The sequence below is a fragment of the Panonychus citri genome, unplaced genomic scaffold (genome assembly GCF_014898815.1).
Source record: "Panonychus citri isolate SS breed McGregor unplaced genomic scaffold, ASM1489881v1 Contig00011, whole genome shotgun sequence".
Lineage (NCBI taxonomy): Eukaryota > Metazoa > Arthropoda > Arachnida > Trombidiformes > Tetranychidae > Panonychus > Panonychus citri.
The window spans coordinates 101,253-214,252 of NW_026515416.1; the positions used below are offsets into that span (position 1 = coordinate 101,253).

Consider the following 113,000-nt stretch of genomic DNA (forward strand, 5'->3'; position numbering starts at 1 on the left):
TATCATCATTATCATCATTACCAATTCAAATAATTTGCTGATAAAAAAACTAACAGTTATCATGGTAACTGTTGTTAATCGTAATCCATTAGGAATCATTTATAATTTATGAAAGTGAGAGATAAATTTTGATTACAATTACTACTATTATCCAATTGAATTAAATTGTAAATCAGTTTTTTTTTTAAAAATCAAATCGTATTCAAGTTTAACCTTTTGTTGCTAAATTGTTTGAATCTGATGGTGATGATGATGTTAAATATTGATAATGATTGTATAGCGAAATGATTATCGCTCAATTTATGGTTAATTATTGAGATGCACAATTGATTGAATTGAAGGTTGCAAGATGAGGATAAATGATGAAGATGAAAGTGTCAACATGATGATTATAATTGAGTGATAATGATGATGAGCAGATTTTCATTTGTTGATGGTGAACAAAAATGAAACAGAACAAAACAAAAATCTTATTGGTAATTTCGTTGAATCAATATCTTGATAGATAATTAGATGGATATTGATTATCTTCCTCTTCCTTATCATCCACCACCTTATTTTACTCTCTCTCTCTCTCTCTCTCTTGATAAACTTTTCGAGGTCAAAAGTCATGTAAACAAATAGGAAACAGTTCAGTATTCAATGATTTTTCTAGTAAGAGGATGAAGATTGAAGTGACCTGAGAGTGGGAGGAAGAAAGTGAAAGGTCAAAATTTACAGAAAATCTTGTTCATCATCATCATCATCTCTATTCCTCTCTCCATCCTAATCAGGAGGTCGAAGGTTGAAGTGTTATGTAAATGTTATCGTAAACAATATGAACCAAGTTCATAAATGGATATGTCACAAAGTTACTTATAATCATTATGTAAAGATGATGATGATTAAATTAACGATAAATAATTGTTGTTGTTTATTTGTTTACAATCAACTTATTAGATTGGATAAATGAATCAAATAATAGATCATCTTAATCATTATCTTAATCATAATCATCGTTGTCTTGTTTTCATCACTTTATGAAAACTGTAACGTTTTCAATTCTTGGGAAAAAAAATGAACACAATTAATAATAATAATTGACTTAAACCAGAAACAAACTGTAACAATTAATCAACAATCAATATCTGATACACACAATTAAATGATTATGGTAAATCGTGAGAAAGATATCCAATCAATAACAATTAATAAACAATCTAGTTGAGACAATACATCATAGAGGGAAAAAGTTAATTGTTGTTAACCAGAGAAAAACAATTTTCACCTAATCAAGTGCTTGATTTTAATTAATATTAACTAAATTAAATTGCAAGGGTCTGTTACCTTTATGATTAAAAACAATTAGTACATTGGACATGAGGCAAGAAATTGTGATCAACAACAAACTAATCAACCCTTTACAATAATGATTAAGTTAATGATGAGAATTTGGTATTTTCTTATTCTTAATCATCTTAAATTTAATTGCTTCAAGCCACAATAATCAAGGTACACAATTTAATGAATCATCACTTTAAAAGGTGTGACAAACCACGTCTCAGGTTGATAATTATGATTACAATCAAAATGATTTTTATTATGATTAAATGGCGATCCAATGTATTAGATTGTTAATTGTTGATTTCTTGAACAATTAATGACCATCGGATATCATCAGAATCATAATTTATCCCTCATCTTGAGGCTAAGAAATCAATTTAATCAGGGATAACATGATTCACTAAATTGATTAACCTTTAAATTACAAATGTGATTAAAATTGTTTCTAATATAACTTGTATTACCTTAATTCAATTGTTATCATAATGATCATGTTAAAATTTAATTATTTCATCAATAATTAACAATATATTGAGTGAATATATTAATTATTGTCTGGATTATTAATTTTGCTTAATTGTTCATCATTAAATTTAACAACAGCAATCCAATTAACTTATTAATCAATTTGTTCAAATTCAACAATTAACCAGTTATTTTTTTTTACCCAGTTGATTGTAAATATTATTACGTTTGGACGTTTGTTTTTTTTACAATTAGTTGATTGTGATCAATAGAAACAGTTGAAATTTACAATTCGTGCTCAACAATCAACGTTAATCAGTAACAATCAAAAGTACATTTATTTTCAACCAAATGATTTACAAATGGTCAAACAATTGATTAAATAAATTGCTGCTTTTTTCTGTATAAGTGTTAATATTAACCAACAATTTATAAAATATCAAACCAACAATCAGCCAACAATTTAACCTGAGCATTGATAAATTGTTTGCAAAAACAATGAAAAAAAAACACCAAAAGTTTTAATATTTTTTTCGTGATACAAGGTTAATACATAAAGTTAACTAAACTAAATTAACTAAATGATCAAGTTAATCATTTGATTATTTTGTTTTATTACCTTCACAATTTAATGTTGTGTGAATGTTAATTGCTGATGATTTGTTTTGATGTGATTACTTTTGATATTACAATCAAATCAGATTTAAGATCAATATTTTAATTGTTGTTGGTGTTATTTTTTTTCTCATACATTTTACCGGTTAAGTTAATTGTTGTAAACCTTGATTGTTGTAATTGATTATCTTTAGCCTGTCATCACAAGGTTAATTCATGCTGTTGCTTATCATTATTATCATCAACAGTTAACTAATCATTGGAAACAGTAATTCAAAAAATCAAAGTTGATTAAGTTAAATAATCAAAATCATTTAATTGTTTACACGAATTTTTCAAAAGGTGTGACTGTTTAATCAACTTTTAATTGTTATTACTTGATTACTTTTCTATTGAATCAGTTTGCCAATGTAACAAAATGATTACAATTACAATTAAACAATCAATCAATCAAATCAATTGATTTAAAACTTTTTTCGTCCTAAAAATTTAATGGAAACAGTTGATTGAACAATTAAATTGTTGTCTAAATTAAATCATAACATGAACAATTAACAAGTGGTGGAGGTGGTTGATTTAAATACAACACTGATTCAATTGTAAGGTGGATTTAATAATGATTAGTTTAATTAGCATTTTATTGTAACAATTAGCTAATAAAAAATTAGCAATTCAGTAAATACAAAACTTGAAGTAAATTAAATTAAATTAAATTGTGCAAATTTTGAGTTAATAGTGAAAAAAAAGTTAACTAAACAATTAAATTTAATTTACAATTAATACTGAATATTATTATTAGTTGATTAACAGAATCAGTAAACTTAATCATCTTCGTTTAATTACAATTAGTATTTAATTATTTTAAACTTTTTCTAATTGTAAATTCTGATTCTCAACCAAACCCAAACAATTTAATTTGTTTGAATATTTAAATCTACCTTTGGGTGTGATCATTGATTTCAATTGATAATATTTAACACCTTTAATCATGATTAAGATTAACAATTAAATAATCTATATGATTGCCGTTAATCAATTAATTGTTAAAATACAACTAAATGTATAAACACATTAAGCCACATTTTGTGTAATATTAGTTAATTATTAAATTGCTTGAGGGTAAAATTTTAATCGATCATCATTTTAATCATCATCTTCCTATTTATTGATGATAATCATTAATATAACAATGAAACAATTTGTCTTCAATGAGAAATTATCATCATCATAATAATCATTTCTATTGTGATGATAATTTAGTTGCGTGATCATTATGGTTAATTATCATAATCAATTAACGTAATGAACGCGATGCAAACTAAATGTAATCATTGACACATCGAATTTGTATTTTACTTTTTCCTCTCAGAACTTTTTCCATTTGGTTCTCCTCATCTTCCTATATCATCTTCCTGAATTTTTATTCATCATCATCATCATCATCATCATCATCTTAATCACAATCAGCTAATCATTTTGATACATATGAGCAAAAAAAAAGTAATATTAATATTTTTCAATTGAGATGATAAAAGTTGATCTTGTTGTTTGTAACCTTGATTAATGGTTTTAAATTGTTGCGATGATAAAATTGAAACTTTTATCCTCATCTTCATCTTTACCTATTGTCCTCATCTTTTTTTACATCTTGTAAAGTACCTTGTCATGATGATGATGAAAAGAAAGTAAAGAGAGACTCAATGAAGGTGTAGCCCAGGTCAATGTTCATCATCATTATCATCATGATATATTTGTATTTTTAGGGTAAAATTTAATGTTTTTTTTACCCAAGAAATGTGATATTTATATACAAGGTATTCGTGTCTATTGTTGTTGTTGTTGTGGGAGGAGGAGGAGGAGATGATGATTGTTATGATGATAATGTTGAAAAGTATAACAAGATGATGATGATGATGATGAAAATAATAAGGGATTGATATGATCGGAAGGAAGAGAATAGTGTTTGTTATCAAGAGAAAGAGAAAAATTTTTTTTTTCTATTTTAAAGTTAAATGTGAACTTTTTTTTCGCTTCGAAAATGTTGAAATACTTTTATTTGCTTGCGGCTTTTTTATGCTTCTTGTCAGCTGATGATGATGATGATGATTCTGTAGATTAATCTGTGTTTATGATGGATCGTGATAGTAAAGTCAATCGGTAGAATCATTATCAAAATATTATGTTCTAAAAATCGAATTAAACTTGGATAATATTTTAGTTCTCACTTTAAAATGAAAATCATTTAAATGGCTCATAAATCTCGGGAGTGTTTTGTCATGAGCGTTTTATGATGATGATTATTATCATTTGTATGAATGAAGAGGAGTTGATAGTGGATGGAAGATGCAGTCCAAGTGATGAAAGAAAGAGAAAATAAATTCGAAAAAAGTGAATGTAACTTGAAAAAAGAACTTTTCTTTCTCTCTCTCTCTCTCTCTCTCTCTCTCTGTTTACTTTACAATTAGATCATTTTCTCATCTTTCTCATCATCACTTGTCTCTTTTCCTCTTTAATAATCATCATCTTCTCATTCTTATCTTCCTTAAGTCTCTCACGGTATCTCTATGTGATATTGATATAATAATTTTCACTGTTGATGATCAATCATCAAAGTAGCAAATGATAAGAAAAAAAAGAAAAAGTTTACAAAGAGAAATGTCTCATTTCAAATTTGGCGGTCAAAAAATTCGAAACTTTTTTTTTCTTCTTTTTGTTAGAATCTTTTTTATGCTTTTAATTAGAACGCATTTTAAATGAAGTAAATTCAATTAATTAAAATCTCTGATTGCTAGTCTTCTAACATTTTCCTTATCCCTGCATTTAACTCTCAGTTGAAGGTTGAAGTGAAAACGATCTGCTGTATGTCCATCAATGAGAAATTGATGTTACCTTTACTTTTTTTCATTATCTTCATCTTCCTTGTCTTCTGCTTCTTTTTGGGTCTAAAAACGTTTTTTTTACACAAAAAGAAACAAGGTAAATGAAATTAATAGGTAAGATAATGTTATGGCAGCTGATTTGTAAGTAACGATGTAAGATATTTCACCAATGCCCTGAGGGAAAATGTGAACACAAAAAAAGAGGCAAGCGAAAGGCCTTCAATTCATTTATCTCTCTCTCTCTCTCTTTTATCCTCCCTCTCTCTTCCTTATTTTTCTTCTCTTACCTTTCATCATCATTCTCTTACATATCATAGTTATCATCATTTTCTTCCTTTATCATTTACCTGTCTTTCTGATGATCGAGATGCTGAAGAAGAAAAAAAAACTTTTTTCTCTTCAATTTTCTTTGTCATTCTCATCTTCATTATTATTATCATTGTGTCACCATGTACACATACAGGAAGTACATTCATACATGTGTATCTTCACAAACATAACGGTCATATAAGCAATTAGCTAAACACTGAGAGTAAATTGTTGATACAATTGATTAGGTCAATCAATCAATAACTTAACCATATGAATACAGAATAAAATTGATTCAATTTTTCGACTCTGCTTCTTATTGAGAACAGAAGCAAAAACAAATAATAACAAAGAAAGAAAGAAAGAAAAAGAGAAAAGAAAGACCAATATTGAAAGGGTGGAGTAAAGAAGGGGCTTAATGGGGTGTAAGGTTGTTGACCCAGTGGGAAGTCAATAGATTGATAATATTACATGAATTAATAGTAGACCTTGAATCTGATGAATACTGATGATGATGAGGATGGAAAAGTGTTAAAGTGAAACGTTTAGCTTGTTTATTGATAGAAGAGGAAAACAAGGATGATAAGAGAGAGAGAGAGAGAGAGAGAGAGAGAGAGAGAGAGAGAGAGAGAGAGAGAGAGAGAAAGCCTCAGGTAGAGAGATGAAGATGATCAAGGAGGAGAGGGAGTTACAAGTGTGTTATTATTACCAATGATACGTTGTGGATGAGATACTTTGAAAAAAAGGTATAATTAAGGTTGGGTCTTTGTTACAACAATTAAATAACTTGTCAAAACTAAATGTATTACACTTTTCATGGTTACCTTTGTTTTCATATAAAAGACACACAGATATATGTATACCTGTAAAAGTAAGAGAAAAAGAAAGGGAGAAACTTTATAATAATAATAATAATCTTTTAATACCTTTGGCCAGGTAACAAGAAACAGGAAAATTGAGTAAAAAATACTAATATTATTAAATGATAATGATGAAGATAAAGTAAATAGTAAGAGGCCTTGGAAACTCGGGTTGGGCCTTTTTTTTGAGTTACTTTTTCAATCTCATCTTTTTTTGGAGTAAAAAAGTATATTATTATTATCATTATATATCATTTATTGTATCAGAAATTTTCATCTTCATCCAGAAATTAATCTTTCCTCTCTATCCCCAAATATGATTATAATTGTTGGTTTTCATAAGGTGATTATTATCAACAAATCATTTGATTGTTGATACATTTAGCGCCTTTCGATTCAATTTTGAATTTTCCGCTTCTTTAATTGATTTTATTCTCATTTGTTTACATTCTGTTGCTTAAATTATCCAAAGTTTGGTTTATCCGGCGTAGACTAGTGATTAGGATTAAGATTTCTGGTTTGTTAAGATTAAATTGATTACATCTTTGGGTTCAACTGATCTTTTGTTTTCTTTTCCTCTGTTCTAATGATGTTGTTGCTTGAACAGCAAAAAACAAATCAAAATCAAACCTTTTGATGATGATAAATCTAGTGCTAGATTAGCAATAAATTAATCATCATCAGCAATTTGATTTAATCAAAACGATCCTCTAAATTAATGGATATTCAAATTTAATCACCAAATCAATGAACAGAAATTGATTTTTTTTTGTAATGAGATCAATCTGAACTTGTTAACTAAGAAAAGTATCGAAATTTAGTATCCAATTGTTTGATAGTATCTAGTCATTATTAAGTAGGAATTGAAGTAATTAACTTTATAATCCAATAATTTTTAAGAAATTAGAACAATTTTTTAATCATTTAACTTGCAACCTTATGATTATCACCAAAGATGTTGATAATAATGATAATTATCTTGATGATGATTTTAAATGTTAATTGGTTAATCCGACTAGTTGATTGTTTTTAATTTTTCTGCCTCTTATATTTTTCTAGGTAAGAGAGAGAGAGAGAGAGAGAGAGAGAGAGAGAGAGAGAAATTGTCTTCATCAAATGTCACCCATTCAACAGCATCCTGAGCACGTACTTGACTCTCTCCTATGACTCCCTTGTTCATAATCATCATCTTCATCCATCCATTTATCCTCCCACCCTCATCCAAACCTAAACTCCTCCTTTACCCTCCTCGTAAACTCATTTGTATTTAAATGAGTGTAAATATAAATTTAATTGCCTTTGTAATTATTATTACAATTAAACTGCTGTAAAAAGCTGTTCTTTCATTATCTGTGTCTTTAATTATTATGATTATCATGAAACATTCACACATAGAAACCAGAGTATCCGAAACGGTTGATGAAAAGTTATTCTGATCATTTTGTTGCTAATTCGCCATCGTTTCTAATTAATCTTTCTAATTGTCTCAACTGAGAAGATGATGAAGATGAAGATGAAGATAGAAGCAAGATAGAGTGAGCAAGTGAGCTGTAGAAAGAAAGAAAAAGTGAGTGAGAGGATGGAGAAGGAGGTGGAAAAGATGATGATCGTTACACAAATTTGCGAAATAAGAAAACACGAAAATATCTTTTCCATCTTATTCCAAGGGAGGTCATAGGTCGTTTTTTTATCTTCATCACTCGGAGAGTAATTAAGAATATCTTTAAGAAGTCAAGGAGGAGGAAAATGATGATGAAGATAAAGATGAAGATGATTAAAGGTAAACTGAAACCGGAACAGTTGAAATGTTTACTATCTGTTGTATTGTTGTTAACAGGATATCCAATTACATTGCCCATTGGTCAGACACTTTTTGTTTTTTCTGCACAATGAATGATGTCCACTATGAAATTAAATAAGATGATGGGAGTTACCATGTAAGTTTTATCCCTTACATCATCCCTATCATAATCATCATCATCATCATCATCATGAACATCATCAATTCCTTAATCTTATTTTACCTGAAGAAGGAGGTTGCATTTGTTGCATCACCATTAACACCACCCACAGTAATAAACGTTTGTTATATTATAATAATTAAACAATTGAATCGAAACGTTTTTCTTTCTAAATCAAGTTAATTTAAAACTTTAAAAGCACAATCTTAATCATGTTGTTAATTAGAAAATTTTCATCATCATCATCAATATATTTTGTGTCTAATATGGTTTTTAATTTGATGTTGCTGTTAACTAATCATAATAATAACAACCTTTAATTTTTACTCAATAATAAAGTCTGTTAGCCTGAGGGTTAATGATGATGATGATAAGAAAGTAAGATTTGAGTGAAAAAAGAAAGAAAAAGTTGATTTGATTTGTTAAAAAAGTTAATCATTGATTTAAGTTTAATTATCATCATCAGTTGTTGTTGTTGTTTTTACCTGTGTATATGTCCAAAAGGTGGGACGGCTTAAAAGGTAATCTCAAATTACAATTAAAAATAATTGATGAAAGCAATTTGATCCAGTGAACAGGGAATCAGAAATTAACAAAGGGCGTTGGTTTTGTCTTCAGGTAAACTCATCATAATCAGAGATTCATCATGAAATTTATAATCAACATGATAATTGTATTAAGTTTAACAATGGAAAATCAATTGTAATGAGAAAACAAAAAATGTAAATGAAAACATGAGAAATCAATCAATGGAAATCATGATTTACCATTAGAACAATTGAAATTCCCTTCCCCCCATTGAGAACAATCAATTTTTATAGTAATACAATTAACTAATTGTAAGCATTTCAATTGTATGATTTTCTTACAGATTCAATTGTACAATAGGAAAATTAAATAAACAGTTAATTATATGTTACCTTGATACCTTGAGCCCACCTTGAAATGTTAAGGTCAACCAATCATATTTATTATTATCATTACATTTCAATGATCATAATAATAACCGATGATGATGATGATGATGATGATGATGATAAATGTATTACCTTTCTATATTTATGTAATAAAGATGATGATGATAATGATAATATCATTATGATGATGATTTCTGGTTATTCTTGTATTAATGATATCAAATGAATTGGAATGATGAGTTTTTCATCTTCATCTTTCTCATCATTTATATAAACTCCTCCTTTCTCCTTCCTTTCACATGAGTTTTTAATCATCATCATTTTTATCATCATTCCTCACGTGATAATGCCCTCTAGTCTCTTTCTCTTCTTCATTTCTACCTGGGTTTTTGAGCTCACTAATGGTTATTATTATGTCAAAAAGGTAATTTCATCCTATAGCTAAATTGAATTCATGTTATCAATTCATTTTCATATGATTACCTTTTTATTTATTAGTTATTATTATTATCATGACTCTGTGAGACCCTGCCCTTGATTAAGTTCAATCAATATGAACAATCAACTGTCTCCATTATTATTATTATAATCATCATCTTCATTGACTCTCTCTCTCTCTCTCTCTCTCTCTCTCTCTCTCGCTCACTAATTCACTCTAATATTATTATCCCTGGATGATTAGTATTAGGAAGAAATTAAAATATATAATTTATGAAATGTAATTAGAAATTCTTTGTAGAAAGAGAAAAGAGAGAGAGAAAAATGATGATAAAGATGATAAAATGTAATCAAATTGATCGACATTCATCTTAACATCAATTTCATCCTCATCTTTATCTTCTTTATCCATCTTATCATCTTCATCTTCATCTTAATTTAAGAATCTCAATCAAATCTTCAATTCGATTAAAAAAAATTTTTCTTCTTCATCAAGTTTAAGGTCAATTATCAAGATAAGAAGAAGACTTTTTCTGTATTACATCTTCATCTTTTCATCATCATGAAGATTCTCACTCTTACTATTGATCAGAATTTATATTCATTAATAAGTTTCTCTTTTAAAGAATTGATGAATCAAATATTAATCAATCGACTATGGAAATGTATCATTGTACTGATAAAACGGTTCTGAATGACCAAAAATCGTGTTCAGTTGATCATTTGAAATTAAATTGTTTCGTTAATTTTTCATTTTCTGTATCTTTCCATTCAAACTAGGTTATTATACTATCAATTTAACTCAATCATTATGATAGTTTATCATGATAATGATGATGAGGGATGATAAGTTACAGAAAAACATAATGCACATTGTTACCTTATTATCATCAATGATTACAAATCTAAATTGTTACAATTACAATGAAGTTAGAATAAAGGTAAAGATGATTATGATGATAAGTGAAGATGAGTTTTGATTAGAACGTGAATATTTTTGTCAGCTGATGATCCTTTTTTCATCATCATCAATGGTTGTGAATAAACTTCTGTCAATCTTGAAGATGATGATGAGGTATATATGGATATCCATATGATGATATTTGTATATTTGCAAAATGTTTTGACTCTTTATTGTTGTTGACGACTGTCAGTTGTTACTATTATTTAGCGTAGTAAATTATGAAGATGATGGAGGATAAAGATGAAAGAGATGATGATGATAAAGAAAGGAAAAAGAAAGAGGAAGATAACATTTATTCACGATTTTTGGTTGAAAAAAACGTGATTTCTGTTAAAAAAAATACGATAATGATAATAACTTTTAAAGATGATGCTTAAAGCTCACCATCCTCATCATTTTTTCAAGCATCTTGTTCATCATCATTTTGATTTCGTTGGCAAATTGCTTGATTAACTAATTTGATTGCTTGTTGTTGTTGCTGTTGTAATACAACCTATGATATACTAATTGCAATTGATTCCATTGATTGATTGAAATTAAAACGTTGCGATTGCAATTAAAATGCTAAGCAGGAGGTCATTTGGTCAGCGTTTATTTTAATCAACAATTAACTAACAATTATAATCATAATAATCTATAATCATTTCATTAACTAATCAATATTTTGTTACTTTCACTTTTTTTCCTCCAACCAAATTGTGATTTAGGAAGATTATCTTTTGTTAATTGTAAACAATTAACGTTTTAATCATGAGAACATTGAAATCACTTGTATCTGGTTTATTTCAGTCAACTTTTTTTGCCTCTTCTTGTTAACTTAATTGTGATTAATTAATGATTAAGTTGGTGTTGATTTTTGTTATTTTTGTTCATTGGAATCAATAATTTTTTTTACTTTCACCAAATTAGGATAATTAATTGCTTGGTATATATTTATTATAATACCAGTGAATATATCTAACCAAGATCAAGTTAATCACCGGTATTGTTTAATTAAATGTTATATTCACTTAAATAGGAAAATTGAATTGATTAATTGTAATAACAATCAACTAACAATGAAAAAATTTTCTTTAGTCACCTTATTTGACATAAATAAATACAATCAACTGATTTGTGATAACTGTTAATTTGATTAGCATGATTAAAGGTTAATCAAAAAACAGAGGAGATTGAGTTTAATCATTAATATCAATTACTATTAATATGAATTAAGTTCCTACACTATGATATTATTGTTTGCTTGGCCATTCTCAAGATCATTGGTCATTTATTGATAATATTGAATAATCAAGATTAATAAGAATCATTTTATCACATTTTAGATCAGGATAGTAGGTGAGGAATTGGAATGAAATCACAATGAGAAAGTTATTCATATTATATTTATTATGAAATACCAATTGACCAATGGTCAACATACTAGTCTATATACTCATAATTTAATTTACCCTTTTGTAACTTTTGTAAATTTTATTAAAACTTGATGGTTATAAGCAACTTGGTTATTAACCAGTTTATGAAATGGATCCAAAAATTTAATAATCTAGTCTTTACAATTGATCAGCAATTAACTTATTGTTGATAATTAATTGTTAAACATCTCAAATTGAGCTCGAGTCGCCATCTACAGGTGCGCTTTTAAACCAAAAAAAGTTTTATCCCCTGCAAGCAAAATATTAAGTCATTGGCGCTAAAGTGCAAATAAATTAAGAGAGGTAAAAATAATTATTAGATTATCTATTTGATTCATGTAATTGATTACCACGTTAATTAAAGATTGACATAATTTTCAACCGAATAGTACAATTGATTTAATCCTTTAATTAGGAGTATTCGAATAACCATTTTACATGAAATGATTAAGTATTTGTGTAATGACTGAATAATTTTGTAAATTATTAACATGAGTTAATGAGTTGATAGCATCAGAACATTTTTTTATATCGAAATTGTAAGCAATATAATGCAAGACATTACAAATTCTGTAAGATAGTGAAAACGGGCGGTAATCATTACGGAAAGACGCGATAGCTTTATCAGTACGATTAACGATAGCGAGCGCGAAATTTGTTGTACCAACTATAGTTTTATTTGCGATTGCATTGAGACAGTCGAGGAACGATTTAGCTTCCATAAGAAATACAAAAAGTGGATCTTGTGGTTTTGGTAGTATAAATTCTCGATAATATCTTGCAGTCTCCGAGTTATCATCAGGTGAAAAAGTAGGTAATTTTGAACCTGATTATAAATATACAGTCAAATTAGAATAAATTAGTCTAAACTTTAGACTCGAACGGAACAAAAAAGTTTCTTCTAAATCATTCATATCTTTGTATTGAAAATAAATATCTATTGTTTTCGGTTAAAAGGTTCGTCTAATTACAGGGTGATTTGACTGGACCCTTCAGCCTTTAAATTCTAATAACTTTTTTATAGCAATTTATCCAGTTTTTTCTTTCATAGATAAATATTAATCAACATTTAGAAAATAATTAAGGTCACTTAAATCAATGAAATTTATAAATGTGCTATTGTTACAGGGTCTTTTCTCATAACCTAAAACTGACTGATTAAACAGTAAAATCTTTGAAGATAATTTTAATCAATAGGTGAACCAACTAAGTGTTATCAGTGATGATAAAGATTATTAATTAATTTTGGTCAATAGCTGCGAGAATGATTAAAAAATCATTCTAAACTCATTTTTCACGATTGTATAACCACTTTCTATGAAATGATTCAGTATTGTCATTAATACAAGGTTTCAAGTATTTTATTCATCATCAATATCCCTACGAATTTCGTAAAATGAGTCGACTAATTCTGAACAGTCTTCTCTAAGTTTCTGAAGATAATTATAGTCCATATCTTCACCATCACTAGCCAATAATTGACAAACGCTATACGGCAATAGCGTGGTATTTTCAGAAAAAAGGGTCTCGAAGACTCTATCAGGATCATTTTGGATAACGTTAGTAAGACGGGTTGCTGCAGGTTTAGTTTTATTTACGATTACATTTACACCATCAAGGAACATTTTAGCTTTCCTAAGAAGAATATAACTCGGATCTTCTGGTTTTCTAGATCTAGGATTATATTTTTCACGATATTCTGCCTCATCAGCACTCGAGGGTCTATAGGGTGCCGGACCCAAGCCAGAACCTTGATTATAAATATACAGTTAAATTAGAATGAATTAGTCTCAAGGATCAAAAAGTTTTTCTAAATGTCAATTCATATCTTTGTATTGAAAATAAATATCTATTGTTTTCGGTTAAAAGTTTCCTCTAATTATTAATACTAGAGACAAGTGAAAATTTGTTTTTCATTTTACAATAATGTAATATTTAAATTATTTGGATAATGAATTCATTTTGAGAAGAAACTTTTTTTCGAGTAGGATCTTGAGTATTTCTTGATCCTGAACCATCTAAACACTTACCTTGCTGATATTGGTATGCGTCAGTTTTCCAATCCCCATGGAAATAGTTACAATCACCACGGTAAAGATGAAACTTGAAAATTGGAAGACTTCCATTATTGTCAGGTTTTCTTTCACTGAATTGCAATTAAACACAAAGATAACAATTTACTAGAGATGAAAACGAATTGAACTGATAGTTTAACGTTTGAAAGCTCACCTTTTATGCTCAAAAATTCTGGTGAATGATTAAATATTCATCATGAATTGAGGGAATTTTATCAAACTAATCAAGTTAATTGTTAAACAAATCCATCAGATGATTATTGATTATTTGTTCAAATGTTTCAATAACTGATTAAAAAGAGGCCATATAATCAACTTGGGTTAATTGTTTTCAGTTAATTTCTTGGTAAAATTCAACTAGATAGTTGATCCAGTTTGTTTGATTTTAGTGAGTCAGTAATGAATTTGAACACTGATAATGCTTTTACATATTCAAATATTTAATTAAAAGTTTGATTAAATATTATTCCGAATTTGAAATGATTTAATTCTGTTAATCATTTGAATAAATTTCAAGCTTAATTTGTTCACGATACCTTTTGCAAACAATTTCCCCTCCACGAGTGCCTTTATTTGATTTTTGTCACTAAACTTTATTTATACTTCAATTAACAAATTAGTTGATAGATGATTGTCCCTGTAGATATTCATTCAGCTCCTTTTACTATCAACTAAATTGTAATACTATTATTGTATGCAGAAAACGTTGATGCAAAGATTATAAGTTGATATACAGTAGTGATTTCACTTAGAGCAAATTTCAGCGCCCTCTACATAGCCAAAAAGGTTAATTTCTTATAAAAAAGGTGAACTAACCTTTTACCTTTTCCAAGCCTAATGAAACTAATCCGCTAGGGGGAGACTATGAATTTGTTGTTGCTCTAAGTGAGTTGCTGGCCAAGAGGTTAGTGTCGTAGGCTCTAGTCCACGATGACACGGGTTCAATCCTGGCTTGCCTACCCAACTGAAAAATTGTAAACCCCCCAATTCAAAATGTTGTAAACAAAATTTGTAATTTGGTCTAGAAGAGCGCCATTAAGCTCCTCTAATCGCCCAATAGGGCAAAAACAATAAAATCTAAGTGAAATCACTACTGTAAGTGAAACTCAACATATTGTGTACTAATTTGATCATTTAATTTTCTTTTTCCGTAAAAATAAAGCTTTGCCATTCAAAAATTACATATAACATTCTATTAGATCAATGGGAACTTAAAGTCATTCAAAATTAGAGTACAGAAAATTTTCGATTTAATTGTCTTAATTTATATCTGATAGGATACCTTTTAATTCACAATTGATTATCAATTGAATCTTGATCTAATTTCTCATACAATTTATAATTTCTTAGCTTATTCATCCAATCACAGTGATCGGCTGAATGCACAATATCGATGTCTACCTTATCATCAAAGTGACCATTTATTTTCCACCTCAAAGGTTTAACTTTACCAAACTTATTGGTTAAAATCGGAGGCCAAAAAAGTCGTCGATTCTTAACGAAATCTGAATATATTTCCATCAATCTTCGGCTCACCAATCTATCATGATGGTCGTAGTTATAAAGGTCACGAAAAGGATGACCAAAAAATAGCCTGGAATCATCTCCATGAGTAGCACCAAATGGACGCTCATTCGACGTTGAATAACTTCGCGGGACATAATTGAACAAGTAGAAATGGACAAGATTACCTTGGGTAGCTAAATGTTGACCATAACCAATCGATGGACATATGAAGGCCCAATCAGAGTAAAATTGGTTGATCGCTTTATTAATCATGTAATCGTCCTTCTCGTCAATTGAGTTAAAGTAGAAATCAATTGTTTGATTAAGTCGCTTGATCGTTTCAATCGAATCCGTTTTCAACATTGATCTCAACTTAGGTAACAGTAACCCGAAAGCTTCCGTTTTACTCGAAGGCCAAAAGTCACTTTTCCAATAGCCCTCATTTTCAACATTACCAATAACGAACGACTTATGATTAATATGATTTAATTTGAATCCTCGGTCGAAGGTAAATTCTGGTGATGATGGAACGAGTTTATCACCATAAACGGGAATCAGTCCATTCTTAATACTTTCACCGATTGAAATAATTTCCTCTGAATCTTGTAATTTGAAGACTGCTGTTAAATTATCTAAATCACGTAGACAATTAACCTCATCCTTAGTTAATGGAGCAACTTCCGATGAAGATTGATTATTATGAGCAACTTTTGAACAGTTAACTTTTTCAGCAATTAATCTTGTCTTTGCAATTGAAACATCAACTGAATCAATGGTCACCTCATTGGCTGGTATTCCGCTCATAATGAAGATATTATTTATCCATGAGTCGGGAATTTGGCCTGATTGAAGCAACAGAATTGATAACATTCCTCCAGCCGATGAACCTGAAAGTGTTATCGCTTCTGGATCACCACCGAAATGTTTGATGTTTTCTCGCGTCCATTTTAAGGCCAGTATAAGATCGTAAAGTCCAAGATTACCTGGCATATCATCATCATCTTGACCACAACAGGCGAATCCGAGAAATCCGATCCTGTAGTTTGGTGTGACAACAATTATGTCACCGACCGATGATAAATATTCACCTCGATTGTTTGGTCGAGCGGGTGAAGATTTATGAAAAGCTGAAGCAAAAGAGTAAAACAGAACGGGTTTTAATGGTCGATGACGATTAGAATGTCGATCAAATCGATGAGTGTGATCTGATTGAGGCACCCAAATATTCAAATGAAGACAATCCTCGCTGAAAGAAACGCCACCAAGATTTTCCGGTGCTTCGTCCCCCAATTTTTGACTACAAGCGGGACGAAAATAAGTCGCATTGTAAACACCATCGAACTTTGTTCTAAAAGGTTTAGGCTTACGAAATCTTCCATCGCCCACTGGTGGCTCAGCGTAAGGAATACCAAGGTAACTGGTCACTTTACGGTCAAGGATCGTTTCCAATTTTCCCTTGACCAAACCATTTTCAATAGCAACCAACTGGTCATCATTATCATCACCGTTTGGTTTATCATGTTGATCTCTATGGTAATCACTTTGAAAGCAAAAGGTCAAACTAAAGTTGATGATGAAAACCAGACACAACAACTGATGAGTAAATGACTGACCAATACTTGTTAGTATCATTTTTACCTGAAAGGTAAGATAGATTGTAATATTTTCTAGTTAATCTTTTGAACAACAGACTAGAAAAAAACAAGTAACCCAATCAACAGAAACTGGTTTCTTCTTCAAGGCCAAACCTCTAACTTTCACAAGTCCACAGGAACTTGATAGGGAACGGTCAAGATACACCTTGTACCTGAGAAAATTTATGACAAAGAAAACAAAAATCGTGTTAATTTTTATTTCTCTTTATTATGAACCAAAAAAAGTTCATTTTAAATTTCGAAAAATAAAAAGAAAAAGTTTAGAAATGATCACGATACAGTTTAGCCTTAAATCGGCAAATGTCCAGTTTAAGACCAACTTCATATCTCGAGTGTCCATTAGCTCATCAATGATCATTGAAATCACCCATTTAATTGTATCTATTGAGCTATATGTCATTTTCATGATTCAATTTAATTAATTCTAATCATTTATTATCTAATAGAAAACGAATCACCACCGAAATGTTTGATGTTTTCTCGCGTCCATTTTAAGGCCAGTATAAGATCGTAAAGTCCAAGATTACCTGGCATATCATCATTTCCTTGGCCACAACAGGCGAAACCAAGAAATCCGATCCGATAATTTGGTCGAGCGGGTGAAGATTTATGAAAAGCTGAAGCAAAAGAGTAAAACAGAACGGGTTTTAAAGGTCGATGAAAATACAGTTCGAACTTGTTAATTGTATTTGGCGCTTTTCTGATTTATTTTCATCCATCAGCTGATTTTGTTGTTGATTAAAATGCCATTTAAAATACACTCAACAATAATATTGTTACAATAATGTTTTCAACGATTTACCATTTTAATCAATTAAGTGAATGTCTTGGTTTCATGGATTTGATGAGCTTAATTACTGTTTTAACTCTGCCAGTAAATTAAGTTTGCAATTTTAGCTGATCATGGATTAGATTCAAAGTATTTTATCAATAGTTTAACTGTGATAATGTTTAATTGTTATTCTAAATTAATCTCTGTTAATTATTACCTGGCATCAAAAGTCGTTCCCTCAAGTATCATGGTGATAACTGGAGCTGGAATATCAACAGAAAGTGGTGTTCCTGATTATCGATCGGCAAAGGTTGGACTTTATGCTCGATCCAATCATAAACCGATTCAATATCGGGAATTTCTTACTGGTCAATCGGTTCGTCGTCGATATTGGGCCAGAAGTTATCGGGACTGGATTTGGTTTGATTAAAATCAATGTACATCAATAGGTTAGCATAGAAAAGTTGATCGGGAGAAGTTAGTTTATTGGTGTAATTTCTGGTTTTTCTTGCTTTTCAATTGCTTTAAGTATTAATAATTAGTATTTTATTCACAATCGATTATCAATATATTTTTTTATCTAATATCTCAAGGTGACATAGACTAAAATCGTAGGCTGAAAAATTTTTCTACTCTTAACAGAATCTTCTCTTGTTCTCTAAAAGTTTAGAAATGATCACGATACAGTTTAGCTTTAAATCGGCAAATGTCCATTTTAAGATCAGCTCAGAGCGAACAAATCGGCAAATGTCCGAAAAAGCTCTCAGGCTGACAGCTGCGGATCAACTTCCATGTAGTTCTTGTTGTTTTACTCTGTTTTTCGAGCTCACATTATTTGATGCTTTCATCTACAGAGTGTCTTCATTCAAGACTTAAAATTGTCGATGAAATTGAACCAAATTACTGCGTCAGTAAATCAATAAACTTTTTTTAACTGTAATGTTATAGCTTTTTAACTGTGTGGATAATATTGTTGAAAATTAGATACGGAAATTGATCTGCCAATAAAAACCACGAAATGTGTCTACTATGATTGTGAATGAATCTTAAAGTCAATACTATTTCTAACTCTTTTAGCTTTTTAGTTTTAAGCTATTGGAAGATTCTGGTGATGCTTGGATAAAAGTTTGCAGCAGCGACTCAGCGGCTTTTTTGTTACTCACAAGATTTCTTGTTCAATGTTTGGACCGCGATTTAAGGGAATAAAATATCATTACATGTAAATATTGTATCAATTTGCTTCTTTAATTTCAATCATTAATTTTACAATGTTTAGTAACGATCGATTCATTTACGCAGTGGATCTTCTGAACTAGACTGAACTGCGGATGCCATTGAGCAGCTAGTTTGTGTTTTTTGGCTGCGGATAACGAAGAGGCAGGCCTGTGCCACTGGTGGCGGTTGGAGAGTTCCCAAGATCGCCAGATTTTTCATTCGGAGGAGATTCTGAACCGGGTGTTGGAGCTTGAATTCGAGGACAAACACTGGCAGAAGTACCACTACCATCACCACATGATCGAACTGGAACTGGAGCTGGAACTGGAACTGGGCCTTGAGGACAAACACTGGCAGAAGCACCACTACCATCACCACATGATCGAACTGGAACTGGAGCGGGAACTGGAACTGGGCCTTGAGGACAAACACTGGCAGAAGCACCACTACCATCACCACATGAGCGACGGCTTCGACTGTTATCAATAGAAGAACCTTCACTTTTTCTAATCCCCATGGAAATAGTTACAATCATCACGATAAAGATGAATCTTGAAAATTGGAAGACTTTCATTATTATTAGATTTTCTTTCACTGAATAACAATTAAATAAGAAGAAAACAATTTACTAGAGATGACAGAGAATTGAACTGATAATTTGACGTTTGAAAGCTCACCTTTTATACTCAAAAGTTTCTGGTGAATGATCAAATATACATCATAAGTTGAGTGAATTTGATAAAACTAAACAAGCAAAATGTTAAACAAAAACATCAAATGATTATTCATGTTTGTTCAAATGTTAAAATTCTCTAAAAAGGCAATCATGTAATAAACTTGGGTAAATTGTTTCTCTGTTGATTGCTGTTAACTTGATGGATAATCACATCAAATGATTATTTATTTTTGTTCAAATAACAACAATTGACTAAAAAGGGAACCATAAAATTAACTTGGATTAACTGTTTACATACTAATTTCTCGGTAAATGTCAACTTAATAGATGATTTAAGTTTAGTTAATTTTAGTGCGTCAGGTAAATTTCGGTTACCAGAACAGCACTGGTACATTTGAACAAATATACAAAACTATCGATAAACTTAATCCACAATTGTTCTTGAGGGGTGGGCTTGTTCATTTTCATTATACAAAAGCATCTCACTGCAGTTATTGCAAAGAAGATTGTCATTTTAAGATGTGCACTTGTACCATTAAATTTTTCCAAAATAAATAAAGAACGCATCATAACAATTAGAGTCCCTGCAAAGCAGTAATTTGAATTTCGTTGGGATCGAATCGATTTCGAATACCCGTTGGGACGGCTTGTTGTTTCAGAAGTAATAAGACAATTCTATGAAGTGCAAATAAAGTTAATTTCCGTTAGTAAGAGGTTCCGTATCCTAAATTAATTAAATGTACCTCTATTCTAATGAGATAATATTTGCAATAGAAACAATATTTAATTATTTGCAGGTAACAAATTAATTGAACAGTAAACGCATCCTTGTAAGGTATTTCTTTTTTGATCTAATTTCTCAAGGTGACATAGCCTAAAATCGTAGGCTGAAAAATTTGTCTACTATTAACAGAATCTTCGCTCGTTCTCTAAAAGTTTATAAATGATCACGATACAGTTTAGCTTTAAATCGGCAAATGTCCAAAAAGCTCTCAGGCTGAGAGCCTGAGTATGGAGCTTTAATCAGTCCCACTTTCCTCTACCTAGAAACAACATTGAAATTGAAATTCATTTGGTTAATTTGATTGATTTAACTGACTTAATTTGTATTTAGATAACCAATTTCCCTGAATCTTGATTCGAAAAAGTTCATTACGACAAATGAAATGAGCTTTGTAGTCGAGCAAAAACAGTCAACTGAAGGTAACTTACATTACATGTACATTTACTCTTCATTATCAGTTGTCAATTGGTTAATCATAAATTTTAATTGAGACCATTTATATCTGATTGGGTACCTTTTAATTCACAGTTGATTATCAATTGATTCTTGATCTTGGTAAATTCTGGTGATGATGGAACGAGTTTATCACCATAAACTGGAATCAGTCCATTCTTAATACTTTCACCGATTGAAATAATTTCCTCTGAATCTTGTAATTTAAAGACTGCTGTTAAATTGTCTAAATTACGGAGACAATTAACCTCATCCTTAGTTAGTACATCAACTTCAGATGAAGATTGATTATTGTGATTAACTTTTGAACAGTTAACTTTTTCGGTAATTAATCTTGTCTTTGCAATTGAAACATCAACTGTTAAGGCCAGTATAAGATCGTAAAGTCCAAGATTACCTGGCATATCATCATCTCCTTGACCACAACAGGCGAATCCGAGAAATCCGATTCTGTAGTTTGGTGTGACAACAATTATGTCACCGACTGATGATAAATATTCACCTCGATTGGGTGAAGATTTATGAAAAGCTGAAGCAAAAGAGTAAAACAGAACGGGTTTTAATGGTCGATGACGATTAGAATGTCGATCAAATCGATGAGTGTGATCTGATTGAGGAACCCAAATATTCAAATGAAGACAATCCTCGCTGAAAGAAACGCCACCAAGATTTTCCGACGCTTCGTCCCCCAATTTTTGACTACAAGCGGGACGAAAATAAGTCGCATTGTAAACACCATCGAACTTTGTTCTAAAAGGTTTAGGCTTACGAAATCTTACATCGCCCATTGGTGGCTCAGCGTAAGGAATATTATCTAAAAGAAAATACAGTTCGAACTTGTTAATTGTATTTGGCGCTTTTCTGGTTTATTTTCATTCATCAGCTGATTTTGTGGTTGATTAAAATGCCATTTAAAATACACTCAACAATAATATTGTTACAATAATGTTTTTAACGATTTACCATTTTAATCAATTAAGTGAATTTCTTGGTTTCATGGATTCGATGAGCTTAATTACTGTTTTAACTCTGCCAGTAAATTAAGTTTGCAATTTTAGCTGATCATGGATTAGATTCAAAGTATTTTATCAATAGTTTAACTGTGATAATGTTTAATTGTTATTCTAAATTAATCTCTGTTAATTATTACCTGGCATCGAATGTCGTTCCCTTACAAAGGCTTTTGTTTAGCAGTTTAATTGGTTCATTTGATCCTGATTATCATCCCAATTTCGTACCTGAACATGAACCGGTTGAAAGTGATGATGTTAAAAGAGTAACTGAATTCATGAGGGAAAATTCAAGTATCATGGTGATAACTGGAGCTGGAATATCAACAGAAAGTGGTGTTCCTGATTATCGATCGGCAAAGGTTGGACTTTATGCTCGATCCAATCATAAACCGATTCAATATCAGGAATTTATTACTGATCAATCGGTTCGTCGTCGATATTGGGCCAGAAATTATATTGGTTTTGATAACTTTTCTCGTATCCGTCCAAATGCTGGTCATTTATTGTTATCCAAATGGGAGAGACAAAATCGTATCCATTGGATTGTCACTCAAAATGTTGATCAACTTCACCAAAAATCTGGTTCATTAAGAGTAACTGAACTTCATGGTTCGGGATTTACGGTCAAATGTTTAAACAGTCGAACGTCAAATTGTGACTTTCAAATTAGTCGACATATTTTTCAAGAGATTCTACACCAATATAATCCACAATTAGTTGACCTAAAGATCGACGATCTTCGAACCGTAAGACCTGATGGAGATGTTGATTTAGATGAACAATTCGAGAAGAATTTTAAAATTCCTTGTTGTCCAAATTGTTCTGGAATTCTTAAACCTGATATCATCTTTTTCGGTGACACTGTACCTAAGGATCGTGTTGAATATATTTATCGTAAATTGGACATTTCCGATTCTCTATTAGTTATTGGTTCATCTCTTCAAGTTTACTCTGCTTATCGTTACTTAATCGCTGCAAGTGAGCGATCACTTCCAATCATGTTGATCAATATTGGAACATCAAGAGCTGATAAATTACCGAATGTAACAATCATCAAAAGACGAGCAGGTCAATTATTACCTTTAGTTGATTTGAAAATAAATTGATATTATTCACGAACAAATTGAGATGAATAATTAAATTTTGTTGACAAAATTTTAATTTTTTGTTAATCAACGATTCTGATGTTCTTAGCAACAATTAACGAATCATCTATTAAATATTCGTATGCTTTATCCCATCAGTAACATTTTAACTTGAATATTCAGAGAAAACATTTACAACTGTAATTACGAAGATGGAACCTAAAAACTCAATCATATCCATTCCAACTATAGATATTTTTTAATATCTTGTCAGTGGATTCTCAGATTTTGATAAAAAAAAAGATTTTTAAGAATCCGCTTGAAAATTTGATATTAATTCAGTGTTGGCGCGTTTTTATCGATAGTCCGCAAAGAGATAATCGAAAACGAAAATTCAATTTTTTCCCCTTTACTAAAATTGAAAAATTCCTATCTAACCCATTGTTAAGACTCACATAGAGATAACATGTAATCATTTTTCAAATTTTTTTCCCTCAACTTTGATATTAATTCGTGGTCAAAAATCTCGGTCAAAATGAATAAAATTTCGCACGAGTCTTCATGAAGTAATGAAAAATCATAATCACGATTTTCACGAAATTAACACAAGAAGTTTTCTAAATATTGAAATTAAAACAAAAAGTCTCAAAATTTATCCCCACAGGTTATTGATAAATTATTGCTAACTAAATTTAGTCATTTTTCACAATAAAGTGTATTTTTGCTCAATCGAAACGCATATTCGTCCAAGTGTCAGTTCAAACTTAGAATTAAACCTTTCCAGTCCAAAATGTTCTCGAATAACGTTGATTGAAATTTATATTGATTTAATATAACAATATGGTCTGATATTCTTATCAGATCTCTGTGACATCTATTAACGATATTTCAGCTGTTCCGATAGTAATAATTTTGAAAAATTTTCGGTTTTAATCTGGACAATCAGTTCTGATTATCTTTAATACAAACCTGCAAACCTCGTTTTTCCGAAACGAGAAACATGTTAACGCGAACGTGAAAATAAAAGGTTAATCTCTTAATCTCCCAAGGGATGTCAATTCTTTTCCAAATCATTTTTTTATAAGCAAAAGAAGGTGAATTCAAATGGAAAACACTGTTCATAATAAATTGTCAGTACGATTGTTATTATTATAATAGACCTTATAAGCTACTAACTGATTTAATAGCAATTAAATACACTTAACTTAGGTAGACTTTTTACTATTTTTAGACAAATAAGCATTATACAAACTCCAATATCTCTGCATAAAATCTGGTGAAATAGGAGCACCAGTCTCAGAGTCCAATCGTGGTTGAGATCCTCCTTCTGGATATCCACCAGGAGGTAAAACAGAGATTTGACCTTGAACCAAATTTACGGGACCTTGCTTATTTTGACCATTACTAAATGTACGAGTACTAAAGGGTGTGTAGTTTAAAAACTGAAATTTAGAGATAAGAAAATCACAAAGACAGAAGTAAGAAAAAAAGATAAGCTAACCTTTTACCAGTTATATTCCAATATCTCTGCATAAAATCTGGTGAAATAGGAGCACCAGTCTCAGAGTTCAATCGTAGTTGAGATCTTTCTGTTGGATTTCCACCAGGAGATAAAACAGAGAGTTGATCTTGAACCAAATTTACGGGACCTTGCTGATTTTGATCATTAAGAGTACTAAAGGGTGTGAAGTTTAAAAACTGAAATTTAGGATCATTCTCTAAACATTCACTTACATTGATTAATGAGAAAACAGTTATCACTGATATGAAGTACATGTAGATGAAACTCACTTGTAAGAAATTCATTTTAGTAAATTCTGAATGAAAATTTGAAGAACAATTTATATAACTAGAGATGATAGATTTGAATGCTCGAAATGGCGATTTAAAATTTCCTTTTATACAAAACTGTTCTGGTAAATTATTCATAGAAAGTTAATTGATTAAAAGTAAATAATTCGTTATAAAGTTTAAACAAATGATAAATCATGTTTATTCAATCGATTGATCGACAAACTCAATTACATACAGTCGTGAAAATTGAGTTTGTGCTTTTTTCAAATCATTTGCGCACCTTTGGCAAAAATTAGCTTAATCAAAACGATTGATTAGATAAATTTAACACTACCAACTCTACATTTGTATCTATTAATTTGGTTTTATCAATCAAGATTCTCAAATGAATAAAATAAAAAGCACAAACTCAATTTTCACGGCTGTATAATATTAATAATATTTTCCGCTAATACTGTACCATGATTATCTTCAAATGATTAAATGCATGTATTATATAATATTAACTTTATTTTCAAATAATATCGCTTTATAATGGCGATACTTGTAAGTGAGGATCCGGAACTAGTTAAAGCGGAAATGGGCTTAAGTTGAAATGAATATTTAATCATTCACCAGAGATGTTTGGTACAAAAAGTAAGTTTTCTCACGTGTTATAACAAGTAAACGATCCTTTAATCATGAAAGTTTTCCGATTGACAATTTAGCATAGATATTTGATCAGTGTCATCACTATTGATCTTTAATTGTAAGTTGATTATTTATGGGAATGAACTCAAATGTTTGTTTTTTGTTGCTCGAAAAAGTTTTTTCTTTACCACTATTTTCTTAGTTAATCATCATAGAACAATTAAATTGGTAACCAATTTACTATAACGGTCAACATGGTCAATTTTTTTCTGTGAATTTCTTGACCGACAATTGATCTTGAAAAGTAATTTAATTTGATTCTGTTTGGTGAATCAAATTGTAACAGGAAAAATTCAATCAACTGTAAACTATTTCTTATTAGATAGACAAACAATCAACGTGATTAATTATTGATTGATGATGTTTAATCATTAACTTACCTGTCAGTTTGTAATTTACCAAAAGTTCAATATTAGATATTTGGGCAAACAATTAGTTGTAATGAAAGAATCAATTTTCCCATGAAAGTTTGATTATCAAACTGAATCAATTTTCAAGCTCATCGTCAATCAGTTGATTTGAAATGAAATCGCTAACAATTAGATAGCTACGAGTAACTTAAGCATTTGAATAATCTAAATCATATCAAACTTAAATTCTGATTGTTGGTTACCTTCAATTTTCACAATCAAGCTAAATTTTTAAGCTCAAATAGTAATTTAAAGTTTAACTAATCTACTGATCATTAATTAACTGTTAATTATATTCACTTTAAACTCTCCTACTCTCACTCATTCACCATATCTTTGGCTGTAACTATTAGTTAATCACTAATTTCTTGATTAGTATCCTTTCCTCGATTAATTGTCACCACATTTACCATCCAATTACAATTAATTACGCATTAATCAAAAAGTGTTACCAATCATAATCAACTAATGACCTGATAATTGATTGTCACCTTTGCTGTTGGGTAGTTGATAACAATCAACTGATTGTTGCAAATCCAATAATTTACTATAATACCAATTGCTAATTCGTTAACTAACCAGAATAGCTAACAGGTAATTACAATTTAAATGTTAATCATTTCCCAATCATTTTTTTCACAATTACCAAAATCATCACAAACACAATTAACTTTTTTTTTGAAAGTCAGAAAGCATTTAATTGTTGACGAAACAATTAACTTAACCACAAATTAGGGATGATAAATTGACCAAGATTTTAAAATCGGAAACATAATTAAATTGTCAGTCTTAATTGTCATCAACGAAACAGATCAACCATTGATAATCATAATGTAAAAGTCCCAATTAAACTAAAAATAATATCAAAAAGTAGTAAAAATAATAATTAGGTTGTTGATTTAATGGTTAAAAACAATCAAGAGCTGATCAAGCAATCAAATCAACAGGAAAGTAATTGATAAACATGATACTAATCAAATCAAATACAATCAATTGAGTCTCAAATGGCAATTGATTAATTGATAGCCAAAAATGATGGACTTATAATAATAACCAGCAATTAACAAAATGATAAAAAATTAAAAACAAAACAAAGTGCTAATTGTGAAGCTGATTAGCAAATTAAACAAATCAACAATTAGACTGATACAATTAATCGGATATGTGATTTTATGATAATAAATTATTTTTATCATCTTCTTTTACTTTCTAATCATAATCATTAAGATCACAGTCAACAATCAGTTAATTGAGTTAAAGTTTCAATTGTCAACCTTTATGATTAAGTTAATTGTGTTTCTGCAACAAACTGACCTCCAGACGAAACATTAACTTATCATTGATGATTTTTACACTTCTAATTATTAATTCATTTTGATGGTTTTAATTGTTACTCTAATTGTAATCAATTTGTTTTCCCTCTCCTCTTACCTTTTTTCCACTAATTAACACAATTAGTTTGATGTTAATGATGATAGTGATTCTTGCGACATTAACTTTGCTAATTGTTACAATTTGGTGATGTCGTTTACTTTCAATTTATGGATTTGAATAATTAATTGTTATGTTTTAGTTTGTTTTCATTTAATTGCTACTGTTAGATTGGGAAGATGTCTGATTGTTTTGGTAATCTTATTAATTAATTTTCAGGTCACATTGTTAAGTTAATTGTCAATGATGGTATTGAGTTAATTGTGATAAAACTTTTTTTTTTGTCCATTATTAATTGTTGTTAAAATGAATTTAAAAACGATGATTAAAATTAACTGTATTTATGGTTCTGTTGATTGTCAAGTTAACAATTTATTTACAATCATGAATTAGAAAATTGATCACAATTAATCTTAGGCCTGGTAAATATCATGATGACAATTTAAGCTTACAATTTACCAAACAATTTGAAGTGTAACAATTACTTTTAATTCAGTTTCTTGTAATAATAGTAAAAAAAAAATATCAAATTTGGTCAATTAGTTTATAGTTAGTTAACAATTAAGTATTGACGATAATAATATTAGATTGTAATTTGAACAAAAAACTTAATCATTACCGAGTTTAGTTGGTCAAATCAAGAGTAAATTGTTAATGATTAAATGATTTGATTCAAATGTCTGATTGTTGAATTAGCTGGAAAATTAGAAGCACAATTAAAAGTGATCTATTTGCTTGTTCTTGGTTATATTTTGAATTCTGTGTATTAATTTTAATTGTCTTCAATAAATTGACCTCTATTTTTGATCCAATTAAATAGTTGGTTAGTTAATTGTTAACTTTTTTACATATCAAGTTGTTCATTTGAGGATGATTAGTCTTAATCGTTTTGAATGTTAAACAATTAGTGATTTGATTTCCTCCAACCAACCTACAATTAAGTTATAATAATATGCCTTGATCATCAAACGGCGATGACAACAATTAACTTTAATTGTCAAAGGAAAGTAGATTGAAAATTAAATTGTTCACATCTAAATCTTGTATTTATACCTAATTAATTATCTTTATCGTTGTAGTAACAATTATCATCCAAAGACAAGTAGGAAAATATTACAATTAGTTGATTATCTGTTGATGATTCAATTGATTTACTAATAAAAAAAGTTTCAAATTAAATAACTAATTGTTCAAAATAATTTACATGATAACTTTTTGATTGTTGGAGTAACGATTAGTTAATTTTTGTAACTCTATTATTAATTAACTAGTCAGAATTATAATTAGAAGGAAAAAAAATCCTAACTAAATTAGATCAATGTAACAGTTAATTAAGTTAATTTACTAAGCTTGCATGTCCAATTTGCTTATTGTAATCATTTAACTAATCAACTAATTGTAATTGTTAACCTTGGTCAATATTGGATTTCATTAATCAACTGTAGCCTTGGTTAGTTAGTTTGATTGTTGATTAAATGTACCAATTACATTTTTTTGTCATTATTATTATCGTAAGGAAAAGTAAACAAAATTAAGAAAATTAATTTAATTGTTAAAACGAGAAAAAAGTTTAATCAACTATCAAAAAGCGCAATTTAATTTGTATCTGATTTCCAATGAAAACTTCTGAGAACTTAATCAACTTTCAATCGTTACAATTTAAATTATTTCGTTAATTTCTTATAATTCATTACAATCACAATTAAAGAAAAATATTTCTTTACAATTAGTTGATCAAACGGTAAATGATTAAATAATAATCAACTTTTTTTTCACAATAAAATTTAATTGTAAATGATTAAAATGGATAAGATTATTAATTGTGTTCTAATTGAAGATATTTTCAAATCATGTATAAGTGATTCAATGTAAATACGATTGTTAATTGTAACAATTTGATTATGAAGGTGATGACAATTAACTCTAACTGAAGGCCTTTAAATCAACAATTAAAATGCAATAATCTATTCATGATTGATTAATTGATTAGTATTCAAAATTGAGATTAATTGAAGTTGTATGATAATATTACAATTAAAGGATTAATTTTTGTTTAAGGAAATCAATCGATAACAATTTAACCTTAATCACTATAAAATCTTTGTTATTATATTTAAATTTTTATCACAATTAAGTTAATTGTAACTCCTTATTTGTAATCAAAGTCGATTTATTAACAATTGAGCAATAATAATTGTGTGAATTGTTAAATTTCCTTGTGAAAATGATTAACGGTTGTTAATTGTTGATTCTGTCATCCATCAATATCTCAACTAAGGTGAGAGGATGAGAAATCAACTTAATCAGTTATCTAAATCATGGCAACAATTTAAATTCACAAATGATTGAGCTTAATGATGTTCAAAGAATTGGTTAACTATAATTAACCAAAAGAAAAACCAAACAATTAAAATTAATTTTAGATTAAAATCAAAGAGATGAGAGGAAAAGGGAGAGAGAGAGTTTTGGAAGATGATGAGCATGATGAAGATGCGAAAAAGACACAGATGATGATTTTAGAACAAGAAAAGGAAATGGATAAAAAGACAGAGAATGGAAGATAATGTCGACAGTAAAGGGAGAAATTCGAAAGAGAAGATAAAAAATATATCGAAAGAAAGAGAATCAGAGCATTTCTCTTAGTTCGAGGAAAGAGAGAAAAAGAGTTATCATTCTCTCTCTTTCTTTTCCACCTTAACTCTCTCTCTCTCTCTCTCTCTCTCTTCTATCATCATTATCATTTGTTTATCATGACAATCAACTCCTTCCCCTGAGTGTGAATGAAGATTGATTCAAGATCTACTAACGATTCCCTATTGACACTCACTTTTACCTCAACCTTTCATTGAAACAGTTTAAGTTTAATAATTTGATCAACAATTTTAAACGTCATGACAATTTATAAATTGTTACCTTACATTCATCATATGATAATGGTCAGTTCTAGTTTGATCAGTTAAATGGCCACTAGCTTAGTCCAACCGAAAATCTTTGTGCTTAACCATCATAATTGTGTTAATTTTTTCAACTGAATATTGAAAACATAAAAAAATCAGTTAATTTTTCATCATTTCATCAAACTGTTTCTATCACTTTTAATCTGTTCCTAATATTTGCCAATATTTTTTGATTGTTTTATACTCTTTGAATAAAAAGATAATCTTTATCCTCAATTAATTAAATTGCCTGAAAATAATCAGAAAATGTTCAAGTTTAATTGTTACTGTGTCATCAACCCTTCCTTTTATACTAACTATTTATGGATATTATTAATTCAATTGACAATTTTAATTAATCCGTTGTCAGCCACAACAAATATAATCTCCATTGGTGACAATGGAAACAATTGTAATTACACTAATCCATTGACTAATCATACAAGTCGATTGCAATGTGCCACTCCCAAGGTAAACTCATCTGTAAGTATTGATCATAAATTAAGACAATGATTAAGATTAAGATCAGATTAATCTGCTTCTATTAATATTCCAAATAATTACTCTTAATTATCCTAATAATCAAAGTTTTCTGAAAATCCTTAAAGCCTTTCCAATTTGTTACACAAAGTTAACTTAAATCACATTACCATAAATTAACTTAATTAACTTTAATTTCGTAATACAAACAACATTTCAACAAGATTGATACAAACAGATAAACACGATAATCCTTAATCCAAGTAATGAGTTAATCTTAATTACATAAAACTACATAACACTTAACTTAATGCTGCGGTTCTTGGATTCAGATAATTATCCTGAATTCATCATAATGATTGACCAGTCAATGATTTCTTATTATGGTCAACAAGCCAACTAAGAAAAGAGTAACAATCATGAATGAATAATGAATGAAATTGTCACGTAAAAGAAGAAGCAAAAAAAAAAATGAGATTATGGTAATTTTTTTGTTTCTCTTTCACAATTAATCAAACCGATTGATTAATATTCACTACTCATTGATAGACACCAAGAGAGATAGAGACCCATTTAAAAATAGCGAGATAATAATGTTCGTTAATAGTAAATAATTAATCCGATTTGATGGAGATTAATGTTCAATCAACTTGACGTTGATTCGTTAGGATAACGATTGTTATTTAAGGAAAGCAAAACTTTCACTTCTCTTGGCCATTCAAGTGCATCAACTAATCAAGATCAACACTATCGATACTCACAATGTTAATCCATTTAATTGTTGCTCTTTTTTTAACTAAACCCTTAAATCGTAATCAGTTTGGTGATATCCGTTCATCTTAACACTCTCATCATGTTAATCACTCGAAATCGAAACAATTTACCTTCAATTGTCTACAATTTATTACGATTATGACCTAACCTTTTTTTTTCATGTTTACTTTTTTTCGTAACCCTTTTTTTTTGCTGTTCGTATTTTCATCTTCATCGTTTTATATATCTGATTCATGTCACAATTTACTAATTGTGGTTGATAATTTACTCTCTACTATTATCGGTTATTTGTTTAGTGACATTTATCTTGATATAATTTGAGGATATTAATAGAAGGTTTTGTTTGGAATTGATATCGGAGAGAGATTATGATTATGATTCTGATTATGATTCTAAATTGAAATTTGCAATTTTCTTTCTTTAAAAGGATATTTTGATTGCTAGTGGCTCGGAATTGTTTGGTGCTGAACTAAATGATGCTTATCTCGCCGAAATGGAGAAACAATATTTATCCTCCGAACCATTTAATCAATTGGTTAGGTCGTGCCATAGTGAATATAGTAACGGGTATCCAACAACACCCATTGGAAGTTATGAGAAAATTCAAGAAGCAATAACTGCGATCATACCTTCAATTTATCTCTATATTGGTTCGGACACTATGGTTTATCGAACGGTTCCTGGTGCTTTGGAAACATCGAGATTCGTTGCTCAACTGGCTCATGAAAGTGAATTTTTTACACTAATTACTGAATATCTTCTTAAAATGTAAGTAAATTCACTTTGCAATCAGTTGATATTCGCACTTATCCACTAATAGATTGAGAAATTTGAAAATCTAAACCAATTGAGTTTACCCGCTTCTTTTTTTCTCTCCGATTATTTATTGTAATTGTTTACTAATTGCGCTTTTCTTTTCTCTTTTTCTTTAATTACTTAATCAGGCATTGTGCTACTAAACTTGATTCTGCAATGAAATTCCCGAAACTCAAGGTTAAAGGTAAATTAACTGAAGGCCAAGTGGACAAATTTGCCGTCAACAGTTGTGGATATCGTAAAGATCAATTACAATTTGGCTGTAATCCAGCGAGTAAATTTCCCGCCTACGATGGTTCTTGTAACAATTTAATAAAACCGACCTTAGGAATGGCCTATTCATGCCATCGTCGTTTAATCCCTCCCGATTATGGTGATGGTGTTAAAAGTTTAAGACTCGCAGCTTCCGGTCAACCCTTACCCAATGCTCGTTTGATATCAAATGAAATTTTACCCTCAATCAACGAAGTTGACCCTGAATTAACTCAGATGAATATGCAATGGGGACAATTTATGGTACACGATATGGTTCGAACACCGATTACTCTTGGAAATACTCCTGAATGTTGTCCACCCTCAACTCTCAACCATCCTGAATGTGTAACAATCTCACCTTTACCCAAAGGCGATTCATTAACATCCATTTTCAACCAAACTTGCCTTCGAAACACTCGAACTTCACCATGTCCAAGATGTAAATTAGGTAAATTTTTCGATTGTTTTTTATCTCCCCTCTTGCCTATTCCAATGATCAACTTTCCTAATTATCTTCAATTCTTTCTTCATTGATTGTAATAACAATCTCGCAACTGTACTTGGTCCTGTTGATTGTTAACAATCAATTAGTCAACCAACCAAAACAAACAGATTACAGTGAAAATCTTAGCTTAAAGTAACAATCGTATTTACGTAAAGTCATTGATTCATTAACGTGTTTTAATTTGAATTAACTGTTTATAATCAATATTATTGTCCTCTCATGATTAACTCAGATGATTTCTTAAATTCAGTTATCTTCATCTCGTCTTCCTCTCTCTCTCTCTCTCTCTCTCTCTCTCTCTCTCTCTCTGACTCAATGATTTAGTTAATTAGTTTCACGATTTTCAGAAAAACTATCAACTCATGAATTATTATCAACTAATCATTACTTGAATCTTTTCTGAGCTCTTTCCTTTTTTTCGGTATCTCAACAATGTTTAACTTTTTCTACTTCCACCAACAATCAATTAATTTCATTAATAATTCTAATTTTTTTTTCCAATTCTGATAGAGTTTTAATTATACCATAAATTGCTAATTTTAAGCTTCGATTTCAGTCTAATTGTTGTTTACCACTTTATTTGCATGTTACTTAGTATCAACTTTTTGAAATCTTTTTTTCACCACTTTCACTTACCTAATTGACTTTTGATTAGTTTTTATCAATATTTTGATTGTTGTCCAAGTTTTTTTCGTATAAGTTGATTAAGACAAAATAATCAATGTATCAATTCAAAGTTATAATCAGCATCAGTTGTTGACAAGTTAATTGTCACTGAGAAAAAAGTAAACTGTGTTTTCGTTTGATTAATCGTTCCGCTAATATAATTTATCTAAATACATTAATTATGATTTTTACAACTCAATTGATCACTTTTTTTTGCTATTCCAACATTAGACTAATTGTTGTCATTAACTAATTACTCACTTACTAGTAAACTGTTAATTGGTTATCTATCAAACCTTAAAACCGATCTGAATAAATAGCTACTTTTGATTAACCATTATAACATATTGGTTAATTATCTTGTTATTAGCCCAACAATTATTGATTTTTACCTCAACAATTTAACAATAATCAAAATTTAGTGAAGAAGAAGCAAAAAATATCATCAGTATGATCCAATTGTATTTCCAATGAGCAAATTGTAAACTAATCAGTTGATAATCATGAACAATTTGATTGAATTTCACAATTTTTCAGATTGAATCAAACCGGAAATGATAAATCAAAGATAAACCTTATTAATATTAATAGAAACACCAACAATTAACTAATTATTACAAGTTAAGCTATGATATAATGTTTGTTAAATCGTTTTAATTGTTTGAAAAGCATTGACGGTTCAATGTTAATTGTTTACTGTCACGTAACAATTGTAACAAACAAACGCGATTATCAATAATTTAATTACAACGAAAAAAGTTATACACATGATTGAAAAGGAAGAAGGTAAAAAAAAGTTTACAATTAGTTTCACTATTCAAGTACAACAATCAACAAATTACTGGACTATAATCAATCATGGTATGAGTATTTTCATCTTTGATTTAATCCAGTTTGATATTGATTGTTAACCGATCAGTTGATATTCATGAAAGTGGAAACAAAGAGCCGATCGTTTTTTATTGCATTTTCTAGTTGTAAACCAAACAAATTGTAACAATTTGTTGATTGTAATTCATCCACTGATTAGTGGATAACAAGATTGTTACCAGAAAATAGCCACTTACCAAAATAGATTATAATAGAGTTGAGAGTTGATTATTTAGTTGATTAGTTAAATGGTTGATTCTTAATTTTTGATTGAAAATCTCCTGCTTTTCATGATTTACTTTGAGAAAAAAAGTTCATTTGATTGTTGACAATTAATGGATTTGGGTGCGGAAGTACATGTATTATAACAGTTTTAAAGGGTTCAATTGACTTCTCACAATTAAGTTAATCATCACCATTAGCTGATTGTAATAATCAATATGTTACTCTATTGATACTTATAAATATTTATAACAATTTCAGTTGATTTAGTTTGACACTTTCCAACAATTTAATTGGTGTCGACAGTTAAACTTACATTTTTTTTATTCTCATTCCATTTACTAACTTTTCAAATGGAGTTTTTTTTTCTCACTGATTATAATTAACATCCAATGATTATCTAAATTGTTGTAGACTTTTAATCACAACAGATGATTAGGAGTAAATAACATGATCTATTTGATTGTCCTGATGGTCAGTTGACAATCAAATGTCAATCTCAATGAATAAACTCCAGTGTTTGCACTGGTCAACAATCAACTAATTGTTTACAATTTTATATATATTAATACAATCAGATTACCCTGTTGATTGTTGAAACGATAAAAAATTAGACTTTTTTTTCATCGACAATCAGTTAATTCACTTTGAACTCAACAAGATCAACGATTGGATTTGAAACTAATTGTCTCTTAATGGACATGAGAAATTAAATTGCTAATAGAAAAAATCTCCAACAATTAGGTTAATCCTATTCTGAACAATGTTAAATTGCTGCTGATTGTAATGGCACAAATTAACTATATAATCAAACAAAGACAATGTTTGACTGCTAATCAATGAATCATTTTGAATATGTAATCATGATTAAGATGATGATTTATTAAATTGTTACGAAATGATAATCATTTTGATTATGTTAAACGTCAATTAACTAATCGTTTTGACCTAAAATGATCTTAATTATCTTCTCAAGTTAATCAAGGTTGAACCATAGTGATTAACTGATTACCTTTAGAAACTTTAATTACCTTTTTAGTGTTGACACATTATAAGAAACAATCATAATGATAATCAACTGTTAATAGTTTTCCGACAGAAATCAAATAACAAACAAACTGTAACAATTAAAGTTTAACTAATCGATAGTTTTGTAAGTGCTGGTCAATATACTAAATTGTATCTCAGCATAGGGTCAACAATTAAAGTTGATAATGATTTCTAATGATGATTAGGTTGATGATGATAATGATAATTACTTGTTGACAACAAACTATTTGGTCAAGTTAATTGTACCAACCACATTGTTTGATGTTGATTAATTTGTAAATTGATTACTTGTAAAGTAAATCAATCAATTGGCTCAAATTGAATTATGATTACAATTGATTTTCTTCATAACCTGATCATTTGTTAATCACATTTAAAGTACAACAATCAACTGGAATTGCTCTTTGTTTATGATTTCATTTTCATTCAGTGTTTTCCATTCACAACACTAACCTTCAATTTCCAGTTTCAAATCTCTTAATCACCGTTAACAATTATAATCATCATAGTTAATAATCATTTGATTTTACGGTTGATTGTTTATACTTCCTTTTTGATTAATATCGTGAAAAGCACAATCAAAACGACAATCAATGAGTTAGTATTTTTCACACTTTCCAGGCCTGGAAACAAAACTTTCATAATGTTGATTGTTTGGTGAATGAAAAGTTAATCAACAATTAACAGTTTGTTATTCATTAATTAGGATCACAATTAGATATTGATTAAGTAAACCGATTGATACGTTCATGTGGTTTTAGCAAGTGACAGTAAATTTTGTAACGACAATTGGACTGATTGTTTCAACACAATAAACTAATTGTTGATTTTTGTTATTTAATTGCAGGACCTCGGGAACAATTAAACGCTGCTCCTCATGCATTGGATTTGTCAAACATTTATGGTTACACTTATCAAGATAATTTAGGATTAAGATCATTCAAAGGAGGTAAATTAGCAACAGCATTGGATGAACAAGGAGGTGAAATAATGACCACAGCGGAGGGAAACTTTGACCCACTGGCCATTCAAGCTTGTAATGTACCACCGCAGTTTCCTAATTTCATTTGTTTCAAAACTGGTGACGGGATTCGTGGTAATCAACATCCATCATTAACAGCGTTACAAACAATTATGATTCGTCGTCACAATCAGCATACTGATGGATTAGCGGCCGTTAATCCTCACTGGTCAGATGAGACCTTATTCTGGGAAGCTCGTCGTTTACTGACCGCTGAATATAATCACATATCTTTCGCTGAATATTTTCCAACCCTTTTCGATCCTGAGATATTATCTTATTTCAATCTTAATCCAGTTAAATCAGGTTATTCTAAATACGAACCTGAAACTGATTTCTCAACAATCTCTGAATGGGCCACTGCTGCTGGACGGTTTGGTCATTCTCAAGTTAACGATGTTTTCATGGTTAAAAATGGCCCCGATTCGAAGAGCTCATTTTCATTCCGATTGAAAGATGTTTTCTTTGAAATGTCACTGATCCATTTGGGACAAACTGACGGGATTATCCGTGGATTAATCTCAGAACCAGCATTCGAGGTTGACCCTTTCTTCATTGTCGATGTTAAAGATTTTCTTTACCAAAATCCTAATCGTACAACTGGATTAGATTTACTGGTCGCTAATATAATGAGAGGTCGTGACCACGGAATACCTGGTTACGTTAATTACCTTGATTACTGTTTTGGTTACAAAGCTAATGATTGGCCTGATCTTTACGAGTACATCCCACAAACTCAGGTTCATAATCTTCAACGTATCTACAGGTAAGAAAATTAAAATTGAAACTAAATTGTCAACATGATGAATGTTTTTGTTAATTATTAACAATCAACTTCAATTTTCGTCGGCTATTAATTTCGTAGGGATGTTCGAGATGTTGATCTATTCGTTGGAGGAGTTTCTGAACGACGAGTACCCGGAAATGCTATGGGTCCAACTTTCTCATGTATTAATGGAATCCAATGGTATCATTCAAAGTTCGGTGACCGTTACTTTTATGAACATGGTGGTCAAGCTGGTTCATTTACTCCTGGTAAGTTAAGAAAATTTGATAATTTTCCATATGAATTTGATCAACTTAATTTCCTTTCATTTCTTTTTTATACAGAACAATTATCGAATATTAAAAAGACTACAACATTGGCTCGAATTATTTGTAGAACGACACAAACTGGTTACCTTAATCGTGAAGTTTTCCGTCTTCCATCAGCATCCGGTAATCCGACAGTTAATTGTCGCGATTTACCTGAAATTGATTATTACCTTTGGGCTGATCCTCATAAAGCTTAATTTGTACGAAATACAAATTTAAAGTTATATATTTTTACTTGTTGGTCTAATTTAAATGATTAGAAACAAGTTAATTGTTAATAATAATTTCATATTTTTTTACATATTTCAAACCTAATAATATCCATAAATATCTATATCATATATTGTCAACCACGATGATTAGAATAATATTTCTCCATTTTATCTGAATGACTTTAATTTGATTCTCTATTGAGGATTGATTTATATTTTTGTTGTCGTTTCAACCAGAAAAAATGGTTTCCATCATCAAAAACAATTAATCTTCTCTAGTTTAACAATTAACGTTAGATTGTCACACAATCCGATCACAGAATTGTTGATATAAGTGTTACATGTAAATAGACAATATATTGTAATGATGAACAAATAAAGTTATTCAAGTTGCTTACAAAATGATCGTAACTTTTAATTTCAGTTATCTGATTTTCAAAACAGCTCTTCAGATTGATTGTATCGATACTTTTTGCGATTTTTTTTCGAAGTGAGGATGAATAAGGTCACTTATTAGGATTTCAAATTGAATTTCTGGAATCACAATCGTTTGTTATTGGTACGGTGAGTGGAATAAGTCAAAGCACTAAATCGATCAACGAAAAGTTTGTAGATCAGAATTTTATCATTGCCCATATATGCGCTTTCAAATGGCTCTTTTTTCATTGAAAAAGTTATCAACGTTGACAAATTAGCTGAAGCAATCAGTTATTGAGAGACTTTTAATTCAGTTCCTAATTTTATCATCGGAGTAATTGAACAATATGAGTAAATAAAACTAATCGAACGGTTGATTTGATTATTGTGGTTTGTTCCAATCCTCTTATTTTATCCATTCATGTATATTGACTAAGTTGCTGATTGATTTGATCAAAAAACCATAAAAAATTTAATCAAATTCTAATTTACATAAATTAATCAGCTTTGGGTAAATATTTAATCATATACCAGAAAAGTTCAGCAAAAATAGTGAATTTTCCTATTATAGCATATTCTCATTGTAAGTTTATCATCCCTAGTATTAATAAATTGATATTGTTTAATTGTTATTAAGTAAGAGAATATCTTATTAATAAAATGAAAGTTTTCCAATTCTCAAGTTCCACCATCGTCATTGTGATTGTAACTATTTCCATGTTGATTGAAAAAAGTAAAGGTTCTGATATTGATGGTGAAAGTCAACTCGTATTCCATCAGGGGCGTACATCCGAAAAACCTGAAACCGATTTCTCGATAATCTCTGATGTTTTGATGAAAGATTTTCTTTACCAAAATCCTAATCGTACAACTGGATTAGATTTACTGGTCGCTAATATAATGAGAGGTCGTGACCGCGGAATACCTGGTTACATTAATTACATTGATTACTGTTTTGGTTACAAAGTAAATGATTGGCCTGATCTTTACAAGTACATCCCACGAACTCAGGTTCATAATCTTCAACGTATGTACAGGTGAGAAAATTAAAATTGAACCTAAATTGTAAATGTGATGAATATTTTTGTTACTTATTATCAATTAATTTCAATTTTCGTCGGCTATTAATCTCGTAGAGATGTCTATGATATCGATCTATTCGTTGGAGGAGTTTCTGAACGACGAGTACCCGGAAATGCTATGGGTCCAACTTTCTCATGTATTAATGGAATCCAATGGTATCATTCAAAGTTCGGTGACCGTTACTTTTATGAACATGGTGGTCAAGCTGGTTCATTTACTCCTGGTAAGTTAAGAAAATTTGATAATTTTCCATATGAATTTGATCAACTTAATTTCCTTTCATTTCTTTTTTATACAGAACAATTATCGAATATTAAAAAGACTACAACATTGGCTCGAATTATTTGTAGAACGACACAAACTGGTTACCTTAATCGTGAAGTTTTCCGTCTTCCATCAGCATCCGGTAATCCGACAGTTAATTGTCGCGATTTACCTGAAATTGATTATTACCTTTGGGCTGATCCTCATAAAGCTTAATTTGTACGAAATACAAATTTAAAGTTATATATTTTTACTTGTTGGTCTAATTTAAATGATTAGAAACAAGTTAATTGTTAATAATAATTTCATATTTTTTTACATATTTCAAACCTAATAATATCCATAAATATCTATATCATATATTGTCAACCACGATGATTAGAATAATATTTCTCCATTTTATCTGAATGACTTTAATTTGATTCTCTATTGAGGATTGATTTATATTTTTGTTGTCGTTTCAACCAGAAAAAATGGTTTCCATCATCAAAAACAATTAATCTTCTCTAGTTTAACAATTAACGTTAGATTGTCACACAATCCGATCACAGAATTGTTGATATAAGTGTTACATGTAAATAGACAATATATTGTAATGATGAACAAATAAAGTTATTCAAGTTGCTTACAAAATGATCGTAACTTTTAATTTCAGTTATCTGATTTTCAAAACAGCTCTTCAGATTGATTGTATCGATACTTTTTGCGATTTTTTTTTCGAAGTGAGGATGAATAAGGTCACTTATTAGGATTTCAAATTGAATTTCTGGAATCACAATCGTTTGTTATTGGTACGGTGAGTGGAATAAGTCAAAGCACTAAATCGATCAACGAAAAGTTTGTAGATCAGAATTTTATCATTGCCCATATATGCGCTTTCAAATGGCTCTTTTTTCATTGAAAAAGTTATCAACGTTGACAAATTAGCTGAAGCAATCAGTTATTGAGAGACTTTTAATTCAGTTCCTAATTTTATCATCGGAGTAATTGAACAATATGAGTAAATAAAACTAATCGAACGGTTGATTTGATTATTGTGGTTTGTTCCAATCCTCTTATTTTATCCATTCATGTATATTGACTAAGTTGCTGATTGATTTGATCAAAAAACCATAAAAAATTTAATCAAATTCTAATTTACATAAATTAATCAGCTTTGGGTAAATATTTAATCATATACCAGAAAAGTTCAGCAAAAAATAGTGAATTTTCCTATTATAGCATATTCTCATTGTAAGTTTATCATCCCTAGTATTAATAAATTGATATTGTTTAATTGTTATTAAGTAAGAGAATATCTTATTAATAAAATGAAAGTTTTCCAATTCTCAAGTTCCACCATCGTCATTGTGATTGTAACTATTTCCATGTTGATTGAAAAAAGTAAAGGTTCTGATATTGATGGTGAAAGTCAACTCGTATTCCATCAGGGGCGTACATCCGAAAAACCTGAAACCGATTTCTCGATAATCTCTGATGTTTTGATGAAAGATTTTCTTTACCAAAATCCTAATCGTACAACTGGATTAGATTTACTGGTCGCTAATATAATGAGAGGTCGTGACCGCGGAATACCTGGTTACATTAATTACATTGATTACTGTTTTGGTTACAAAGTAAATGATTGGCCTGATCTTTACAAGTACATCCCACGAACTCAGGTTCATAATCTTCAACGTATGTACAGGTGAGAAAATTAAAATTGAACCTAAATTGTAAATGTGATGAATATTTTTGTTACTTATTATCAATTAATTTCAATTTTCGTCGGCTATTAATCTCGTAGAGATGTCTATGATATCGATCTATTCGTTGGAGGAGTTTCTGAACGCCGAGTACCCGGAAATGCTATGGGTCCAACTTTCTCATGTATTAATGGAATCCACGAGTATCTCTCAAAGCTTGGTGACCGTTACTTTCATGAACATGGTGGTCAAGCTGGTTCATTTACTCCTGGTAAGTTAAGAAAATTTGATAATTTTCCATATGAATTTGATCAACTAAATTTCCTTTCATTTCCTTTTATACAGAACAATTATCGAATTTCTAGAATCACCGAGTATTAGTTAAATTCTCAAAATCTAATTCAGTTATGATGTATACGAATATTGATTACTTAATCGTTATAAGAGCTGATAAAATAAAATTGATTATCTAAAATAAAAAAATACAAATAAAACTCATTTCAAGCTATTTTCTAATCAATCAACTATTAATATATGCAATATACAGGGTTGTAAAAAAGTCGAATGAAAGATCGTAATAATATAAATTATCTGAAACAAGCATGAGTGATTACAAAATTATTACGAAGTATTTGAAGTCAACAGTTATAAAAGGAGATTCATTTAATGAAAATTCTGTACCAAAATCAATCAACTTTACTCGTTAACAAATGACTCATGGTAAGTGCCATTGTAATTTAAATTTTTCGTTGAAGATCAATTCTGAAGATGATCAACTTTGGGACAGTTAATTTTCTCATGTTATTTTACTCACAAAGACATTAACTATCCATTAGTCGAAAATTCGACCTGATTAGAGCAACAGAATTGTAATATCCCTCCAACCGATAAGTATAAAAGTGTTATCATTTCTGGATCACCACCGAAATGTTTGATGTTTTCTCGCGTCCATTTTAAGGTCAGTATAAGATCGCAAAGCCTGAAATTACCCGGCATATCATAATAATCTTGAACCTAAGATTTGTGGAAGGCTGAAGCAATAGCAATTAACTAATCATTCTCATAATTTTGCTATGTTGATCTCTGTGATAATAACTTTGAAAGTAAAAGGTCAAACTAAGGTTGACAATGAAAGCTTTACACAACAACTGATGAGTAAATGTAGTCATTTACTTGTTAGTATCTTCTTACCTGAAAGGTAAGATGGATTATATTATTTTCTAGTTTATCTTTTAAACAACAAACTCTAGAAAATAACAAGTAACCCAATCAACAGAAAACTGGTTTCTTCTTCTTCAAGGTCAAACCTCTAATTACTCCCAAGTCCATAGGAACTTGATAGGGAACGGTCAAGATACATCTTGTACTTGGAAAAATATACAGAGAAAACAGGAATGGAACGTTTTTATTTTTAGTGACCTTTATGGTCTAAGAAAAAGTTTATTTTTGAATTTCGAACAAAAAAGAAATTTTTTTATAATTTAGAAATAAACACGATACATTCTAGCCATAAATCGGCAAATGTCCAGTTTAGGACTAACTTTGATATTTCGAGTGTCCACTTGCTCATCAATAATCCATTCGAGTGGTAAAACTTTATTCCTTCTTGAGGCCAACATTGGTGGCCAGGGAATTTCACCTCTGGCAACAAAATCGGCCAAAATTCTGATCATTTTCTCGGATATGACTCGGTCTCGATCGGAAAAGTCTGGGCCAATGAAAGGATGACCAAGGAACATGAAATTAGCTGACCCATGCATTGGACCATGTTGATATTTGACCTCAGTTGAATTGGCAAGGGAATCGAAAGTATAATTGAAATAATAGTAGTGAACGGGATCAATTGTAGCCCATTTTTCAATGAACAATAACAATGGACATTGGAAAACATTATCACCAATAAGTTGACTGAATCGCTCCTTTAATGCCCAAGTGTCATTATCGGTTGTACCCTCGAAATAATAATCGTAAATGTAATTCAATTCATCGGTGATGTTTTCATCGGGCTTAATCATGTTGTAAAACATATTATTCAAATGCTCCTCAGCCTCAGCTCGTGAAGCGGGTTGATAGTTACCCGATTCAACGTCATCAAAGTGATCTGATCCAACCATGAATCTCATATTTCGTCGAGCCTGTTTTTTAAGTAAGTAGACTTCGGGTGAAGAAGGCATGAAATCATCACCATAAATTGGCATGAACGCAAAATCAGGACAACTTCCCATAAGTGTCATGTCATCAGTTGTATCGGCATTAACAATATCGGTCGCATTAGCGGCTTGAAGACACTCTAATTGTTCATAAGTTATCCTAAAGTTGTCATTGGGAAATTCACCACAGCCCAATTTAGCGGCAAGTGCTTTAGTTTTATTGAGAGCACGTGAGGTTGGTTCGATGGTGGTAAATTTCATGGGAACAGCGGACATTAACAAGACTTGATCGAAAAGGAAAGGTGAGACACTTGGTGATAATGCCATCATGGCGGCTAAAGCTGAACCAGCCGATGAACCAGAAATTGTTATTTTATCTGGATCACCACCAAAGGCGGCAATGTTTTTACGTGTCCATTCAAGAGCGGCAAGAGTATCGTAAAGTGCTTGATTACCAGGCATGTCTCGATCAGCACCATAAGCAAAACCAAATGATTGAAGTCGATAATTGAAACTGACAAAGATTATTTTACCTTTAGCAGCGACGGCACCACCACGATTCATATGGTAGGTTGATGAGTATTTTTTAAATTGTGAACCATAAATGTAAAAGAGAACTGGATAATTACGCTTTCGAGGTTCACTAGATCGTTGCCTGGGTGAGAATGATGATCGTCGATCTGATCGATAATCTGAATGATGGTATGATCGACGCTCTGATTGATGATCTGATCTATGACTTGATCGATAATCTGAGTGACGGGGAGATGACCACCAGCGACTATTAGAGAAACCATCTTCATGGTGAGAAGATGGAGATTGTCTTGACCATCGTGATCGCTGTTCGTCTTCATCGTCTCGTGGTACCCAAATGTTCATAAAGAGACAATCCTCACTTATGGGCTCTTCATTTGCTTTTCCGCTGAGCACTTGCATACACGCTGGTTTAGGTTTGGTGGCATTATAAATACCTCGATGATGACCTTCCAGTTTAACGGGTAAACGGAAACGTAACCTACCTACCGGGGGCTCAGCATAAGGGATACCATAGAAAACGGAAACATTAGAACCGGCAACAGTTTCGACAGTACCTTCGATGGTTCCCCAATCGATGTGGACAACTGGACCTGAAGGTGGTGGTGGTGGTGGTGGTGACGATTCCCGATGTCTTGACCATTTAGAATGATCTTCATTCTTTGAAGATTCATCTTCGTTTTCTTTCATGGATGATTCGGTTGATGAACTATCATCATTAGCGACACTTTCATCATTTGTTGAATTATCATCATGTTTAAATGGTGACCATCTTGACCGGTCAGTTTTAAACGGCAGTGAAGGATAAGTGAACTCATGACGATCATGATGATCTGATCGTGATCGACATTCAATCTCAGTGAAAACCAAGACTAAAGACGACAACACAAATAAAAGAAAAGTTAATTTCATAATAAACTAACAATAAAAGAACAACAATTGACCAAAACAATTAAATACAATTCACAAGGAAAACTAAACAAACTTAAATTCGTATGTTACTTATTTAATTGTTGACCAGCAATGAACTAAAAGTGACCAACCAACTTTAAGTCTTTAACCTGAAGATAAACAGAAAATGTTGAGATAAATGTTGGGCGGATGGATAAGATTATCGATTCGTTATCTTTGTTTTTACCAAAGAAAATAGTTCTAAGCCAATGGGCGAATAGGAAAAACAAGAAGAGATTTTTTCAAGGTCATTTCGTCTTCTTTTCCATTATAATCCAGATTGACCAGTTTTCTCTATTCTCACCTTACCTCATGTTCATAACATTAGTACATATGAACCGGTCTTCGGGTACAGATAAACTTTATCAGTTCTTCAACTTTTTCTTTTCTCGAGACATTTTGGTCCAAACAAAATAAACATTCTAATCAATTTAATTTTGTCACCTTCTCATTTGATATCGACTTTATTACGATTGACATTTATGTAAAGATTATCTCAATTTCTTGCAGAATCAAAAATTTCCAAATAATTTTCTTTTTGTTTCTCTTAATTGTTTTCAAGCATTTGATTTTCTTGTCGTTTCATTTAGAGATTTAGAATTGTGGTTTGTTTGGAATTTTGTAAACGGATTCATTTTAATTCTGGAGAAATGGATTAATAAATGTCTCATATTCAAATTCCCTTGATATTGAATTACATTGAATTTACTTCTTTTTCCATTATTCTGGTTAATCGGTTGATTTTATCTTCGAAATTACCGCTTTTCTTATTTTCGCCATCTAGTGGATCGTTTTGTAAATGAATTTCGATTTTTTTAAATTTTTGTCGATCAAAATTTTGAAAGAAAAGAAAATGTGAGTGGCGTCACCTTTGGATTTATTTGCAAACTGATTTATTGATATTCTAAATTTAAATGAACATTTTGATTAATTTTTGGTTAACAAAAAAATATATTTATTATAATATTAAACCATTTTATGGTACGTATCGGCTGAGATTATATTTTGCTTTTGTCGATCAAGAAAAAATTATTTACAGGGTAAGTAAATAATTAATTATAAGTTAAAATATTTTAATATTTAAAATTTTATTTAGACTTCATGGGTTAAAACTAACAAGATCGTTTTGGTCGGTGGACTTTTAAATACTAAAGGTATTAAGGTCGATTTTATTTATGAAATACCCGAGGTTATTAAATATTCACCAATGGCTCCATATATTTATATGAAATATGTGTATCGATCGAGACTCAGAATTTATGTTGAGTTATACAATTTCAAATATCCTGATATTTTGAATGAACATGAAAATTCCGTAGGCAAAATGACAATTTACGGTATGATTTACGTGGTATTGGTACTATTTTATCAAATATTCAATTTGATAAAAAATGGTTGAGTTGGATTTACGATTTAATCAATTTTGAAATTGGTATTCAAAATTACAAAACACATTTTTTTTTATTAAATTCTATGTTAAATGATGTAAAAAAACAAGAAAATCAAATTTTTACTCGGTATTTTCATTTTCAAGGATTACTTATCAATCTACAAACTTGTTCAATAAATGAATAAACGAGTGAAAGTTATATTTCGATATTTAATTAAATTAAAATTGATTAATTGATTAACATTTCATCTAATGTTATTGATGTGATTGAGTCGCAAAGTGATACAGTTTTGGACCCTTCAGTTGATGAAAATCTTAATGGGGAGCAAACAATTGGTAAGCCTTCAATTTTGAAATTAGATATAATTTTTGTTATCTTTTGTATAAACTGTAGCACCTTCAGATGACCTTGAGCTCATAGAAACCTCACAACTTGTCAGTAATGTCTCTGAATATTCTCCTTTGTTGAATTACCTTCAGATGACCTTGAAACGTGTTACTTTACCGATGTCCTGAATGACCTTATCTTTTGATATGACAATTGAGTATCGCGCTATAACTATAAGTATAGTAACTTCAAAATATTAAAAAAAAATATAAACGCAAAATTAAAAATCTTAAAAATAAAGTGGATATGTTAAAATTTAAATGTAATTCGAAAATAAAATTTATAAAAAAGTTGAAAAAATTATAACAAAAAAATGAAATAAATGATGTTAAAATAAAACAAATCGTTGAACTAAAAAGAAAAATTCAGCATATTGAGAAAAAACATGTTTCTTTTCAAAGTATTGTAAAAAAAATTTATCTTGATTCAAATCAAGCTCTACATAAATAAACTAATTATATCAACTTTGTATGAATATTTACTTTGGAATTGTCTTCATTTGAAAATTATTATTATTTTTTTAACACCTTCTTGTTTGTTATATTCAATTTTACCGTTTTTAGTTTGATTTTAAACGAATAGTTGGATTTTAGAAAATGCCAGTCTGGGGTTTATTGTGCTAAGCAAACCTTCTTATACTAGTTTTCCATTATTCTGGTTAATCGGTTGATTTTATCTTCGAAATTACCACTTTTCTTATTTTCGCCATCTAGTGGATCGTTTTGTAAATGAATTTCGATTTTTTTTAATTTTTGTCGATCAAAATTCTGAAAGAAAAGAAAATGTGAGTGGCGTCACCTTTGGATTTATTTGCAAACTGATTTATTGATATTCTAAATTTAAATGAAGATTTTGATTAATTTTTGGTTAACATTTGGAGGGAACCTTTTGATTTTATTGTAAATCCTCCTTTTCTTTGTTAATATTGATTAATATTTACATTAATTTGAGATTATTGTTTTGACTTTTGCGATTGATTGTCAATCTATTTTGATTAATCAAAATGCCTCAAATTGCTCATCTCAGTGATGGTAAAAGTGTCATGATTTTAGGAACTGTTGTTGGCTGTTTAATTATCTTATGGCCAAAAATTTTCTATCCAATGTTACAAAATGGATTCCAAACCATAAATCAAGGTAAGTTAACATTGACAAAATCTTCTAATTTCACTAATTGTCCATATCTTACCTTTCAGGTGATGTAAAACCTAAAATTCATCCCAGGATGATGACAAGTAAATCACCACCCAAAGGCTTCAATGGTCAGGTAAACAAATTGTTGGTCTATCAGAGATTCTAATTAATGTCATCGAGATGTTTAATCATATCCAATCCGCTTTTCTATTTGTAGACAAATTTCTACGGACCTCGTTCTCATATCCCTTCAGTCGATGAAAATAATACCATTGGAGGAGCATCGGTTGGCTTAATTATGACCATTTATACAATTGGAATCATTTTCCTCTTTTTCTATACCATTTTCAAAGTGAGAATTTTATTCGATTTTTTTTTCATTCTTCAATCTTGGACTAATTTGTTTCAATCTATTCCCATGAAATCGAACAGTTTATGAGCTCGAATGATTCCTTCGATCACCTGGATAAAAATGGTGCTCATTTTGATTCACGATCTAAAGACACTAAGAAAGATGAAAATTCATTCGATAAAGTCGATCATAAACAAGGCGAATGTCTAAAGAAATTGGCAGTTAATTATGTCCGGTGTAAATCCAAAATTTCGGGTATTGATAATGATCCAATGATCGTTAATGATCGCGATGATGGTGGTAAGAAGATGAACATTTTTCCCATCCAAAATTGACCATTTTTACTAATTTTATTTCTTGCACTTCTATTGATCAATCATTCACGTTCATCAGTTTCCATTGCATATCGAACTCTACTCGGTGATATGCTTGAATTACGTGATTATCTCTCTGACCTCCAATGCTCAATTAATGGATGTCAACCTTGTGATGATGAATTTTGTAATTGTTCCGATGAGGTTAGAATCAACTTCAATTCAATAATTTTATAACTTTATTAATCCGATGTAATTCATTTCCATAGGTAATTTATGAGTCCGATGATATTTGTGATTCACAAACAAATGACTTGGGTTTCGACATTGATGTGAGTACTTCCATCTCTTTAATTGCTACTTTTTACTAATATTATCCCTTAAATGTTGTTATTTTTTTTTGAAACTCAGGGTACGATTGATCAGATTCTGGATTCTGAAGATGTTTCGATGAAAAATGAAATCGACAAACCAGAAGAGGAACAAATAATCAATCAATCAGAAAATGAGATGGATTCAGTTGAAGATTTACTCGAAACTATTGACGATTTAATTGATTCCAAGATTGAAAGTAAAATCAAGCGATTAAACAAAAGAAAAACTTCCAACGAGGAATGATAACTAACCGTTCTCGTCTAAATATTCACCTTCGACGATAATTATTTAAATTAATTTAATTTATTTCCAATTCAATTTGATGTTCTTTTCGTTACAGTTTAGAATCATGATTGTATATAAATTTCTTTTCTTAATTAGATTAATCAAAATTCATGATTTGAACAAGCAAACGTTATTTTCGTCTAATTAGCCGTCGACCGCTAAATCATTTTGTCCCAAAAGATCACAACTCGATTGATTCGGTGTCTTATCAACCAGTGGATTTTTATGATTAACTAATTCTTCATCCTGATTATCCTCTGTCGTAGTAAATTCAGTGTCGGCAGCCAATGAAAGTGAAGGTGAACTATTGGAAGATCTTGTGGGTAAATGGACTCGAAAAGAAGGTAAATATTTTAGGCCCGATGCTGAGGTCGCAGGTTCTTTGGAAACGGGAGATTCGGAGCGAGAAAAAAGTGATCGACTTCGATTTAAGATCTGATGGCAAGTGGACTCATTTGGTAAAACCTCCATGACCATTTTGAACAGTTTCGGTGTTGGTGTTCGTTCCGATTCTTTAATAATGGCCTCAGCTTCGATCGATGTATCTGGCGAAATGTATCTTTCTCGAAGGGCTCTTTCTCTCATCACTTGTTTAGCTTTATTCAAAAGGATTGTCTGAGCTTCTGGATAATTACGAAGGGTGTCCCATAGGTCAGCTTTGGTCAGTTTAAATAAATTGGAGAAACCGACAGACCTAACGGAAGCCGTTCGCCTTGAACAACCTGGAATACCGAGGACAGAAACCTCACCGAATACTCCGCCTGGACCGAGTGTACATATCACAGATTCGATGGCATCGTCACGTAAAACTTGAACACTTCCCTTGGTTACAATGTACATTTCGGTTCCTATTTCACCCTTTCGACAAACATAATCTCCTGGAAGGAAAAGAACGTGCTTCAACTTGACCACAATATCACGTAAAATTGTCCGCTCGCATCCTTGGAAAAGGTCAACCTGCCGTAACATACTATAATGTATGTCCATTGCCAGGTCAGTTCTTATCTTTAACGGGATCGAGTAAAGAATTGACGATTCATCAAATAACTTTTGCTGTTCCCAAGTATGAGTTAACCAAAGACGAACTCGTGTTTGCAGGTCACAAGGTAAATGAAGACTTTCCATATAACGGACAATTGAATCAAGAAGCTGACGAAATGAGGCCTTATTTTGAGTTGCAGTGGCCACGATATCGCGAATCTGTCCAATGAGAAAGGCGAAAACAAAAATACCCAATAACCAGGAGATTGTCATGAAAAGATATTCAGTTGTATTGGTTGGCTTGGGCATTTTCCCACTTATCGAAGTTGCCGTTCTGATCGCAAAATAAAAACACCTTATGTAGGCATTACCTTCACCCCGATAGACCCACTCATTTGCGTTGAAACCCTCCAAATATGAGACATAATAATAAGCACAAGCATTCAGATGGATGAGGAACATCATATAAATAAGTGTTCTGGTTACACGAAAAAAGTAAGGCCACTTGGCAATGGCATCGATGGTGTCGAAAAAGGTAGAAAATGTTTGAAATTTAAGAAGACGGGAAAATCGTAAAATGGGCTTACAACCGATGAAAATGTAAAGAAGGTCAAACGGTGCCAATGAGATAACATCTAATTTAAATGAGGCCGTTGATAGATAATGACGACGGCAAAGTGTTAAATCCTTAACAATTTGACCTCTTTCAAGGTAAGTTAAACGATTCTTGAAAAGTAAAATGTCCAATAGGTAAATTATATCGGCAAGATAATCAAGAGTTAACCAAATCAATAGATTGTCACTTGTTTGGTAAGGGAAAGTTGATCGTAAAAATATTATCCAGCAATTGTAAAGATAAACAATTACAACAATCAATAACCATGAGATGTAAAAATAACTTTGAGGATCGATAACATCGAGTGACCGTTTTGACCAACGATAATAAAATTCTTGACCAAATGTTTTCAATGGTTCAAGTGATTCAGTGTCATGATCAAAGTGTTTAACATGATCATTATCACTTTCATCATCTACATTATCCCAATAACGTTGATATTTATCTGCATCTTTAGCTAATTGATTACGTTGATTGTTTGATGAATATTTTGATGTACCACTGGGTCCACGTGATGAAATGATAACATCTACAGGGGATTCACAGGGTGAGGTCAAGGGTAAAGGTAATGGTTTAACTATACGAGACTTAATTGTTTGAGCACGTTGACGGAAAGCGGAAACTAATGAATGTAACCTTTCATAGATTCCAGTTGATTGTGATGGATGAACATTATTACTATTATTATTATTATTATTACTATGAACACTATTATTTATTTCAATGTTAATTTTATTCACTGAATCGTTAATTGTTGTTATTGGTGACACTTTGGTTCGTTGATGATGTTTACCTAATTGTGATGGACGATGAAATTGAGATGCATTTGAAGTCCAATTAGCAGCTAAATTATGGTTAACATGATTACTATTAACAAAACAGTTACTGTTGGTGTTTATTATATTGGTTGAGTTAAATTGTTCACTAACATTTGATTGTTGTTGTTGATCAAGATTTTCTTCAATGTTTAATGAATCACGATGATCAGTTGATTGTGATTGTGAATGTACACTCGAAGATGATACTTCTTGAGAGCTCCTTTCCTCAGAGATTCGAGAATTTGAATTATCTCCATGAACAGAATCATCAATATAATCAATGTAATCATCATCCTCCTCCTCCTCCACCACCACCACCACCACCAACACCACCAGAATCAACACTAATACCACCTCTTAATTGTTTCTTCATCTTTGCACTTTTAGACCTTCGTCTTATATCAGCCTTATAATGATTTTCTGATGTTTCCTTTGAATCAATGACAATATCCCAACTCAATGATCGCCCTAAATACTGTCTTGATTTACCACCAGCACCACAACCACCCACCGAGGGTAAATCACTTGAACCCGAATCATTGATTGAAGAATCATCTCTCGGTGGAGTTGAAGTTGATGAGGAAAAAAATGATGGTGTTTTGGGTCGAGTTGTTGATAGAACTACTTGTTTAAACATTTCGTTTCGATTGATTAAATTATCTTGAATAGAGAGAAAGAAAGAGACAAATGGGAATCACAATTAAATTACAATCAAGATGAACGAGAAACAAAATTAAAGATGAAAACAAGATTATCTTACTTATTTTATCTAATATTGATGTGACTATGTGAACAATGATAATAATAATATCCAAATGATTTACTTTCTGATTATGATAAACACTCACTGGGAATGAAAATGAATCAACTTAGATCAATGTTGGTAATTATAATAATATTGGACAATCAATTGATCAGCAAATTATGGTGGATGATGATGGTTAATAATTTATGGATCATGATCTAAATTGGTAACATTGACTTTCCATTGCATCTAAAATGGTAACAATTTAGTTACCTATCAATATCTGACTGGGAATATTAATTGATGAACAGAAAGAATAATTGATATTTTCAATCAGAGGATAAGTTTTAAGATAAAAGGGTGAAAATTTGATGGAAATAATTATATTCTTTGTGGTCACATTGTTAATTTAGGTTCGACTTTAATGAATAATTTTTTTCTCTCCCAGGTAAATGTGATTAGAATTCGAGTTCTGTTGTTATCCTTATATATTTGACAATCGAATTAAACTGATGATGATAAAAGAGAGAGAAAGGTTTGTATTTGTTATTAATCCATTAGGAATACAACATGATGATAATGATGAAGATAATTGTCTCTTGGATGGATTGACCTGCGCCTTCATGATTATACATCGATCCGAATCACGAAGGAACAAAAAATAGAGAATTGTATACAGAGAATATTTTTTCCTTCTCCTGCTTCATCTTTTATATCCATTGTTTTCTTTTTTCTCTTACTTTCTTCTTTCTATTGATATTTCTAAAGATTCTGATTTAACTCTTGATTATCTAAGAATCACCATGGAAAATGAATCAATTAGTTTCCATTAGATCTTTCGGTATAATGAAAAGAGAATCTGCTTGTAAATACAGTCAAGTACCTAAAACTGTCAAACTGTTATTCGTAGAGCGGGTGATTTCAAAGGGATGTAAATTTATCGATTATTTCGATCAAAAAATATTCTACTTGAACTAGCCCTCTAAACAATCAGAAATAGAGAAAATGATAATTTTAATCTTATTAAATTATTCTGATGAGATTTAATTAAGAAAAAAATAATCACTCTAATTAATTCAATGGCTAATTCCAATTAGGAAAATGGAGCTACGATCGTTGGACAGTTTTGGGTATGGACAATTTTAGGTACTTGACTGTATTGATAAAATGTTATTTACGGCATTCTCGCTATTTTTTTGTTTACTTTTTCATTGTAATTTCATTTTCTGTTAACATTAGTGTTTCCCGATATTCAAAATTATTAGATTTTATTTATTAGAAAATTATCAGGAATTGAAAATGTTGATAATTTATTGAGAAGATATGGGTCTGATCCTTTATGGATAATGGAGCTATTCACCCTCTATCAGTTGGTCGTTACAAGAGAGGGACGATATCGCGACGATGGAGCAAAAAACAATCAGTGAGTAGTTTTGCCTTTTTGTCTTCAGGACAATCACAATGTGATTTTATATTTAACCATTTTTCACCACTTTTTTGCAGTTTTATTAGCAGGATTATTATAAAAAGTTTCAAATAATAAATATAATCAAGAGACAATCGGAAACTCCTCTTTCGCTGAACAACATATTAGCTAAAAATATTGTTGAAGTTAACGATCAATACAAATGTGGGTACCGACAATGTATTTGTAAAAGAAGCTTTTCGCCGTGAAACAGGATGCCATCTATCAATTAGAAAAATGTGATTTCAGCTTCGTTTGTTGCGAATGCAATCAATCATCTCAAATAGTGAAAAAGGCAAAATCACTTAAGGATTGTCTTTAAGCTGAGGTAATCTATTAATTGGTTGACTTGAAAGTTAATGAATCAATAGATGAACTCAACTTAATTAAAAGCAATCCTCAAGTTGATCCTAATCCTCTACTGAAAAGTACAATTCACTCTCAAACCTAAAGTATCTTTGCTGGTATAAATAGATTCAGCGTGCAAATAACATCATTAATAATTATCATCATGGACGACTCATCTCTTCGTGCGAAACTTGAAGCTTTCAGTTAAAGTTGGACCAATCACCCATACAACGCATTCAGTTTACGAGAAAAAATTGAGTTCATTAGAAACTGGTAAGTTTTATTTCTTTTTTCTTTTAATTATTTTATATAAATTATTCGTATGGATTTTTCCAATCATTTAGAAGCTGCAAACAAAAAGAAAATTAAAAGAAAATCTAACCACAAATCTGAACCAAAAAAAGAACCATGCCCATCAACATCAGAAGGGAAACAAAATGAACTCCATCATTACCACTATAATTTTCAGTTATACAAGGACGAAAATAATTAAGACACTCCCGATGTTCATTTCATTCATTTTTTGTGAAATTTTTTTATAATGTTTCTTGAAATTTGATGGTTAAGAAAGTTTTCTTGTACAACGAGGGCAGCAAATGAAATAAAAACATGAAAATAAATGGTCTTCTACGTATTGTTTTTTCTTAAATTGTCTTTTTTTACATTTTTCATGCAAGATACAGGTGTACTGCCTTTTCTTTGATGATTCTGAAAAAAACAGGTTCATGCATTTTTTAAAAAAACCTTTCGCTTGCTTTAGCGAGATTGATCTATTTTCCTGATCAAAAATATAATATTTAGTATCTCTGTACGGAACAGCATGATCAGAATTGATAACAAATTCTGGTTCTTTAATTCTTTCGGGCTCCACATCTACGAAACTTTCACTTAATGGTTCATCGATGACACTTTAGTAACTTTCACCGGTGGAACTTTAAGGTGTCTCTTGTCTTTTCCTCTCTTGGTTTGACTTAACTCTTTCTTCCTTCTCTTTTCTTTTTTTCTCTTCATTATCTCGTCTCTCTCTTTTCCACTCATCTTCTTTCTTCTTGAAATGAGCCATCATGTCCTCATGCAATGAACTCGGATCGGACATGTAACAATTGGATTGTCTAAAATCTCGGGCTCTTTGTTCACGGGGAGAAGGTGGTAGATTATATTTTGGGTACGGTTGTTCAAATTCTTGTTGCTGTTGTTGCTATTGATGTTGTTGATAGTATCGTTGCCGTTCTTGGTGTCCGGAAAACGCAGTCCCATTCACCTTAAAATTTTCTTTTATTTTTGTGTTTAGCTCAATGAATTGGTTAAAATCGAATGGTCCGATCTTGTGAACTCTCTGTAAACTGGAATTCACTTTATCGGGGTGCATGGCCAAAAGAAGCTTTTTCGATGCCTTATTATATTCTTGGAAAGTGACACTTGTATGCAGAAAATAGCTAAGGATTGTCTCAGATTACACTGACTACACGCGCGCTTTTTGATTTAGTAAAAAATGCATTTATTGACAATCCCAATGTAATTTCGTATCTCACCATCTTTTCACCAACTCTTGTTAAATGAAACAAGTCGATTAAATGGTGAGATACGAAATTACAATTAAACTTCTTGTCCTTTTTTTAATTTTTTCACCTTCACTTTTACTTTTACCTTTTTCTATCTATATTTCTATCTTTCTTCTTATTATTTGCTCGACAATCCCAATTTAATTTCGTATTTCACTATTTTTTCACCATATAATACATTGAATCATTCATCTTTGTTTTTTTAGTTAAAAATAAATTTCTTTTCCTCACTTATAATTGTTATCACCAAAAAGATGTTTTTTGAAATTCAGTTGACCATTTATTGTCATGCGATCGAAATTTAATTGTGATCGCGTCCTTCCAGGAAGTAAAAACTTCCACCATGGTAGCCCTTGGAAGTGATTTGACCAGAACTTGGCCTGCCAACGATCCTCGGTGCTCATTCATGTATAGACTCCATGGTAACGAGCGAATCACACTTGTAGCTCAAGCTAAAGTCACTCGCATAAAAACGTGCCAATGTCCCCGAACGGACATCCAGTGTAATTTAGTGTGGTTGCGTTCGGAAAATTCACGAAATGGAATTTTTTCAATTGCCATCATTAATCTTCATAGAAGACCCGTTAATGATGATGCGAATTTGAAAGAGTTTTTGGCCTGCTTGCTAACCCTCATTGCGTTGGTAGTGGAAGGGAAGACGCCGATGGAGCCCAATACGAACCAGTGGATGGGTTAGTGTGTGCTGGTGATTTCAATATTAGAAATGTTTATTCATCCGACTCTGTGAAAAGATCGAGGTTGGACAAGTGGGAACGAATTCTCAAGTTGATATTGGTTGAGTACAATCTGGTTCCCAATTCAGATGCGCCTACAATTGCCGATTGTTGTTTAGATTATGTTTGTGCGTCAACTAATCTTCAATTCGAATCTAAGGTCGATTTTCCTGATTTTGGATCAGATCATAAAGCTTCGGCCAGTATACATTTAAAAAAATCAGCCCGAAACTGGGTCAGGTCCTTAATAAGATATGAAAATTTAAAACCTGGTCCTTATCCCTTAAACCTTATCGGGAGGCGGAATAAATTTCCGTTGGAATTTTTTCTTGTGTTTAAAGTTTGGGCATCACCCATCTTTTTATGGTGAAACAATTAAGAGATGCTTAGTTAATTGTCTCATATCTTTGGAAGCACCAGAGTTATAAATTACTTCATAATTGATGAATGTGAGTCATTATGTGAGTAATGATTGACAAGCAATGACCAAAAAAAAAACTAAATATTATCAACAGAAAGTGAATCATTTATCTCAATATCAAGATCGGTTAATATTTGTAATATCAACTTATTTTCAAATCGATTAAAGCTAATGACTGATTCGTTTGACTTATTTTGTGAATTTGATATTGAAATCCTATAGACCCTGAGATGCAGAATTTCATGAAAATTATAATGCAATATCTAGATCAAGGCAGATTGCCTTGGATCGTTATCAGATCGATAACGATCCGAGTATTATTTTTCTTAGGAAGGCTAATTCCTTCCTCGAAGATCTAAATGTAATTGTAAATAAAACTATAGCTGGAATAGACCAGCTACAGTTATAACATTATCGTTAATGGAAAATACATCGATACTCTTACTAGTGAAGACCCCACGATAACACCGGCTTACAGAAATGTAAACTTATCATCGACGCATTTCGTAGTTAATGAAATTCTTGAGCCCTTAAATCAATTCTGTATCATTTGATAGAAAGTAATTATATTTCAATGTTCTAAATTATTAATAAATGTATAAATTGTATGAAAATCTAACATGCGGTATAATTTAACTCGGTTGGAATCCAAAAATGTCGAAAATTGTATCGAATATTAATTAAAGATTTTATGGAAACCGTCCCTCGAATTAAGCGCCATCTCTTGAGTGAAATGAAAGAAATTCTTTGTTTACTTTTTCATTTGAATTTCATTTTCTGTTTGTTAATGTTGATATTTTTGTGAAAGTTTTTGGACAGTCTTTGAGTCATAATAACCAGAGAAGAAAAGTTTAATCAATTATCAACTTTAATTGGTGAATTCATTGAATCTTTAAGAAATTTATAAGACAACTGCCTCCACCTGACAATTGTTACCATGGATGGTTTAGAGTTTGTAGATAACTCTACTCCAATAATAATTGCCGATATTGGAGGTTATTCCATTAAATATGGACTGAAAGATTCACCTGAATCTCCCCAAGTGATGCCGAATTCAGTGTTCAAGGTTAAAAGTGAAAGGAGAAGATTGTACATTGGAAATCAATTAGATGAATGCAAAGATTATTCTGGTTTATTTTACTTATTACCTTTCAATAAAGGTTTTCCAATCAATTGGGATGTCCAGCGACAAGTATTGGACCACGCTTTCTATAAGAATTTAAAAATTGAAGGTTCAAATAAAGAGAAAGTTTTCCTGTACACTGAACCATATTTCAACTTTCGACAGGTTCGGGAGACCATGTTGGAGGTACTTTATGAAGAATATGGATTTGGAACATTGGCCAAAAGTGTACCCGCTTTCCTTTCGATGGCTAAACATGTCCAACAATTAGATGATGATAAATGTTGTCTTGTAGTTGATTCGGGCTACTCATTTACCCACATTGTCCCATTTATTGGAGGTAAAATTGTCAAAGGTAAACAAATGATTTTTTCAATTTTCTTAATTTATTTTCATTTTCATCATCTTTGTATCTTTTTTGTTTAATCTCATTTTAAACAGGAGCAATTAGGAGGATTGATGTTGGTGGAAAAGCTCTCACTAACCATCTAAAAGATATTATATCTTATCGACAACTTCATGTTTTAGATGAAACCTTTGTGATTAACCAGTGTAAAGAGGATTGTTGTTATGTTTCAAATCAATTCACCGTTGATCTTGAGATTGCCAGAGAAAAACCTTCACCAATTGCCAGAGATTATATTTTACCTGATTTCATGACCATCAAGAGAGGTTACATTAGGGATGAAAATGATTCAATTAATTCCGATCTTCAATGTATTAGACTGAACAATGAACGTTTCCAAGTTCCCGAGATACTTTTCTATCCTTCTGATGTTGGTATTGATCAGATTGGTATTTCACATTCGATTGTCCATTCAATTGAATCATGTCCAGAAGAATATAGATTTAGTTTGTACAGTAATATTGTTCTTGTTGGTGGAAACGCTTCACTTCATGGATTTAGGGACAGAATCTATGGTGATGTCCGTTCAATGGCTGACTCGTTTTATGATGTAAATGTGACTCTATCTGAAAATCCAATCATTGATCCTTGGTTAGGTGGTAAATATCTGGTTAACAATTTACCAACCATCATGGATAATTTATGTCTCACAAAGAAAGAATATGACGAAATTGGACCACTCAACAGTATTGGAAGAATGGAATTACCAGTTTTCAATTTATCTTCTGAATCTTCAGCTCCCAATTCTGATGATGAAAATTTGTGAAGAAAATTATGAATTAAGAATTAATTGATTGGTTTGAAAAGCGAAATTGGTAAGCATTTGATTTCGATTCGATTTTCTCAAAAGGGTTGACAATGATTCTTAATAATTGTTGATCTACTCATTTGGAATTTAACTTTTCTTTTCTTCTTTTCTAATTTTAATCAATCATCGCCATCATCATTGTCATCTTCATCTTCTACATCATCACAAACAGCAACAAAAACAATCAGACGACAACAAAATGGTCACATAACTATTAAGTCGCCAAAGAATAAGCAACAAGAATCAGAATTAGCTTATTCTCCTGGTGATCATTTGGGTATTTTTCCAGAAAATTCACCAACCCTGGTTAAAGGGATTCGATCACGTTTGAATAATATTGACTTTACCACAGTCTATCAAATTATGGTTCGTAAATCGGGCGATGATAATTCCAGTGGTTCCAATGATGAATAAGCTCCACAACAATTATTAACCTCTTTTTGTAAGGACAATGGTCAGAAAAGTTTAATGGAGAAACTGGCAAATGATAGTGAACGTTATGAGGAATGGAAAGCTCATCAATATCCAAATTTATCGGAACTTTTAACTCAATTTGATTCACTTGATCCTTCACCGGAAATCATCCTAACTCAACTATTTAATTATAAAATCAATTATCTTTCAAAAGTATTATCAATAATATACTCAGTTTTATTATCCGAAAAAGATATTACTGAAATGTGAACATTCATATTAATAATCTAATGAATGAAGATAATGATGCTTATTTTAATGTGAGACAATTTAATTAGAATGGTGTTAATCGTTGATTATCTTTCTCTTTATCCCAATCTCATTTTACATGAAATTTAACCAAGTTTCCAACAAGGTTTTCTTAAATAACTTTTTTTCGTTTTTGAGTATTTAGACCTCAGACTAGAGTTTGGGTGATAATCAATTGAAACACCATAAGTATCAAATCTTAATTGTTAACCAATTAAAACTTTCAATGGCTGACTTGTTGAATCAATTTCGTGCAATCGTAATGATAATTTCCTTAATTAACGGAATAATTATCAAACATGAATAATAATAAAATACTGACAAAAGTGAAAGAAACAATTTATATAAATACAAGTGGAATAATTAAATGAAGAGGAAAATAAAAGTCCAAGTTAAAAGTTCATAATTTAGTTAATGAGTAAACTAAAATATACAGCCAAAGACTTTGAGTTTGCACCCACTTTTTAAATCATTCACGCAGGTAAAGATAATCAATTAGAGATAAAGTTAACCCAGAGATATGATGTTAAGTTTGTCCACTAATTTAAGTGATTTAGTCTTAAAATGGTCAATTGATTAGATATCAAAAGTTATCTTTACTTGCTTATCATTAACTACGTGAATGATTTAAAAAGTGGGTGCAAACTTAAAGTCTTTGGCTGTATAATCAATTTTGCGAAGTTACGATTCGGTATCAGTGTAATGACAAATGTTCATTTATTTTGGTAGGTAATCTTCTTGTTAGGATCATAAGGTGTGTCGTGGATCAGGTTGTGGTTCCAAGAGCTCTCTAAGTTCTGGAAAGTTCACTTTTACTACTGAACTTACCTAGTGGATGATCAAACATTTATCCAAGTGTAAATAAAGTTAATTTCCGTTAGTAAGTGTTTCCGTATCCTAAATCAATTAAACGTACCTCTATTCTAATGAGATAATATTTAATCATTTGCAGGTATTATTTTTCCAGAAAATTCACTAACCCTGGTTAAAGGGATTCGATCACGTTTGAATAATATTGACTTTACCACAGTCTATCAAATTATGGTTCGTAAATCGGGCGATGATAATTCCAGTGGTTCCAATGATGAATAAGCTCCACAACAATTATTAACCTCTTTTTGTAAGGACAATGGTCAGAAAAGTTTAATGAAAAAACTGGCAAATGATAGTGAACGTTATGAGGAATGGAAAGCTCATCAATATCCAAATTTATTGGAACTTTTGTCTCAATTTGATTCACTTGATCCTCCACCGGAAATCATTTTAACCCAACTGTTTAATATTAATAATAAGAGTATTGAGAGTCTTAATAATAAAACCAATTCTTAATTTTAATAAGATCTTTTTTAAGAGTATTGTCAATAATACTCAGTTTTTATTATCCGAAAAAAAATATCAATGAAATGTGAACATTCATATTTATAATCTAATGAATGAAGATAATGATGCTTATTTTAATGTGAGACAATTTAATTAGAATGGTGTCAATCTTTGATTATCAGTCACTTGTTGATTATCTTTCTCTTTATCCCAATCTCTTAATTTAACTGTATCTTCATTTTTCTGATATTGTTTGGCCATAAGTTTCTGGATATTGAGAAAAGGCGATTAATGTGATGATTCAATTCATGATATCTGATTATTTACCAGAAATTTTAAAGTTTAAAAGTGAACTTTAAGAATAAAATAAACACGATAATTGGTCCCTTGAATAAATACTGAATCATTTTATATCTAGAAAGTGATTTTATTTCAATATTTTAAATGAAAATGATTGAATTTAATTTTATAAAAATTTCATATGCGGCATAATTTCATTCGGTTGAAATCCAAGCATTAATTTGAATATTAATTGACATGATATCTATTTTCATTAGTAAAGTGTGATTACTAAAAATCTGGACTAACTTTGAAGTTGTCCAGGCTTTGCGTTCATGCCAATTTATTTTGAAGATTTCATGCCTTCTCCACCTTAAGTTTACTTATGAGATTCATGGTTGGATCAGACTACTTTGATGACGTTGAATCGGGTAACTATCAACCCGCTTCACGAGCTGAGGCTGAAGAGCATTTGAATAATATGTTTTACAACATGATTAAACCTGATGAAAACATCACCGATGAATTGAATTACATTTACGATTATTATTTCGAGGGTACAACCGATAATGACACTTGGTCATTGAAGGAGCGATTCAGTCAACTTATTGATGATAATGTTTACCAATGTCCATTGTTATTGTTCAATGAAAAATGGACTATTTTGCCCTTTATAAGAAGGATGAGATACTCGCGGATGTACAGATTTACATTGTGTATCTGATTTATAACTTCGTCGTGAGACGGCAGAGGAAAGAAGAAAGACAGAGGATAGAATGGAAGAGAAAGGAAAGAAAAAGCTCTCAACGTCATTAGAACTGATTACAAACTTCAAGACTCGAAGCGTGGGATGCGATTTCCCCAACTCGAGTATATGAGTATATAAATCTCACGAGAGATGCCAATTTTGTCTTTCCCTTTCTTTTTTCCTTTTTTCCCTTTTTTCTTACCATTTTATGGTGCCTCTTTCAATGAATCATTGTAACATTTGAACAAACACGAATAGTCATTGATTGATTTACAATTTACTTGTTGAGTTTAATAAAATTATCCCAACTCATGGTGGATATTTGATCAGTTACCAGAAATTTTCAGTATAAAAGGTGAGCTTTCAAACGATAAGTTATCAGTTCAATTCTCTAGTAAGTTGTTATCATTTAATTAAATTGTTATTAAGTGAAATCAAAACTAATAATGAAAGTTTTTAAATTCTCAACTTTCTTCTTGATCGTGATGGTTCATCAAGTTATCTCTACATTAGCTTATACTCTTACTACATTAGCTCCAGTTGAAGTAACTACAAAGAATGCTTATACTATTACTACACTTTCTGATGAAGAATATAAAAGAAAATGTCTTGATGGTACTGCTGGTGGCACCATTGCTTGTGGTCGATTTATCCCGTCGACCACATTACCTCCAGTTGAAATAACTACAAAGAATGCTTATACTATTACTACACTTTCTGATGAAGAATATAAAAGAAAATGTCTTGATGGTACTGCTGATGGCACCATTGCTTGTGGTCGATTTACCACAACGACCACTTTAACCATGTAGAATCCAAATTTTATTCCAGATGCATCCACTTCTTGTGTTTGAAGTCCGAAACTGACCTACCTGCTCAAGATGACATCCGCGCAGAATTTAGAAGATTTACTGCGAAAATTATTCGATTATTGTTAACATTGTAAAACTAATGATCGAAAATAAAGAAGCAAATTGATAAATTATTTATTTGTATTTAATACTAAATTATTTAATATTCCTATTTATATTTAAAAATAATAATAATTATCGATTTTTTTGGTATCTGATTTGAACCAATAAGTTTGGTACTTTCTCTCTCTTTCTTTTTTTCTTTTTTATTCGGTTACTTAGCTCAGACGTTACTGTCACTGAAGAAAGTTTAGTTTATTCGTCTACTTCGTTAAGAACAAAGGAGCTGCGAGTGCATGGAATCATCAACAATGAAATCAAGCCTATCGCTAACTCCACTACTAATAATTCACGGATTTTCCTGTCTCCATATTTATAGGGTTACAAAAAAATACAAATTCCAAGTTATCATCCACATGATCATGATCACCTTCGTTATACATTGTATTAATGTTATCTACTTTGTCTTGTAAAAGTCAGTCCCACTTCCCTTTCCTTTTAGTCAACATTAAAGTTCTTGTTTATTATATAATTGTGATTATTGTTTTATTAATATATAAATTAATATTAGATAATATTTAAGGCGAACTTCGAATCTTCCGATTCGCAATCTGTTGAGTGAAATGAAAGAAATTCTTTGTTTACTTTTTCATTTGAATTTCATTTTCTGTTTGTTAATATTTTCGTGATAGTTATTTTCTGGACAGTCTTTGAGTCGTAATAACCAGAGAAGAAAAGTTTAATCAGTTAACAACTTTAATTTGTGAATTGATTGAATCTTTAAGAAATTTATTAGACAACTGCCTCTACCTGACAATTGTTACCATGGATGGTTTAGAGTTTGTAGATAACTCTACTCCAATAATAATTGCCGATATTGGAGGTTATTCCATTAAATATGGACTGAAAGATTCACCTGAATCTCCCCAAGTGATGCCGAATTCAGTGTTTAAGGTTAAAAGTGAAAGGAGAAGATTGTACATTGGAAATCAATTAGATGAATGCAAAGATTATTCTGGTTTATTTTACTTATTACCTTTCAATAAAGGTTTTCCAATCAATTGGGATGTCCAGCGACAAGTATTGGACCACGCTTTCTATAAGAATTTAAAAATTGAAGGTTCAAATAAAGAGAAAGTTTTCCTGTACACTGAACCATATTTCAACTTTCGACAGGTTCGGGAGACCATGTTGGAGGTACTTTATGAAGAATATGGATTTGGAACATTGGCCAAAAGTGTACCCGCTTTCCTTTCGATGGCTAAACATGTCCAACAATTAGATGATGATAAATGTTGTCTTGTAGTTGATTCGGGTTACTCATTTACCCACATTGTCCCATTTATTGGAGGTAAAATTGTCAAAGGTAAACAAATGATTTTTTCAATTTTCTTAGTTTATCTTCATTTTCATCAACTTTTTTTTAATTTCATTTTAAACAGGAGCAATTAGGAGGATTGATGTTGGTGGGAAAGCTCTCACTAACCATCTAAAAGATATTATATCTTATCGACAACTTCATGTTTTAGATGAAACCTTTGTGATTAATCAATGTAAAGAGGATTGTTGTTATGTTTCAAATCAATTCACTGTTGATCTTGAGATTGCCAGAGAAAAACCTTCACCAATCGCCAGAGATTATATTTTACCTGATTTCATGACCATCAAGAGAGGTTACATTAGGGATGAAAATGATTCAATTAATTCCGATCTTCAGTGTATTAGACTAAACAATGAGCGCTTCCAAGTTCCCGAGATACTTTTCTATCCTTCTGATGTTGGTATTGATCAGATTGGTATTTCACATTCGATTGTCCATTCAATTGAATCATGTCCAGAAGAATATAGATTTAGTTTGTACAGTAATATTGTTCTTGTTGGTGGAAACGCTTCACTTCATGGATTTAGGGACAGAATCTATGGTGATGTCCGTTCAATGGCTGACTCGTTTTATGATGTGAATGTGACTCTATCTGAAAATCCAATTATCGATCCTTGGTTGGGTGGTAAATATCTGGTTAACAATTTACCAACCATCATGGATAATTTATGTCTCAACAAGAAAGAATATGACGAAATTGGACCACTCAACAGTATTGGAAGAATGGAATTACCAGTTTTCAATTTATCTACTGAATCTTCAGCTCCCAATTCTGATGATGAAAATTTGTGAAGAAAATTATGAATTAAGAATCAATTGACTGATTGGAAAGGCGAAATTGGTAAACATCCGATTTCGATTCAATTTTCTTTGAAGGGTTGACAATGATTCTTGTTAGTTAATTGTTTGATCTTTTCATTTGGAATTTGATTTTTCTTTTCTAATTTAAATTGTAATTGTTTTTTATTCTCTCTGCTCTCTTTGCAGCTCTTGCCAAAAGCTCTAATCGAAAGGTGATTCCCTTCCGTTTGGTCTCAACGGTTGCTCTTCATAAAGGAGGTGATAAACAACGACAAACAATAAGAGTTATTCTTGAATTGGATAAACAATATCAGTCGAAATTGTTAGCCGATCAATCATCTTCATCATCAGTGTCATCATCTTCTTCTACATCATCACAAACAGTAACAACAACAACAATCGGACAGCAACATTCACATAACGATTAAGCCGCCAAAGAATAAGCAACAAGAATCAGCCAGCGATTTCTCATTAGCTTATTCTCTGGGTGATCATTTGGGTATTTTTCCAGAAAATTCACCAACCTTGGTTAAAGGGATTCGATCACGTTTGAATAAGATTGACTTTACCATAGTCTATCAAGTTATGGTTCGTAAATCGGGCGATGATAATTCCAGTGGTTCCAATGATGAATATGCTCCACACGAAAAGTTATTCAATCTCATCTTCCAACAAATATTACACTTGGACATCATCGAAATCATCATCGTCATCATCATCACTTCCTACCAAAACAACAATAACATCGAGTAACAACATTAATAACAATCTAATCAGCAGCAATAATATTTCATCATCTTCTTCTACTGGCACTTTAACTGTACAAAATTCTGTATCAACCCAATGGTCACTCCATCATCAGATAAAGATATTAATGAAATATTAAAATCCATATTTATAATTTAATGAATGAAGATGCTGATGCTGATTTTAATGTGAGATAATTTAATTAGAATGGTGTTAATTGTTGATTATCAGTTACTTGTTCATCTCTCTCTCTATTCCTCCGGGACGAAATCATTGGAAGACTTTCGGAAACCAAAATCATAATCCGTATCATCTTCGCTTTCCTCTAAAAAATAATAAATAAATAATGTTTAACAAGAACCAAGAAATTGTTTAAAAATAAAAAAGATCAGTTTGTAGTAATTAGTAATTCTACTTATTTAAAGAGTTCAATTAGACAATTAATTTAAAAGAAACTTTTATTCATAGATTTAATTGTGACTCTTCTTCTTAACTTACGCATAAATAAAATGGGCCGATTCTTCGTAAACATTGACATCAGCATCTAGATTCTTCATTTGGTCTTTAATTTTTGCTGGCGTTTTATTGCGATTATGAAGAGTATTCGAAAACCTTACAAGACCAATACTTTTGCCGATCAACAGGAAAATAGTTGAAAGCACGAAGATGAAGATAACACTTGAAAATTGACAAGAACTCATTTCATTTATAATCGTATTAACTGACACTGGTGGCTAATAATTATGACAATACTTCTAAGCTTCTAAACCCGACAAATTAACGTTTATGTACTTAAAATTCTCTGATGGCTGATTAAACAAATTATTCTGAAGGTAGAACAAGTAAATTCGTTCAACTTCATTTTGATGCACTTTGATTGCTGTATAAATATTATGACAAATAAGTGATAACTTACAATGGTTAATGTTAGTTAATATTAACTTTCTTCAAATTAACATTGCGTTGAAATGTTTACCATTAGAAGATAATTTGACTTTGAATTTTTCACTAGTGTTTAACATGATCATTATCACTTTAATCATCTATATTATCCCAATGAATCTGGGATAATGTATCTGCATCTTTAGCTAATTGATTAGGTTGATTGTTTGATGAATATTTTGTGTTTGCATAAAATTTTCTTTTTTCAATTCTAGAATTGAACATCGATCAAATTATTATAATGTTCGTGTATTCATACAAGTTACTGAATTGAAATCAATGTTGACATGAACTCAATCGGGATAATTATTTGAATTTTGTATTTTTAAACTAAAAAACATTGTGAACATTCATATTAATAATCTGTAGTGAATCAAGATAATGATGCTTATTTTAATGTAAGATAATTTAATTAGAATGGTGTTAATCGTTGATTATCAGTTACTTGTTGTTTATCTTTCTCTTTATCCCAATCTCTCAATTTAACTGTATCTTCATTTTTCTGATATTGTTTAGCCATAAGTTTCTGGATATTGAGAAAAGGCGATTCAAATAGTAGAGCTGAAAGGACACCAAGTATTTGAGCCAAAAACCAATGGGAGATGAACATGTTAATCTAAATAGAGGAAGATGATAATTTGATTAATCAATGGAAGTTATCTTTATATTTGTACTAAACTTACTCCAGTATAAGTGCTTGTATAAGACAATTCCCGTCTCGACCCCATGTATGTCCAAATAAGAAGCATATGGGTCAAGTAAACTGTGTACGAAATCTTAGCCAATGGTCCGAAAATGGGTAAACTTAGGAAACGGCCGATTGGACCACCATGACCAGAAGCCGATGAATAAATTATCCATGATAATGAAAGTGACCATAATATACGATTGGTACAGTCGAAGAGGGTATTCAACTCTCGTGGCCAAGTTTTACCCAATGTTAGTGGATAGGGTACATGAAGTACTCCGAAAATGATGACCAGTGTCAAGATCCATCCCAAAATGGACATTGTTTTGGTCATTTTTGGGAATCGTTTTCTTGCCAGCAAATATCCAAGATGCAGACCAATGAAAAAAGGTGGACCATGTAGATGAGGTTTCCAAAAATGTCTAACCACTAAATCATACCAGTACTCCCTGTAAAGAATCACCAATAGACCAACAGATTTATTAACAATTTAAACACTTACAATGGTCACTAGTTAACTTACTCAACCTGAGGAAACGTCGGTAAAATAGCCGGTGGATAATCATTAACGTAACTAATGATTCCCGATATTATTGTGAAAATCGTTATGAGTAAAATGTTGATTGTGATCCCAAGTTTTTTACTCCTCATCAGGGGAACCAGAATTACCAAAGATATTATATGGAAAATCATATCATTAGATAACCACCAAGTTATTGGTAAACACTTGATTAGTAAAAAATGAAAGAATTAAGTCAATAACTAAGATAATTTCCTGAAACTGACCAATTCATTGGACTGAACTCACCATTTCATCGGGTTTGTAAAATGCTTGAATATAAAGTAAATTAACCCACCAATTTTTTTCGCAATTTTTTCCCACCGGTGCAACAAACTCATTCCACAATGGGCCCGAGCCCATTAGCGGTAAAAATAAGGTCAAACACATAGCGGTCACCAGGCTAGGGGTCAATCGAGTATAACGGGAAACAATGAACCAGAATGAATTGAACTTATCGTAAACACCATCAGTTGTTTTCCAGGTGATATAAGAAGTCAATAAACCACTGGACAAACGAACGGAAAAATGACCAATTCAATTAATACAAATCTATCCAAACAATTAGTCTAATTGTCTTACCTGATTAGGAAAAACGTATCAACTGAGAAAGTTACATTGAGCAAGGCTTGAGCTCCGAAAGGTTTAATTACATCAATGATATTAAATGAGTGACCTTTAAAAGTCCAATAAATTTTGATACGAAAAAAATGTAAACATAATTGCTGCGATTATTATCAATTGTTGTTGGACTAATTACTTACTAAATGCTTGATAGTGAATCCAAACTGATGTATGTCCAAATATAATCCAGGCCATTGTGATGGATCTGATTCCGTTCAAACATTTGAGCTCAGAATTTGTGGTTTCCATTTTAAACAGCGAATCAAAGTTTCGCCGTAAAGAAAAAGCAAATAGAATCGACTTGAAAAAAGTTAATCGTGATTCTGAATAAACAAAATTAGAATTGAAATTAAAATCATTACAATTATCAATCAATAAGATTGAAGTTTCATCTTCAATTGTTGATTAGTCAATAAATGAATTGGCTAATTGTAAACACGAATCTCGCCACAAGTTAATCGTGATAAGTTACTTAATGTAGTTAAATTGTTTATTATTGTTTGATTGTTGATCTAATTGATTGGCTAACTATGAATGTTAATTTTTACTTCAATCACAATCAATTCTAAATCTAATTATATTTCAATAAATCTTAATAACTAAAATTCCCATTGAAATGATTTAGATGGTAAAGTTGATTGAATCTTGATGATTTAATAATGAATTGTTATTCAATCATCAATATATTGATTGTTGATGAGATAATTTGAACAATATTGATTGCAATTGTTACCTGATTTGATTAATAGCTCGGCCAGTGTACCAATCAGTGTAATCGTAAGTATGATTAATATAATGGATCTTTAAGTTGATTGCCAGAAAAATAGAATTAGTTAATTGTCTGTTGATTGACATCCGTTTTCTTTTAGTTAGTAAATTGTTTGAGTGATTTATTGTTGATTATTTGAAAATTTCTATGGATATAATTTTGATTTACTTTTTCTCGTTAATCAATTGATTCAATTTTCTTTCAACAATTGAAATGAAAGTTTAATGAACCATGAATTCAAATTGTAACAAGTTAATTAAACTTACAGAGCAATTGTTTGGTGGTAATTAAGTCCAATCGTTGTTGTTGATTTACTTTCACAATTAATTAAATCACCTTTCAAGTACATCCCTTGGGCAACTATAATTATTATGAAATTGTAACAATTAAAAATTAAATTCTTCTCATAAAATATTGATTAATTACTTACTAGTTTGTACCATTGATTTGATTTCATCTTGATTACAATGAGTTGTCAAACAAATACCAACCCTTAATTGTGTATAATAAAAAAATTGTGACTTTGATTTAAGGTAATCAACTGCCTGGAAAAGATAAACAATTTAAATTGTTAATGATTTTTTTATAATTTCCAACAATTAACCAATACAATTGATTGGAAAGTTTTGTATTGTCAAAAGTTACACTCGAGCCCAATTGAGACAAAAACAACAAGTTAATCACAATTAACTTGAAGTTAACCAAGTGTTCCAATGGCTTACAATTTATGGTAATTAAACCAATCGATTGTTAATTGTGATTGATTGATAGCTTACATTATTATTAATTGATGATCGAGGAATCGTTTGAAAGATACTTGGTCTATCAAGGATATTATGGAATCGAGGACGATGAGGTAACATTGGACGAAACGAAACTGAACAATATTGAGTTGCGAACGTTGAATTGATTGGAATCACATTTAAACACTGATCGTATGAACCAAATGAAGTTGTGGTTCCACTGAATAATCCAGGGGGTGGGAATCGTCCCCATGAATCGAGAGCTTTGAATGAAAGAGAGAAGTTGATAAATGACCAATGTCCGAAAAATATTTTCTTCACTTACTTTGAATAGCCCAAGTTTTTTTAGCTTCACCAGAATCGAGTAGAAACTTTAATCCATTAGCACATTTAGTTGATAAAACTGATTTACTTATAATCTCATTGTAATTATTTGCTAATCCTGAGGTATACAGATTAAGATCAACCTTAATCTCATCTCGATAAGCATTCCAAGCTGAGATAACTAAATCAAAATCAGCTCGACCATTAGTTGTATTTGAAATGGCTGCAGCTAATTCACTTGAGTAACAATTAACTGTACTAATAAAGATCCAGATTAAACTGATCACATATAAAGTAAACACAATTAACTTCATTTTCAACCAATTAACATATCAATTATCAATGATTAATATCAAGATAAACTTTCACTCTTGAGATTAACGTTAATTGCTACAATCATTGTTTCTTGATTGTTATGGTTTTGTAAAATAAGTTGTAAGTGACCATTGGAAGTGAAAAAAAATAACAACACCAAATTGTAGATGAAGATGATAAATGAAGATGATAAAAAGGCGTAACCAATAGTGACCTTCTTATAATATCTTATTCCAACAGTGATATTGTTCATTGTTATCATCTTCCTCATCTTCATCCTCATCCTCATCATCATCTCCCTGTTGTTATCATCCTTTGTTCAGGTAACACTAAAAAAAGTTACCTGTTTTTTAAAATGTATTATTGTTATGAATTAAGTGCTAATTGTCAATAGTTAGTTAATTTTTTTGACTTATCCTCCTCATCATTATCACCATTATCATCTTCATCATCATTTTACTTCTCTCTCTCTCTCTCCCTCTCCCTCTCTTCCTCTTCCATTATCATATACCTTGATTGCTTTGGAATTGAAAGGAAAAAAAACTTTTTCTACCAAAACAATTAACCATTACAATTGAATTGTATTGATGAGTTACTTATATTTTCTGAAAATTGTTGATTAATTATTTTAAATGGTTAACCTTATCTACGTAGACAATTAACACTAATTAACATTAATTTTTCTTGTTGTGTATTCTTAGCAATTTGATTGTTGGCAAATTGAACTTTCTAAACTTTGTTAATTTGTTTGGGTCAGTTGTATGTCTTGTTATTGGTCAATCAATTGGTTTCATCTTAATTGTGAAAAAAAAACTTGTTATACATTGTTATTGTACTATTAATAGATTTGAACAATTGTTGTTTAATTGTTACTGTATTGTCCAAATAGTATGTTCATCGTGAATGACAAATTAATAAATCACCATCACAGGTATTAAGTCAATATTTAATTGTTCAAATTTTTCGGGTCAATTCATTTTTTTCATGATTCTTCTGTTCATTTGATTACATTGTTAATCATTGTGATTCATATTGTTGATTGAAAACTTTTTAAGTTTCCATTAGACACTAATGCTTATTGTTAATATTAGTTATTGATTAGAAAAAGGTAAAATTCAAATTACGTGGTTAACTCAATTTGACTAATAAAAATTAAAATAATTACTATAGTTATCATCACCTTAGCTAATTAAGTAATTGTAAGTTTCGATAATTAATTCTTTCGATAGGTGAATTCATTCAAGGTTGATCAGAAACTTTATTATTATTGTGATACTTTACTTTTAATACCTGGTTGGCAGTAAATTTTGAAGACGACCAACTCATGAAAGTTAATCTTTGCAATTAGAGTATTAACTAAGTTAATGGTTACCTCAATTTTTGTAATTTGTAATAATTCGTTGTTTAATCATGATCAACATACAAAATATGATCAACTCGGAACTATTAGTTTCTGGTTGATCAACCCAGCAAAAGCAGATTGACCTTAGTTGGGTCTTTTCAATGATCAAAATATGATCAACTAGCATCAATAACTAGTTTTAATTGTTATTTCTAATATGATCACAATATGATCATCTTGAATCTAATAAATTTCGGTTCATCAACAATCAACTACAATTGAATACTAGTTTTAATTCGCTTTTGACTTACCTTTTTGCAAAGATTGACATTTTATCGAAGGACTGACCTTGTGGCGATTGGACAGAATTTGAATCCAAATGAAGCAAGTTTTTGCCTAAGATTTTCATCTTCATCACAATTCATTTTATTTATTGTTGATGTAAAGGAAAACAACGGTTGAAAGATTAATATGGAGATGACAGTGAGAAGGTGAGTATGAAGTGGAAAGGTAGATATGGAAGTGACAAGGTGAATATACAAGTGAGAAGATGAATATAGAAGATGAGGCGGAGAATCAAATGCGTCCACATTTTGGAAGGTCGTATTGCATCAACTCTTTCCTGGAATGGTCCAAGTATTTATTTGTTCTCGGGTATTTTATTTCAGGGGTTAGTTTGTCTCACTGATTCTTTTTGAAAGCCGCTGAGACTCATCTAAAGAAGATAAGATGAAAAGATTAGGATCATATATAAATATTATGAATATAAGTAGTAATAGAAGAAGAAGTAGAAGAAGAAGTAGAAGAAAAGCTTACCTTTCTTAGTGGATGGTCTTTACAACAATGACAACTATGAACCTTTATGAATAAATGATAAATAGATTAGACTTGAACTTGTTTTAATACCCTGACCGGTACCATATTAGCTTTCCCCCGAACGCCACCAACATCAAGTTCCTTGGTACCTTTATGATATTTACAAGCATTCATATGCCGAATCACATCAGAAATTGTGGAAAACTGTCTCGAACAATATCCACATCCAAAGGTCTCGATTGCTTTACTCTGGATAAATTCCTCCTCGAAAGGGACCCCAGGCTTAAGTTTTCTTGAGATGGGTGCATTTTCATCATCGGCTTCATCAACGATTTGGATATTCGATGACTTGACATAATGAGGTCGATGAGGCAACAATAGCTTCCTCAATCACCACACAGAGAAAAAGGAGTTGGCCATAAACTAAAAAGCGATTATATACCTAAACGCGAAGAAGAGAAAAAAAGTTAGATATGTGTATTTGAACAACCAAAATATTTATTCAAATGAACTTACATCGCAATCGCGCTTCCTTTCGGACATTTTGATCAATTGAATTGATTTAGTTTAATTACGATTTATACAAAAAATTTCATTTCAATGTACTAGCTAGTCTGGAATCAGTGCCTATTTGTTTTATTCAGCAGCCTAATTGGCCTTATGATAAACTTGTTAAACGACTAACGATGAAGATTCATTTGTCTTAAATACTAATTTCGGCTTTTCTATTCCGCTTTCATCTTTTCGTTAAAATCATTTGTGGTTCTTAGAGCAGTTTTTGCCCGAAGTGGCCTTTGAATAAAAAACTGGCACTGGTAAACACTAGATCCTTTAGCTATCTTTGCTTTGAACTTTCTAGTTTTTTAACGATAGTCTCGCCGAATTGAATTCCACTGGGTCTTGATCTTACACATTGTATTTGTGAGATATCAATAATGTACACATTTTCAGCTGTTTACAACCAAGTTGATTTCACCAGAAACTCATTTGCGTCTTCAATGTATGATAATATAGAAACATCATGAAGAAGATTACAAATTCTTGTTAAGGCCTAGAAATATAATTAAGTAAAAAAACTCGACTTCGTCACTTAAGAAATTTGATACAAAATCATGTTATCATTATGGATGATGAAAGTTACTTCGATCTGGAAGGATTCAATTTCTATGATGCATATCGATTCGCATTCGCATTCGATCATATTTTCATCTAACAAAAGGGGCTTTGAATTCTGAATTATATTCTCGTCAGTGTTTGAAGAGAGATTAATTCCTTGGATAAAAAAAGTTCATAGTGATGATAAGGTGCTATTTTGGCCTGATTTAGCGAGTTGTTACTATGCAAAAAATACATTAGAAACGTTAGAGGGCGCTAGTGTCAACTTCGTTCCTAAAGATGAAAATCCCCTAATTGTCCGCAATTGAGGCTCATCGCAGACTTTTGGGCTAATTGAAAATGTTTGAAAAGTTTTTTCTGGAGGTTGGATACCAAATAGCAAAAAAGATCTAATTAATCGAATTAGAAATAAGCTCAAAACATTCGATCAAAGTTATTTCGACGAATATACAGAAAAAATTAAATCTAAAGTGATTGAAACTGATCGGTTCAGATTAAACGAGTTAATTCACTAGTATACACTCAAATCTATCTTTGTGAGAGAAAAATTGTTTCTATGTTAATTATTTCTCGAGAAATCAACAATAAAAAAAATTCTCATTTTTATTCCCTTAATTTCTTACGTTAATAGCACACATATTCCTGAATTTAATCAGTGAGTAAAGCTTCAAATATATTAATAATGGGTAACTTCCATCGTTACTGATAAATTATCCTTTTTGCGTCAACTGTGTTCGCTGTTATTATTTTAAATCAAATATAAAATGGATTTCTCGCCTTGTTTAGTTACAATTCACCATCATCATAATTTCATTGATTTTCTTGTTGATTAACGGAAATGAAGCAGTGGAAAAGATTCAAAGTGTTCGAAAGAGCGAGTTCTAAGCTTTAAAATGAAATCAATCTAATAATAAGAAAATCTTATCTTCTAATATCTAATACAATAAAATCAACAATAAAAAGAGTGCAAAAACTTTTGTAGATACCTAATAGTTATTCATTGGGAAAAGTTTAAATTCAAAATTTGTGGTCAAAATTTTGTATTCAATGAATGGTCAACACAATTTGACTAATAAAATTTAAAATAATTACTATCGTTATCATCGCCTTAGCTAATTAAATAATGCAAATGTTTCGATTTCACAAAATGATTACTTTTTCACACCTAAATGCTTGTTAATCATCGTGATGATTTCAGTTAATCATTTCAACAATGAAAACTTTTCAATGTAATAGATGATAAAACAATTTGAACGATCAATTTAAACTTGATTTATGATTTATTTATTATAAAGTAATCATGATCATGATTAACTTGAGTTAATTTTGTCTGGATGTTGTGATGATAATAGTTGAGAAGATGAATAAGAAAAAAAGTTCTTGGGCTCTTATTGATCTAATTCGTGAACCGTTTACTCAATTAGCCCAAAAAAAAACTGTTTTAATTACGTTTAAAGATTTCAAAAAGTTAATTGTTACTACAAATGAGCGAAACTATTAATAAATCACCTCGATTTTAGTTCTTTCATTTAAATCACGCGCGAATGCAATCGACCAACTTTATTTTCTAATCTCGTCAATAGATGTCACTAGTTTTTATTTTTTCGAAAATTTTGACAAAATCAAAACAAACAACCGATTAAAAAGGTTAATTAAATAATTATTTGTCAATAAGATACATGATCATGTTTTACTAAATTGATGGACTGAAAATTTTTGATTGAAAGGATAAAGTTTAAGAAGAAAATGTGTTAAAGAAGATGGAACATGATAAAGAAAAGGAAGAAGACGAAGACGAAAAAGATAAACAAAATGAGGAAGAGGATAAAAAGAGAGATAGAAAACCGAAACTGTGACAACAAAGAAAATATTCAAAAGGAAATGTAAATCAATATGGTGAGCTGATTATCCAAATCGAGGAGAAAAAAAGAAAAACAAATAATTAATATGTAACTCTACAAGTAACGTTATTGAACTTGAAAGATTTCAGGTAAGTAGAAAAATACAAATAAATGAATGAGATAAAAAGAGAGAGAAAGAAAGAGAGAGATACATGAAGAGATACTTTCGATGATGATTCAAAGAGAGAGATGAAAGAGATGAAAGGTGTGGTCTGTGTGAAGCTCAAAAGAGTTGGTGGATGAAGATAATATAATGATTTTGATGGAACTTCATTTTTAGTTTGCTTCATCGAAAGAGAGATGATGGAGAAAAAGACAGAAAGATAGACAGAGAAAGAAGATGAACAGACGAAGATGAGAGAGAAAGAGAGGGAAAAATATTAGATTTGAGACGAAAGATGAAGAAGAAGATGAAGATGAGGATGATAAATGCTCCCTTGGAACCTCCTCTTCAATAGGACCTTTAATATGTTTACCAGTTTTTCGTTCTCAGTGTCACTTGTACCTGTCAACAAACAATCATCAAGCTGATTTTTTCTCAACTTCCAGTAATCGACAATCAACAAAATTGTTTCTCTTTTTTAATAATCTCTTCATTGTTTCTCTCACTCTCTCATCTTCTCATTTTGTGTCAACTTTTTATCACCATAATAATCAAGGTAACCGGTGAATCTATTGCAACGTTAATCTTTGTTTTCTTTTCCCAAATTTTCCTATTCTATTGACCGATTTTGTTTTTGTTTTGTTTTTGTTTTCATTTTTTTTTCTAATTCATTTTTCTCTATCTAAAGGATTAAATCATGTGGTCAGGAACAGTTGGTCTTGTTAATGGTCAACACAAATATCTAACTGCTGAAACCTTTGGATATAAAATTAACGCCAATGGAGTTGCTCTTAAAAAGAAGCAGCAATGGTCAATTGAACCTTTCCCTTTATCCGGTGGGTCAACTGTTGGTTCCAATGGGGCAAATGGAACCGCTGCTGCCGCTGCGGGTTCGCTCGATGAATTAGCTGAACTTGAAATTGTCGCTCTAAAATCGCATCTTGGTTGTTACCTTGAGGTTGACAATTTTGGAAATGTAATCTGTGAAAACAAGGAACGATCGGAAGGAGCCCGTTTCATCATCAACATTTGTGTCATGTCCAATGAGAAGGGAGTCTGTAAGTAACTATCTCGTCATCATCATCATCATTATCATCTCCCCATGATAATCATAATAATTCCCATGATAGTTGAGTTGTTTTCTTTTCACAATATCTCTTAGAATCAAAGTTCTAAATTTCCTGTTCCATGTTAAAGATTAATCAGATTCTTCTATTCAATTTCCATGTTTTCCTCTTCTTTTTTCATTACTATTTCTTCAATTCTACTGAGAAGAAAAAATTCTGATTCGACTCGAATTTGTTTCCATTAGAAGTACCATGAAATTCAAAAGGCAAAGGGTTCATTCACCTGGTTCCTTTTCCTTTTTTTCTTCATGATGATGATCATCATGATTCTCAATTCATCGATATTTTCAATAATTTGTATGTGAGAGATTTTATCAGGAATAGAAAAGAACAAACCAAAAAAGATGATTTTCTTTTTTGGTTCATTTGAGGTGAAAGTTTAGATTTTTTTTCTCTTCAGTTTTTTGATTGTCACAATCAACCAACCAAATTAAGTAACTAATCTTAACCCAAGAATATCAACAACAACAACAAAAAAAGGTTGACATTGACTATAAGTGATTATATAACAAAAAAAACATAATGATAATCATGTTTTTCATGATGATTTCATGAAAATTCAAATATCATGTCTATCTTTATACTCACACAAGTGAACGTTGAATGTTTTTCAAAAATTATCGTCTCTTGTCCTCTTCAGGTTATTGTCAATATATAACAATTTAAATTGTTACCAACTCACAAAATTTAATGCTGTTGATTGTCAGTTCGTTACCCGAATCATTATACAGCAATTTTGCCAATAATCATTATGATTGTGATTATATTTATGATTGGAACTGTCTCTTGATTTGATTTGAACAAATAAAAAAAAACAAACTAATTCATTCGGGTGGTGATGGTTACCCATTTGAACAGAATGATGAATTTCTAATCAAATCAATCAACAAATTGTATCCTCTCAAAAGTTAATCGATTAGGAATCAATATGATTTTTTTTTCTTCCACAGGAAAAGTAATGATGATCATTTAGAAATCTCATCAATTGAAGTTAACACCCAAAAAGATTACCAATAGAACCAGAATTCAATTAGGTTTCCTTTTACCTTTTAAGTCTCCATTTTTTTTCTCATCATCTTTCCTTTTCCTTTTTCACTTATCTTCCTCATCTCTTGAAACATTTTCATCTCTTTTTATCATCATCATCATCATCATCTTCTCCCCCATAAATAAATCAATTCCCTATGAGAGAGTAAAACTTCAATGTCCATAGAGATTGAGTCAATGGACATTTAAGAGATGATGAAAGAAATGAGATGATGAGAAATCTTTTCATCCTGTTTACATGTTAATCTCATGTTCATCATCATCTTAATCATCAGTCTTAATTAAATCACAATCTCCCAAACATATATTCATGTATTAGAATTGAATTAATGAAACAACAAGCAAACAACTTAATTGCTAATTGGATTAACATACATGTATATTGAAAGTAAATGACAATTTGTGTTACACAATTTATTTAATTATCTCAATGGAACACAAAACATCAACAATAACAATAATAGTAAATGTAAACAGCTGATTACAGTCAAGATTAATTCAGATTAATTGTTACTGTTTTTGTTGTTTTTATCTACAATAAAACATTATGTAAACAGGAAGAGAGTGACCCTCACATATTATTAATAATGTAGTCCTGATGATTATGTTGATAAAGGGACAATTTGAAGGGTCAGTTAATTGTACCCAGTGACCTAGACAATATTATCAACAAACCTTAAGTTTTTGTTATTAGTTTTTTTTTGCTTTATGATAACCTAATCACTTTTGGTCACGTTAACATAATGTTGTAATTATTATAATGGTCAACAATTGACATTAAATTACATGGTTACACATAAATACACTTGAATGGTCAGTATCTTGATGTTGAGATGACCAAGACTTTTTTTTTGTAAAGGAAAACTTTTTGTTTCCTTGACCGTATGAGCTTTTTCCCACGGAAGTGACCTCGACTGCCCTCACATTTGTTACACATCTCATCGTAGTCCTTATTTGCCCGATAGCCTAACAATCAAATCTAAAAGGATATTAATTGTTACCTTTATAACAACAATCAGCCAACATAATCATCTGATGATTTGAAGGTTTGATTTAATTTGAAAATGATTCATTGAGATTTTGTTGCTTCTAATTGTTGACATTTTTCAAATATTATTCATTGAGAAATATTCATTGAACAATTTACTTATTAGTAGAAATCAATTTCTCAATAAATTGTCAGTTGATTTAGTTAGTTTTTGTTTGATTCTATTGTTTTTCTTGTTGCAACCTTAATCATTAATTGTTTGTTTTTTATTTTGATTTTGACAAAAAAAGTTTAAATTGTTAATTGTTGATGATGGTCAAATATCCTAACCCAATTACGATTACTTTTGTTTATTTCTATTTAAAGTTAATTGTAGAAATATTTTTGACGTAATTGTGACAATATTTCAAAATCAATCATCAAATCAATTGATTGTTGTATCATTAATATGATTAAGGTGCAAGATAAAGTGATGATTTCAACAATTACGGAAGGGAAACTGATTTACTCATCATATGTTTAACTGATTGTCATGATAATCAACTGAACAATTAAACAATCATCTCAACTATTACATGTTGACATAATTCAATAAATTGAAATCAGTTGATTATTAATTGTTTGTTTTTGTTTCCACTGAAATTTAATTGTTCACCTAATTGGTTTAATTTGAAAGAAAAAAAGTTAAGAGACCAGAAAAATTAACTATTAATACAATTTGATTATTCCGTTAGTGTTAATGATTATCTTGATCATCAAGATGATTATATTATATATGATTACCCTTTAACCTTACACTTGAAACTGTTAATTGTTATAACAATTGAAATTATCTTAAATTCATATCAGACTTTTAAATTGTTCAGTTAGTGTGTGGATACAATTTTCTGGTTCGATTGTTATATTATCTCAACAATTAACTCTAAAAATAAAATGATAATTGATCAAATTTAGGATAACAATTAAAACTGATTATTTAAATTGTGTCTCAATCTGATGAGCTACAAGAAGAAAAAAATTAAATTCAAAAAGCAGATCAATGATTTTAAGAGAAAGATGTGATTTGATTAACTATTTTACTCATCAACAATTAATTCAAAACGCTAATTACTCTTTTTGTCTCGTCAAATTGTAACAATCAACTGATTCGTTTTCATTTCGATTGTTTTCCAGCTTCGATTTACTGGGCTTTTCGAAACATTCTCGAGGCTACTATTTAGGTGCCACCGGTGATGGAATGACCTGTTGCGTCGCTAAACAACCTCAATCACGAGCAGAACTTTGGCACGTTCACCTTATACCCGCTCGAGGTGCTACCATGTTCGCCCTTAAATCGGTTGGCCGTAAACGTTATGCACGAACCCAAGTAACTTCGGAGAACGGCCCTAACGGTACCAATAACAATAACAACAACAACAACATTATCAATAACAATAATAATGTTAACAGTAAAATCAATGACCCATCAGCTGTTGATGAACAGGTACAAGTTGATGCGACAACACCTTGGGGATCGGAGACATTGTTTCAATTTAAATACTATGAAAGCGGACGATATGCCCTTTTAACCTCAACCTGTAAATATTTAACCTCAGAGGGTAATTGTATTGAATTTAAGGCTGGATCAAGTGCTAACGGTTCAGGTACCAACGGAGTTGCCGCTAAGATTGCTGGTTTTACCAATGGTTCGGGTTCATCTGGACCTTCATCTTTGGCCTCAACTTTTCCCGTTCTACCACCGGCTGAATGTCTTTTCACCATTGAATATCATGGCGGTTTCATTGCTTTCCGTGATATAAATGGCCGTTATTTAGCTGGAACTGGACGTGCTTCCGTACTACGAACTCGATCCAATAATGTTTCTCGTGATGAACTGTTCACCTTTGAAGAAGCACCAATTCAGATCGCACTTCGAGCCGATTTCAACAATAAATGGGTCAGCGTTAAACAAGGTAAGAATTCATCTTCAATTGTTTACTTAATTAACAATCAAATGTCAATCATGCTAATTGTTACCATCATCATCATAATCACAATCGATATTTGATTTTCCTCTCTCATCAATTGATTCACTCTAAGGGTTAATTGTTATTGATCAGCAACAATTGATGATATTTTTGACATTTTAAATTGTCACTATTTATAATCTGGATTAATCAAAGTTCATTGTTATTGTGGTGATGATGATTAACTTTAATTAACTATTTAGATGTTTAAATTAATTTTAGAAACAATTGATTGATAAATGTAATGATACTTTCACTCTCCCACTTAAATTGTTGAGTTGTTTTCGGTTTTTTTTATTGTAATAATAATTTAATTGTGATCACAATGGATCAATGATTTACAGCAATTTAATTTTAATCACTCAACAACACCAATACTTGATGTCTTTTTAATTAATTTCAGCCTGTTACTTATTATATTATCACGTTAGTGTAGATAACAATTAAGACTAAGTGTTAATTGTTACTTTCTCTTTCTTTTCCAGTTTAACTGAATCAACGTTTACTGTTTACAATTAGTTAATTGCTATTGAGTAGCAAGAATAGTTTGCTCTTGATCTTGAACAGTTTGATGATTGATTTTTGTTTCAATTAATTGTTGATAAGATCATTTTATGCTAATCATTAAGAGTTAATCATAATTATCTGCTTAATTACAATCAGAGCGTTTAACTCATTCACATTGATTAATAACTATTTACTTTTCAAGTTAATCATGATCATATGGATGATACAATTTAACAGTTATTAATAAATTGATGGTTAAATATTTACTAGTGCATGTAAATTACATCAAGCAATTAAATAACCATACAGAAAATAAATTAAGTAAATCAACAATCAACTAATCATCTACTACTGGTTTGCTAACTTGAATCGTTAATTGTTTACAGAAGAAGAAAAAAATTAAACTGATTCTGGTTTTTGATGATTAACAATCAGATTAAATAACTAAATCTATTTGCTTCAATTGAATTTCAACTGATTAACATTCAATTTCCTGCTTTCAATCACCTTGACTGTAAACAATTTACTCTAAATTGTTATCAACTTTTAAAAAATTAAATTCTCTAAACGACTAATTGTTAATTATTATTTTCCTTGTTGTCTTTTCTTGTAGGAGTTGATTTATCTGCCAATCAGAATGAAATTACTACTCAATTTGAAACCTTTCAACTTCAATACGATAAAAGTAACGACACTTGGCACATATTGACCAAAGACGGAAACTATTGGGCTCTTGGTGCCGCTTCAACCATTCAGGCCTCATCACGGGATGAGAAATCTGGCCTACACTTTAAATTGAAGTGGAACGAAGATGGAACATGTTCAATTCTGTTGTCCAGCGACCCAGGAGCTCATGAAGGTGACATGAAATGGATCTGTAATCGTAAATCGGGTCAACTTTGCACTGGAACTTCTGATCCGGTCAAATTTTACCTAATGTTCTGTAATCGAACCTCACTTAACCTAAGATCTATTTCGGGAAGCGGTTTTATTGGACTTAAAGGTCCAGGCTCGGGTAAACTGGAATCGAGTAAAACTTGTCCCGATTCAATTAAAGTTGAATATTGTTCAGCTGAAGGTAACGGTGATTCCGATGATACCGCTCCCTTTAATTGCTGCTTCTTCAAGATGCCGGCCAACAACAAGTACTGGTCAATTGTTGACGCTGGTTCGGTTGCTTGTGACTCGACCTCACCCACTTGCGCTCAACGTTGGGTCATGGAACTACGAACTGGCTCATGTATTGCCATTCGAGCTTACGAAAATGGCTCTTACTTAACCCTCACCGGTCAAGGGGCCATTCAGGTGGCCAATGTCTCACCTAAAGACGCAACTCTATGGGAATTTTAATTGCTACTCTTTTAAACTTTTTTTCCATGTCTTTTCATTTGAATAATATGATTAACTAATCAACTTGAAAAGATGATGATTTAGTTTCCAAATGTGATTCCAATGAAACAAAAAAAGAAAACAATTAACGAAATTGCCAAAATTAATCAATTTACTTAAAAAATTTTCACATCTTTTGCAATTAAAAACAATCCAAACAACAATTTAAACTTTTAAAAGTCATCAGGATTTAATATTAACATTTAACTGAACTTTCTTAATTAATCAACTTCAATCTCCATCATGATTATAATTGATAGGCAACAATTTAATTCTCCCCTTACATTTGTACTTTCATAATTTTGGCCAATCAAGTCAATAACAAAAATTAATAACCTTAATTGTAATCATTTGGTTAGCTGAAACAATCAAGACAATTTAAGTCTCATTTATATTGATCAACTTTTTTTCACTGATTTTTTTTACTTGTATTGTCATAATTTAAGTTTGAATAATCAATTAAACATAATAATGATAATTAAATTTGATATTTTAATTGTTTCAATGTTTGCAGCAATTAACATGAATCAGAAACTCAAGAAAGTGATAATATCATCTGACTGAGTCGATTTACAGTATTTATGTATGAGAATCAACCATAGACCCTGATGTTTATGATTAAGTGCGACTTTACTTTTCTCGCAGATTGAATTCAATCAACAGTAATTAACCAGATAATGAAACGAATGTAAATTCCGTATCCTCATAATAAGGATGTTTAATGTATTATTTTACTCTCTTCAAATGCTGTCAAACTAAATAGATCTGAGTAAACATTAGTTTGATCTACTAATTTCAAATTGATTCATGATGGTTGAATATTTGATCATCTTCTAACTTGAGTATAAAAAATGAAACTTCTTCCAATAGATTATACTTGTAGTTTGAAATCCAATGTTTTAACATCGAGTTTATAATTATTTTTTGTTAGTACTAATCTATTAGTTGATTGCTATATGATAATTTTTAGTTTATTTAAAAGTTATTAAGGTGAATATGAAAAATACTATTAAATTTCCATGTTTTTTCTCAGTGATTTTCATTTTAAATGTTTTCGCGATGCTCCAGTATTCATGTTTCGGTTCAACTAATAATTTGAATAGTTCTGATGACAACGGAGGACCTGATAGTGCTTATAAAATTCCTGAGCAGACGTATGGCGGTCAAAGACCTGGTCAAAATAATGTTGGCCAAGGTCAGAGTTCGACGTATGGCGGCCAAAGACCTGGTATCAGTTATGGCCTTTAAGCTCCTCGTTGTGGTCATGCTGGTGCTTTTGGCCTTGACGCTGGTTTGCTTGAAAACTCCAATACCAATTAACACTACAATGTGGGTAAATGAGTATCTTGAATCAACTTCAAGACATTTTCATCATCTTATCAGTGATAACTATCGAAAACAGTTTCGAAAAATTTCTTAAATCCAAATTCCTCATAAAGGCATAACACCATAACTTTATTTCAACCGATTTTTTTTACTTGTATTGTCATAATTTAAGTTTGAATAATCAATTAAACATAATAATGCTAATTAACGTTTGACATTTTAATTGTTTCAATGTTTGCAGCAATTAACATGAATCAGAAACAAAAGAAAGTGATTGTAATAATAAGTTTGTTTTGGAAACAAGTTTGATATAAGAAAAATGAACAATTAACTGATTGTTTGTGTGATGATTAAGGAATCAATTTATAATTAAAATGGCAAATTGAATTAAATGTATGATTGATTGTTATAATAGTTAAAATTAAGATAATTATAACAATTAATAAGGGTTAAAGTTGATAAATTGGTTTTTTTGTTGGTTGTCCAATAACTTTGTTATGTGCATTAGTTGATGATAATTAATTAACAACAGTTAACAATTTAAAAGTAAATTTAACATTTTACAATCAACCAATTAAAAGCATTTAAATTGTTGATAAATTGATGGCAATGGTGATGATGAAGATGAAACAATTGTCTTTTTTTTAAGTTGATTGTGTTTAATTACCAATCCATTGGATATAATTAAAGTTTCTCAATAATAATGATTTGTGGGTGGTGGGTAACAATTAACAGGATTAAATTGTGTAATTAATAGTGATTAAAATTTGGTAATAATTGTAAATAGAATGATAAAATTTTTCTGAAACAATCATTTGGAAATTGACAATTTTTCTCTTATGGGAAATTGGATTTCATTTGCGATTTTTTGATTTTTCTTGATTGTTGATTAATCGTTTTGTTTGAATATTAATTGAATTTGGATCAAACGGTTGAAGCACTTTTCCTATTTAAAGCATTATCACGACCTTTCCGACGGACTTCATCAGTTCGCAGGGTAATACCAAAAATATCTTCATGATAACGATTATCTGACCGAAGGTACATAATAACACCGTCGGGATCCTCGTAACCCGCTTCGGAGAGGAGGGTGCGTAAAGTTTGTGAGACACCTTCGGCCATGGAGACATCGCCGCAAACATAAAGGTGACCTTTCTCCTTCATCAGCTGATGTAGTACCTCTTTTGCCGATGAGCGAAGTTCATCTTGAACATATCGCTTGGGTTGTCCAGCTACCCTGGAATAGGCCACTTTAACGGTGGACAAAATTTTCTCATGCATCATGGTTCGAGTTTCATCTGAGTAAAGCTCCATAAAAGGTAAACGACAACCAAAGTAAAGGGACATTTTACCGAATGAACTTTTAAGCGAGGGATTAGTTAATCCATCGGCATATCTTTCAAGCCAAAATGCTCGGAATGGAGCGATTCCCGTTCCCGGTCCGACCATAATTATGGGCGCCGAGTGGTCATCAGGCATACGGAAATTTGGTGCACTTCTTAAGAACCCATATACTTGGTGTCCATCTTTAATATTGGCCAAGAAATTTGAGCAAACCCCATAATGTTGGGCTCCTGATCCGGTTGTATAACTAACAACGGCAACAGTTAAATCAATCCTAATTGTTTCACCTTCATCACTATGGTTAACATTGGTTCCAATTGTGTTAATTGTTGTGCTCGTTGTTTTTTCATTAATTGATCCGATTACTTGATTGGTTTTGGTAATAATTTGCTTATTATTAAAGTCAATTGACTTTTCCTTATTATTATTATTATTATTATTGTTATTGTTATTATTGTTGTTGTTGATAATATTATTGTTACTCTTGGAAGATGAATTGTTATTGTAATTATTAAGATAATTGGTTGTATTATTAATTGCAGATTGATTCTGATGGTGATGATGTTGATTGCTTGAGGTATTATTGTGATTACTTGTCTCAAATCCAGTAAATTTGGAAAACAAACTAAACAGACTTAGAGTTGAATCTTTATAAAGGGTTCCCGGTCTTCGAGGGCTTCCGGTTATATCAACAACAGATGAAGGATCAATGAGAAATGATGAAGATGAATTTTCAGCTGATGAAATTGGAGAGTGACCATTGGTTGATACAGAATTTTGTACAGTTAAAGTACCGGTAGAAGAAGATGAAGAAGATGATGAAATATTATTGCTGTTGATTAGATTGTTATTAATGTTGTTACTCGATGTTATTGTTGTTTTCGTGGGAAGTGATGATGATGATGACGATGATGATTTCGATGATGTCCAAGTGTAATATTTATTGGAAGATGAGATTGAATAGAATCGAGGTTGAAGAATAGGAAGTTGGGTTAAGATGATTTCCGGTGGAGGATCAAGTGAATCAAATTGAGTTAAAAGTTCCAATAAATTTGGATATTGATGAGCTTTCCATTCCTCATAACGTTCACTATCATTTGCCAGTTTCTCCATTAAACTTTTCTGACCATTGTCCTTACAAAAAGCAGTTAATAAACTTAATAATTGTTGAGTTGGAGGTGTGGTAATGTCAAGGTAACGGGTTAAAGCTTCTTCCATTGAACAACAAGGTAACTTTTCATGTGGAGCATATTCATCATTGGAACCACTGGAATTATCATCGCCCGATTTACGAACCATAATTTGATAGACTGTGGTAAAGTCAATCTTATTCAAACGTGATCGAATCCCTTTAACCAGGGTTGGTGAATTTTCTGGAAAAATACCCAAATGATCACCAGGAGAATAAGCTAATGAGAAATCGCTGGTTGATTCTTGTTGCTTATTCTTTGGCGGTTTAATCGTTATGTGACCATTTTGTTGCTGTCCGATTGTTGTTGTTGTTACTGTTTGTGATGATGTAGAAGAAGATGATGACACTGATGATGATTGATCCGCTAACAATTTCGACTGATATTGTTTATCCAATTCAAGAATAACTCTTATTGTTTGTCGTTGTTTATCACCTCCTTTATGAAGAGCAACCGTTGAGACCAAACGGAAGGGAATCACCTTTCGATTAGAGCTTTTGGCAAGAGCTGCAAAGAGAGCAGAGAGAATAAAAAAACAATTAAAATTTAAATTAGAAAAGAAAAGTCAAATTTCAAATGAAAAGATCAACAATTAACAAGAATCATTGTCAACCCTTTGAAGAAAATTGAATCGAAGGCCAATAGATGGCGACAAATTAATTCGATGGATAAGTTTTAATGAAGAAAAAATTAATTACCAAAAAAAAGCTAATCTCCAATCTTGATTATCTTTTAAATTTAATCTACTAAATTTGTTTGTTTCTATTCATTAATCTTAATTGTTATCAGGAGAATATTAAATTACCATCTTACTGTGTGTTTTTCTGGTGAGATAAAACAAATAAAACTCAAACGATTCATAATCTTAATGTAATATAAGGTAAGTGGTTTTTTGTTTTCTTCCAAATTCTATATTTACATTTTAACGGTCATTTGATTTTAAATTGTATTTTAATTCTTACCTTTAGATGTATCAGTTAATGATTTAGGGCCATTTGGGGTAACAGTTAAAGGCACCAGTTTAACACTTTGGACTGACCATGTTTTAGGTTTAAGTGTTGCCGTTTTCATAACATCATTCATGTTTATCTCATCAGATAAACAGAAAACATTACAAGCCTCAGCGAAAACATCTTTTGACCATTGATTAAATGATTGCTCTTGACCACATAATTCATCACCAGTGACCAGTTTAAATATCCTCTCACCACCTAATTCACCCAACATATTATCAAGATACTTGGCGAAAGCACAAAAATTTGGATAAGCTGATGACCCAAGACCGAAAACAGCAAACCTAAAGTAAATCAAGACCCAAATCAAAATGGAAATGGTCAAAGACCAAAACATCAACCAAATAAATAAGGAAGGAAAAGAAAAGAACAATAACAAAAATTAAGGTCAGTAAATGGTCATTTTGTATTTATATAATTACCAACATGGAAAAACATGAAAACAAACATCTAAACAATTAAATATTGACTCGGTTGTTTGGATTAGATTGAAAGAAATCAAGGTTGATTTTCTTAGGCCTTTGTACTTGTAATTAACTTGAGTAACTTTTTTTTTCTTCTTCCTTTCATTTGAATATAATTACACAGATATTTGGATTTGTGTTTACCAATTTCGCTTTTCCAATCAATCAATTAATTCTTGTTCAATTAACTCAAGTTACCATAATAAAAACATTGGATAATAAATGTTGTCTTACCCAGAAGTATATATTATCAATAGTAAAGGGATTCACCTGTGTAAGTATTATATTAACGATTACAACAATTTACAATAACAATAACAATTTATCATTGATTATAAATTTTTAATCATTTACTTTTCTCTGTACTTTTTTAGACTTAATCTTTACAGTTATAATAGTGACCTTGGATATCTTAATCCGTTACATCAAATGATATAAAAACAAAGTGATGAGTTTTTACCTTTGATCAAGAGTTTGAAGGATTTAACCAACATAAATACTTAATTGTTATAATTGTTATAGACGAGAGTAAGTATGTATAATAATAATTAAGTGTATTAATATTTAATTGAGTTAATTTAGTTTTTCTTTTTCTTTTCTTTTTGCCTTCTTCTTAAATCTAGATTAAAAGCCATGTGAGTGGATAAAAAAAAATTAGAGATAAACATAAACAACAATTAAAGATTATCAAGAGAAACCAAATGGACACGAATGAGTATTGACATTGACTTTTACTCATTGACACAGTTAATTGTTGTCTCTTAATATTATTACATAGACTTGATTAATTTTGCTACTTTCTCACCTTCGTCTTTTACTCCGGCAGAATTGTTTATACGCTTGGTAGGAGGTGAAGTGACCATTGGATTGTAATGAACTTTCACTGAGAACGGAGAAAGTGATGACCATTGATAAGAAAGAGAGGGAGAAAAAAATAAGGATAAAAATAATATCATGCAAATCGAATAAAAAAAACAATATATGGTAGAGGATGGAAAAAATCAATGTAATTTGCCTTCTTCCTTTTTCTAATTAGCTGTTAAATGAAGCGAAAAAATAATCATAATGTTGATCATTGATTAAACCATAATAATAACGGTAACATCGCAACACCATCGACATCGACATCATCAACAATTATGTTCATATAACAACAATGGTTAAAAAAAAGGTCCATGAATTGATGCCAAGAAACATTTTCTGCCAAATGATTGAATCATTAACAGTATTAACAATGGATGATGCTGATGAAGAGACAGAGGGAGCTAATAATGAAGTTAACAACAATATAATCATCAATAGGAGGAGGTGATGATGATAATAAAAAAAAATCAATGATAAACAAAATACATAATAATAATACTTGTTACCAGGTTTCTTATTATGCTTATTATGAATCAAAGAATTGACATCAATCAATGGTGACGATAATACATGTAAACAGGAAGAAGGCAGTTACACCCCACCATCACCATCATCAACTCTCCATCAACATCCAACACTCTCTTTCCACCCTCTTTGAATATTCATCCTCTATGAAAGATTGATGATCAAAGAAAATGATGAAGATGATGAAGATGATGATGGTGATGCTTTTGATGGCGAAGGTAAAAATATGGAAGAGATGGAGAAAACAAGAGAGAGAGAGGAAAACCAAGGAAAGGTGAACCCCCACCAGTGGAGAAAATGTTAAAAGGAGGAAACAGAAAGGATGAGGATTCGAATGTAATACCTTTTGGTGATTTCCGTTTTCTTGAAATCACTTTCCTTAAGGAGTTTACCATCTTCAAGTATTATCTTTGATGTTACATCAGATTCCAATTTAAGCTTCTCCAATTCCAATGAGTTTCCATTATGTATACTGTTGATTTTAGTGTAATATACATACACACATAATCATTATCATTTGATTATCATCATCAACAATCAACAATCAAACATGAAAAGAGATCAAGAAAATCTTCAACACCACCAAACCGGATGATAAACGATAACGTTGAAAATGGACACAAGAGAAACTTATTTTAACCTGACTCACTCATTTGGACAGTAATTATATAATAATTCCTATCATCCAATAACAATTAACATAAATCAATCTCTTATTTGATTACACACAGACAATCAAAGTCTTATATTGGACACTTGATGGACACAATTATTATTACCAAAAAAAAAGTTTAACCCAAAAATTGAACAAGACAAATTAATTGACATTAAGCGGATAATATTAGTAACTATTAACTTTAGATATGATATATATATCCCAAGGGTAAGAATTACAATTTTCCTTACAGTTATTTCCTGTTTCCGTTTTTCCACCCATTAATATTGTATATATATCATGATATATATTTCAAATGATGGTGAAAAGAAAGTTTCAACTGATCAACTTTTAATTTTTTCCCTTCTTCTCCTCCTTCTTAGAATCAATATTTAATATATTAACTATCAACAATGATATTAATATATCGAGTTTTATATGGTTTAAATGCTTGTGAATTATTAATTGTCAATATTTAATTGTTACTTAATTGTAAGTATGATCAATACCTTATATTACTTAAAGGTCCAATTTGTGAAGATCCAATATCATTCGGAGGGGTTTCTCGTCCTTCGTATGAACCCAATGTTGATATACGTAATAAAGATGTTGATACACTCCTGGGGTAGAGTTTATCAACATTATTATTACCGTTATCATGTTAGATCAGCATTTTATCAGGGAGAAAACGATGAGAATGATGAGAGAAAGAGAGAGAGAGAGAGAGAGATGAATATGAAAGTTTGAGAATAGTTTGTTTTTGTTACTTCTATTGGAAAAGATAATCTTTCAAATTCTGACTCTAAACTTATTAATATTTTCTACCTATTTGAATTGTGTTGTTTTCCTATTATCATTGATTATTTGATTGATTATCATCAATGATTAAACAATCAGAGAGTTTTTTTTATAACTGTTTCAATAATTTACTTTACTTGGATCATTATTGATGTTATCTTATTGTTTTTGGATAATATTTTGGTTTCACTTGTGAATCATCATTGAAACTGAATAAATCAATGTTGATGATATTCATGGTGAGCTTAATTTTAGGAATCATCTTCATGATAATCATAATGTTCAATCAATTCAACGCTCAATATTATGGTTATTATTTTGTTTACCATTGAACTTTTTTTTCAGTATTCAACTAGTTTTTTTTACTTCCTCTCTGTCAATTATGTCACCTATTTATCTGATCTGATTTCATGTTGACTTTCAATCTCATATCCTGAATTCATGGAATTGAAAAACAAACAAAAATCAGCCCACGAAAACAATTAAACAAAAAACAAATAAACAAAAATAAACATTGATAATTAAAAGTTAATTGTCCAATTGAAACTCAACTCGATAGTATAAATATTAACTCTTTGAACGGTTAACGATAATCATGAGTTAATTACTAGATTGAAATATCATCATCATCGTCATGAAATGATAATAATACTAAGAAAATGTGACAATATATCATAAATATTTTTTTTCCGTCTCTTCCTCAATGTGATATATTAACATTTTGTCATGTTGATGATGATGATGATTAGTTGATCTGTTGAGTGGACAATCAAATTTAAGTATAAGATGAGAGTGTATAAGTTTGTGTTACCTGACACTTTCTATATCAGGAGTAGTATCTCCGGTAACCTTAATTGCTTGTAATTGTCGTGCAAAAGATTCACCATTTTCGGGTGGATCACCATTACCGAAAGTGGAGGTAACAGTTAGAAGGAGGGTTTCATGTTCCAATTGGAAAATATCATAAGAATCCATTGGCATGACCTGAGAGTAGAGAAAATTATATTTTCGATAATAGTACAAAAAGTATAAAAAAAACAAATAGAGAAAAAGACAATAAATATTCATTCAATTTTGTTTCTTTCTCTTTCTCAGATATTTACCGTTACATTGAATGCAAAGGAAAATATTTGCTCCAATCTTTTAGCATATTCTTCGGATCTTCCCGTTTCCGTTGCATAAAGTATTGTGGCCTTGACCCGCTTGGACAAAGCTTTGCCGAACAGATTAGAAGTGAACTTGACTGCTCGAGCGATTTCTTTGAACTTTTTCTTTCGACCTTGAATCATCGATTTTTCACCATTCGGTGAGATATTCCAAGAATGTAATCTCCATGCTGGTTCCTGTGAATGGTCATCATGATAATGACCATTATTAAGAGAGAGAGAGAGAGAGAGAGAGAGAGAGAGAGAGAGAGATGGTCAATACAATGAGATATAAAAGAACAACAATTGAAACTATGGTGGAGAAAATATTTTCTTCTGTTCTAAGAATGATAAAAGTTTAGTTTTCTCTTCAAATTCTGTTATACATTAAGATTATCATGAACATCATGAATTTCCAGGGGAATCATTTTTTATTTCCATGGTTAACATTAACTCTTAACCATTATCATATTTTGTGGTTAATCAACCTGCAGATTCATTCGTTGTTTAGCCATGAAAAATAACGTTGAAAAAAAAACTCGCTAAAATTTTCATGATAAGATCTGAAATTTTCATTTTCTATTCATGTTACAATTTCATGATGATGAACTTTTTTTCCCCTATTCAAGTTAACAAAATTTTCCTCCATAGTTTTATATACATTGTCTTTTGGAAGTTTTTTTTTCTTCCATCTCATCATATCATGAATATAATCAACTTTTACTGGGGAGTTTTAATTGTAATGATTAAGTTAATGATGATGATGATTATTATTATTACAATTTCTTTCAACAATCAAGTTAATATTTCAACTTTACAACAATCAAATGTATTTACATGGACAAAGAATAGACTGAAACCTTAATTGTTTCAACTTTCAATTATTCTCTTTGTCAATTCCAAGCCATTTAATTATCACAAAAGAGACATTGAAATGTAAATATATTAACTAATTTTGGGACAGTAATTAACTTTGAATAACTAATTGTTGAAAAAAATTAGTGATTAATTAGAACAACAAATTATCAGATAGAAATAGTTAATCAATTTGTGTTTTATTGTAAACAAAAATTAAGTTGTAATCGATTGTTATTATTATTATTTGCTCATGATAATAATAAACCTTGACAATCAACTGATTATTGACTTAATCATTTATTATCATCATAAAATATAATCAAGTTGATGATTACAATCAACATTTTGACTCAATTTTCATGAAGATACACTTGAAACATAAACGAATCCGCTGAATACATGTAATGGTACAAGAATAGGAAATAAAAAGGATCCCCGGAAGTCACGATAATAGATGATGATGTTCATCATCATCATCATCAGATTGTCATCATGATGATGAAAAACAAGAATCAGAACAATATGAAAAAAAACAAGGAAATTATATATAACATAAGATGTTATTTCCCTCGGACTATGGTCAGTATATGGACAATAAGATGAGACAAGAAATGTTCAGGTAAATGTGAAGATCGTAATCATTATCATTGAAATGATATATTTTCATCTAATTGTGTTGATAATTTACACTGATTGTAAAGCTGAATAATGAATATAATTGTTGATCAGGGTCAAGAATCAACCAACTGACCATTGGCATAGAAAAAGATTTGAAAATTGTTTTTCTTTTTCTTTCCTTATTAGTCCCAAAAGTATTTTAAATTGATATTAATTAACATTCTGACAGTTTTTTCAGGCTAATTGCTGATTATCTGATCATTTGAGATTTTTTTTCCTCCATCTAATCAATTACTAAACAATGATCACTAATACAATATTTACCTGGATAAATTTCATTGCTGATTAACTTGTTATTCAGATTTGTAGCTCTTAAACCTCCCAAGTGAAGATATTAATCACAATTAACTTTTACTCTATTCAACAATAGCAAAACCCCCAGTAATCAAGAGACAATTAACATTTCCAATGCACTGAATTGTAGTAATTAACAATCATAATCATCATCAGTAACCTTTTTTTTTATCTTTTACTATTCATGAAATTCATCATGGTAACAATGCTCATTCAGAAATGATATTAATTGGAATCGTAAAGACAATGTTATTAATATGCAACAATCGGTTGAGTAGATTGTTGTTTTCATGGATTTTGTGATAAAATAAATTACCTGATATTCAAAGCTTGGTTTTAAACGATAATCCAACATTTCCTGGTGGAAAACTGGAGTTAAACTTCCGCCTGTGGGTGGTACTATCCACACCCAATCAGCTGGACATCCACCTCGAAGTCTTTGTTCATTTTCAAGGTGTTTCATGAATGATTCAGCGGCAGTATGATGGTCAACAATGGTCACTCCAAGTTTATGAAATGAATCAATTACCGCTCGATTAACCTCAACGAGAGCAGCGTCTTTCCATAAGGTCATATTGGATCGGGTATCTAGTCCCATTTTATCAGCAACCGTCTTTATATATAAACAAGAACAATTAGAAAACAATTAATCAGATTAGACTAATCATATTGGATTTAATCAAATTATCACAACAACAATAATGATGACAGATCAAGAAAAAGTTTCTTTCGAAAACTTTTTTCATCATCTCAAACTTTTAGAACTTTTTTCTTCTTCTTCTTCTTCCTAATCAACAATTAATGAGAATTAAAATAAAAGCTTAATCATCAGTTGGACAATTTTTTTCTTCTTTTCTAATTGTTGTTTGATTTCTATGATATAATTGAATAAAATTCTGACAGTATAAAAGTATCAAGATTCAGTTGATAATCAGATGATTGTCCATCTTGTTTACTTTTTGGCTTGACCATTGGATGATAATAAGAGGATATAGTTGACAATCAAGGGAGTGGACAGTTGACTGAGGGGGTGGGTAAGTTTCTTAAGTGATTATATATAAAGTGGACAATAAACATTGAAGATCAAGTCTAGTGAAAATGTTGATTATCAGTAAAAGTTATCAAAGTTGATCTTTTCCCCTGATTACCATGTTAACCCTGAAGATGATATTAGATGACGATCATGATGATAATCAGTTACAAGAATCTCAAGAAATTAGACTTATCATTATAATACAATAAATGATGATTATCATCTTGATGCAAGATGATAAATAAACGAGATGCAAGAAGATGAGATTGAAACAATATATTTAAATTTAGAAGATGATGAATCAATTGAATATGCTCCATGTTTATGAAAATCACTCGAGTTAATGTTATCATGAGAGTGGGTGGTTGGTAGAGACTGAGGCGGGAGAGAGAGAGGGAACAAGGAAGTGGTAGGTTGAGGGTGGATGATGAAGATTTACAAGGTACAATGGTCTTAATAAACCAAATATGTTCATCGTTGTGTTCATCTTATCATGTTATTACCATGTTGTAACTATGAGGAAAACATGAGAAGGATGAGGAAGTAGGAAGATGCTCATGAAGAGAGAGAGAGAGAAAGAAAGAATTTTCTTTCGTCGAATATTTCATCTTACTCTCTTCCTCATCATCATCATGCATTCCGCTCTCTCTTTTCCTCCATCAACATGATGAAAACCTCACTTCCAATGTTGTTGTTATTGTTATAATATTATTGACTTTTATCCAAAGGTAACATACACACAGAGATATAATATAAATCCTTTAAGGTTTTTACAAGCAAATACCTTTGTTCATTAATGAAATTCAAAGTGGTTTTCATCATCCTCATCATCATCCAATTCACATGTACATATAACCAATCAATTCCTCCCATCTTATCATTCACTCTCCCTCTGTCTCTCTCTCTCTCTCTTTCCTCCCTCTACCTTTGGTATAGATGATGATGAGCCTCAACTTTATCCTGAATTCATTTTCTATGAAAAACTTTTACTCAATATACTAATTTCCCTTGGATTCAATTTCAATCATTGACTTTCTGTCATGATCATTATGATTATACAATAACCTGAATATCATGAGAAACTCACATCTCCAACTTAGTTACACCTTTCCAAACAATCAGTGTTTGATTATCAACAATTTATATCTCTTCATTTCAGTTACAATTAATTATCTCTCATTGTTATCATATTAATATAATCAATGACATTTACTTATCAAAAGTTTACTCATCTGTTCATTTATCATGTTAATCTCATTTGTCTCATGATAGGTAAATGAACAATTCTGATAAAAGTTCTGGTCAGGAAAAGAAAAACTTATCTTGGAATCGAGAAAAATCAAAAAGATTCTTGATTTTTATTCAAAAAGTTCTCATTTTCCATAATATTACCTTCAGGGGAAAACGAAAATTTCCAGTTAGAACTTTCTTTTTTTTTCTTATTCTTTGTCGAATATTTTTCTCTCCTTCTTCACCAATCATCTATCCACCTAGCAAATGATTTCATTATCATAAATGACCAAACCCAAAGTGACCATTCATTTTTTTACTCGACTAAATCAACAATTAAAGGTAACAATCAAATACCCGCAGGGGTGAACAAGGTAGAGAAATGAAAAGACAATTAAATCAATTGTTTCAACTAATTGTTAACATGGTTTCTCATATTGATCAGCAGAGGAAAATCAAGATTTCTTAATCATACAGAGAGAGAGAGAGAGAGAGAGAGAGAGAGAGAGAGAGATATTTCACCCTCCCTCATGAAAATGCTGAACAATATCATTTTCAGAATTGATTCAATATCATCATGATCATTTGATATTCAGGGTATAAAATATATTGATTAACTTCAATGTTTGTATGTGTCTTGAATAGCAAACACGATCATCATCATCAACAGAATTGAAATCAATTTCAATATTTACATCACCATGATAATCATTTTCCTGCCTGTTAAATATAAAATGATATTCTGATATAAACACTGTTCAGGTAGATAGGTGGGGTTGGAGCTCTTTTTTTTGTGCCACCCTAATCGTTTTTGTAACACATTGTATTGGATAAATTATCATCATCAAATGGACTGAGTCTAAATGATTCAACTGAATCCATATACAGTCAATTTAATCTTATGTTCATGATAATAAAAGTTCAGTGTATCAACACCAAAAAGTCTTAGGTGTTAGTGTAAATAGTTTACAGAGAGAAATAAAAATATTGGAGTAAAAATTGAAATCCATTAACAGATAATAATAACTGACCATTGTCCAAACTAATGGTCAGTGGTTTGTGTAAACCATTTATGAAAATGATATGAATGAAAATCGTAAGATACAAAAATCGTTGTTGTTGTTGATACAATTGAAAACTAATTGAAATCCATCGATGATTATAATTACTTTGGATACAATAATGATAAGAGATGTGGATGGGAAATGGTCAGCAAAAAAAAAAGTTAAAAGGTAAATGGTCAGTGATTAAAACTTGTTGTTCCTATTGTATTGAAAAGATAATAACTAATCAATGGATTGATTCACAACTTGATTGGTGAAACTCAGATGATTAAGTGGAAAACATTGCAACCAGAATTTTGGACCTTCGAAAACAATTTACTTGATTCGATAGTTTCTTCTTGTTTTTGGAACATTTTTCTCATCTATTTCTCTCTTCTCACTTTTATCTTCATCATCTGATACACTTACTTTTTACTCACCATCAGTGAGAGTACACTTATCTCTCTGTCTCTTTCTCTGTCTTCATTTGTGTACCTTCAATTGTCTTGTCAACAACTTAATGGTCAGCAATCATCAAAAGGCTATTTAAAGAGTCACCATCATCATAGCCACTTGAATGAATGAATGGTCAATCATTCAAATCCAATCAATCATCATGACTGAACAAAAATCATTCCCATTTCATCATCACCATGATTCTGATCAAGATTCAACTCCGAAGGCAAAATATTGAGATGGAGTAAATAAAAAAAGTTCTGAGCAAAACAAAAACACTCAGGAAATGTTCATGTTTCTTCATGATATTTATTCATGGAAATAATCAACTAATCAATTATGATTAACATTCATTTAACTCTAACATAGACAAACAATTAAACTGATCACTTTAAATGAACATGATTGATATTCAACAATTCAATGGTAACTCAAATCACAATTTAAAGTTAATTGTCATCAAATAATTTGATTTATCCTTTTTCCTTTTTCAAATTTTTTTTTAATTAGCTAATTAATTAACTTTCATTATTTAATTTACTCTAAGTGGTAACAAGTTAATTGTTATGATAATTGATTGAAATTTAAAACAATTACAATTATCCTTGGACTAGATTGAAAAATTCAAAGTTAATTGATCAAATATTACAAATATAGAAAAATATTCACAATCAACAATTAACCAATTTTCAATCATAAGCTACTTGATCATCAAATTATTTTTCCAACGATAGTAACAATTAAATCAATTGTTAAATCGATAACAATTAGATTTGATTCCATGTCAAATGATAACTTTTATAAGTTATCATTTATTTTCAAAGATCAACTCAAATGAAACAAAATGTTACAACAATTAAATTGTTACTTCATAATCATCATCATCAACTTTAATTCAGTTCATGATGAAAACCTTGAAACTCAATATTTTACTTCATGATTCTGATTTAGTAGTAAAGATTATCCTTAACCATTGATTATGTTGACATTTTTTTTTTACTTCTTCATGTCCAGTTTATTTTTCGTAATGGTCACAATTTAATCTCAATCTCAATCCATTTATCATCATGAGAAAAAAAAAAGTTTAATCTTAATCCAATGGGTTCGAGGTAAAAATCGTTTCAAGTTCATGATCTGAATCAGAATCATAATTCATTGGTCAACAGTCAAGGGACACGATTAACAATCACCCAAAGAACAGTTTAATCATTGTACCTTTATTTTTTGTAGTAATTAAAGAGAAATCTAATTTATTGAAAGTTTAAACAATTTACAGAAAAAACTGGAAGAAAAAAAGTTCTAATCAAAATCGGATACGGAAGTAGATGAAACGGAAATATGGTGATAGTATTCACATGGAAAATATCAGTTCACAGGAGTATAACTTTCACCATGAATCTTACACCAGAATCAGAATTTTTGATTCACCTTAAAATTTAGAAGGAACAGAAAAGTTCGAACAACTTTTCGAAATTAGAATTAGACAAAAATAGAAAATCACCTTTTCCATGATATTCATTCATTCACTTTTTCTCATTACAGGTTATCCGATTATCTTTTTCACTCAATGAAAAGAATACTCATAACTTCAAATATTATAATTCTGTTGCTCGAATTTTCTGATTATTCGAAAAAAAACAAAAATTCTAACAAATTATTACAAATATACATTTTCTCATGAGAAGATGAAGATAATATAAAACCTGTCACCATGAACATGAACATTTACCCTGGAAATCTAGTGAATATCCATGAGGAAAAAATAAGAAAAAAAAAGTTTTCCTCAGAATCCAAAGGTAATCATTTTCCCAATTGAATAGGAAATCAAAGTAACATTTATGTTAAATTATATTCTTAATTGTATCACAATCAACAACAATCAATAAGAATAACATTCAAACAATCGTGTTATTAATAACAATCAAGAAACAACTAAATCAAAAGTTTCACAATTCATCATCATCTAAATATCAATAATATTAACGGAAATTAAATATTAAAATATTTACAATTTAAATCAAATGATAATGATCATGATAGAGTAAAAATCAATTGTTACTCATCTTAATTACAAATTAAATCAAATCAGTTTAACAGGTAAACACATAAGAGTAATAATAGATTTCAACAATGATATTAAAATTTCCCAATCAAAGTGATCAATTTGTTATCATTATATTAATACTTGTGTGATAAATTGAGTTGTATTCATGTATTGGTCAGTGAATGTCCACTACCACTTACCTTAAGTATATTGTATCTATTAGGATCACATAAATCCCTACATGCAATTTCAGTTACCATGTACCAGCCTGAAAATGGGGCAGCAGGAAATTCAATACCACCAACATCAAATAGCATATTGGACTGGGCAGGAACTGAATACCATTGAAGTTGAAGGTCAGCAAACCATTTGAAACTATTGGTCAGTTATGAGAGAGAAAGAGGTTAAGTTAACAAAATGATGGGAGAAAGAAAACAAAATGGTCATCAAATGGTCAATCAGTTGAATCGACTACGATAATCAAAAGTAAATCGTGTTGATTAATTTTCTTCTAATTCTTTGGCTACCTGATAACAATTGAACATGATTATTATTGTTCATGTTTAATAATATGTGTCATCTAATTGTTGTTCTTGATTGTGATATGATTATGATTTTCCTTTTGTATTTGATTGTCCATCGAATTGTTTTCGATTATTTTCTTTTTCGTTTTCTTTTTTTCTTCTTCGATTTCGATTATTATTATTATTACTTACTTAGGATGTTCCAATGGCACTCGAAGTACGAGTTCTTCCGGGATAACGAATAACTGTGGATCTTGGCCTGAGGCCGAAACAACGATCGGCAAAATGTCCCAATTAGTTCGTGGTGGTTTCCAGCCGAGATTAATACAAAGCTGAAAATTCAGAAGAAAAGAATTAGTTAATTTTCTGGTTGGTCAGTAAATTGCTTCTCTTAATTGTTGTTAACAATGATCACGATTTAACAATTACATTTGTTTCTTATTTTATATGTGATTTTCTATCAAGATTAATTGACAATTTAGCTCATCTAATCAGGTAATCTATTAATTACGATAATTAGATTTCACTGAATTAACTTTGACTATTTTATCATTAATTGTTTTGTCTCTTTATTGTTACAACTTGAAGATTAACAATCAAATGGTCACCAACAATTAACCCATTAGTTTATATTGACCGTTTGTTTGTTTTAATTGTTCACCAAACAATTAACTTTATCCTCATGTAAACTTGTTAATTGTTTACAGAGTAAAATTTCATTTAATTCATTAAATTTTGAATCAACGGATCAATTTAATTGTTGATTTAATTGTAATCAATATCATGTTTAAATAGCAGGTTAATTTGTCTATTAAAGTTTAACTTAAATTGTTGAGGTTAATTTATTTATATAAATCAATAAGTTCAAGGTAAATTGTTCAGTTGAAAATCAACAATTCAATTCAATTGTTGAAAGCAACAATCAACCACTAGTTCAGGTAACATTATCATCACCATGATCATCACCATCATGAGTCAATAATATAAAAATTATTCAATTGTCAACTTGAGGTGATGATGATAAGGATGATGATGACAAAGATGAAGATGTTAATATGAATGATGAAAAGTGTATAACTCAAGGTGAGCGGAAGGAATCATTGAAAATCATCCGAATCAATGATTTCCAATTCAAAGTTGTGAAAAAAATTCGTTTTTCTTTTTTTTTCGATTTCTTTCTGAAAAGTTCTAAGAATTAAAGTTATCTTCATCATCTAGTGAGTAATTGAGAGAGAGTGTGAGAGAGAGAAAGATAATCATTATAATGATAATCACCATGATAATAATGTAGATTAACAAGAATTCTCATTTTAAATTAGAAAACTCAAAGTTCTGTGAAAGAAGAAGTGGAAAAAAATTTTCTCCATGGAAAAAGTTCTGAATAAGATTCTTGTCATGATAATGTTGTCAAATTTTCCTCTCTCTCTCTCTCTCTCCGGAAGATAATGAGAAGATGATTCTGTTCATCATGATCTATATTTTCAGGGTATTTAACGTGTGTACGTACCTGAGTAAATTCAACGTTAATCGGATCTCCAATTATGTGTCCAGGTCTATCGGGATCATGATAACCAGCGTACGAAATTAATTGTTGATTCCAAATTCTGAAATCAGGAGCATCTCTTGTTCGTTGTGGAAAGATCGTAATCGCTGATCTAAATATAAAGGGAGAGAAAGATTGAAAGAGAGATCATCAGATTAATCGGAAAAAAAATTCGAGAAAAACTTTCTCACTGATTCATCGTTATCATGATTCAAGAAAAAGTTTCAAATGTTGTTTCAGTTCATGATAGAATAAAGAACTGATTCAAAACAATATCTCTCTCTCTCTCTCTCTCTCTCTATTTCAAGCTCTTATGAGGTAACAGGGGGAAAAGTTCTGAACAAATTCAGAGTTGATTTCTTTTTTTCTTATAAAAAGATTCTGAATTTCTTGATAGAATTTTGTTTTTACAAAATCGAAATGGAAAAAGAAATTTTCTTTTCATGTATTCATTTAAACATATTATCGGTCATCATGGTGACCAGCGTCATGGATTCACATTCAATAAATAATATTATCAATTACCATTATTATCATATTGAGATCATTTCAAATATCATCAATTCTGGTTGAAAACTCTGGAGGAAAAGTTTTATTTTTCTTCATTCATGATAATGTCAATTGATTGAACATTTATATATAAAAATTTGATATTCATTTCTTAGGATTCATGTACATTATATGATATTATCATTATCCCTTCATGGTAATGTTTTTCATCACCAATACCTCCTTTACACCTCATGGTGGGTATTCAATTGTTATTTATATACACCAATATAATCTGTGGGTGGTGTTGTATATAGTTAGTTTGTTATTAGAATTGGTTTAGTGAGAGATAGCAATTGATTTCAAACAAAGTGATTGAGTCAATAAATTTCATGAGAGAGATCAACATGATAGTGGTAATATTTATCTTTATAAATTCATTACACGGAAACGGAAATGATTAACGGTATTAGTTGGAAATGTTTCAAGAAAAGTTAATTGTTACATAGAATCTTTTCTCTCTTATTTATATTATCATTTCTCAAGTTTATCTTTAGAATCATTCACAAGATAACAAATAAGAGAGAATCAACTTTTCCCCTGAATTAACCTTATTATCCATTTAGTAGTTGAGGATCATGATAATTATCCAATGGTCATCAAAGTCCAACTTGAGTTCATCATGGTGATTATTATCATGATTTCTCATCATCATCATGAACATCATGAACAAACACATTTTCATATATTCGAGATTCAACTTCCGAGATTAAATTGGAATCACTTATCAACTTGGAATCGCAATTTCCATCATGATAATCATTTCATCCTCTCTCTATCTCTCTTTCTATGGAATCTAAAAAGTTCACCACCAATGTTTCAATTCTGATTCAGCTTTAACACCGATGGGTTGAGTTCATTTCTGTTCAACAGACTCAGCAGGGTGACAATTATCAAGGAAACATATTATTACTTTGAATTACTATCTCATTGGAATCTCAATTACTGACAGAACAACAAATCGAAACCTAAGAATTAGATCAATAATTTCAGATTCGAGAGTAAATCATCGTTAAGAAAAAGTTGTAGACAATCAACTCGTGCAGTTTTTAATTTCTATCTCATTTCTAAATACTATTGATTCTGATGACAGGAACAAGAGCAATCAAATGTTAAGAAAAATAGAAACATTGGAAATTTTTCAAAAAGAGACTCAGACTGACCAGTAGTGACCATGTGAACTCAACATATATACAGTATTATGAACAAAAACGTGAGAAACAAAAAGATTTGGAACTTTTTTTTTCAGGGAAATCAGTTAAATCCACATGGGATTTCAATCCTGTGACCAACTAAATGGCTTATCAACAAATCATGACTTGACTTTAATCAATTGTTATCATCATCTTAATCATCATTATCTGCTGATGAACAACCAAAAAGTTAACAATCTCAATCATCTGATGGATTGAGATATTAATACCTAATCATTTTCATCTTCATGATAAACAGTCAATTCATAATTAGATAATTATTAGATTAGCATGATGATAGTGATATTAATTGTAATACATCATCAACCTTAAAGATAAACAATGTTAATTTGATTTAAGAGAAAAGCAATTAACTTTTCACATGAATTAACCAACAACAATTAACTTTTTTCATCTTATATTCATCATCATTTAGCCTTAAACTTTTATTAAAGTTGATAATCAAAATGATTGATACAATTAAACATCCAAGATGACATTGTCATGATTATAACAATTAGATAAATATATTGAGAGTTTAATCAACTCTCAAATAACAACAACAACAACAAAGGTAAACAATTAACTGGAATACAATTAAGATTTTCAATGTTAATGAAAAAAAAACACATAATAATCATACCTATTGATTAAACTGGGAACAACAATTACAATCAAATTGTTGCAATAATAATAGTACAATTAGCTTATATCTTTAAGAACCTTCAACAATCAATAAATTGCTTGAGTGAAAAGGCAATTGGATTTGATAATCAAATGGTAATATAGCTTAAGGCTAATCAACAATTCAAATTGCCTTTGCAAAAGTGTTAGTTTATTTATCCTTATTTTTTTTTGATTGTGTTTAAGGTTCAAAGTTTATAAATTAGATTTGATTGTGTTTTAATTCAGTTTCAATTTTGAATCAATCATCAAGCAAACCGTTTAATTAACTTTGTAACAATCAACAAAAATGAAAAATGATTTACACATTGGACATTAATTTGATTGCTTAAAGAAAAAAACAAAACAAATTGACAAAATTTAATCATCAATTGTTGATTGTTGAGCCTGATTGTCCAACGAGAGAAACTAAATCAATCAATCACAATCAAGTTGATTGTTTAAAATGATTGTTGATTGTGTCAAAATCTGATTAAGCTCATTGATAATAACAGTTGATCAAATATACTTATTGATATTTGGACAATTAACTGATTGTAAACAATGAGTTAATCTTTAGTTAGTTAGTAGTAAAGTTTTCAAGGGATTCATCAGATTATCATGAAGATCAGAATTCAAAGTTCTGAGATTTGAGTCTAATTTTAGTAAATCATCATGAAAATTTTGCTGAATCGTATGGATTTTATTTGAACGATAAAAAAATCAACTAATAGTTAGTAACAATTTAGTTAATTGTTATTTTTATCATCACCCAAACGTTGAAAACACTTAAGGGCATCTCTGTAAAGTTCATGATAATAATTACTCAATTCAATTGCAATTGCAATGAATCATCATTGAAATTTCACCTAATCAACTTTTACCAATCTTCTCCAACAATTAGCTAATTAATTGACTTACAAAGTAGATTCAGACCAATTTAGTTCAACTGTTGATTGTGATTAAATTAAAAGACTCAACCAAATGAGAGATTTAAATTTCAATGAAACAACAAGAGGAATAGAAAAAAACTCCAAACAGAAAAAAGAAAAAAGTTCTTACATGGGAATCGAAACTCAATGAAAACTGACAGATAACCATGGAAACTGAGGATAAATATAAATTCAGTATTGTGGTTGGAACAGTTTAAAGTTAATATCATCATGTTCACCTTCATGATCAGAAATTGTTCATTACATTTAAAAAGAATGAAGAAAAAAAAATCTTTCCTTCTTCATTTTTGATTCCATCAAATTCAGTTGCAATATCTTAAACTTTTCATGATGATATTAAAGTTGTAAAACTATCAAACGAAACCACGATAATTATCATGGATTTTCAAGTGAAAAATATAAGAAAAAAAGTTGTGTTATTATTACATGAGACATACGAATTGATCATGTATCTTTTATGGTCAACAAATTGTTCAGGTAACAACAATCAGTAGACACAATATCATATTGAAATGTTGATAAAAGAAGATGAAAAGTTGATGGAATCCAGGGAATCATCTTGTTCAATTCTTAATTCATCTTCATGAAATCAGGATGAAAAACTCCCTCATGAGATATCAACATTTTTTCCTGAGTAATTTCATTCTCATTCTCATCTTTCTGATCATCTTCAATAAGACATATAAGATTATCGATATAAAATCTTTTTCCATGATGATGGAGAAAAATTTCCAAGATAAAAGTTTCGAATCGTTTAAATGTGAAGTCTGAGTTGAAAGATTCCAAAAATTTCCAACAAATAACAATCATCATCATCATTTTCTCGTAATAATCACATTCTATTTGTTAATTATCATGAACTCTAATTGTTCAGTTGTAAGAGACATTATCGTTTTGCTACATGAGCATCAACATGAATACACCTTAAGGCTTCCCAATGGTTCAGTTTCAATCTCTCATGATAATTCATCAACTTTTCTCTCTCTCTCTCTCACTTTCTATGTAATAATCACTCTAGTAATATAACAATTATCATGAATTCATCATGAAATGAAATCATTTTTTCTGTCTATTGTGGACTGGGGGGAGAAAAAGGTTCCAAATCTTAGCAAAGTTGAGTTCGAACCTGAATTGTTGATTGGAGATTCTGATGAGAGAGAGAGAGACACATACACAAAGAATATCACTTTTATTCATTAGAACAGAATTTTTCGTCTTCCCATTTATAGGATAGAGAAAAAGTTCTGATATAGTTTTCCTGAGCAATTCTAATGGTTATCATGCTCAAAGGATCACATCACCATGAGAGGAAAATTTTCAATTCCAAGAAATAGAGGAGAGAGAAATTTGTTTCCCTAAATTTCAATAACTTCCGATATCATGAAATCTACTCATTGAAATTAGAATCATGAGTAATTATGAATCAATGATAACTAATAATTGTGATTCCAAATTTATTTCATTTCCAATTTGATTGACACAATTGAATATTTTTTTTCATATGATTTTCAGGGTAATATAAACTATTTCCTTCACTGAGGATATCAGATCATCATGATAACTATCATCATGGTTAGAAATAGATTTTACAATTGATACTATTTATAAATTTATTCATCATTGAAACAATATGAAATTCAAGGTATACAACATGAGAAGTGAATGAGAAAAAAAAACTTGAAAAGTTCTTGATCAAGATAATGATCAGTTTTTGATTGAGAAAATGATTGAAATGTTAAATTAAATTGTGATCAAGATTCAGTGGGTGGGTCATATAATATTAATAATAGAATACAAGTTAAAACAAAAATGAGGATTAATCTGAATCTTGAATATCATGCACACAATTGAATTACAATCATGATAAAGATTTCAACTGTCAACAAGACAATATTCATCATGATTATCATGAAATTCATGATCATCACCATCTCCTCCTACTCTGATTCATTTTCATCCATCAATTCAAATTTGAAGATGATTAATGTTGAATGAATGGAGAACAAAAAAAAACTTTTTTCTCCCTCTCGAACTTAATCAAGACAGAACTTTGGTTCTTTTTCCTCACTTCGAACTCGAATAACTCTGATTGTCTTCATGAGAATCAAGATGATGATGATGATGATGATAATACCTCGAAAAAGCTTAGATGTAAATATGATGACGAGTGAGAAAGAGATGATAAAATCTTTTTCATTTCATGAGAGATTTGTGATGTGTCGTTTTCATTGACAAAACCCAAAGAGATTCATCACCTGAAGAGAGTTTTTTTTTCTTTCTATCATCCGATCATCATCATCTTCTTCATCACTCTGTACCACCAAGATTTTCATGAGGTATAATCAAAGATTCAAATTGTAACAATCAAGTAAATCGAAGGTGAGGAAAAAAAAAATCTCTCCTCTGATTGAGTGAGACTCGATTCAACTGACAACTAAAAAACTTCAACACAAAGTTTCAAATCATTTTCTTATCGATTACCAATCATTATCATGCAATCAACGAATTCAATTTAATCATCACACTTATTCAACAATTAGAAGAAAAAGTTAATTACCTTAAATTTCCTTTATTGGTTGCGTATTTAATGTGATTACAAATTGCATCGAACATTTCCTTGGCCGTTGTTGCAGTTCGAACATCGAAAACCTAAAAAAATTCGAAAGAGAACAAAAAAAGAGCGAATTAAGCTCACAATCGATTTTAATTGCTTATTATTTATTCTCTCATTCTATCAACTTGATTATGACGAACATTAAATTCATCACAATTAACTTAATCATTTCTCTTTTTCTTCACCAACTCTTTGATCATCATCCTGATCGGTGATGATTTTTTGTATTATCCAATTTGATGTAATCACTTAAACTACTTGAATATTGGTTAATTAATCTACTCAATTGTAAGTTGAAATGATTAGATTTAATTACTCAATAATACAATGACTTTACTTACTTACTTACTTGATTGCTTCAGGTTGATTGTATGATTAACTAATTGTAATCAACTTTACGAGAGAGATGATCAAACTTTTTTTTTGTTCATTGTTTTTTGTGTCTCTTTAGGTTTAAAAAACAAATACAAAACTTGATCACTTTGTATTTACTTAATTATATAATAATAATTAATGTGTAATATTGATTAACCGAGTTAATTAATCAAACAGAATCCTAAACGTTAATCAATTTTAATCACTAATCATTACGAATAATCAAACATGATATTTACTTTATTGTCAAAAGTTATGATTAATTTTCAAGTGAATTTGTTAATCACATTGAGAATGAAGCTAATTAATTATGTAATTATCCATTGATTTAGTTGAACTCTAAATTACATTGTCGTTGTCATTGATTTAATCAATTGGAAATTGTTATAAATCAATTACGACAACAATTTACCTTCCTAACTAATTAAACCGATTGTGTTGTGAGGTTTTTCAATAATCAAGTACATCCGCTAACAATTTGATTAAACAATCAACGTATTAACTATTAGTAAAGTAGGAAGAAATTTTTTTCTTAATCATATCAACTCAGCAATTAACTAATTGTTGATTTGCTTCTTTACATAAAGCAAAAAAAAAACTACTGACTGATTATCAATTACATAATATCTTCATCTAACTATTACTATGTTGACGTGATTTAATTTCAATTACAATCAATTTTTACTGTTTAATTGTTATCATAATCAGCGAAATCAAACTGATAACAATTAAATCATTTCCAATTGATTATCATAGTTACATTTTCACATTTGGTTTCTTTTTTTTTTGGTTATCAGACAATTATCAATCTAATTATCAAATTTATCAACTGATAATCAACCAATACTGAATTAATATTGAAGGAGACAACGATTAACTTGAAACAATTAAGTTCAAAGGTTAATTGTTGCAAGGGGGTGATGATCAACCTTGAATTAGATCATGAAAAAAGTAACCTTGAAAAACCTTGATCAGTTAATTGTTTGAAGAAATGAAAAATCAAACAATTAGCTCACATCATCCAAAGGTTAGCAATTGATTTAATATTTTTCAATAAAATCAAAGTTAATCATAGTAATTAAAACTAATCAAGTTCACCTTAGTCTCTCTCTCTCTCTCTCTCTCTCTCTTTGGCTGTATTGGTCGAGTTTGAATGATTCGAGCTTTTTTTTTTCTTACCTGTAGTTTTGACCATTGGATTCGACCGATACACCTTGAAGCGTTTCTCCAGGCCAATTTGGCACCGAAGATGAGTTCGGTCTCTTTCAACTGATAGGTGCCATGTTTGGCTATCGATGAACTGACCTGTGTCCATCTCTCAATGTGAGCGGGTGAGTTATGACGTTTAATTGATGTATAATATTGATCGAGAAAATTTTTCGCATGACAAAGTAGCTCATCATCGGTTCGTCGGTGTTTAATTGTTGTTGCTGTTGTTGTTGATGATGATGATGATGAATTAGAGAGAGGACAAGATGAAGATGAGGATGAAGTTAATTTGTGTCTCATCAATGAACCAGTACATAGTTTGGGTTCACAGTGGACACTCTGAATCGCGACACAAGAGAAAGAAACGAAATGATTTTTTAAAATTCGAATTTTTTTTAAAAAAAGAGAAAAAATTTCAGGTCAAAGTTTATCGATCGTTGGACTTACCTCAATCGCCGTTTGGTAAAGTGTATCAACACTTGATGATCCAGTTGAGACATTGTTCAACTTGTAGGGTTTACTTTTATTATTCATGATGATTTGGTGATTGATTAATTGTTCAGAAGAAGAAGAAAAAAAAATGAGAAATAGTTTTTTGATTTTTGGTGGAAAAACAAATAACACTAAAAATAAGAATCAATTGATTCTGAGATGAAGGAAATAAGTTCAGAACTTCATGTTCCTAATCAATGGATATATTCACATACACACAAAACACTGAACCTGAGAACCCACAGGAATGAAATGAATGGAAGGAAAGAAAGAGAAAGAGAGAGAGAAAGACAGATAGATACACACAGAGAGTGTGGATGAAGGTAAAAACAGGGTGGACGAAATAATGAGAACTCAGAACTTTTCTTGTTTGAGAGTTTGGAAAAAAATTTTCTCCAATGAATCCAATCTTCGCAAGGAAAGCACATATAACAGTAAAAAAAGTGCCCAACACTCACTCTTAAAGCAATTTACAAAGCTCCGGCTCCACCCCGTATATAAAATGATGATGATGATGATGATGATAAGGATGATGGAGAAAGAGAGAGAGAGAGAGACAGAGAGAGAGAAAGAGAGACAAAGAATCAAGATTAACATACTCAGACTTTTGATCTCCTTTGGGAATCGTATCGTTATCGATAATTACCTTGTAATCTGTTGATATTATTTTCCTTTCTCTTTCTCTCATTTACTCTCTTTCTCTCTATCAATTTGGTTCCATTTTTCAACAATTAACATCTTCTAATTGTCTTTTAATTTTGTAAATTCAATTTCGTTTAAATTTCGTCAGCATTTAACTAAAATAGAATCCGTTAGATGGGGTTAACCAATTTTCGTATTGACAAAAATCACGAGAAAAGTAACTCCATCTATTGGATAGTTAACGAAGCTTTTCAATGATAACTTTTTTTTTCTTTGTTTCTTTTCAACAATTTAATCAATAACAACCATTCAAGTGTTTTGTTTTCTGTATTTACTAATTTAATTGTTGCTCAATTTCTCGTAATTACTTTGATTTACTTCCGTTTATTTCAATCTGTTAGTCACATACACACATAAACATTGACTCTAATTAACTGTTGAGTTTAATTTCAATTTTAATCAAGGATAGTAAATGTGTGAGTGTGTTGATCAATTGATTGTTATTAATTATTGTAATCATTTCTAATTATCACATTTTTCTGGGTAAACATGTTTTCAAACAATCAAATCAAACCAATTTAATCAATGTTTAGCTTTGATTAAATCTAAATCTTTCTTACCTTAACCAGATTTTTCTGGTTTTCTGGTTCCAATTCTGGTTATATGATTTGTTATTCAATTGTCATGATAATGATAAGGTTAAGAGGTGAAAAGTAATTAATTGGTGTCAATTGTGGATGATATAGAAATGACAATTAACTTAAAATCAATCTAATTGTTTCATTTATATGCAATTTAATTGGATGTAAAACAAGATAATCAGATAGACGTCATCAGAACCGATCTGATTGCAAACAGTTAATTGCGATGTTAATTATCACAACATTGCAACAACCTTTTGATTAGATATCGATATTAATTGAGAGTTAATTGTGAATTGAATTGATCATTTTTTTTTCTAATTCATTTAATATTTTTAATATCATTTTGATTGACAAATTTTGATTATAACCTTTTTTCTGATTAACTTTAAATTGATTGTTCTGTTGATACTACAATTAGATGATTATTGGCCATTAATTTAGTGAGAAACAATTAACCGGATGTTATAT

At 30.5% G+C, this 113,000-nt stretch overlaps 13 protein-coding genes and 1 long non-coding RNA gene across 23 annotated transcripts; 8 read left to right on the forward strand and 6 right to left on the reverse strand.

Annotated features, from left to right (window-relative positions):
- Window positions 1-15,105: 15,105 nt before the first annotated feature.
- On the reverse strand, window positions 15,106-17,413 carry LOC128390341 (acetylcholinesterase-1-like). Its single transcript, XM_053350056.1, has one exon. The coding sequence runs from the start codon at window positions 17,357-17,359 to the stop codon at window positions 15,512-15,514; it is 1,848 nt and encodes a 615-aa protein (XP_053206031.1). The 5' UTR covers window positions 17,360-17,413; the 3' UTR covers window positions 15,106-15,511.
- Window positions 17,414-22,200: 4,787 nt separating this feature from the next.
- LOC128390350 (NAD-dependent protein deacylase Sirt4-like) lies at window positions 22,201-23,456 on the forward strand. The gene has a single exon (XM_053350068.1). It carries the CDS (start codon window positions 22,391-22,393, stop codon window positions 23,399-23,401), a length of 1,011 nt encoding a protein of 336 aa, XP_053206043.1. The 5' UTR covers window positions 22,201-22,390; the 3' UTR covers window positions 23,402-23,456.
- A 1,006-nt stretch (window positions 23,457-24,462) lies between these two features.
- LOC128390021 (uncharacterized) lies at window positions 24,463-25,255 on the reverse strand. Its single transcript, XM_053349691.1, has 2 exons — window positions 24,882-25,255; window positions 24,463-24,799 (listed from the first exon to the last, which is right to left on the reverse strand). Exons 1-2 carry the CDS (start codon window positions 25,184-25,186, stop codon window positions 24,586-24,588), a joined length of 519 nt encoding a protein of 172 aa, XP_053205666.1. The 5' UTR covers window positions 25,187-25,255; the 3' UTR covers window positions 24,463-24,585.
- A 5,214-nt stretch (window positions 25,256-30,469) lies between these two features.
- LOC128391714 (peroxidase-like) lies at window positions 30,470-40,995 on the forward strand. Its single transcript, XM_053351658.1, has 10 exons — window positions 30,470-31,124; window positions 32,323-32,663; window positions 32,840-33,414; window positions 37,127-38,066; window positions 38,166-38,335; window positions 38,411-38,586; window positions 39,559-39,607; window positions 39,662-40,061; window positions 40,161-40,330; window positions 40,406-40,995. Exons 1-10 carry the CDS (start codon window positions 30,909-30,911, stop codon window positions 40,585-40,587), a joined length of 3,219 nt encoding a protein of 1,072 aa, XP_053207633.1. The 5' UTR covers window positions 30,470-30,908; the 3' UTR covers window positions 40,588-40,995.
- Window positions 40,996-41,618: 623 nt separating this feature from the next.
- On the forward strand, window positions 41,619-42,536 carry LOC128390432 (peroxidase-like protein). Its single transcript, XM_053350151.1, has 3 exons — window positions 41,619-42,058; window positions 42,158-42,327; window positions 42,402-42,536. Exons 1-3 carry the CDS (start codon window positions 41,682-41,684, stop codon window positions 42,419-42,421), a joined length of 567 nt encoding a protein of 188 aa, XP_053206126.1. The 5' UTR covers window positions 41,619-41,681; the 3' UTR covers window positions 42,422-42,536.
- Window positions 42,537-43,458: 922 nt separating this feature from the next.
- Window positions 43,459-45,855, reverse strand: LOC128390320 (cholinesterase-like). The gene has a single exon (XM_053350025.1). The coding sequence runs from the start codon at window positions 45,650-45,652 to the stop codon at window positions 43,538-43,540; it is 2,115 nt and encodes a 704-aa protein (XP_053206000.1). The 5' UTR covers window positions 45,653-45,855; the 3' UTR covers window positions 43,459-43,537.
- Window positions 45,856-48,305: 2,450 nt separating this feature from the next.
- Window positions 48,306-50,056, forward strand: LOC128390754 (uncharacterized). The gene is made up of 7 exons (XM_053350513.1): window positions 48,306-48,605; window positions 48,665-48,735; window positions 48,820-48,954; window positions 49,035-49,254; window positions 49,348-49,472; window positions 49,538-49,600; window positions 49,680-50,056. Exons 1-7 carry the CDS (start codon window positions 48,473-48,475, stop codon window positions 49,884-49,886), a joined length of 954 nt encoding a protein of 317 aa, XP_053206488.1. The 5' UTR covers window positions 48,306-48,472; the 3' UTR covers window positions 49,887-50,056.
- LOC128390761 (cyclic nucleotide-gated cation channel beta-3-like) lies at window positions 49,974-53,638 on the reverse strand. The gene is made up of 3 exons (XM_053350525.1): window positions 53,104-53,638; window positions 52,687-53,003; window positions 49,974-52,637 (listed from the first exon to the last, which is right to left on the reverse strand). The coding sequence occupies exons 2-3, from the start codon at window positions 52,978-52,980 to the stop codon at window positions 50,073-50,075; spliced, it is 2,859 nt and encodes a 952-aa protein (XP_053206500.1). The 5' UTR covers window positions 52,981-53,003; window positions 53,104-53,638; the 3' UTR covers window positions 49,974-50,072.
- A 4,753-nt stretch (window positions 53,639-58,391) lies between these two features.
- On the forward strand, window positions 58,392-60,703 carry LOC128390786 (actin-related protein 6-like). The gene is made up of 3 exons (XM_053350549.1): window positions 58,392-59,096; window positions 59,183-59,962; window positions 60,128-60,703. The coding sequence occupies exons 1-2, from the start codon at window positions 58,556-58,558 to the stop codon at window positions 59,911-59,913; spliced, it is 1,272 nt and encodes a 423-aa protein (XP_053206524.1). The 5' UTR covers window positions 58,392-58,555; the 3' UTR covers window positions 59,914-59,962; window positions 60,128-60,703.
- Window positions 60,704-64,593: 3,890 nt separating this feature from the next.
- On the forward strand, window positions 64,594-67,101 carry LOC128390829 (actin-related protein 6-like). The gene is made up of 3 exons (XM_053350602.1): window positions 64,594-65,302; window positions 65,379-65,609; window positions 66,305-67,101. Exons 1-3 carry the CDS (start codon window positions 64,762-64,764, stop codon window positions 66,544-66,546), a joined length of 1,014 nt encoding a protein of 337 aa, XP_053206577.1. The 5' UTR covers window positions 64,594-64,761; the 3' UTR covers window positions 66,547-67,101.
- A 956-nt stretch (window positions 67,102-68,057) lies between these two features.
- Window positions 68,058-71,978, reverse strand: LOC128392298 (nose resistant to fluoxetine protein 6-like). Its single transcript, XM_053352305.1, has 11 exons — window positions 71,516-71,978; window positions 71,224-71,453; window positions 70,878-70,992; window positions 70,714-70,807; window positions 70,412-70,479; window positions 69,819-70,001; window positions 69,637-69,730; window positions 69,304-69,562; window positions 69,019-69,221; window positions 68,491-68,944; window positions 68,058-68,423 (listed from the first exon to the last, which is right to left on the reverse strand). The coding sequence occupies exons 1-11, from the start codon at window positions 71,826-71,828 to the stop codon at window positions 68,220-68,222; spliced, it is 2,217 nt and encodes a 738-aa protein (XP_053208280.1). The 5' UTR covers window positions 71,829-71,978; the 3' UTR covers window positions 68,058-68,219.
- Window positions 71,979-76,756: 4,778 nt separating this feature from the next.
- On the forward strand, window positions 76,757-84,659 carry LOC128392309 (protein singed-like). Its single transcript, XM_053352316.1, is given in 5 exon segments — window positions 76,757-77,093; window positions 77,796-78,165; window positions 81,443-81,466; window positions 81,469-82,221; window positions 83,396-84,659. Coding segments are annotated over 4 exon segments (1,875 nt in total). The 5' UTR covers window positions 76,757-77,093; window positions 77,796-77,804; the 3' UTR covers window positions 84,133-84,659.
- A 1,042-nt stretch (window positions 84,660-85,701) lies between these two features.
- Window positions 85,702-111,717, reverse strand: LOC128392281 (nitric oxide synthase, salivary gland-like). Of its 2 annotated transcripts, XM_053352285.1 has the most exons (13): window positions 111,202-111,717; window positions 110,725-111,093; window positions 109,114-109,205; window positions 103,163-103,310; window positions 101,848-101,987; window positions 101,332-101,506; window positions 95,642-95,938; window positions 93,454-93,693; window positions 93,162-93,334; window positions 91,241-91,369; window positions 90,314-90,391; window positions 88,994-89,328; window positions 85,702-88,538 (listed from the first exon to the last, which is right to left on the reverse strand). In XM_053352285.1, the coding sequence occupies exons 1-13, from the start codon at window positions 111,286-111,288 to the stop codon at window positions 86,422-86,424; spliced, it is 4,380 nt and encodes a 1,459-aa protein (XP_053208260.1). In that variant the 5' UTR covers window positions 111,289-111,717; the 3' UTR covers window positions 85,702-86,421. The 2 variants fall into 2 exon arrangements, with proteins under 2 accessions (XP_053208260.1, XP_053208269.1); XM_053352294.1 differs by lacking the exons at window positions 90,314-90,391; window positions 91,241-91,369 and adding an exon at window positions 92,062-92,172.
- LOC128392318 (uncharacterized) lies at window positions 89,290-95,681 on the forward strand. Of its 9 annotated transcripts, XR_008325978.1 has the most exons (9): window positions 89,290-89,431; window positions 89,633-89,780; window positions 89,883-90,036; window positions 90,132-90,223; window positions 90,335-91,557; window positions 91,629-91,780; window positions 91,936-92,044; window positions 93,446-94,972; window positions 95,543-95,678. It is a non-coding gene; the product is annotated as an uncharacterized LOC128392318 (long non-coding RNA). The 9 variants fall into 9 exon arrangements; XR_008325981.1 differs by having other exon boundaries at window positions 89,883-90,040; window positions 90,091-90,223; window positions 90,335-91,780; XR_008325984.1 differs by having other exon boundaries at window positions 89,883-90,040; window positions 90,091-90,143; window positions 90,335-91,780.
- Window positions 111,718-113,000: the final 1,283 nt, after the last annotated feature.

Excerpts from the sequence above, each read along its gene's own strand:
- LOC128390341 (XM_053350056.1), bottom strand. The coding sequence starts at position 17,359 with ATGATACTAACAAGTATTGGTCAGTCATTTACTCATCAGTTGTTGTGT.
- LOC128390350 (XM_053350068.1), top strand. The coding sequence starts at position 22,391 with ATGTTTAATTGTTATTCTAAATTAATCTCTGTTAATTATTACCTGGCA.
- LOC128390021 (XM_053349691.1), bottom strand. The coding sequence starts at position 25,186 with ATGAATTTCTTACAAGTGAGTTTCATCTACATGTACTTCATATCAGTG. Across the intron at positions 24,800-24,881 it reads TGGAATATAACTGGTAAAAG|TACTCGTACATTTAGTAATG; the intron begins GTTAGCTTATCT and ends CACACCCTTTAG.
- LOC128391714 (XM_053351658.1), top strand. The coding sequence starts at position 30,909 with ATGTTCAAGTTTAATTGTTACTGTGTCATCAACCCTTCCTTTTATACT. Across the intron at positions 38,067-38,165 it reads AATCTTCAACGTATCTACAG|GGATGTTCGAGATGTTGATC; the intron begins GTAAGAAAATTA and ends TTAATTTCGTAG. Across the intron at positions 40,062-40,160 it reads AATCTTCAACGTATGTACAG|AGATGTCTATGATATCGATC; the intron begins GTGAGAAAATTA and ends TTAATCTCGTAG.
- LOC128390432 (XM_053350151.1), top strand. The coding sequence starts at position 41,682 with ATGAAAGTTTTCCAATTCTCAAGTTCCACCATCGTCATTGTGATTGTA. Across the intron at positions 42,059-42,157 it reads AATCTTCAACGTATGTACAG|AGATGTCTATGATATCGATC; the intron begins GTGAGAAAATTA and ends TTAATCTCGTAG. Across the intron at positions 42,328-42,401 it reads AGCTGGTTCATTTACTCCTG|AACAATTATCGAATTTCTAG; the intron begins GTAAGTTAAGAA and ends CCTTTTATACAG.
- LOC128390320 (XM_053350025.1), bottom strand. The coding sequence starts at position 45,652 with ATGAAATTAACTTTTCTTTTATTTGTGTTGTCGTCTTTAGTCTTGGTT.
- LOC128390754 (XM_053350513.1), top strand. The coding sequence starts at position 48,473 with ATGCCTCAAATTGCTCATCTCAGTGATGGTAAAAGTGTCATGATTTTA. Across the intron at positions 48,736-48,819 it reads CCAAAGGCTTCAATGGTCAG|ACAAATTTCTACGGACCTCG; the intron begins GTAAACAAATTG and ends TTCTATTTGTAG. Across the intron at positions 49,473-49,537 it reads TTTGTAATTGTTCCGATGAG|GTAATTTATGAGTCCGATGA; the intron begins GTTAGAATCAAC and ends TCATTTCCATAG.
- LOC128390761 (XM_053350525.1), bottom strand. The coding sequence starts at position 52,980 with ATGTTTAAACAAGTAGTTCTATCAACAACTCGACCCAAAACACCATCA. Across the intron at positions 52,638-52,686 it reads AATTAAGAGGTGGTATTAGT|GATGATGATTACATTGATTA; the intron begins GTTGATTCTGGT and ends GAGGAGGAGGAG.
- LOC128390786 (XM_053350549.1), top strand. The coding sequence starts at position 58,556 with ATGGATGGTTTAGAGTTTGTAGATAACTCTACTCCAATAATAATTGCC. Across the intron at positions 59,097-59,182 it reads TGGAGGTAAAATTGTCAAAG|GAGCAATTAGGAGGATTGAT; the intron begins GTAAACAAATGA and ends CATTTTAAACAG.
- LOC128390829 (XM_053350602.1), top strand. The coding sequence starts at position 64,762 with ATGGATGGTTTAGAGTTTGTAGATAACTCTACTCCAATAATAATTGCC. Across the intron at positions 65,303-65,378 it reads TGGAGGTAAAATTGTCAAAG|GAGCAATTAGGAGGATTGAT; the intron begins GTAAACAAATGA and ends CATTTTAAACAG. Across the intron at positions 65,610-66,304 it reads TTTCATGACCATCAAGAGAG|CTCTTGCCAAAAGCTCTAAT; the intron begins GTTACATTAGGG and ends CTCTCTTTGCAG.
- LOC128392298 (XM_053352305.1), bottom strand. The coding sequence starts at position 71,828 with ATGAAGTTAATTGTGTTTACTTTATATGTGATCAGTTTAATCTGGATC. Across the intron at positions 69,563-69,636 it reads GATACGTTTTTCCTAATCAG|TGGTTTATTGACTTCTTATA; the intron begins GTAAGACAATTA and ends TCGTTTGTCCAG. Across the intron at positions 68,424-68,490 it reads ATACAAGCACTTATACTGGA|ATTAACATGTTCATCTCCCA; the intron begins GTAAGTTTAGTA and ends TCCTCTATTTAG.
- LOC128392281 (XM_053352285.1), bottom strand. The coding sequence starts at position 111,288 with ATGAATAATAAAAGTAAACCCTACAAGTTGAACAATGTCTCAACTGGA. Across the intron at positions 93,694-95,641 it reads AACCAAGCTTTGAATATCAG|GAACCAGCATGGAGATTACA; the intron begins GTAATTTATTTT and ends GACCATTCACAG. Across the intron at positions 89,329-90,313 it reads TGCCGGAGTAAAAGACGAAG|GTTTGCTGTTTTCGGTCTTG; the intron begins GTGAGAAAGTAG and ends GATTTACTTTAG.